Source organism: Anser cygnoides, chromosome Z (assembly GCF_040182565.1).
Source record: "Anser cygnoides isolate HZ-2024a breed goose chromosome Z, Taihu_goose_T2T_genome, whole genome shotgun sequence".
Classification (NCBI taxonomy): Eukaryota; Metazoa; Chordata; class Aves; order Anseriformes; family Anatidae; genus Anser; species Anser cygnoides.
This window is the reverse complement of record NC_089912.1, coordinates 46,215,561-46,331,817: the sequence shown is the minus strand read 5'-3', so window position 1 is coordinate 46,331,817 and position 116,257 is coordinate 46,215,561. Positions and strand designations below refer to the sequence as shown.

Genomic DNA, 116,257 nt, shown 5'->3' with positions numbered 1-116,257 from the left:
AGTGGATGTCTTAAATGGTTTTAAGTAGCATTAAGATTCATGATAGTGATAGCACTACAGTATTTAAGTATGCCATTAAGCACTAATTTTGTAGCACTCTCATGTACATCAAAATACTATTCTACGTAGGGCAAAATGTTTATTTTATCAAGATATGTGAAAAAGTATTTAATTCTCACAGCTTTCATATTAGGAAAAACGGTTGTTTTTAAACACTATTTTGCAATATTTTTCTATAAAAATTTCTCAGATGCACATTTGTGACCATTGTAAATTTTTTTATTTCCAATGTTGATAAATTAGATAAATGGTAAGTTTTGTAGCAGAAAGAATAAGAGAACAGTAAAACACTGGAAAGTAATCCAATAAGTGAACAGTGTTCTACAGGGTAGTGATTATAAAGCATTAAGTTCATTTTTCACTGGTCCTACTTTGTTATAGAATTAATTATTTTCAGGGATTTTTTTTTCATTAGTAGAGATCTGGGAACAAATTATAGATATTTATTCTCCCACAGTAAGCATGTGTATATGTACAGGTGGATGAATGGCAGCAGAGCTGTGTTCATGTAACGTCCTGTAAAAAAAGAAAAAAAAAAAAAAAAAGGCAAAGTCTCCCACCTATGGCTATTTTTGTGTAATGCTGATGATCTGTGAATAGAACTCTTCCATGGAAGACCTGTCTTAAGTCTCTGATTCCAGAAAGATAATTGCCAGTGTCAAGGTTTTCTGAAAGCAGCAAGATCTCTCTTCCCCTCTGTGGCTTCGTCTTCCTTCCTTTTATGATTCTTGGGCAAACGTGTACATCCACAGACCAAATTATTCGTGGTGGTGTTTGTTCCAAGTGCTTATAGCTAATGTTTGAGACAGTGAAAGAACTGGCAAGGTTCTGCAGACTGGGAGGACTGGGAAGTGTTCAGTTGGTGTCCTACTTGCCAGATAGCTTACAAGAGCGCCCCGGGAGGAAAAAGGCACATTTTTGATGAACTGCTTTAGCATCAGAGGAGAATAGAAAGAGGATGTGAGACACAGGCTGGCAACTGAAATTGATATTTGAATTACAGACATCAAATAGTTCTTTTGGTACGTTATTTTCAGTGTTTTCTCATATTGTCTTTATGATAAAAAAAAAAGTCACATCAAAAATTCTTTAAGTTACTCATCATTTTGAATGCCTTCTGGTTTTGAACTACGGGATTTGAAATATCTCTCTTACGGGGCTCTTTTTTTTTTCTTTTTCTTTTTTTTTTTTCAAAATGCTAGCACCTTTACTCTTTTCACCTAGACAATGCCATTCATTCCAAATGTTCTAAAATGAGCACCTGAAATCACAAGGCATTATTGAAAATACTGCTTATCATTTTACATTCAAAATTTAAAGCAGGGGCATTTTCTGCTCATATATGTTTCTTTCAGTTTATCTTATTCGTGGGGTGGGAAGGCAGAAGGGATTTATAGGAAGCCCTGAGCAGATATGTACAATTTTGGTTCACTTAATTTGGGGTTTCATTAGATCAGAAGGTTTAGTATGAGCAAGTAATAAAACCTTTAGAGTCATTTCACAGAAACAATTTGCAGGATATAGTAGTTTGTTGCCAGTTTGCATGCTTGATTTTAGAATAGAACAGAACAGAGTAGTTCAGTTAGAAGGGACCTACAAAGATCGCCAAGTCCAGCTGCCCAACCACTTCAGGGCTAACCAGAAGTTAGGGTATATTAATAAGGGCATTGTCCAAATGCCTCTTGAACACTACGGGAGAATCAGCCACCTCTCCAGGAAGCCTGTTTCAGTGTTTGACCACCCTTGCAGTAAAGAAAATTTTCCTCATGTCCAGTCTGATCCTCCCCTGGCACAGCTTTGTGCTGTTCCTGTGCATCTTGTCATTGGTTACGAGGTAGAAGAGATCATTTTTACTTCTGTTAAAATGAGTGACAAAATTCCCTCTGATTTCACTGGCAAAGAATCAGGCCATACTGCAGAGAGGGCATCAGTCACTGCATGGTAGCTTTGACATACGTACTGTGATGGATTGTAAGTGACTTCAGATCGTCATATTTACAACTTCAAAAATAAAAGCTGTTAGGGTAATGTATATTCATTAGTGCTGTGGTTGAGGAAAAACTGTTCAGGTTCTGGACTATTATTGGTTTAAAAGGGCAGCTAGAGACAAACATGGCTACTACCCAGGTATCAAGAGCTACGAAAACTTTTCTGTTTTTGTAGTTGAAAAAAGTTTCATACTTTGTACCTGTGTGCTAACACAGTAACACATAAAGAGTTCTAGGAGGTATTGCATATAGGTCAGTGACCGTGTGTGCAAAATTCTTAGGGACAAATGGTAAGCTTTTAGGTGACGTAATAATTAGTGCAACACTGAAGGAAGAAAGTCTTAAATAAATCGTGAATGGCTTAAGTTTTACTGTTCTCAAAGTGTGCTGTATACGTTTATGGTGCAACAGTAAACTGCACGTTTGTCACACTGTCATCTCACAGATGCTTATAATTAGGTAACAAATTTACTTTTTAAAATACATCTACTTAATGTTGATTTGAGATGTTCTAGAATTATTTGTTGTTATCTAGTACTAGATCTTTTCCTCTTTTTAATCCTTCTCCAGTGGAACCTAGCCAGATACAGATTTTCATCGTTATAAACCTAGCTTTGCTGTAAAGGGAAGTTGAAATTCCGCCATATAAAATGTTCAGATCTCTGGTGTCTAGTTAGAAACATAGGAGGACATCCTAACATCGCTTTCCAGTTGTGCACACAGGGTTTTACCTTGTTTATCTTGAGTATTTTCTATTGCATGTTAATTATATTTTTACATATTCTAGTAGTACAAAATATATTTTAAAAAAGAAAGAACTTCCCTAGAGCCCTAACCATTCTATGCAGATGTCTTCCAAAATTTACAGGTACAATTTTAGTGGTGGTGGTGATAAATGGATTTTTTTTCACTTATTTATCAGCAGACTTGTTTTTTTATGTATTAGTGATAGAATGTACTAAGCACAGCTGTAAGTTATTGTATTTCTGTAGAAAATGGAAAATAGTGTAAAATTGGTTTTGTTACATGTTGGCAATTTTTAAATAAAGTTTTCATCTCCTAAAAACTCTGTTTTCTGTGTCAGTGTATTTACCGTGGAGTCGAATATCATTGTTAACAGATACCCTTCCTACTTACTGCTTATCTCTTTTTGGTGATAAGCTTCTTTTAACAGGAACTGCACCATCTTCCATGAATTTATGTGATGTCAGCCGATTTAATTTATTGTTTGTTTGAGCATCAACGAGTAAGGCTTTTTCAGTTGCATTCTTACATATTTTGTTTGAGCTTAGTTTATGAAAGGATGAAGATGCACACTAGTAGTACTTGTTAAGAAATTTGATTTTGACAATAGACATCTGGCTATACTGTTTAGAGTTCAATGAACCTGGGCAGCTGAATGAAGTTCGTGTTACTGTAACATCTTCAAGTTTCAGCATGCTGTTTACTGAAGTGCTTCCCTTTTTTAAATGCTTTTATAATTGAATGGAATAAATTTCAGAGAGCTTAAAATCTTGAAACTAGGTATCTGCCTTTTTACGTTCAAAAAGTACGCTTTGCTTCATTCAGAGACAAGATAGCTGTAATATAGAACTGCATTACATTGATCCCAGTTGGTTGCCTTTAGAATATAAAATTTGCTGCACAAATTTTATGGAACTCCCTGATGAAGAAAACGCAGATGACCCCTAATCTGGTCTGGCTGAAAAGGTGCTTGAGGGTATACTCATTATTTTTGTAAACTTTCTAATTCTGTAAATATATGTGCATTAAGACGGTATGAGTTTTTAGATCTGCAGTTATGTTCCTCAGATAGCATGCTACTTTATGTATAGTTTTAAGCTTTCATTTATCAAAAAATGCTCTTTTTTCATATCAAAATTGTCTTCTATGTTAAGATGTCTTTCATAGACTTCAGTTAATGCTGTAAATTTCTTTTCATTCTTTGTGTATCAGGGCAATCAATAGCTCTTTAAATAGCTTTCATTTCAGGCTGTTATCCAAATAAGTGAGATTCTTGCTGTGTAAATACATTATTATTACCAGAATGTTGTGGGTTTTCCTTTTTTTTTTTTCCTTTTTTCCCCCTCTCTCTATTTTATTTTTTTAATATATGACATGGCTATTAGGTTATTTCAATATAACAGCTTATGTGAAAGATTCTTTAAATACGGTTAGACAACTGTATATTTTAAATTTTTTAGAGGGCATGACTGGAATTCAATGTCCAAAAATTGTTATGTTTACTTAGATGTTTCTTGGGTCGTCTCGTAATCCTGATACCATGTTCATCAGATGCATGTGCAAGGAATGAATTACTGATGTGAAAAGAGTTGAAAAATGTAATGTGTTTGCATCATCATCTCTTCTACTTGCACTCTATAATATTTGTTGTTGTTCTCTGGTGTAGGGCTTCAAATCTTCCACTATTTTCCAGTTGTAATAAACGTAAATGCTACCCAGCTACTCATAAGCATACAAAAACCTTTAGAACTCACTTGATTTGTGTCAGAAAACAGTGGTGGCATTGTCTGTTTTCTCAAAGGTATGGAGCACCTGGCTGTTCCCCTGCAGTCTGGATTTCATACTCTTTTAAAAAGCAAGCCATGATTCACAGCTTTGTTTGTAACAAAATATCTGAAGGACTTATTTTCTGCAGTATGTGGTAGAGGAAAAAAAAAATAAGAAAGGAAATGGAAATGATGTGTCAAGATGTGTCTAAGGGAAGAAGACAACCTTTGGAGGGTAAGTGCTTTTCATCATTTAAAGTGGAGCATTCAGAAGGGAAGGACATTTTTTTAACGTGGGGCAGCTTTTCTTTTATTTCTTTTGCATGTATGCTATCTCACCTCTGACATGCTCTGCAGTATCAGTATTTCTTTGACTAAAATAACCTTTCCTGGTGGCTTATGTCACAAAGGACAAGGTAGATAGCAAAGATTTTTAGCTGCAGAATCAATGAGGTTTCAGAAGTCTTGCTTTTGTTCTCCTTCTAAATATAAGTGTTCAAACACAAGTATTAATCTCTCTGCTAGGTCCCTCTGATTGGAAAAAGTGAAGTAATTGAAAGTGCGCTTAGTGATTTCCATGGCAATGAGTGATTAGCAAGAGAAGAGTCAGACAGAAGGCAGGAAGTGAGAGATCAGTCCAGCTGTTTATCATCATTATCCATCATAAAGTTAAAAGCATACATCTTTAATTAAACTTGTGCAGACATGAAACAAAGTAAGACTGAAAGACATCACAGTTCTATAGTGTCAGGTCAGGTGAGTACATCTGTGTGTGTGTTTGGCTGTATTGCAGATGATGTGATTTTAGACAGGGAGATTTATCACAGCTGCAGATATATAATTGGAGCTGAGAAAATTTAGTAGCTGATGATGATCTGTTGACCTAATTTCATTCCTTATGGGGACAGCTTTGCTACTGAAAAGCAGTATGGCTGTTTCTGAGGTAAAAGGAAATAGGAACCTTACTCTCTGTGCATAAATCCTCCAACACCCCTCAGATATCCCAGATCCTTGCATCCTTCAGCATATTCAAAGTTCTGTTTTGCCTGCAGTTCATTGGTAACCCATCGATGGGTGTGACTGACCAGGTATGTTTCTTGGGTTTGGTCAGATTTGCAGCTCTGTATGTTCTTGATAGAACCGTACAATCACAGAATATCCTGAGTTGGAAGGGACCCAAAGGATCAACAAGTCCAACCCCTAGATCTGCCCGGGACCACCCAAAACTCAGTCCATGTATCTCAGGGCATTGTCCAAAGGCTTCTTGAACTCCGGCAGGCTCAGTGCTGTGCCCACTGCCCTGGGGAGCCTGTCCCAGTGCCTGACAGCCCTCTGGGTGCAGAACCTTTCCCTAACCCCCAGCCTGACCCTCCCCTGTCCCAGCTCCATGCCGTTCCCTCGGGTCCTGTCGCTGTCCCCAGAGAGCAGAGCTCAGCGCCTGCCCCTCCGCTCCCCTCGTGAGGGAGCTGCAGGCCGCCATGAGGCCTCCCCTCAGCCTGCTCTGCTCTGGGCTGAGCAAACCAAGGGACCTCAGTCACTTCTCATACGTCTTGTCTTCCAGACCCTTCACCATCTTTGTAGCCATCCTTTGGAGGCGCTCTGATAGTTTTCTGTCCTTCTCATACTGTGGCGCCCAAAACTGCAGACAGATCAATGTGTGGCCACACCAGCGCAGAGCAGAGCAGGACCATCCCTTCCCTCGACCAGCTGGCAGTGCTGCGCCTGATGCACCCCACGGTACAGTTGGCCCTTTCGTTTGCCAGGGCACGCTGCTGGCCCATGTTCAACTTGCCACCAACCAGAACCCCCAGATCCCTTTCCGTGGGGCTGCTCTCCAGCCTCTCTGTACGTCCAACCAGGGCTGCTCTATCCCAGGTGCAGAATCTGCCACTTGCTCTTGGAAAACTTCAAATTGTTGGTGATTGCCCAGCCCTCTAATTAGTCAAGATCTCTTTGCAAGGCCTGTCCACCCTGGAGGGATTCAACACCTCCTCCTAATTCCATATCACCTGCAAACTTTGATGGTATGTATTTGAGTCCTATCTGCCAGTCATTTATGAAAACACTGAAGAGAACTGGCCCCAGAACGGAGCCCTGGGGAACCCTACTAGTGCCCGTCTGCCAGCCTGATGTAGCCCCATGCACTCCAACCCTTTCAGCCCCACCTGTCAGCCAGTTGTCCACTCATGGTATTATATTCTTGTCTAGCTGTATGCTGAACATTTAGTCCCAAAGCCTATTGTGAGAAACAGGACTGAAATCTTTGCTGAAATCCAAAATACTACATTTCCTGACTTCCCTTGGTCAACTAGGTGGGTAAGCTTTTAAAAGTTAATTAAACAGGTCTTTCCCCTTGTGAAATTGTGTTGGATGCAATCAGTAACTGCACTGTCTTTCAAACGTTTTTCAGTAACTCTTATAATAATCTCCATCATTTTACCAGGCACTGAAGTGAGACTGATAGGCCAGTATTTACCAGGGTCGTCTTCCTTGCATTTCTTGAAATTTAGAGCAACATTTGCAAACTTCCCATGGACTGGGGCCTCTCCAGATTCCCAAGACCATTGAACAGTAATTGACAGAGGTCTCACAGTGACATCTGCCATCTCTCTGAGTACCCTGGGATGAATCCCATTGGGTCCAATAAAGTTACATGCATCCATGTGGAGCAGCAAATCCCACACAACTTTCGGGTTGGCAGGGAGTTTATCATTACCACAGCTGTGATCCTCCAACTCAGGGCTCTGGGGGTCCCAGGGCCCATCATTGGTGTGATGTGGTATCAGTCATTGGTGAAGAAGGCATTAAACATCTCTGTTTTCTCTACGTCTGTATTTGTGAGGTTACCATCCTCATCAAGTAATGGACCAGTGTTGTCTCTCTGGTCCTCATTTTGCTGTTACCATATTTAAAAGAGCTCTCTGTATTGTCATCCACAGTACAGGCCAGCTACAACTCTAACTGAGCCTTGGCCACACAATTTTTCTACCTTATGTCCGTTTTCCCCTTTTTTTTCTACCTTTTTCTTCTTGATTATGGCTTCCCCTTCTACTCTTCCCTTTTGTTTCAAAAAGGTGCTTGACAAGTTAAGGGAGCAGAAGTTCTCTCTCTCCACGTACCCTTGCACAAACAAGTTTGCATGTTTTCAGGGAAGATGAAAATCTTACTTCAGCGTAGTTTATTGTATCCCACAGCAGCTTTATTGTTTTTACTCTGAAACCTTTTCAGTTTGACTGGAAATGCAAAAGCTTTCAAAAAGCCTTCAAGATGGTTAGATTTCATAATTTCTCCTGTCCCAGCAGTTTAGCAGTTCTTGACTTGAATGAATGCAGAAATTAAAAATGCTTCCAGCTGATCCATCTGTGATTGCACCATCTTACAGAGATACTGCAACTACTGCTCTAATCGAGAAATCAGTGAAGACAGTGGGTGTCATCAGAAGTAGTTTCTTAGGGGCTAGAACAGGGATGGAAACTAAACAACATGAAATATAAATAGTTTAATTCCCTTTCTGTCTTAAAAGATTGGGTTTTCTCAGTCATCAGTCAACTATAATAGCCCAGATCTTATGTAACGGTTTTGTTGTGGTGGTGGTGGTGGTTTTTTTTGTTTGTTTTTGTTTTGTTTTGTTTTTAAGAGGAAGAAAGAGAACATAATTGCATTAATGAAGTAGATGTTACATGGTTAACAAATAGGAGATCCATATTTAAAATGCTAACTACTACCCAGCATATCAAAGTCATCCCTGCCCTGAGTGGTATTTAGGAAAAACAAAACGAAAGTGGGGAGTGAGATGCAGGACATCGGTTCTTTGCTATCCCTAGTAGCAATACTAATCACTGCAAACTTATCAGTACATGGGGGAAACAGTCAGCTCACCTGTGGGAGGGAGCTGGCAGGAAGTATCACTGGAACTGCTGTGCGTCAGTCCTGTCATAAAGGAGAGAGAAAGGAGACTGCCTATCTCCATCCCTCTCCTTGTTAAAAGTTTCTGTAAGGGGAGCAGAGGTACCAGATTATTTTCCCTTTAAACTGGAGGGCAACGGAGAGCAGGAGGAGATACCGAATGGATTATTTAGGTCTTCTGTGTCACACAAAATGTAAAAGAGTCTCACTACCCCAAAGAAGAGAGCAATCACGAAGTGTGAGAAACCTGCAAAACCGCTCCAGTTAAGCAGTGAGGGGAGCCAAAGAAATTCCTTCTCAGATTTCCAGCTTGGACTGTCCATTCTGTGAACTGTAAGGTATTTTATGCTGAGTGTTTATGGGAATCTGGCAGTGTCAGTAAGAAAACCTGCCTTCAGGTCTTCCATAGGATCAGACTAGCATTAAAAGCCTGATTGACACAGAGGCAGATGGCAGAAATTGAGCCTTCTTTACATCTTCCTATGTGAAAACTAGTCTGCAAGATATTATCCTACCCCCTTTGTTATTTTCTGCACTGGTGAATAGGTTTTTTTTTTTTTTTTTCTTTTCTGTAGTGCCAAAGGCACAATAGAAGTAACAAGGACTACAGGACTATGTCCCCACTCAGGCAAAAAAGAAAACTGTACTTGAATGCAGCATGTGGTAGCTAATTGTGGTAAGCAGTGTTCTCTGGCACAAAACAGGAGTGAGGTTTTTTGTTTGCATTTTGATGAATCTGCAGAGGGAGAACAGGATTTCTCCCGTGCTTTTGTGTTTAGCACCTGACTTTCATTCTGAGAAGTCAGGTAATTCTGAAAGATCTTGTCAGTGATATTAAAGCAGATTACTAGCAACTAAAAGTAATGAAGAAAAAAGGAAATAAAGCTCTTCCATCTTTCAGCTGTTAATAGCCAGAGGTCTGGCACTTAATAGTTAGTGATTCGATAACCAACATCACCATGGTGGCATCTGTTCCTGAGGAAGTTTACAATCTATTTATTTCATACTGGAATGAATGTGATTTTGATAGGTATTGTTTAGTGCTTTATTTCAGCATTTTGTAGGTTTCTCTGTTTTCCTGTAAAATATGGCCTGTTTGTTTTTTTTTCTTTTTACATAGGTTTAAAGGATCTTTCTATATTAAACATAATAGACATATCTGAACTCATTTTAAATAAGCAGGCCTCCTCTGAGCTGATTTTCTTTGGTAAGGATGATATTCTGGTTTCACCATACAGAGGAACACGTTCAACATCTAGAGACTGATTTATCTCTGTACTTTGATATCATCTTAATAGAACATGTTATAGCAGACTTCTGATACATTGTAATGTGCTCTTATAATTTGAATGAATGCAGATATTAGCGTAAACACATGACTAGACAGGCCACTGATTTTCATTTAGCCTGTTCCTTCTGTGTTTTCACAGGAAAACTATTTCATTTCTCCTCACGACTTTATTATCCAGCTGTATGCATTATTAGGATCACATATATCCCTGACTTTTATGGCAGCTTCTCTTGTGTTGGTTCTGCATAACTCTTGCATACCTCAACTGCTTCATATTTCAGTAAAAACTGTTGGCTTTTTCATTCCTGCAGTTCGAATGCAGGCCTCCATCTGGATGATTTCTTTGCTGACTCCAAATAAGTAATACGGGGATGGAGTTTTGTTTTACTTCATGTATTCACTGAGTTTCAGGTGAGACACCGACTCCCTCAGATTTACATTACATTTTTTCAGTCAGTGAGACCCAGGTGTCTCAAGTTATCACAAGTGACACTTGAAAAGGGATCCCATAGAATTAGTGGCCACTTTAAAAAGCAAAAGAGGAAAAAAAAAAAAAAGAGAAGGATTTCACTGGCACTTCTGTTTCAAACAGTGTTTACAGGAACATTTCCAGTCCTGGTAGGCAGTGTGGCTTAAACAGTTGCAAAGCACCAAGTACTCCAACAGCAGGCGTGGTATAGCATGATGCATTTTTAGCATGGGATAGCTAATGCTGTGATAGTTATGTGCCTCAAAGAAGAAGCAGTTAAAGATCACACCTGATAACTGACAAGAGCTTCATCTTGAGAAAATAAGCCTTGCAACACGTCCTGAAAGCCCTCTTGGATCCAATAGATTGCTGGTGGAGGAAGTCAGACATCACAGTGATCCTCTACTGGGAATATCTCCTTTCACTGTCTTTGCTTGGCTCCTGTTGTGCAAGTGCCTCAGCTGAGGATCTTTTCACTTGCTGAAATGCAAGGACAAAACCACTGTAAAGGATACAAGTGCCAAGTCATTAACGTAAAACCTGGAGTTGCAGGCAGGAAGCTACAGATTACAAAAACACTGGAGCCATACCTTTTCTTTTTTTTTTTTTTTAACTGCAGTGGCTGGTTTCTACGGCATCAGCCCTTCAGTGCTGGCAGTATCTGGCTCCAGGAAAAGGCCCAGAATGGAGGGTGCCTTTGGGCTTGTTGTTGAAGAGACAAAAAAATTACAATAACAAAAAAAAAATCCAGTGTTCAGATGAATTATACTTTCTTTTTTTCCTTTTGCAGTCTGCAAAACAAACACTCCTACTCTCTGCACTACCTGCAAGTGTCCTTGGCAAGGCTTTTTGAGTGCTTCACCAACAGATGGAACAGGCACTGACCCTGCCAAATCCTCTGCTTCTTTCAGCCTTGCAAACCAAACAGCGCTGCTGCGTTCTCTGAATGAGGCTTTAAACTCCCTTTGTGCCCTTTCCTGGAGACGCCTCAGAAACAGCTTGCTAATGAAAAAATGAAACAGAGGTGAAGCTATTGGCAACGTCATGCTGCCAGAACACACACAGCCTAGAATGCCTCCTCTAACTGTTTTGTTTGTTTGTTTTTCCTGCTGGATAGGTGAATGTGAACCACAGGCTGGGACTCTGCAGAGTCGCTGTTTGAGAAAGGCAGAGAAAGTCATTTGGGTGACTAGCGATGGCCCAACTCCATCTGCTGATAGGTCTTAGGCAGCGAAGAGCAAGGTAGTGTTGAATTGTTCCATCTGCTATGAAGATCTCATAAGCAGGTAAATCAGTGTGTGAAAGCTGCAGTGGAGCTATTGGGTTCACTTTGGCAGCATGCTGGAGGAGATTGCTCAGGGGAATAAGGTATTTTTGTGGCATCTGAAGATCTGGAAAGAAAGTCCTAGAAAATGGGAAGTCAGAGAATTACAAGCAGCATTGAAATGTCCTTGCTAATAAGATCAAGACAAACAATATTCAGATAGAAAATGCTCATGTCACAGAAGTTCTGCAGACGGAGGTAGCTGAGGAGGAGTATAAGGTTTGGTCTTCTCCAGGCTCCCTAAGCTCCCTTACCCACCATTTGCAAGTGCTGGCTTGTCTAACCTGCTAAAGACCCCTGAGGTTAAGACTACCAGGGCAGCTGCCGTATTTAATTCAATCTTTCTGTTCCTTCTGTGAGGTTCCTGATGTGTAGGTTTCACTAGAGATTCTCTTGTACACCAGTGGGAACAAATATGAAAAACCTCATCTGGGTGTGCCAAGTGCAAGATAACGATCTCTGAATTCATTGGCTTCAGTAAATATCCCATTCTGTTCAAGGCTGCTCTGAGACAAAGCAGCCAAAATACAAAACAAAACAAACAAAAAAGGTATTTAACGTAGATAAATTCTTCAATATGATTATAAATTAATGTCTTTTATACTCACTACACACAGTTTTTCTGACTTACACGAGAAAAAATATATTTTACTTTCCGTCACTGGTGGTCATTAAATGTTCTAGAGTGTTTATGTCATGGTTGGAATGTGTAACATAAGCTATAAGACACAGGATGTTTTCTCACACTGCCTTTAAACTGTTACAGCCTTTTGGAAAAAGATACACTATGGGTTTATTCAACAGTTCTATATAAAGCACCATCATCAACTCGATCGCTTTGTCTATGTTCATGTCTCAAAAAAACCTGTCTAAACTGCAGGAATAGTAATTGATTCACTAGTGAAGGGGAAGAGTTAAAAAAAAAATTCTCTACATTGTGTCAAAAAAAAGAAAAAAGGGATAGTAAGGTGAGGGTGACCTTCAAGTAGATCACAGTCCTTTAACATTTCTCCACACTTACTTACAAAACTGCCTACTTCAATGAGTTGTTGCTGAATTCCCCAAATACTACCATATATAATATTACCCATATGACTGATTAGTGATGATTTTTAATTTTATTCTATCTCAGGTTTTCAGATTTGCGGGGCAGGGGGGCATTTATTTTGTTATGAGGTCTATTGCCTAGTGTTCCAGGGGGCACAGATGTTTTCTCCTGCTATACCCTGAAGAGTTTTCTCCTTGCCATCTGTCTATTTAAAGGCCTCTTCATTAGATGATGCTGCATTCTTTATAATTTAAATTAATGAAATATTTATGTATGTAGTCCCTCAGGCAAAATAAATGCTTCAAAGCATAACTAGTGCTATATTGTTCCCTCAGATTGTTAAAATATTAGAAAAGGGGCAACCTGTTTCTACAGGTAGGCAGGCTGCAATAATTGCAACCCAAGAGAAGTGCACTTTTCTGTTGCTGTATGTGGGATGCTTGCTCCAGTGGAATGATGGGCATCATCAGAAGATAAGATTTGTAGAAATTTTCAGTCAACTTTTTGGGAGCAAAGACTAATATTTGAAATAGGATGGAGAGGATTCAAGAGATATTTAATCCTGATTAATGAAGAGGCTATCTGTCTAGTGTCAGGATGACTTGAAGGTGTTATCATTCCCTGACATGAGAAACTAATTTAAGAAGGAACATACCCACAGGACCTAAGTGTTTTTAGTTCTGCAGATTAGTGGCAGACTTGGTGTAGACAAAACTGGGTGAAATTTTATCCATGTGTTATACAGGAAATCAGAATAAATGATGATACTGGTGACTCCCAGCCTTGAAAACTAGCTGTGACTCTGCATTCCTGACGTAGCTATTTTAGACCAAAGTAAGCAAGAGGATAGGATGTGTAAGAGACTTTATCAATAAAACTATGTTCTCATTAACTGGGCCTGGATATTGCAAAGGGAAAGAAGTTACATTGAAGATTTCTCTTTTCAGAAAATAGAATAGAATAGAATAAAATAGAATAAAATAGAATAAAATAGAATAAAATAGAATAAAATAGAATAAAATAGAATAAAATAGAATAAAATGCACTCATTGGTCCAGCATCAGAATTAGGAAACACTTCCAGTTCTGAAAGGCACCTCCCTTAACATCAGGAAGCACCTCTGAATCAGTCCATGCTTTCTAGCAGCAGATGCTTCACAAACACTAGTCAGAGCTTAATGTTTTTTGACATATAAAAGCTGTAATTCCAAGCTTTCAGACAGTAAAAAGCACTCATTTCTGTCCCTAGTGGATCTTGAGCTATCTGACCTTAAAACCATGTCAAGCTTACACTGGTCTTTTCAGTCTGGGAGAGCTATTTTGCCTTTGGCCCAAGGCTGAACCCAAGATCATTGCAATTTCTAGATCCTGAAAATACATTCAGGCTGACTAGATCGGTACAGCAAGGTAGTAAAAAAATGTCTGAGCTGCTACTGCCATGGTTTTTATGTAGGCTAATGGATATAGGCACAGAGGTGGAATGTAGACATGCTGAATCCAATTAATGTACTTTACAGAAGTTTTTTTTTGTGTGTGTGTGTTGGGGGGGGGGGGGTGTTTTGGAAAAAGAAGCCCTCAACACAATTTCTTCCTGTTTGAAATATCCAGGCCCAGTTAATTAGATGTCTGTGTGAAATCCAGACCAGGCTCTTCCCTGTGAAAGAGATGCTTTACTGGCACTCCCACGCAGTGGCTTATGCCGAATGAACCTCAAAACCCATTGATACATGGAATGATGTAAATGCTTGTCCATAAATTGAAATACTTGGGGGGAGCATATACAATGGAAAATCAGTTCAGTGTTAATAGCACTATTTACATAACTAAAGTGTCTGAATATTTCAGAATCTGGTTGATTTGCATTTTTTACAGATTACCACAATGATTTAGAAAACTGTCACTCTTACAACGTTACAACTTAAGGTCTAGCAGATTGTACAGATCCACCCTTAGACTTACATCATTTAATAAATTTTGCAGGTTTTTCATGGAACTTGTGACACCAGTGTTTTGGCTAGGTTTTACTTACTACATTTAAATGTGACCTGGTCGGTTTTAAAAGGACGTTTTACACTTGCCCAGGAGATTAATTACATCTAAGTGTGGTTTTACAAAACCCTAGAAGTGTTTCTACATTTTCAAAAAGAGCAAGAGCAAAACTGTGTTGCCTAAATTAAAGCTTCATTTCTAAAATAAGCAGACTATAATTTCCAGCATTTAAATTGCAAAAATTTAAAAAGAAAAATATTGACATAAATAATGATCAAATCAATAACACGTTAGAGCTGGACAGTCAGTGCTTAATGCTAGCATACTAATGCTGTTGTGTTAACAGTAGCTTCTCTTCAGGTTCACAAGTAACTTGTACCCTAGAAGACCTGTCATGATGAGTGGTGAAATAAATGGAAAAAAAATGGAGCTCTGGGAGAAAAATGGATTTATAATACTGCATACTTCTTGGACATAATTTAGCAATCATGAAGACTGCTATTATTAGTCTTTTAAAACTGTAAGACTTTAGCAGAATAAGATAGGTTGGGAGGGACCTCTAGAGCTCAGCCAGCCAAATCTCCCTCTTAAAGGAGGGTAGAGCATATTCAGGTCTTAACTGCTTGATTATTTTGTGATGGGGGACAGAAAGAAGTAAGTCAATCATAACTCAAGTGGTTTACCTAATGCAGCTATTCAGGAACGAACAGCTTTGGATGTCTCTCATGCACATTCTGAACCTGCTAAATTGTAACCTGGGGCCTTAAGCAGGGCCATATACCAGGGCCACAGAAAAGAACGTGCAGAGATCTCCTCCGGGTTTTATTTTTACTTCAGAAGTTATCAGGCTGGAAGATGTCTCCAGGATGAGAAAGAACAACAACGATAAATAAAAACTATTAGCAATGGAGAAAAAAGAGGAAGTGTTGCAATGTGATAAAAATAGAGGAAAGGGTAGCAGTTGTCTAAACAGCACAAGTCACACATATTTTGAGATTTTTTTCTTTAACAACATGTATTTTTGTACTCTCCTCTTCAAAGTTCGCACTGGCAGAGTACTGCAGCGTTTTGACCAGGACATAGAGTTGTGCTTACTGAGTGGCTGACGCATATCACAGGCCCCATGTTACTAGCAAGAACCTGAGAGTTTCTTTGGGGCATGTTTTTGGAAGGCAGTAAAGAGGACTACATCCCAAACTAACGCCGCGTTATCATAGTAACCAACTGCAAGCCCACGTCTGTGCTGCAGTTACTGAAGATAGCTTGCATCGGGGGATGCCTCAGCCCTTCACAGATGCTTATCACCTTCTCCGGAGAGACAAATTTGCAGTGCTGTCAAAATGTACCAATTTAGGATGGAAAACACTCTAATTCTGCATTAGTTGTTAGGCACCTTAGTATGTCTCCCCTCCTTCTTTTTCAATGGACAACTTTGATTAGATATCGGTCTGGCCGTGACTAAAGAAGCGTGCTCCTTCGGGTGGTTTATTAATCACTGTCTGGGCACCTTGCTTTGAGCACCACGGGAGCCGAGGCGTTCCCGTGAGGATTTCGGGGCGCAGCACCGAGGGAGATCGGTCACCACAGCTGCCCGCAGCCCACACCACGCAGAAGAAAGCGAGCCCTGCGGAGCCCCTGGCAGCAGGGACGCGAGCCCCGAAGAGGCGCAGGTACTGGCAGCTGTCTCCCCGGGGTGAGGACGCCCACGGGCTCGGCACCTCGGGGCCGCCATCTCCGGGCCCTCGGCCGCCTTCCCCCCGGCCCGGCCCGGCCCGGCCCGGCCCGGCCCAGCGCGGCGCGGCGCGTCCCGTCATGGCGGCCCCGCCGAGGGCGGCGGCGGGCGCTCTGACGCGGAGGGCGGCGCGGAGCCGAGCGGCGGGAGGGGCCGGGCCGGGCCGGGCCGGGCCGGGCGGTGCTGGCGGCGGCCGGAGGAAGATGGTGGCGGCTCCGGAGGCGGTGGCGGCGGCGGGAGGAGAGGTGCGGGGCGGCGGCGGCGGCGGCGGCGGCGGCGGGGGGCAGCGCTCGCGGGTGCCGGGCAGCGCTGCGCGGAGCCCCGCGGAGCAGCCTCGGCCCTCACCCGGTGCCGGTGCCCGGTCGGGCCCGGCCGCAGGAGGGGGAGGCTGTGTCCGGGCAGGGCAGGGCAGGGCAGGGCAGGGCAGGGCAGGGCAGGGCAGGCGGCCGCGCCTCCTCCGTCTTGGGGGGGACCGGCGGTGCTGCACCGGGGGGCGTGCAGAAATCCGCCTCCTCGCGGGGCTGGGGGTGGGGGTGGCCTGGGCTGCAGAAACCGCAGCATCTAATTTATTTGTTTATTTTATATATATATATATATTGTTTTTTTTGGGGGGGGGGTGTTGGGGTGTGCTGTCGCCAACGGAACCGGCGGCACCTGCCTCGGAGCCAGCCGGCAGCGGCGGTGGTGACAAAGAGTGTGTGTGTTCCCCAGGTGTTACATCCCGGTGGGGGGTGAGGGGAGGGGGGGGGGGAAATGACAAAAAATGACAAAAAAAAAAAAAAGAAAAAATCGAGGTGCGTGTTTGCTTTTTGCTTTGGCGGCGGGGAGGGGAGGGAGAGGAGGCTGCCCAGCGGCGCTGGGAGGGGGGGAGAGGAGCTGGTGCCCGTGCCTCTGCGCATATTTGCGCTGGAAGATTTAAGTCTCTGCTGAAACACCGAGGGAGACCGTGCAGGAGCAGAAAATACAGCGTTCGGGCGCGCTGTGGGTGTTGAGGGACCAAAATGTAAAGCACAGCGAAAAGCAGCTTGCTTGGTTGTTGGTAAAATACTGACCCGGGCCGGGATGTGGGAGCTGCGAGGCCGAACCGCTGCTTACAAAGGAATGGCGCTGCCATGGAGGTGGGCTGTGCGGCACGGAGCGGGCGATGCGTCCCTCCAAGTTTCTGCTGGGCATCGCCAGCCGTGGCTCGAAGCAGCACGCCTGTCTTACATCGAAGCGCTGCCCTCGCTTAAAATAGAAATAATGCTTTTCGGGCTGTCGAGCTGTCTCCTAACAGACACAAGGCCGGCCGCCTAGAAGCCTGAAGGTGTTCACAGACTGGCCCTTTGGTTGTAAAATGTAAGGATGCTGGGAAGGTGGGTTTGTGCATACAGGTGCTTAGAAAATGTAGCTCTGGTGTGTCGGAGGAGAGCCACCAAATCTACCTAGTATAACTCCATCCGGTTACTTCAGATGAAGTAATTTTCACAATTACTTGATTTAATAATATATATACCATTATGTTATTACATATATTCTCAAACATCCCTTCATGGTAAGTTTGCAGTTCTTTACATCTTGGGAAGAGTAAAAATACATTCCCTTTTTTTTTTATTTGTTAAAGGCTGTCTTCATGTGTTTAAACAATAGGAAGTAATGCCTTGGAAGGTGCTCCGCGGTGCTGGATGTGGTGGCACGATGGATGCCAGGGTGGAGATCTTGGTATCGTCCGGTGTACCTTTGTTCTTGTGGGGCAGGGAGAGCGGGTGCGGATTTTTGGAGATAAGCCTGAATATTCCGTTTGCTGTATGCAGTTACTGAGAACGCGTAAAGCTTTCGGATCGGGGACTGCTAATTTTGAGGCTGACGTTTGTTTGATTTCTCCGATAAACAACACTGATCAGAAGCAAGCGATCGGAGGCGAATGGATTTTAACTGGGCAAGGAACTGGCTTCTGACTTCTTCGATACCATTTTAAGCCACAGTCATATACGAAGTTTGCATTCTTAAGCTTAAAAAGCCTTTAATATGAGAATTATGTCTGTCATTAAAACACAGGTAACTTTCACTTTTTATAAACAATGCCTATGAATCTGGAGCTGCGTGAAAGACGTGTAGGTGTGAAGAAATGGAAGCTCTTCTTCAGCTTCTTTGTGTTCTTCATAGGTCAATAAGGGTAGTCACTTACAGTGTTTGAGTTGTTTGGCTTGAGGGTGTCTCACTGTGCAGTAGTGTTTATGGCAAACAAAATCAGGAAAATGGAGCAATAAATCTAGAAACGTTATTTGGCAGGTACACACTAGGTTGATTTTGGGGTGTTACTGCACCTACAAAGTGAGTTCAGGGTTAGTATCCAAAGCTAATGATCACTTAAAAAAAAAAAAAAAAAGACCAATAAACTTTTGGGTCATGAAGTAGACAAAATTAAGGAAAATCAAACTAAGAGCTCAAACATTCACCTTGCATTTGTTTGCCTGGACACTTCAGGATTAGATTCATCATTTTTTCCCTTAGCACACAATTTGATGGCTGTTGACAGTAGCTGTTCTGGATTTGCACTAGGTTATGAATTAGAAGAATCAGACCTTTTCCACTAAAAAAGAAAAAGAAATAGAGGCGGTTCAGATAGTTTAATTCACATTGTCCATAGGCTACGCAGCTTGATTAATTGAAGCTTAACTTTGAACAATATCCTATTACTGGCGGTTTAAGTCAGTCATTGATGTTCTGGTAATGCATTTTTAGATATGTTTTTCTCATTTTACAGAAGATGAAGATTCCTACTTAATGAGAGGTCTAGCAGGCGGCCCTCTGCTCATTATTTCTAATAGATTATGTGTAATACATATTGCATAGGGTTAAAGGTTTCTGAAAAACAGATTGATTGGTTTTGCTTCATTGTATTGTCTGGTTTGATAAGCCAGCTGCTCAGAGCACTGTGATAGTATTTTTCTGTTTCCACTGCATGACACTGTGTTTTTCTAAAAAAAAAAAAAAAAAAAAAAAAAAAAAAAGCTGTATGTTTGTTGCTTTACTGAAGGGACCTGCGGAAACATTTTTTTTGCTGCTTTCACATCTGTACATGTATAGTGATACCTGTCCCAATTCTGAACAGCGCTTCCTATACATATAGGAAGTGAAATGAGGAGCAGCTGTAGGTGTCAGAGGACTTAGTTCAGGGCACCATACCGCTGTAGGATGAGACTGGACCCTTTCTGTTGGAGAGGGTCCATCAGGGCAATATCAGGACATCGGAGGAAATAGAAGTCAAATTTCCAAGGAGCCAGCAGGGAGATGGCATTGGGAAGATGGCGTGCAGCTCTCATGTCCGTCTTGTCCATCTTGTTGTCATCACAGGGCTATGTCTACATAGTCATGTCCTACATACAGTGTCCTACAGGCTATTTCCTATGCTTTGTTCAGGCTGATTTCAGACATTACTGGAAGAATTTTCTGTCTAACAAGACTGTATAAACAATTGTTTGTTGATAAGCAGTGGGGTTTTGTACAGAATAAAAGAAACTAGTGAAAGACATGGATTACAAGTATGTAAAGCAATAAAAAGTCTAGGTGAGGTAGGCCACAGTAGGAGCTTCTGTTTTTCCTGTTGTCCAGCAAAAGGAGGAGATGATCTATGAAATCTAGATGATGAGTTCAGAATCATTAAAAAAAAAATTGGGATGTTCTAAATTCTTTTTAGATGAAACAGATAATCCAAGAATATATGACAGTAGGGGAGAAGGGCACATGTCTATGAAATCTTGCTCAAAAGCCAGCATTTTTTTTAAATTTATTTTGTTAATGAGGAGTTCAATAAAAATTAAACTCTGTAAGTAGAAGACCAACTTATCATTCACATAAGGAGTATCTGAGAGTTAGGAGTGAGGGACATCATAAAAAAATCTGTTGGCAAATGTGACAGATTAGAGCACGTCCTTAGAATGTTTGGTTTAATCCCTTTAATGGTAGCCCCTTTAATTTAATCCCTTTCTTTTATCAATTTATTAAACTTTTCTGAACCTCTGTGTCACGCTTTTTAAGCATCAAGAGCATTCATGCTGATTTTGGTATTTAAACTTTCAACTCTAAAAGGTGAGCACAGATCAGGAAAACATCAGGGCAGTAGGGCCATGGACTCAACAAAACTTGGCCATCTGCTACCAAGATCGATTGAGCAATTACCCTAAATTAACTTGCTGTTGCTTTATTTTTTTCCGTGCTAGTGATGTATACAAGGGGAAGAACCGCTTTTCTGTATATATGGTAGGGGTGTTGGACTGATACCTAGGAGATAAAGTTCGAGTACCCTGAATTGATCTGGATAAATCATTTTCTTTTTTTTTTGCAATTATTCTCATTTTTGCACATAAGAGAGAAGGTTTCTGATTGTTCCACTTTTGGTGGTCATTCAGAACTTCTTTTCTGACAACATTTTGCTCACAGAATAGTGGATATTGGGATGAGCAGGAAGTTAGGGACTGGGTAATATAAAGTATTTTTAAACGAGGCAGAAGAAAAAAAATCAGGACATAATGGAAAATTGAAAACATACATGAATGCTTAGGTTTTATTCATGATTTTTTGTTTAATTCATTCTGATATGTGAGTTGCAATTCTTGACGATAGTTTTACTGTTACTGTGCATTTGTATAATGCATATTCTGCTGGGACTTTGATCATGTTTGAAGTCTGGGTGCTTCTGTAGTCTTAAATATAACTCTTCCTTAGACCAAATAAATACGAATTGGTAAAGCATTTTTCCAAGAATAAGCTGACAGTAATATCTTAAAAACATCCAGACAATGGTGGGGGAGGAAACGGAGGGCAGAAGTTCTTGCTCTAGGTCTTCCCTAGGCTAATGTAAAAACAAGGTTTTAGGTAACAGGCTTTAAATCCAGAGTTTTTTAGGTAACAGGCTTTAAATCCAGAGTTTTGGGAGGGCTGGTGGCGCCTTGCAGGGGCAAGTTGGCCCGTTCTGCGGGACGTGCGTGGGGAGCTGTGGGGTTTTTATTTTCTCTTGACAGCTTTCTCACACCAGCTCTTTTATGATCCCAGGAATAATTTAAGTTGGAAAGGATCCCCGAACGCCATCTGATCTAAACCCTGCTCAAACTGGGTGACTGAGACAGGAGTTGCGCATGCGATGCATGTACACGGCTTGGCTCGCTCGCCTCCGAAATTATGAAACCGAGGTACCGCTTCTCCGGGGGCTTCACAAGGCGATGCTGCGCGAATGGTTTTGCTCACAGCGCAGGCAGCGGGAGGCAGGGCTGGCCTCCCTCTGACCCGTCCTGGTCTGCCTGCAGAGGCTTCCTGCTGATGGCAGCTCCCGGTGCTGGGAACAATGGTTACCTCGCGATGGGCTCTGCCTTGCAGGTCCCTCGGACCGTGGTCGTTCCAGCCTGAAACGCAGCTGTGTTTCAGGCTGTGACCTGACAGTTCTCTGCTTTTTAAAAAAAAGATAAATTGGATTTTTAAGACGATAAAAAGAGAGAAAAGCAACCTCCATAAATTCAGAAAACATTTTCGTGTTAAATGACGTTGCAGCAGTTTCACAATTTGATCACCGTTTTTAAAAAACGGAAGATTTACTAAGCAGCTTTCCTACTAATTGCATGTTGTGCAGTTACCTTTTAGCTGATGAAGAAAATCTCCCCTGATAATTTTGTGGTGACCTGACAGAAATGCAAATGTTTTGTGTTAAATAAAAGATTGTATGTGAGCCAGTCCGGAGCTTTGTAATTTCAGTACATTTCAGTGGGCATTTTAAATACCCTTTCCATGTGCTTTATTTGTATTTTTGATATCCTCAGCTGTAGTACCTTTTGTCTAGGAGTGAAGAATAGGGGTGAGCTCAGGGTTCTGCTCTCGCTCAAGAATTATCTTGCCTTGCTGATAAATGATTAATGTAATCCACTTACTGGATTGCCATGACATCATTCAGATTTTGGCATGCTTAATTTTATTTCATAACAACGTAACAATGAGCAAATCCCAAAGTCCTTGAAAGCTTCTTCCTGCAGGAGCGCGCTCCGACGGCGAGGGCAGCGGGAGAGGTAACGGAGCTGCCCGCGCTCCTAGCGGTGACCTGGGCATCGCTGGAGGGGGCTGCTCTGCCCTTAGTACTGGTGCTTCTGCCTGAATCTTAACTCCTGGACTTCCTAGAGTTCAGCCTTCTTGCTACAAGCTGATGACAATTAGTCTGATCGATTCAGCCCCGTTTTAAAGTCTTGCAGGAGCCGTGCGGTTTTCTCCCACTGTGTTTTGAGTGCGGCACCCGTTGGGCCGTGATGGTTTTGGCATCAGCAGTTTCACTTGTAGGTGAAGTTGACACGTGAGTCCGCTCTTCTCTCTTTACTCACTGGGAGGGTACACTCAGTTAATCAGCTTAACACACACTCGGATGTCTTTTTATTTCTTCATTTTAAAAAGCTATGCAGACTGAATGACTGAATTTCAAGTTAGGCCAAGCTGGTTTTGAATGTAAATTTAGATGTAATTAAGGCTACAGAAAACACATCTGTGTTTCAGCAGTTACACACATTTAACAGTTTGGTGTACAATTCATCAAAACATGTTCTGGATACACTTCCAACTACTTTATTAAAAAGAACTATTATTTCTAGTTAGCTGCTGATCTCATTATTTCTGGTCAATGGTTTGCAGCCAAGATATCTCAGTATCTTGAATATAAAATTTATGCCTCATGGAAATCTAAATGAGTAAGCTACAGAGCAGGATAATTTAAAAAATATTGTGATATTTTTAAAATATTGGCTGCATGTATCACTGCTTATATTAGATCAAAAAGTCTCAGAAATGTATGAGGTTACTCTGCGGTTTACTTCAGTAGCGTGGAACGTCACCTCATGTCCTCTGGTGCATTGGTTATGAGAGCACCCAAGGATCTAGTCATTAGTTGTCCTTGACCAGCAAATTCCAAAATGTTTCTTAGAGGAGATCGGTGCAGCCACCGGTAGGATGAATTATCCCCTGGTAGTCCATAGAAGAATTTTGAACTGAATGGCAACGTGGAATTACAGTTGAATGAAAGCTATATACTAAAAGCGCAACCATAGTTTTTATACAGTTAGTACAGTAAATTTTCAGAAAAGTAATAGGTTCTTTACTTTAAAATGCTTGCCTTTTGGTGATTCCTCAGAAATTAAAATTCCAGTGGAGAGCATATTTGTGTGTGGAACACAGGCAGTTTTTGGACCTGGCATTTTTTGTATGCAAATTCATGTTCTGTTGAACATAGTTTTTCTTCATCATCTCTAACTATGAAGATAATGACTTCTGAGGTAAAGGCACAAAGATTACATATGTGTATATATATATTTTTTCCAGTATGTAACTAGGTTGAAACCCAAGCAGGTCACAACTCAATTTTGATCGTCAGTGATCTGCATATCTGTCTCTTAATTGTCATTTTGTAAGCAGCAGTCTCCACAGGCACTATGGTGCAGGTTTATATACATACGCTAGATACCCTCCAGGTTACGGAATAGCACACACACTATTAAAATAAGACTTCCTCTTTTTAGTAAGAAAAAAATGCTTACTTGAAAAAGGAAGACTTTTTCAGCTTTCTGCCCAAGAGCCATGACATTGTAGAAAAAGTTATTTTGGGGCCACGAGACTTCAGAACACTTAAGAATTTGTACTGGTTTTGTGGTGTGGTGGTTTTTTGTTTTGTTTTTTTTTAGAAGGTGTCTTACACGTGAAATCAGAGGGCTAAATTACAAGGAAAGAAGAATTTAGAGTGTTGCACTGGATAATTCAGATTTTTTTTGTGTTACAAGGAAGATGAGGATATTTTTTGTTAAGATACCTTCAAAGTCAGTCTGAAGGTTTAATAGTCACATGAACAGCAAAGAGATAATGGCAGTACACCAAAAAAAAAAAAGCTACTCTTTTTTAAATAATATTCCATGTTGCTGTTATTAAGGGTTAGAGTATTAAAAAAATCAGACAGACACCACTGAAAGATTGGCCTTCTCCAACTAGATGCACGTATGCTGTCGATTTATTTACCCCACTTGTTGAAGTCTTTACCTCTCAGATGCTTAACACGAGTCCTGCTGCATTATGGCATTCTGCAATATCTAGCACTGTTATTATGGCATAGGAACAGACAAGCCACAGCTCTTCTGTGTTGCCTTTTTAGCTGTGATAGGGTGCTGAGCAGTGGGCATATCTGATAATCCAGATAAAACTCTCAGTTCTAATGGTTCTGAGTGAGAATCCAACAAAGCCTGCAAAGCCTTTGTGCGGATTTCATTGGTCTTTACCTGGCATCTGTGAGGGACAATGGCAGAAAGAAAAGACATTTGTAAATATGTCATCAGATCTTCCAAGTTGGTATGGAGTGGTACACTGTAATTGTAATTATCCGTATGTAGTTTGAACAGCATGGAAGACTCGTTTGAAACACTAATGGGTTTTAGGAAGCGGACTCTGCTTGTAGAGGAGAGGATGAATATAAAACAGTGATTTATGGCTGCAGTTTCACTAGCAGCCAGTGGGGAGGCCACTTGCTGGAGTCCCCAAATGTGCCGTAGGGAGACACATGTTGTGTGTTGGAAGCAGGGTCAGGTTTTGTGGTCTGTCTTGTGGCAGTGTTTTAAAGGTGAGGTGGAAAGTAGAGCAGTGTGAGGACAAGGGAAAGAATATGGGAAAGGGGGGAATCTAGTTAATTTTATTTTTTTCTGTAGGAGGAGAAATTGGGATGCTAAAAGTGCAGAGAAGTACCAGTAGCCACCAGTTCAGTCAGTCTGAGGGAAGTGTGTGTTGGGTTGGTGGCAGGGAGAGATTATTTAGAAAAAAATCAAACTTCTCTGAAAGTTGTGTGTGATTCTGTCTTTGCTGGGGTAAAACTAAGCCTTTCCAAAGCCTTGCAAATACTGCAGCAGTACAGCTTTGTAAATAGTTTCGGGACCGACACCAAATTTTACCATTAAATTTGACTAAAGTAATTGGAGTAGTGATTATGCTCAGGTAAGTAAGTAATTATCAGGACAGGATTTTCAGTGTTGGCACCTGTCATTGCTCTTTAAAAATTACATCCTATTTGGAGGAGAGGAACGAGGAAGGGAAGTGACTTTGTGTAAGTGCAACATCCATCTGGTGTGTTTTGATGACACAGCATGTCAGTGAGTTGAGTTATCTCATATTTGCTGTGACGTTTGCGAGTGCTAAATACATAATGAGGACTTGGCATACAGTATAAAAGTACCTGCTATTTTACTTGAATTTTATATATTCAGACTTACATTATTTCTGAAGTCTGTTCATTCTTTTGCTCTTGTTTATTAAGTGAATCCTTTGAAGTCAGCCTAAGATCCCATGACCTCAGCCCTTTAGGGGCCTCAGCCCTTCAAAATTCATGAAGTAAGAAATTTATTTTACCGAGAGGGAAAAATCCCCCTGAAGATGACCATGATTTTGTTGTACAAAGAGTAAGTCTGTTATCTGAAGTCCTGTCTGAAGGGAAAAAGGATGGATTACACGTTAATGGTCAAGGATGGAAATCTGGAACCCATTTTTGCTGAGGAGAGACTAAAACCTGTGAAGTTTTGTCATCTTCTTCTGTTGCAGAAGAGCAACTGAAGGTATTGCTTTCCCCACAGGCAGTGGTTTCTGAATTCTCTTTTACTCCCAGATCTGTTCTTGTAGATGTTCATATCTTACCAGGCACGGACACAGAGAACTGATGAAGTTTTTGACACTGTCACTTGTGTGGAAGCATTTGAATGCCAGGAGCAAAAATGGAGTGAAAAAAAAGCACTGAATTCAGCCTGCTTTTTATGAGATGTCAGTGGTACTGTTGCAAGTTTTTGCATCCGGGGACTCAGGGTGGTAGCAGTGCTTCTATTTGCATTTCTAGAATTATCTTTATGATCATCATTCTTTCACTCTCAGTCCCAGATACGTGAGAGGAAACCTTCTGCTGTGCTAGTTAAAATTGTTTATTTTTCCTGTCCCAAAGTGTAGTATGTGAAAATTGAATTGCTCCTTCTGGTTCATCTCTACGTGTCGCATGCTTGTGACGAAGTCCGGAAGGTAATCTCACATACACATTTAATTCTACATCTGGTGTATCTGTTCTTGTTTTGCTGTAGGTACCATGTATTTTAAATGTGTTTGGATTGTGTGTGGTGAGGATTTTTAATCCTCTTTTTTTTTTTTTTTTTTTTTCTCTTCCCTCCCATCAGTCTCTGGCTTTTAAGTTACATCACCGTTATGTCCACTTGTTCCTTTTTGTCCTGAGGAGGCTAACTCTTCCCCTAAATGGAGCCCCGTTCACAAGTGCCCTGTGTGTGTGATACGTTCCCCAAGAAAAAAGTGAGGGATAGTGGGTTTTACCTCCGAGGGCTCATGATCAGAAGATGTGGCTGTGGAGGACACGCGGGAAGATTTGAGTGGGCTCACGTGTCCGGGTGTGGATGTCATTTCATCTAGAAACATCTCCATAAAAAAAATAACTTTATCTCTTGGGAATTGTGGGAGAATCATGGACTGGGTTAATGGGAAGACCTGAGAACTTAGAAATTGGCAGGCGCTCCCCCGTTGTGCCCGGAGCTGTGCCACAGCCCTCCGTCAGGAGCCAGTGGCCCAGTGTCTGAATGAATCCTTGTCTCCTCACGGCAGCGACCTGGCAGCGCGTGGTTACTGCTCTGCATGGCCTCGGTACTCCGGAACAGGGGAAAGTCTTCCCGTTCTCTGAGCCCAGCTGAATTAACCGTCAAAAAATCAAATTTTCTTACTTTTACATTTGGATCTTTTTTTTTAATAATGTTTAGCGTATTGGGATGATGTCTGTACGTACTTGCGTGTGGCACGAGTACGATGGTGTTTGCTCCTTTCCTGCCACGCTGACAGGGATGCTCAGTGACTTGCAGAGATAGAAGGCCTCTTTGTGACGGACGTGAACACAGTTTCTCTTGTCAGCAGCTGCACGTTACGTACATGGCACTTTTGTAGTGCTTGGTTAGCAAAGGGAGTTCCCTCTGTTGTTGCTGCCGTGGTTGTGTGCTGGTTTATACGAAGGTTTTGTTGTTTCGTAAGGGACAGACGCGATGCAAGAGTGCAGAAACAAGCTTGCTTCGTTTTTCTTTGTAAAGCTTGTACTGTCAAGAAGAGAACAATACTAATTCTGAGCTGAAATTAGGTTATCAGTCTTCCCCGTGAAAATTACGTTTTGTTTCAACCTCGGTAAAAGCAATTTTATTTTCTTCAATTTTTTGAACTGAAACACCTCAGAAGTCCAGGTTTGGTGTTTTTTAGAGTCTCTTGTGAGAAAAAAGTTCTTGCTCTGCCAGTTCTTGACCTATCAAAGAGACAAAGCGAGGAATGCAGGGAGCGATGTTAGATGGCAACGTTGGAGTCTCAGCAGCAGGTCTTGGAGCACAATTTTCCATTAAGGCTTTTGGCTTCAAATGGACCTATGAACTTTTCATCTCGGCCTTAGTTGTGTGCCTCTTACGGTATGGGTTGCTCGTCTTGAAACAAATACCACAAGGATGTTCCAGGGGTAGGGATTATTCTTAGTACTTTGAGCAGACTGAAATCTTATTTCCCTTTTGTTAATTAAGGGGAAGGATCTTGCTGAAAAGCTGCAGCCCCCTGACAGAAGCAGCAGGAAACAAAACTGTGCATGATAATGAGGGCTTAACTGTGAGCGATGGGATGAGAAACAGGAAGAAAAAACTAAGCGTTGGAAAAATCAGCTTAACTCTGAGGTCTACTAGACTGTGAAATAGTCTCTCAGGGAGAGAGGGAAGGTGTACTGTTTTGGAGAAATCAGTCCTCAGTGGTACATGGACCTCAAAAATATGGTAGGGAGTGGTCCTTAATTTGAATAATCTCTTTCTGAGGGATTTTGACCCAACTTTGCATTTCATGATCAGGGATGACTTCATCCTAGAAACTGATCTAAACAGATCCTCCCCTCCCCTCCCCTCCCCTCCCCTCCCCTCCCCTCCCCTCCCCTCCCCTCCCCTCCCCTCCCCTCCCTTTAAATTTGTATTGTTTGTTTCTCATCAAATGTGATGTTCTGATACTGTTTTTTACATGAGCATAGCCATGTGGTGATGGAGTAAATTATTTTCCATTTTAGCTAAGCTGTTGAAACAGCATTCCTTGTCTTTTTCTGTCGCCAGCTGCTTTAGCGTGATATTTAAAGTTTGATTGTAAAAAAGGTTAGGAAAGTACATCAGTATATTTGACCCTTGCAAAAGAAGATCAAAATTAATCAATAAGTTGGTATCACCTGTCTTAACAGGTGGTCATAGCAGAATTGCATATGGTCATGCTTTGTATGATTTTTATTTTTTCTATTTTCTGACCTTTGCAGGTCAGAGGAATGTGTCTAAATAGTGCGCCCTGTACCAATGGATGTATCTTTGATGTAACTCTGAACATGACCACAATTTGAGCAACTTGCCTTTCCCCTTTTAAAACATACAGGAACAGTGAAATCTGTAGAAAAGTCAACCTAAATTGTAAGGAACAGACAGAAGTACAGTGAGTGGCAGAGGGAGTGCAATATGGGCTGGGTAAAAAGAGATTAAGAGAAAAAATGGGAACACTGTACAAGTACCCTCACTGTAATAATGTACAGGGTGGGAAGGGGGTTAGTTAACTTTTTTCAAAGTGGTAAAACAAGGAAGGATGTTCCAGAGTTGAAGGTGTTGGAAAAAAAATCATAGTAAACATTACAAGAAATTGTAATGGTAATGCAGGATTAATGGAAACACTGCTAGGGATTCTGACTGGAAATGATTTATAGGATTCAGAAGTTAATGTAGATCAACAAAAGATGCTTTACAGGCCCTGTGGGTCTGTGATGTAACCATTTCCCTTCAGGGAAAATATCTTTCCTAGCTGAGTTTCTTTTGTTGCCACAGCTGGCTATGACAATAATGTGATGTGCATTTGTATGTAACTTTTTTCTTTTTATTCTGAAAAGACAGAGTAATTTTTATGATTGCAAAGTGTCTTTAGCTATTTCAGCTGCTTTGGTCCTTTCTCTTTGTGTCCCTGTAGGTGGTTCAAAGGATGCCATTCTAGCTCTGAGGATTCTCATTGTCTCGTATCACTGAGTCATATTTTCTATGCTCTTAAAATCCTTCATTGTGCCAAATGCTCTTTATTAATTGAAGAGTGATCATCATTACTTCTGTAGACTATTGCATTCTCTTTAATGATCCTGAATTTCACGGTATTCTGTCTAATATACTCCACTTACACATTTTACCCATCACCATAATACCTTCAGCATGTGAAGTGGGCAGTGGAGCCTCTTGAGCAATCACAACCTGTACTTGCACAGGATCAAAAGATCATAATGAGGCATTAAGCCTGACTCTGCTGAATGATCACGCCTGCAAATGGTGTGACTGCAACTGTAGGACTGGTGTTGTGGCTTCCGTGCTACTCAGAATTGAGAAAATTATTGTACATCATCTCATTGAATTGACTAATTTCCTGGATGTACTAAAAATGGAACAGTTTATTTTTTCCTTGCAAGTATTTAATAATTTGACAGATTTTAAATACTGTTTCTCTTTCCTTTCCTCTCTCAACTTTTTTTTTTCCCATTTTTACCAAAGAAGAGCCTGAGCTTTGAATATAAAGAACTCTGCAATCTCCAGGAAAGCAGTGTCCATCAGTGAGATGCAGCATATACTGTTATATTTTGTCTCTTTTAAGATCTTTCTCCTGCTTGTCAAGGCTGTGTGAAATCCATTAATTTGCCAGACTTCTGCAGACCTCCAGGACTGGAACAGTGGTGAAGTGGGGTGGAGAAGGTAGTGTGGTCCCCCTAGCCACGTGCCCCGTGTCGATCGCTCACTCTGGTGAGGTGACCCATGTGGCTGTGACAGTGATAGCTTGTTTTGTGGAAGCCTGCTCCCTGAAACAAAGAGGAACCTGTCTCTTGTGCATCCTGACTGCTGTATTCCTCCTGACTCGTGTTAGCAGGTTGAGGAGACTGAGGACACACTACATTTTTATGGCCTGAAGTTCAGTGACGACATCCTGGAAGTCTTCAAGTCCAAGTCCATTAAGCTGTATATGCATAACATAGTATAGCAATAGCCATTCTTCTGTATGAATTTTAATTGTGATTGGAAAATCAGCCAGGGAACTGTCAATGTTTGTTTGTTTGGTAATAAATTGCCAGTGTTGTTTGTTGCTGTGTGTATAATGCAGACCAGAAATCACTGAGACAGTGGAGGGAAATGCATCTTCAGTCTTAAGCAAATGGGCACGCAACTCAGGTACAGGGTTTGTGACTCTGAGGAACCTAGTAAGGTTTAGATTAATGTTAACTTTTGTTTCTCAATGAATTCAAAACATGTAATGAAGCGATTACTGCCTGATGCCCGGGGCTTGTTCTTAAAAAAAAAAAAAAATCAGTCTTCTGTGACATTTGGCTAATTTCACTGAAGCTTGTGCAAAGATTTGGCTTCTCTGTGTATTGTGTGCAAAGTGCAATCAATGTCTGGAAAAAGGTAATGAAAAATATTTCCAAATGCTTTTCTACTTTTTTTTTTTTTTTTTTTTAATATGTGGTGGAGCAACCAAAAAGATTAAGGTGACATTGCTGCTTTGATGCTGGGGGTGTAAGGGTAGAAGTAATGAATCGATAATCCTCTCTGCATGTAAGAGATTACCTTTTTTGTTTAAAGCAGCATTTACTTAATTTTGATAGTATTTATCATGTCGCATGCTTCTGTTTACACTTCCACTAATTGCTTGCTCTAGAACAGCTCCCAGAAATGCCCCACAGAGACCAGTGCACAAGCACTTTCAGAGCAATGAATAGGCGAGCAGAGGATGGCATTGTGGAAGCCCTGAATAGCAGTTGAGGCTGTGCATTTGAGCAGCGACATCCGAAATCTCTGAGGTGGAAATCAGTGCAAGTGAAGGGTATTATCAGTGGCGTTCTTTATGAATTTAGCTATAGCTTCCCTAAGTGGGATTTTCTTGCTGGGTATCCCAGGATTACAAATCCTTGGGAATTTGGAACAGTACATGAGTAGGAAGTAGAAAGGGCCTGAAAGATCCTTCAACTTAGCAGGTCTCACGATCTGTTTCTAGGGTAACTAGCTAAGCCCCTAACAGAGATTTTCATTTGCACCAAGAATGTAGAAAAAGCAATAATTTTAATGAGGAAAAAACATCTAGAAACAGCTGATTTACATCTTTGTAGCTCTGCTATAATCCTGTCAGTGATGCAAAGCTATTTTTAATTTTGTGGCGTTACATATATTTAGAACCAACTGGAGGTCTATCCTTAGTATTTAATCCATGTGTTTGTTACTGTTGAAAGGCTTACTTGGGAACTAAACTGAGATGTCATTGTGGCTTTGTGGACATCTCTGAAGGATATGCCCATATGCTGTTTGGAAGCTATTTTGGAAGCAAGTTTCCACATTTCATTTTTGGTACTGTTCTCAAACAAAATCTGTTTAAGTAACTCTTAGTTCTTATTGGAAGCCATTTACCATACTCTTCTCATACTTGCTCTCTTTTAAATTCAGAATGTCTCAGTTGATCAGTGGCATTTTCAACTCAATATTTGCATTGATGTAGCTAAGAACAAGGTGCAACCTGTAGCCATCAATGATTTATGGCTAATTTTGTATTCTAATTTTTTGGTTTTTTGAAGATACAGTGTAAGATGTGGAAAATAAGTTTCAGAAGCAGGTGAGCTCAAAAGCAAAGATAACTTCTTAAGATTTTGTACACTTGCTTGTAACTGGCAAAAAAAAAAAAACATCCACCCAAAGGAATCTGTAAGAGAAAAACATGCTAAATAGGCTGTTTCTTAGGTAATATTCTTATTTAATAGGCTTTTTAATTTAATTATTTAATATTTAATTTTTTATTTTTTATTTAATTCAGGCTTCAGATAGCAAAGCGACTATCACTCTTCTGTCTGTCTTTTCATAATGTAGGTAGCTTTGATTATATTCTTGCTGGAAGAATCTGCTATCAATTTTTCTTTGTGTTTTTTTTTGGTTAAGAAGTGAATTGGGTGATATTTTAAACACAAACACAACATAGAAAAAAAAAATGCAAACCCAAACCCCATAAACTAGTTAGTTTGGACTCTGCAGAGCTGTTTTAATGTGATTTTTATATTAATGAGGTATTTTTGGTTGAAAACAACTAGAAATTGTTCTCATCTAACATAGAAGTTTATGAAACTTGAGGAAATTAAAAAGAAATACTGTTTCCTAATCAGATCATATTTATGAGCATATAGATAGGTTTAAAAATATTCTAAATAACTGGGATGGGAAACTGCATGTTCAAGGAATTGTCACTTTCAGATCTGCGTTTCTGTATTTGAGAAGTGCTTGTGAAGTTACTCCAGCACTTAATATTTTGCTTTCTGTCACAGTTCATCTTTGTGTGGTTATAATGCCAGAAACTGGCAAAGTTCAATACGTGTGTTGCAAAATTTAGAAGAAATCAGTCCTGGAGTAATGCCAAGCAGGACCATAATTTATCAAAGAAACGGTTGCTGAGTAGGTGGATTCTGTACACAGGGAAAGAGCTAAATTTCTGGTTTGTTTGGACCCTTCTGTAGAATCCTTTGTACTAAAACTGTAATCAATAAAATTGCAATAGGCAAATGGAATATCTTTCCTAGAGAATGAGCACAATCCCTTCCCAGGGATCGAATGACCTTTCTGTGTCTTGGACGTGTCCCATGCAGAATCCCTGCGTGGCTCATGAATACAGCTTCTTCATGTCTTTTTACGTAGGATTTGAGCAGTTGTTTTGTAATATGTAGCTGTCATATCTATCTCCAGAGTGCTTCTGAGAAGAAGAAAAAAAAAATTAAGAAATTATACAAGGACTGGGGCACATGGAAACTGATTTTTGAAGGATTTCAGAAGTCTGCCTTTCTTAAACTGCTCTATTTCTTTCTTATCCCACTCCCCATATCTTATCTACGTGTCTCCCAAGAAAAGCAGGGAATTGGTTAAGAAACAGGATAGGATGAGGATAAGGTAAAGGTGAACACATGCAGCATTGTTGACCAGATCATGTCCACAGATTGGTCTGCTAGCAGCTACCAAACTTGTGCTTGACTTTCCCCAAGTGGGAAGATGAGTTGGGATTGTCCATGAAGCTTAGAGAAAACGTACTGTCTTTGAGACTCCTGCCCTTATTAATTTAAAATTGGTCAGTGGTTAAAAGGTTAAGGATGAGAAATAAGAAATGTTTAATCACTTTAACATACTGTTTATGTACCAGCCTAATAAAAAAGTACCTTCCAGGCCATTTCATCATAGCATTTTTTTTTCACTGTAATATTATGCGTAGGTTGTAAATCTTACAAACCTATGTGGTTCTTTGTTTTATTTTTGGTAAATGGTCATTGAAAATGAAGCTTTAATTATGCCTATCCATTTCTGTTCCAAGAGAATCAAGCTGTGTGAAAACATCAGGTATACTTCATGAATGTGATGGCCTCTCCACAAAACTGCTTACGTGCAGATCCATAGCATTCATCTGCATTTTGTTTTATAATGAGCTCATTCTTGACTGTGGTTTTGGTGAACCTTTGTGTTAATTCTGGTGCAGTATGGGTTCTTAAAGAGTTAATGTTGTATGAAGCGTAGAATTTGGATTCATGTATCTAAAAGTAGATTTAAATTGTTATGCTTTAAACAAAAATAACATTTCATTTGCAATTCTGAATGGACTGTATGCCAGACCATGACTGCTTCTTTTCCCTTGTTTACTTTGCTTTTTCTTTCACACAGAAGCTTGACTTATGATTAATTGAATAATTGATTACTCAAGGAGATTATTAGAAGCCTTAAATTTGGCTTCTCTTAGTTTCAGCACTAACCATTTTGCAATTGCAGTGATCATTCATGAAGAGATCATGCTGCTAATAACACTTATGTTTGCCCAAACAGTTTCTTACAGATGGATGAGCTCTTCAGGACAGTATTTTTGATTACCTTAGAAGAGATACAGAACTTCATAGTAATCACTTTTGTGTGTTTAAAGTATTTTCTTTTGACATTTTTCAACAGAAGTTTGAAATAATTTTGAATCCCTGCTATCAGTAGTGGTTGTGCATCAACCAGTTGCTACACAATGAAAAACAGTGGGTTATGGAAAGCAAAACTCATCTGTTTCTCAGTTATAAATAGGTTTGCTAGACAGTTGGCTGATTTCATGTATTACCTTTTCAGTGCCACAAAAGAGAATTAAAAGTGTCAAAAGGAGTGTATCAGCATGACTTATTAGGACAGAGATACCATTTAGATTTTTTTATTTTTAATATTTATTTCTCTATTTTGTCTGAATTTCTTGGATATTATCTGAATTGACAAATGAAAATATGGTGGACATTTTTTATTGTCTTGGGATGATGATAACTGGTGCATCTCTAGCCAGCATTTTTATCTACCTTCTAAGCCAGCACAGTTTCTCCATGGTTATCCTTTCCCTAAAATACAGTGGTATTTTCAGCTGATAATTCAGGTAGACGATGAAAGGAAACTAAGTATTGCCTTTTCAGAGCTTTTCTAAGAGGTACTATTTTTAATTCTGAACATATTTAACTTGGAAATTGACATTGTAACTTTCTTCTGCTTTAGATTTTTAGTTGTTTTCTGATGTGTAAACAATATGAAGTGTCTGTTTACAAATGAGTGTATTATGTCCAGCCTTCAACTCTTGCTTTTATTAATCTCCCTTTCCACCTCTCTTTCCACATGCTTTTGGTATATGTGACCACCTTAAATAGCAAGAAGGCTAGAATTTGTTTATCTTCTTCAATCCAACAATGTCAAATATCAGTGTTACAACAAAATGAAGAGAAAGGTTGCTTCTACAAACATTGACTGCTGTAAATTCTGCCATATCAGAAGGTACGCAGTTGCTGCTAAGGCTTTTTTTTGTTTGTTTTGTTTGGGTGTTAGGAGTTTGGTGCTAACCTTTGGTTTGAAAACAAAGCTTCTCTGGGTTTCAGGGGATTTTATTTTTATTTATTTTTTAAAATTTTCTAGCTTGTGCTTTGGTCTTCTACTGAATTTCTCATTATTCTTTCTCAGTTGTTATTTTTCTTTCAGAAGATAATCACTGTTAATTCCACTGTAACAGGAAGCATAACAGGGCCAAACAATATTCCCACTTTGTAGGAAGAGGTAACAGTCTGCCTTCAGAAGTATACTGCCTTCTGTGACACTTTTCCTAGCATTCCAGCCAAGTATCTAGATGGTGCATAGTGTATATAGGGACATGTAATTTTGTGTACTTCACTTGCTGAACAAAAAGAAAAAATTGAGTGATTTGTGTGTATATATGTATTAGGGAGGCACTTACAAATGAAACTGTGGCTAACAGTATGATTTTCTTAGCTTTTTGTCTCTCTCCTGAGAAAAGTTATCCGTAGCTTAACAGTAAGTGCTACTGAGCCCAGAATCTGGTTATGGAATAGCAACTTTATTCTGAAAAATGACTGTTGGAGAACAGAACCACTTATGTAATTTTTTCCTTTGTATATTTCATGTGGGTCATTTTTGGGGATAAAAGACCTTGTTAGCTAAGTTGATTCTTCTGTTTAACATTACTGCATAGTTACGCTGAATTTCATGTTTGATTTGAAAAATGATTTGCTGCTTTTTTTTCAGCATCCTCAAAGGACGCTGTTCAAGGTCATGTATGGAGGAGGTTGTACTTCATTACAGCTTAGCAGTCCAGAATGCCCCTTGGTGATATCACGTACTAGTACTCTGTGAGTACCTGGGGGTTTTACTGCTGGAGCACAGCACCAAATGAATACGTTATGGTAAGGTTTACTGGCTGGACCTGCATTGTGGTATTTTGTCTCTGTTTTCTCACTTGTTTCATTGGTGCAAACTTGATTAGTGGCAGAAGAAGGTCTTTTTTAGTCTGCTGCTTCTTGTTGTAAATTAGTGTTTGTTCTTTCAAGTGCTGGTGTACTGAAGTAATGGTAGCTCTGTATGTTGTTACAGTGAAAGACTGATTCAGTCTGTAGGAGTTTTAAAACATTGAATGCATCGTATTCTGTCACATTTATCACTGTGTAAAATTACACAGGCCTTACATTGGTATGATGTGGTGGTTTCAGAGGTTATGAACTTTGGAAGAAGGTTAAGTAGCTTAAGGAGATGCGTGTGTTCTTTGTCAATGCTGAAGCAAGAGATTTACTTTGAAAAGCAGGTTAAAGAAGTAGAAAAGAATCTAATTATAATAAGTTCTCCTTTTTTCCTTTTTTAAGAATTGTAAAGATTTGGCAATACGTTTCTATCAATCTATTGTCTTCTACATTTTTCATTCTGCTTCCTGGGGAGGAATTTTTCAAGGACTGTGATTCCTTTAATGATTGATTATTTTGGTCATTTATTTATTTATTTATAATATTTCTCTGGTAAGTGTGAGGTACAAAGGTCTCTGTGAGAAATATCTCAATAATTTTCTCAGACAGGATCTTCTGTGAAGCTGTTTTATTCACGATTGCAATGGCAGGCATCCTGCAAGCAGGAACGCACAGTAAAAGTGTATCGTAACCTCATATTCCCTATTACTCGATGCTTGATTCCTCCTGTTTCTTCATTGGCTGAGCACTACAGGTTCGCAAACTACTAAACACTTACTACTATACCATGTATGTACAATTTTATTTGACCAACCTTTAATTTCTCCTTTTCCTGTTTTTTTTTTTTTTTTTTTTTTTTCTTCTCTCTTAACTAGAGGGCCTGTGATTTTTGTTTTTACTGATTTCGCACTGCTCGTTCTGTTTTTCTTATTTTGGGACAGTGGGACCTTCCTCTTACCTGCTTAACATACTCCCCACTGCTATGCTACTGTCATGCCTGCACAATCACTTTTGAATATGCAAGGTTAGTGGAATTTTCCACTGCAAAAACACCTCCTATTGCAAAAACACAAATTTGTTTCTCACAGTCTCCTTGTTCTAAAAGCAGAGCCATCTTCTATGGAGATGTTTTGTTTTGCTGTTTGTGTTTAATTTAGTATTCTTTTCTCAGCTGTTCTTACATTCTCAGCATTTCTGAGGAAGTCAGTGAAATAAGAGCAACCACATACCATTAACTCAGTGCTGAATTGGAAATCTGTATCAGGATTTTGTAGGATTTTGTCAGTAATACTCAATATTTTCATTAATGGTGTGAAAACTTGAGTGGAGATGCTGCAGCCTGGGAGGAAACACCAGCGTTTTGGAGGACAGAAAACAATCATGACGAGTTTTCAGAGGGTGAAGGGAGAGGCTGGTGCTATTCAGCAGGGTCAAGGGCGAGGTGGATGGGAGCAGCGGGCTAAGCAGTAGGTCTGCAGAATCGGTCTGTGTGGGTTGCAGCTGTTCAGAGTGTAAGAGGAATTGTCAGTATTGTATTGTTACTGAAAGGCAAGTGCTGTACCAAGGGTGCAGGAGTGTAGCCCTCGGAGAGGCATGAAGGGTTCTTGGAGAGGACGTGGATGCTGTGTCCTTTTTGCACTCTGCATTGCAATGAGTTTGGAAGAGAGCACTTACGTGGCTAGGGAAGATTGTAAAGAGTGAGACAGGTGGGGATTCTTTCAGCCAAAGAAGAGAGGGGCTTTGCAGGATACTGAAATATAGCTGCAGTAAAGAGAAGGTGGGCAGTCTGTGCTTGGTTTGGCAGGAATGGTATGACTAACCAGCTTCCACTGAAGCAGTGCAGAGTCAGGCTAGATTTTGGGAAAACCATGCTAATAGTAAGAACATTGAAACACTCAAACCGGACCAGGTGACCACGGATGCTAGGAGGCCTCTGGAATCGATAAATACTTTTATCAGAAATGCCACAGGTGTCATTTATGACAGGGACATTGATAACGATTTTATGTAAAACAACATCTCAAGGTATGAATGACTAGTGATTGTAGAGTTTTTGGTATGCCACCATGTAACTGTGCAGTTTGATTGTTGGTCTTTTTTTGTCACAGGCCTGAAGTTAATCCACTGGGGTGGGGATGGGCTTAAACATGCCCACCCCTTCTTTTCTTTTTGTAGCCCAATATTATAAAGAAAAAGAAATTTATACAAGTTTCAGCCAAATTTGGAAGACAAGTAGAGATCTAAAATAAATAAATCTGTTCATATTTCTTGATATTAATGATCAGATAATGGGAAAAAGTTTTGAGTACCTACACAGAAAAAGAGGAGCTGAACTTCTTTACATATAAATTTGGCAGTAGCCATTTGACTTGGCAGATTTGTGTATTGGACAACCATTGCATGTGTAGCTCTGGACTCATCACAAATTGTTCTATTTGGTAAAATGTAGAAACCCATAGGAATTTGAGCTTTTCTTGAGTTGTCTGAGTAACAAAGTTGCTTCAATTTATGAAGCAACCCCATGTGTTCACACAAAGACTGCTTTCATCACTATATTCATATCTATTATTTCAGTACTGCATTACATAGAAATATAGAATCGTCAGATTATTAAGCTTGGAAAAGACCTCAGAGATTATCTAGTCCAACCATCCCTATACCACCAATGTCACGCACTAAACCATGTCCCTAAGCAGCATGTCCAAACTTTCCTTAAACACCCCCAGGGACTGTGACTCCACCACCTCCCTGGGCAACCCGTTCCAATGCCTGAACTTCCCTTGGTGCAACTTGAGGCCATTCCCACTTGTCCTGTCACCAGTTGTCTGCGAGAAGAGGCCAACCCCCAGCTCCCCACAGCTTTTTTTCAGATAGTTGCAGAGAGCAATAAGGTCTCCCCTGAGCCTCCTCTTCTGCAGACCAAACAACACCAGTTCCCTCAGCTGCTCCTCACAGGACTTGTGTTCCGGGCCCTTCACCAGCTTCGTAGCCCTTCTCTGGGCACGCTCCAGGGCCTCAATGTCCTTCTTGTAGTGAGGGGCCCAAAGCTGAACACAGTACTCGAGGTGCGGCCTCACCAGAGCAGAGCACGGGGGGATATGGTTTAGTAGAGAACTTGTTAGTGTTAGGTCAGAGGTTGGACTCGGTGATCTTGGAGGTCTCTTCCAACCTAGATGATTCTGTGATTCTGTGACAATCACCTCCCTGGCTCTGCTGGCTACACTATTCCTGATACAAGCCAGGATGTCGTTGGCCTTCTTGGCCACCCGGGCACACTGCTGGCTCATGTTTAGGCGAGCATCGACCAACACCCTCAGATTCTTTTCCTCTGCACAGCCTATCAGCCACTCTGCCCCAAGCCTGTAGCGCTGCATGGGGTTGTTGTGACCAACGTGCAGGACCCGGCACTTAGCCATGTTGAACCTCATCCCCATGGCCTCTGCACATAGACCCATCCTGTCCAGGTCCCTCTGCAGGGCCTTCCTAGCCTCTGGCAGATTGACACTTCCCCCCAGCTTGGAGTTGTCTGCAAACTTACTGAGGGTGCAGTCAATTCCCTCATCCAAATCGTCAATAAAGATATTAAAGAGGATGGGCCCCAACAGTGATCCCTGGGGAACACCACTGGTCACCAGCTGGATTTCACTCCGTTCACCACCACTCTCTGGGCCTGGCTGTCCAGCCAGTTTTTAACCTAGCAAAGAGCGTACCTGTCCAAGCCTTGGGCTGCCAGCTTCTCCAGGAGAATATAATATTTGTGTAAATTATAACACTTGACTTCTTCCATTATCTTTTCCTTTGCACTAATTAGATTTAATATGTAATCTGTAGCAGGCAAGATGAGAACCATGTATGCATTTGGGAAAATACCAGAGACCTTGTCATAATTGTAACTGGTGATTTCCAATACATAGTTTAGATGCTAAGCTGAAATCTTACAACATATACCCAAGGGGCTTCTTCTGAACAGGAAGTCTGTTTATTGTTCATGGTTTTAAATGGGGGGTGTAGACCCAGTGTAATGGCTCTTTACTAGTGTTTTAAACATGTTAGTATGTATTCTATATTGAATGCTAGCTGTCCTCTCCCATGTTGATTAGAAATTGTAACACATCTAAGCATCCTTTTTCCGCAAGTAGTCAGTGAATGGAGTAGAAGGAGTTTGGCTTTCTTGCTTTTCAAGTAGATTTGAGATCCCAGAAAGCTACAATTGGATGAGCCTCTCTCTTTCAGAATTTGAAGCCTCTACACTTGTCTGTATGTGTGAAGTATTTTCACCTGGGTTGGAAACCATGCGGCTGATAGTCTGACAAGAAACTTCGGTTTAAGATGGAACACGAACTGGGTTAGGACACATTTTCTCTGTGAGCTGTGATTATGGCATGTTTCCTGCCTGTCTTCTGAATGCAGGTTCTGTGAGGCAATGTAACAGTACAGTGGGTGTTTGCAAATTAATAATGTCAAGGCCACAATTGAAGCTTGGAGTAATCGGTTTTGCAGGCTGATGTTGCTTTTGCTCAGTTTTCCTGGGTGTTGTCTCTAAGACCAGCTCTGCTGTTTCTTTTTGCTTACTGAATGATTTTACATTGGGGAAAATGTCCAAAATAATTCCCAAAGGAAATGAAGGAATTTGGAGGAGGTCTGCTTGGTGCAAAATACTGTCATATCTCTAACTAATTGAGAATAGAAATATAATTTGGTTCATGTCACAAATAGAACAGTACGCCTGAAAGAACACAAATGGAAATTGCTTATGCAGTAAGGAAGAGTGAACTGCATTACGCTGGGTACTATTTTGCGTGTATAATCTGCAAATCCATTCTGCTCAGATTCTTATCCTATGCGTCTCTCTGTAGAATTAGAGTGCTTCAACATAAATGAATGGGCAATGTAATTAGTTTATCTCAGCGTTTATCCGTGTTGAATTTCAATCCAAATTGTACCTTGGGACATCTTGCTGTCCAGTTTGGCCTAAAGCTTCTAGAGCTTGTAGAGGGAATAGTACAGATAAATTTATGAAAGTGTTTCAAATCGGAATTAGTTTTTTTACACAGTAGAAAAACAAGACAATAATAAGATAGATAAAATCAATACAGATAAAGTAAATGACTTCTGAAGGTGAGCAATCATGAATTATTCTGGTTCAAATACAACAGTTTTCCTTTTTTTTGTTTTTGGTTTTGGGTGGTTAGTGACTATACAGAAGTCATTTATATTGTCTGTGTTCTAGAAATAAAGTTTTAATCTGGAAGGATTTTCAGGATTGTTTTCTGTCATCTTTGAAAGGTCATGCATATCGGGGAAGGTCCCCCTCCATTTGAGAAAGGCAAATGTTGCACCCATCTTCAAAAGAGAAGGACTTCCGGCAACTGTAGTCTGTTTAGCCTTACTTTTGTCCCTGGAAAAAATCCTGGAGTGAGTCCTGTTGGAACCCCTTTCTGGGCATGTGTGGTAGAAGGCAGTGACTGGGAGCAGGTAGCATGGATTGACCAAGCGTGTGGATCATGCCTTATCCACCTTATTATTTTCTGGGACAAAATGACCATGGGAGAGCAGTGGGTGTTACTTACCTTTACTCTAACAATGTTCAGCCACTGTATGCTATAATTTTCTTTTATCCAGTTCTGACATTACAGTCTGGGAGGGAGGACAACCAGAAGGGTAAAAAACTGGTTGACAGTAAATGGGTCATGTGCTGCATGGAGGTCAATATCCAGAGGGATATCACAGAGCTGTGTCCTGGCACCTGTTGCATTTAACATCTCTTTCAGTGACTCACCTGGGAGAACAAAAGACTCCTAATTTGTGCAAATAACACTGTAGTAGGGAGACTGGTCAATTTGCTGGAGGGCAGGGCTGTCATTCAGAGGGACCTAATTGGGCAATAGAAACTGAACAGGTTGAAATTTTTTAAAAAAAGACAAAGGCTGATGCCAGCTCCTTGGATGGACGAATCCCTGGTAATGATACAGGACTGGACAGACGGGGCCAGGGAGCAGCTCTACAGAGATCATGAGCTACCCTGTGCCAGTAAGGTGGGTGGACCTTGGTTGGCAGCTGCACTCGCACATGGCTGCTCTTCTATTCCCCCTCCTCAACAGGATGGGGAAGAAATAAGGTGAAAAAGATTATGGGTCCAGATAAAGAAAAGGGAAATCATGTACCAATTATTGTCACAGGCAAAGCAGACTTGACTTGGGAATAATGAATGTTTTGCCATTTATAAAAATAGGGTGGAATGCTGAGAAACAAAGACAAAGCTAAACACCTTCCCCACAGCCCCTTCTCGGGCTCAACTTCACTCCTTCATTCCTGACTTCTGACTTCTCCTCTGGAGCAGCACAGGCAGAACGAGGAATCAGGGTTTGCTGTCAGTTCATAACACTTTGTCCCTGCTGCTCCATCCTCCTCACACGTCTCCCTCACCCTCTTCCGCCTCCTCCCCCTGAGTTGTGCAGGGGAATTGGGGCTGGGGGCTGCGGTCAGTCCCTAATGCTTTGCCTCCACCACTGCTCCTCTCTGCCCCTGCTCCGCGTGGGGTCCCTCCCACGGGATGCCGTCCTTCCCGAACTGAGCCTGCGGGGGCTGCCCACAGGCAGCAGCTCTTCAAGCACTGCTCCCACACGGCTCCGTACCACGGGGTCCATCCCCCAGGAGCAAACTGCTCCAGCACGGGTCCCCCACGGGCGGCAGCTCCCCCCAGACCCCCTGCTCCTGCGTGGGCTCCTCTCCACGGGCTGCAGCGTGGAGATCTGCTCCATGTAGGACCCATGGGCTGCAGGGGGACAGCCTGCTCCACCAGGGGCCTCTCCCTTCACAGGCCGCAGGGGAACTGCTGCTGCGTGCCTGGAGCACCTCCTGCCCTCCTGCTGCATTAACCTGGGGGTCTGCTGGGCTGGTTCTCACTGCTCACACCTCTCTCTCACAGCTGCTGTACAGCTTTTTGTTTACCCTTTCTTAAACGCATTTTCCCAGAGATGCCACCATCTTGGCAGCGTGGCCCAGCTGGGCCCTGTGGTGGGGCTGTTGGAGCTGACTGGAACCAGCTGTGCCCAGCATGGGGGAGCCCCGGCCTTTCCCTGCAGAGATCCCACCAAAACCTTGCAATGTAAACCCCATACAGCCAGTCACAGCCACTTTAGCCAGGCTTAAAACTGAATAAAACAACCCATTGTGCACCAAAATGTCAGCCAGTCATGGAACCACATGGTGTTGCTGCTCAAACTTAGTTAAAGTAGTGGTTGCTGCATCAAGAGATCACAGCTCTTGGAGGATCCACACCAAGGTGGTGACACCCCTGTCAGAATGCAGCCCATGGAGGAACAGAGGCCTGGAACAGAGAAAATGCGTTATAAGGAAGGAGCAGTGGAAGGAGAAATGCAGGCAGCAAGAAGCAGTAGAAAAAGTACACAGTATTAAACCCACCCTCCTACACTACCTGTTGCCTTACCGTAGGAATTGATGACTAGGCATAACATGCAGTGAAAACAAGGAAAGCTGGGAGTAAGAAGAGAGAAGAAGGGGTGTTGGACCAAATCTCAGCTTGAGCAGGGAAGAAGGATATTTCACAAACTGTCTAGTTGTTTATGTTGTTGGTTTTTTTTCCAGTTGGTAATCAGATATTTGTACTAATTGGATGTGGACATATAGAAATGAAGTAAAATTCCCTGTGTCAAGATGTTTTTTCCTGTGGCAGTGCCATACCTGTTGTGTGGTACAGCTGCTGAAAAGACAGCCTGTGATTAGTGGAAAACAAAATTTCATGTTGTGAAAATGTTGATTAGTTAAATGCTGGTCAGTTAAACGTAAGCTGTATGCAAATACACTGTGTTACTGTAGCATTTTTGCTAAATCTAACATAACTGCATTGATTAACAAAAGTTCGCAAGAACAGTACTACAATGTTAGTCAAAGTCCATTATCCAAGTGTCCTGTTTCTGGCCACGAACACTTAGGAAAAAGTGTAAAAACAATGAGTATGTTATGGTGTTTTCTCAACCTTACAGCATTCCAAGAATTTCCTCACTCAGAAATGAGGTACAGTCATCCTTACAAAATGAGAGAAAGGTGAAATGTGTAGAGGAATACCCTTCTACAGAAATTGGTGTGTTTTCACCAGTTCCTGATGTCTCAGATAATCCTGTGCATAAAAATTTGGTGTTTTAAGAACGGCTAGGCTTGAAACTTTTTTATTGCTTTCCCCAGAACCCCAAATTTGAAAGCTGTTGCGAAACCAACTTACTTCCTTACTAGACTTAGGCCTGTTAATCCTTTCACCAACAATGTCGTTCAGTTTAAAAAATGTTGATTTTTTTTTTTTTTTTTTTACTTCCAGGTTTTTTGGTTTTTATTTTGTTAAAATCAAGATCAGCTCTTTTAGACTTTTCTAGGAAACTAGAAAGCTTGTCCTAATTATCCTTGTAAACTGTTCCGGTACCTGTTCCAGTTTCTGTACCTGTTCATTGGTTCTGATTGAGATTCCAGCTGAGGTCTCAGTAAGATCTTGTGGTTTTGCTGCTTGTGAACTTGTTTGGTTTGCTGCCTGAATTCTGATCTTGATTCCTGGGAACTCTGAACAGAAGCAAATCTGGGCTTCACAGACTGAGACCTCTGTATTGAATATATGTAACTATTTTTCTTTGAATAATACATGAAGGAGCTCTCCAAAGATGCAAGTGTCCAATGAAGATGCATTTACAGGAATTAAAATTGATGCCTTGTTCTCAAGCAGTAAATCTTAAGATGCTCTAGACTAAAGGGCATTAGAAGTATCTTGAAATAAGCAAAAAACAAGAAATCTATATGATGAAATCAATGCAATTAGATAATTTGTTGATTTCAATGGTATCTTTACCTTGATTATCCTTGTATAAGCTTGTTTTTACATTTCATTATTTGTTTTTGAAGATTCTATATTTTTTCCTCTTCCCTGCCTAATGACCTTACATGAAGTCTAAATTTTGATCTTTAGGGTTTTCTTTTGTTCAACACTGAACAAGTACATAAAATTGTATAATGGAATGGCAAAACAACTCTTTTATTCAGAAAAGCAGTCTTTAAAATATTCCAGAAGTTAGAGCCAAGAAGGAGAAAGCAAGAAACTTTGACAACATTTTCCACGATGCTATATTTAAACTGTTCCATGTTAACAGTATTTCAGACTGAGGTCTTGGTGTTAAACTATCTATTCAGTCTTCCTAGAAAACCTTTGAAGTGTACACTGTCAAGGTACACTTAAAATTAGCCCAAACTAATCAGAATTTGTTTTTGGCAACGTTTATGTATTCATCTCATGTAGAGCCAGGTGCTTTGCAGGTTCATACCACATTGGTCCCTTAAATCAAAGGGAGGACTGCAAGAATGGATCCTTCTGTACATATACAGGACCTTTAAGATTTGCTTGTCTTGTAGCATGGGCCTTTAAGTCCACTTTCAGAAAAGATATAATCGGAGCTGGAGTTAGTCAGACTGAGGTTACTTCATCACAGAACTTGTTTCCAGCGTAGCATTCCAGAAATATGAATGATTAGCCTTGGCTTTGTAAGTTTTTTCTGTATAACATGGTTGTCTGTACACCACCCCATTCTGTAAGTTTTTCTCCTTCAGCCTGCTAGTGTGCCTGCAACTTTTGATCCTAACCAGTTAAAATATGTTTTCCATATCTCCGTGTGCATTCAGCTCTGGGGCTGTCTGCTGAGAAGCCAAACAGAGATGGCAACCTGTAGTTTGCACCTTGCATAGTTGAGTGCTATCCATGGACACAGTGCACAAAGTTTGCCTTGTGAAATAACAACTCATGTTTCAGGAAGTGAATTTAGTTCATGTTTGTATTGCTGCCTGTTATGGGTCTACTGAAGTCCAGTCCTTGGGATTACATAGCTGAGAAGATACGATTGATGTCTGTGATTACCATTTGGAAGGAAATATCTGATCCTTTTTTCCAGGAACAAACTCTTAAACTTGACTCGTCTACTTGGGATTAAAAAATAGATTGCTTAAAGGAGGTGAAATTAATCCCTTACAAAATTCAACAGATTCAATTTGGGCCATTGTTTGAATGCCAGGTTGTGTCTGTGAGACTACAGGTTTTTCAGTCTTATCTCTTGAAAACTCTGCAGGTATTTCTTAATGGGTTGTAGGATGGCATTGTTAACGCAAAACTTATGTTTGGAAGGTTTTTCAGCCTTCTCTCTGTTTTTGTCACCCCACTGTCAAGTTGAGTAGGATTAATAAAGCACCATTATTGAATCCTATCAGAAGAAGGATTTTATGTTTTCCTGCTGTTTTTTCAAGCAATTTTTAAAGGATAAAGTACTGAAATTTTAAATGTTTTAAAGGAGGTGACAAAGCTTGTGGGCATCCTTAGAGCCCTTGTTGAAGGCACTGACAGTTTTCCTTCCACAGTAGTTTCAAGATTAGATAGACAGCATATGCGGATTAAAAGGATCAGTCTGTGTCCTGGCCTGTGAACAGAATCTGGGTCTGCCCTGAGGTAGTGCTGTGAAACTGCTGAATTGCTCTCTGCCTTTAGAAGTGTTTCCCATAATATTTTAGGACATTTGCAAGGAATCTTCTGACCTCTTTGTGATGCGCATTTGCTGCAGCGAGGCTACAGCAAGTAGGACTTCCCAGGCAGTCCTGAACCCTGTAAACTGAAAAATTATGCAATTATGCTGAAAAATATAGCATCCATTTCAAACAAAAAAAAAAACAACATACCACTTCAGCTTGCTGCCAGCCACTTAGTACCTGGAAGACCTTACAATCTTACAACATGAAGAGCAACTCGGCTCACTCTACTTGTAACGTCTCTTCACTAAAACACTTGATTTTAAGTGCTGTCCAGTTTGATTTAAAGGAAATAAAATGTTCCTGTTCTTAACCTCTTGCATCTCTGTGGCAGTGCACAGAAAATTTGGTGATAAATTTTACAGTTAAATTCACAGCCTTTATTTATAGATATTTAAATCTCAGTCAGCTGCAGTCAGTAAGCCTGATTTAACTCGAAATGAAAAATTTATATGATATATAATTAATGTGCTTGAGATATGTTTGATTTAATTACCGCTGTTGCATTCATTTATGTACCAAGTAGACATTTCTCATAAATTCTCCAGATAATTATCTTCAGGAGATGTGTTGCAGGTTTACACTGTTTTTTTTTTTGATTTATAAATTGAATTCTTAAGTAGACTCGCTTTATTTTGGTCCCTGGTACAAAAATAAAATAGGTGAAGGAAATAGGGTGTGACTGTTACCAATGCTTATAGAAGTTGACTTCTTTTTTTTTTTTTTTTTTTTAATTTCTTCCTCCTCCCCACTGTATTTCATGTGGCTAGTTCTGTGTCTGTGATTTTAGGACTAGCTGACAGAAATTGTCTTTTTCATTTTCAGAATTCACTGCAAATATTCACTGATTAATTTTCACTGCAGTCTAGTAACCTGAGTTTTTTAGTGTCATGCTATTTGCCTGTTGTAGACAGACAGGGATACTGAAGGAGACGTTTTATGTGACTTGCCCACTGCCAAGAAGGGTTTAAATAGAAATCAAGAATTTCTGGATGCTAGCTGTGTTCTTGGAGCATCTCTTTCTGTCTCAGTACAAAATAATCAACATATTATAAGCTTGAAGCAGTGGCACAAGGTTTGCCATCAAAGTTGTTTAATCATTGCAACTGTTTAGTGCTTTGTTAAGTTCAGTGCAGGAAATTGAACCCTAACATTTTTTCAAAAACACTTTTCTAGTGGTGATTAGGAGAAAAAATTAACCATTTTGGTTAACACTATTTTTATGTAATAATTTTTTAACTGAGAAATGTTTTAGTCAACCTGTTTCGGGTTTAGTTTTGTAGGATTGCATCACTTGCATATCAGATGCATAGAGCAGGGAGTGTCTTGTCTGTGTCTGTCTTGGTGCTGTTTCATTGGAGCAAAATGTTTTGCTACACTCATGCCCAGATTTCCTGTTTCTGATGCTATACAGACAATTTAGGCTTTATGTAGTGTTATCAACAGGACTGCCTCAGTGTGAGTGGCATGGCAGCCTCAAATTCACCTATTATTACCATCTTGGAGTGGTTGGATTTGGTTGACATTGCTCAGTTACTAGCCATTCTGATCTCCTTCAGCTTCAGCTCTCTGCCTATTTCCGATTCATCATGATCAGGTTCTCATTGTATGTGCGTGCTGGTGGTTCACATGCCAGGGCAGCAAAGTTGTGTGTTTTCACACCTCTGCTGTGGGCTGTCACGTTTACTTACTGGGACCTTAGCTGTTGTGAAGCCTTGTGCTCCAGTTTGACTTCATACTCACAACTTCCTTTACATACAATCCATTTCTTCTTCTTACTGAAGTCTTTCTGTTTAATTAACTCGGATTTAAATGAGGACCTTGGTGAGAGATCTAGACCTGAATCTCTTGATTTTCTTGCCATAAAGAAGCCAAGATATGTTTGAATAAGCAAGGAAATCTTACTGCTATGAAATTGCATGTAGCCGATGTAGAAGTGTAGGGCTAGAAGCTCATTCCAGATATGAATCTAATTCATTCCTCTAGATATGAGTCAAGTTGGAACAGGCTGCCCAGGGAAGTGGTTGAGTCACCAACCCGGGAGGCCTTCAATGAATGTGTAGAGGTAGAACTTAGTAGCATGGTTTAGAGGCGGACTTGTCAGTACTAGGTTAAAGGTTGGACTAGATGTCTTAGAGGTCTTTTCCAGCCTGAATGACTCTGTGATTCTCTGTGATACTTACATCGTTCCAAATTAGATACTTTTCTGGGCTTTTCTTGGTCTCCGGCTAAGGAAAGAGAGATTCCAGAGCCTCCAAAATTATTCAGAATAAAAGAATCATTATCCTTTAAAGTTACAGGTGTGTGTTTCTTTTTTTGCTTGTTTGTTTGTGTTTGTTTTGTTTACCCTAAAGTATGATCTCAGTATTTCTAGTTGCCTTTTTAAACTGGTTGTGTTTTGTGTTGTGTTTTTTTTTTCTCTTTGTCTTCCAGGGGAATAAATAAAGTCATTTCCTTCAGCCTTTTCTCAAAGGTCTTATATTCCAAGCATCTTGTAATTATTTGTTTGCTGGTGCCTCTCCCAAGTCTAGTATCCTCATCCTGTCACTCACAGAATCCTGCTGTTCACACAAACCTAAACTTCATTGTTTTGTAATTGGGACACAAATATCTACCACATCTTATTTTTCAACAGTAATTCCTCTGTATTTAGCCAGAATAAAGTGTCCTTTCCTCATAGCCTTCTCAACTTTCTGAAGCAGCAAAGACCCTTGTATTCTTCTAGGATTAAAGTACTTAAATTGGGATGGACCTACAAGGATCAGATCCAACTGCGGTAACTGTATCTTGCGTAACTTTCTCACCCATTGCCTGAGTTAATGAATTCTTGTATTTACCATCCCAGGCTGTCTATTGGGTAGTCGAGATAACTAGTTAGGAAAAAAAAAAGTCTTGTCTGTAATTGCCTCAGAATTTGAGAATCTGTTTCACCTGTAGCATTTCCTTTATGGTCTTCTTCTCTGCCTTCCATCTTAAATTCAGTTCAGTCTTTGTTCTTGAATTTCAGAAAAAATGGACTACTTTCAAAATTCAGTGTAGGACTTTGTTTCTCTTAACTCCTTGCCATGGTTGTCCTTCGTGAACAATCTGTCTTCTGTATTACTGTTACGGTTAGTTGTCTCACAGAGCTTTCAGGATGGTGGATAGGTCATAGAACAGAACTTATCAGACGTTTTTCTATTTCGGGGATTTTGTGAGGACATCTTCATTGTTTAAGGAACTGTCTTGTGCTTTGTCTCAGTTTCTTCTATAATCCTTTAGGAACTGTTGCAAGTTCCAACTGCATCCTAGATACAAGTGCTAAGGCAAAGCTACTGTTGTCTTAATCTGTCTTTTCCCATGAGTTTCCTCAAAAAATAGTTTAATAACTTTTTGCTGTTGCTGAGGTAGTATTCTTCATCTGTGCATTTTTGGCCATCCTTCATTTGCCAGACAGGACCTCTCAGTTGAGAAAATTACAACCCTTCTGTTTGTGTAGCCGTGTGCTCGTTTCCAGCTGTGCATCTGCCCCTGCTTGGGTCTTCACACATGAGTGGGAGATTGAAGAGGGAGCCACCTGTGTCCCTGACGACTTTAGCAGTCTCACAGAAACTAGGCATTTCTGACCTGTTACAGCCGTATCTGGAAATGTCATTACAGCATGTGACTAGGTAGCATAGGGAAGGAGGGGCCCCAGAGGGGAGAGTGGAAAGGTAATTAAACTCTCTAAAGCCAATAGTCTTTTAATATTACGGAACAAAATGTTACAGGTTTGTCTGGAAGCCTGTACTCACTTGAAATCATTTATTTAGTATTTAAGCTTCCTGAATTGCTTTTGAAAGTCAGGCAGTAACATTCACATGTGCTTCTGGAAATGTCTGTGGTCTTCATCTGTATTTCAGAGCATGACTGCAAAGGAAATTGTGTTACCTTATGCTCTCAGCCTGTCCTCTGCAGACTGATCGTGCCGTCACTGCAGTTTCTCTACCAGTTTGAATTGCAGAGACCTGAGAACATCAGCCAAGAGACCCCTTGCAGACAGGATCATGTGCAGTCATACGCAGGGATCTGTCAATCTGCTTGGTGCAAGAGTTATTAGTGAGTTGCTCCAAGGTGTCCTATAAACCATATTTTACCAACTGAAGCTTTTTAGAAGAGGTGTTTGTTTCTGGTTTGGTTTCTTTGTTTGTTGGTTTGGTTTGTTAGTTTTTCTCTTGCTGAAATATTTTTCATTTAGTCATAGACTAATAACCTCTTCTTGTTTAGAGAAATGCAGCAGCATAGGACTGTTTAGGAATGCATTTTAAGGAGAAGCTAATTTCTTAATGCAAACTGGGTAATGCTTCTTTCCGAAAGTTAAATATACTGGTTTAACTTCAGCGTACCACATATTAGCATAATGACAAGTAAGTGTATTTTAGATAAGCAAACTGTAAGTTTGTTCTAGCTGCATGATGACATCCATGATTTGGAACACTGTACTGGTGGTTCTTTACACTGTTAAAAAAAAAAAAGTAAAGAACTGAAGTTCTGCTTTTAACTGAAGTTAGAACAGAAGTCATATATTACTTGGTTTAAATGAGACGTTGAGTAGTTCATCAGATTTGGACACCTATTTAGCATTTTGTACAATGTGATGTTCCTTAAAAGAAAAATTGAAGTAAAGTTACCATTTTGGACTTCTGTGGAATTCTATGCCTAGCTCCAAAGGACATCAAGAAAGTTTTACTTGGTAGTCATTATGTTTACTGTTAGCTTGACTGTACTTTTTAGTTTCTGTAGAAATCACAGTTTCATCAGTACCGGGGACAAAAAGGTATTCTCAATTATGCAGCTAGTTTAAAAATGAGAGAGCTCTCACATGAGAGAGCTTGGTGGTGGTGTGCCTGCTCCTGGTGTATTTCTCATGTTTGTGGCTGGGAGTAGCTCACAGTTAATTTAGTTAGGTTTGCAGGGGTGCGCGTTGAGAACAGCATGGCAGGGCATCACGAGATTCCTTTGCTGGTGGATGTTAGCAGTTTTGTGATGGAGGAGTTTGTCCCTCTGTTGCATCTTCACTCCACTAAATCCCTAGTTTGAAAGTTTGCAGTAAGAAAGGTCTGTTCCTCTCCAGAACCGCTTTCCCAGAGTCTGGATATGACATCATTTGATCCATTCCCAATCTCTGACCTATGGTGCCCTGCAGCTTTTCCTGCATGTGTTGGGATTTTTCTCTCATTTGATTAAATTAACCTTCCATGTCAAGCAGGTTGACGAGTGCCTTCCAAAGGTCTGTTACGTGCTTCTTGTCTTTTGTGTTGTCCATTTAGCTTTTAGCCTGATCTGAGGTTTATATATGTCTCTTCAGTTACCGTGGGTTTGACACACTGCTTATCTTCATTTTGGGGATGATAATCTGTTACAGTGTGTGGAGCGGTTGGAACTTAGATAGTTGAACAAAATTTGATGCTGAGCTTCACAATAGCTGAATGTTAGTAAGTCAAAGACTAAAAATTTAGTTTTTTTATGGAACATCTCATTTTCTTTGTAACTGGAGATAATTCTGAAAATACGACTTAGAAGGAAATAGGCCACAGGTTTTCGGAAGAATTTTTTTCAACAAATGTAATTTTATAAACAAGCTACATAAGGATGTTCTGCATTTGCAGTGGTAATTTCTAGATGTTAGCATCTACAAATACAAATTATAGACAAGTCTTAAGTTGGCTATTCCTACTCTGAATACAGTTTCATATGTTGCTCCATTTTTTCCTGCTAAAGGTTTACACATTTAACAGTCCCTCTTGTGATGCAGCTGAAATTATGATTCCAGTGGTTGCAAAACCAATCTGCAAACTTGATAAGAGGATTTTTGCCTGGGATGGGGATGCAGAAGCTACATCTTCAGCTTTTAGCTTATTTTTAGCCCTTTTTTTTATATTGCCACCAAGATCAAGTAACCTGGGGACTTGACCCGTGGACAGTCTTAGCTTGTTCATGTTGCCCAGTGATACTCTATCGTAATTTTGCTTGATAAGAATGAAGATTTACTTGCCCTGAAGAGCTATTTATATGGGTTTCTTAACACCACACATAGAAAAGAAAAAGTATTCACACAGTACTTGTAAAAAGTAAGTGCTGTTCAAAAAGAAGACATGCATCTTTGGCAAATTGTGCATAATATTAAAAGAAGATAGTGGCGTTAGTCCTAATCTGCTTCACAGGCAGGTCTTTCTACTTGTGCTTTTTCTGTTTGTTTCTTCAATATTTGGTCTATTTATATAGCTATTTGGGACAACTTGTGTGAAAACGTATTTTGCTTTCAAGCTTTCATCTAATGTTGAATGTTTCTCTCTGCTAAAGTGCAGTCTGTTTCTGATATCCTGTTCGATTATTTTGGTACAAAGTGGTAGGAATTTCAACTGAAATGAAATTGTAAACCCTTGGAGCCTATCCACATGCAAAAAGTACTTCTGTAAAAATAAGAGATATAGAAGGTGAAACTCACAGGAAAACATTTTTGTGCATAAAATGTTTGTGAAAGTCCTCCCATGTCCATCAGTGAAGAAGGCTGGTAAGTAAAAGAGGAAAGGGTTTTGAGGAGTTGTGAGTGATGTTGTTTAGCCTCATGGCAAGGCATCACAAATTGTTTCACTTTCTACCCGTCTAGTAATGCTCCATTGTTCTGGCTTAAGTTGTGTGTGGATATGAGAGTGATAGAGCAACTGGTGTGGTTGATTCTGGGGTGAATTTTGTTCTGCTGGTTATTACTACATTTCTGTTAGTCCTGTGGTTCCTTGAAGCAGTTTCTGTCCAGTAGTTCAAAGGTAAATTTATTTACAGAACTGCAGCATTGAGAGGTGTTAGATCAGACCCTTCTGGCAAAGTACAATGCCCTACTGAGAACTGTGGGTGTTTTTTTGAGAATTGAAGCAAAGTTGCTATGAAAGCCGTAATTTTGGGTTTGTACAAGTCGAAAAGTCATTAGACTGCGCTGCAGCCTCATCTTGCCAACAAGAATAGTCTTTCTAGGTATTGGTCCCTCAGTAGCAAGAGAATATGCTTGGGAACCAATAAACAAATAAATACATAGACAAACAGAGCTGGTCTAGAAATAAAAGACAAAAAGTTTTGGCCTGCATTAATGTAGGAGGACATGCAAAATGGTTTACTGGTCCGCTTGGTCCAAGAGTAATTCTGTGCATGTGGATACAGACTAGTGCATACCTCACAGGAAAAGCAGGGTAAGATGTCACTCAAAAGGATGTTTTGTTCTTCAATTAAATGGTGAAATTGCCTTCTTAACCGTAACTACACTGCTAGCATGGGTACTCTGTGCTCAGGTACCTTGGTGCATAAAAGAAGAGTCTTTTAAAAGCTTCTTCAATTGTGGTTACATGAAAGTTGCACTCTTAGTTAGAAAACACAGAATGCATACAGAGATACTGGAGGTGTAGAGTTTCACTTAACAATTCTGATCTAAAATAAGTCATTTTTACAAGTCATTTTCACAGGTCTTTTTTAAACTGAATTAGGCTATTGTGATGCTTTGATTTTATTTTTTTTTTGGTGCCACACCAGATAAATCTTAGCCAATATCTAATGATACCAGAAGACGAAATTCACAAAGTATATTTAGGAACAAAAAATGTAATTTCTAAATACACTTTAAAGAAGTTAAAAGCCAATTTTTCCTCTTTCTTCTGTGACTCCTTATTTTTTTTTAATAACTTACATGACTTTATTTTGATTCTTCATGGGTTTTTTTTGGAAACATTTTTTAAAGGGAAAAAGTGTCAGTTTATATGCAAAGAAAATGAAAGCAATGGCTTTAATAATAAGGAAATATCAGTGAATTTCATGTCTTGTTTATCTTTTCAAGAGTAAGGAGACCAAGCACTAATGTGGAGAGTAAAGCAACATTTAAATTAAAGAATCAAAAAGGATGCCACTGGCAAGGTTTTAAAACTGACTGCCAGATCTTCAGCTCTGGTACTTGTAACTGTTTGAATTGCAGAAGGCTTTGTTATGAAGCAGTTCTTGCCTTATTTCTTACTTTCTGTGTCACATGCCCTTCTTTTTTGCTGGCCCTTCACCCTCCCCTTTCAACTCTTAGTTCCTCCAGGCCCAGCTCCTGTGATGTTTCTTCCCAGGCTTATATTCACCTGTATGAAAGGTGTATGTATGTATACAGGTGTATGACATGTATGAAAGGTGTATGTATGTATACAGGTGTATGACATGCACAAACGAGAAATTTGCTGGTAAGGTCACTTCTGAAGTTCAGCTGCAACAAGTTAGTACAGTAAGGGACATCTAGATAGGACATCATGTAAGAATTCCTCCCCATAAGGCCAGTGCAAAACCAGAACAGGTTGCCCAGACAGGTGGAGGAATATCCCATCTGCAGAGGGTTTTGAATTTTGGCCAGAAAAAGTGATGGCAAACAGAGTCTGGTATGGGTGTTAGTTCCGCTTTTGGGCACAGAGGATCCATTACGCGATCTCCAGGTCTGCTCTGCAATGTGAACCGAAGCACGTGGTGGGTTCGGACCATCAGAGGCTGCCCTTCGAAAGTGTTCTTCAGAGTCAGAGTGAAACATGAATGTAGGCCCACCCTGAGAAACTCACAGTGACGAGCGTGGGTGCCAGTCTATGCATTCTTGCAAGCTGCAGATTTATTGATTTATCTGTTGCCCCTTCTCTCAATTCCCCTTTAACTTTACTGGTTACCATGGGCCTTTACAACATCTGCAGGCATAAAAGCTCTATTTGTCTAGTGATGCCCATGTAACCTAACAGCAGACGTCTGCCAGATTGATTGGAAACACAGAATCAAATTCCATAGTGAAGTGGTGATGTTAACATAATCCTGTAGCACCCACCCTACAGAGCTGTGGGAAATACCTAATTCTGTGTTACTTTCCTATTTTTTTTCTAATCCACTTCTATATTTAAAGTTAATTCAGTGGCATCCTACGTTCATTTTAAAAAGTTTTTTTTTTTTCCTTCAGAGGGGTCACGTCTTCAGTACTTGTTCTGACTTTAAGAAGTTAAAAACAAAAGGATGCCGAAGTACAGCAAAGAAAAGTGAAATTAGTGTGTGCATGTTTATAAGGTCACTCAGGCAAAGGTCTGGTATTTGAAGAGAGGTCCAAACTGTTCTGCATGATGCAGAGCAGAGACCAGACCAGCATGGTTTTTAATTTTAGTGAAATACCACTGGAGAACAGTGGCATTTAAGCCTGGATATCAGAAGAGAAAGACATCCTATTGTAGGAGGGATGATCCGTCCTTGAAAAGGAACAAAAAGATAACGCGGAATAACTTTAAATGCCCATTTTTCTAGAATGGAGCATTTAAGAGGCCTCTTATTTTTCTCTTTATAATAAAGAGCATAATAAAGCAAAATAACTAGGACTTCCATTTCCAGGAAAGAAAGGGTCATGAGCGTCCGTGCAATACATGGCCTTTGCTAGAGCTTCTAAGGATAAGTGAAAGGAGCCATTGACTCTCAGACTGTCTGTGAGCAAAATGGAGAAAAAGAGTTAATAGATGAATACCTAAATATTTTAATTACTTTAAGTATTGAAACATTTTAGACTCATATTGTTCCTCCTGTAATCTTACCCGTGTGAAATGTGTTTTACCTTACAGCTACCCTGTTTAGTTGCTGCTTTTCTCTGCTATAATTTCACTACCTGGATGTGTAATTATTTTTAAAAGATAAGGTTAATAATCCATAATAAAAATATTTTCAGTGGAATTTACTCTTCTACTAAAATCTAAGTGTTGCTGCATAAAAAGAGAAGACAAAGTAACCTACTTTTACAAAAATGTGGGTCATCTGAAGTTTGTTTTGAAATAATTTTTATTTGGAATGGGGACAAAAGCACTGGGGGAGGGAGAAAAAATGATTATGAAAGTAAGACAACCGGCACCCCACCTTGTGCTTAGAATATCCTTTATTCGTGTTCTTGTTTGCCATATGACTAACACTATATCCTTTTTTCCCCATAGTCTGCACGTATGGCTTGACTTGACTTGTCTGCATGGAAATAGGGGGGTAAGAAGCGTATGTTTGGGTGATTCCCCTCATTATGCTTTGTTTTATTCTGAACTCTGCGGTATGCGGTTTGGTTCTGGTAAGCTTGTTTTCCTAGCGGGTGGAGACTGGCAAAAGCTTTGTGTTTCTGATGCAACGCATCTGGTTTTGATTTTCTTGATCTGGCAGCGCCGTGTGATCTGGGTAACTCGATTAGCACCGCGTACGTGTATGTTTTTCGCATCCTGATGGGACCCTGCAGCTGCAGGCAGGCTCTGCCCTCCCTCCCGCCCGCCCCCCACCGCCCTTGCCCAGGCCGAGCCTTTGAGCGAGCTGCAGCCGCAGGAGACGTGGAGAAATGCCGGCCTTCATTAGGGGCTAATTGTGTCTGAGGAACAGATTTTGCGTGTCGCTGTTTCGTAGCGCTACCGGGAGCGTGCTGGTGCTGAAAGCAGGTCTCGGTCAAGGTCTCAGGTCAGGGCAAGGAGAGCGGTGTTGGTACCCGCCCCGTGTGCATGAACGGCTGCCCCTTCTCATCAGCTCTGGGCAGGAGCACGGGGCTGCCCTGCTTCCTCGGCCACCGGGGATGCGGAAATGGTTAAAACATCAGGCTACGAGAAGGAGAAATGCTTGGCATGGCTAGCCTCCTGAAAATCCGGTGTGTGGTACCTCGGGGCGCATCCGCGCCGGTGCTTCCTGCCAGGAAGGCCGTGACAGCGGCAGGGCTGCTTGTGGGGTGTCCAGCTTGGCCATCCCTCTCTGGCCACTCGGCGCTACGCTGGGGGAGCAGGTGCGTGACATCCTTCCACCTGGTTTTGGCGAGGGTGACGGGGCTGCCTTTACGGCATAGCTCCGGAACACGGTTGAGACTCTGTGAGAAAAAGAAAGCGGCAGAATAGGCTCCCTCGAGCCTTTGGAGCTGGTCTCTGCAGATACGTGGGTTTTATTTGTGTGTGTGTGTGTTTTTTGGTGGTTTGGTTTGGTTGTGTTTTTTGTTGTTGTTTTGTTTTTTTTTTTTCTTCTTGGTCTTTTTTTTGACTTGGTTTGGTTTGGGTTGTTCTTTGTTTCGTTTTATCGTGGAGTAAATCAGCAGCTTGTCCTTGAAACAGAAGAAATAAAAGGATCTGCAGGTGCTGTTGGAATGTGATGGGTGGAGATTAGAGTGGGCTCGCTCTGAGGGTTAAAATGGTAACAGAAAATACAGTAGAAGAGAAAGTTGTCTGTGTAGGGGGGATAAAAAAAGTTAATTTTAATCTGCTGTAACCTACATTATGCATTCCTGCTTCCTCCTCCTTTGCATCTGTTTTTTTCTCCATAGTATTTGTTTCTTGTGTTGTTTTTTTTTTTCCTGAAAAAAAGTTACATAGATACAAGCTCTAACTGTCCAATGTAGCATTTAATTCCGTGAATATTGCAGCTGAAAATCACTAAGATCTTTTTTTCTCTCTTTCTCTCTCTTTTTTTTTTTTTGAGGAAAGAAAGTAAATTTGGTTTTGTTTTTTGGCTGTGACTATAGCTTTAAATGAAATCTGTTTGTTAGTGGGATTTCACATTTTCTCCACAAGGTTTTGGAAGCGTGCAGCTCCAGCTCCTACATGATCTTTCTTACCTAATTTTTGGTGAGTGGAAGCAGATACAGGCTCTGTCACTTGCTGTCACACTAAAAGAAGAGACAAACCGTCTAATACTTAAAAACTGCATCTTAACAACACAATCCAAACATACATCAAGTCCATGAAAAGGAGCCTAGGGTATGAAAGCTAGAAAGTGTTAACTCAGTTGTTTGGAAGGCTGAGATTGGGAAGGAAAAGAGCTGATATACCCACCATAATCAAATAATTGGGAATTTTATAGGTACCACATCTCCCCGTCTTCCTTACTCTTCCCCAGTCTGAACATCTCTGCATCTCACGTACTGCACTTTTCAAGCCTTTCTAGAAAAAGTCTTAGCCAAAAAAGTGTGGGCTTAAGTGTAGGTCTAATTGAAATAAAAGTCGAAAAAAAGAGTTGATGTTTTTTAGTTTTTTTGTTTTGGGGGGATGAAAGAGAGGGCAGGGGGCTGTAAGATGTGGTGCTTTCAATAGCTCAGTGTTACAGTTTCCAGGCAGTGGTACATTTTTAACTCCCTGTACCCCCAGGAAAGGTAAAGCAAGTTCTGTACCCCACCTGTCCCACTGGCTTTTCCAGCCTGTCTCAGATACAGCTCCTTTGGCACTCGTGAAGTAAAATGAGAAATTAAGGAAGAATCAGGTCTCTTATTTGCTGTCTGAGCCCTGCTTGCTTTCCATGAGGGTGTATCCTTACCTGGAAGCCCTCAGGTAGTTATGAGCACCTGAGAACAAATCCTTTTACGGATCAAATGAGACTGAATGTAGGAAGTTACTGGGGTTTGAGCACAACTGCTGTACCTGTTCAGTGAGTTGATCTTGTACATTTAGATTTGGGAAGACAGAAGATGTTGCTCTGTTGTCTTGGTAACTGCTAGATTTGTCACAGATGCCTTTAAGAAATAGAAAGGGTATTGCTTAGCTGTCCTAGGGGCTTTTTACCCCTCTGTATGTGCACTATTCTATTACTCTAGCCTTTTTATTTTTTAAGGTATTCCTGGAAACAGTATTTGTCAAGACATTTCTGTCTGCTGAAGGACACCAGTTCGACTGAGCTGCTAACCGGTGGACTTCCCTCTCTGTTGTTTCACTTGGTTTTCATGGATGCTGAATATTTGCTCAGGAGCCTTCTCTCACATTCTACCAGGTCCTTCTTTTGCTGAAATAATCTCAACACCGTCCAAATGTTTCTGTGTACCTGACACAACCCGTGGCTTGTTCACATTAAAGAATTCAAAAATGCAACGTGTAACTCACTTTAAAACTTTGCTTTCCATAACAAAATTGATGAAACTGATTTTCCTCTCATAGTATCATTTCAAGGATTAAATCTGAAAGACTAAATGACTCGAAATTTTTCATAGGTGCAGAGAGTTTTGAATGTTGATTCTTCTCTGGTACATTTTCTGTCTCAATTGCATCAAAGAGTAGTTGCTGCATGGCAGCTATTTGTGTCAAGACTGTAACACTAACCAAGAATACAGCTGAGTAAGATTGTCTCGACCAGAAAGGTAGGATTAAGTCTTTATTTGTGGGCAGGGGAGGAATATCCAAGGATTTATTGAACATTCTAGCTTACTCTCTGTGAGCGAAGACTGGGGTATTGTTACTCACCATGAGGATAGTCATGCCCTGCAGTTTACCACATCATATTTATGAGCTCTGTTCACAGTTGTTTGTTGTTACACTATTAATGGTACCTAAAAGGAGATGGAAAGTTTATTGGGCTTGTTGTGTCAACTTTATTATCTGTTTTTATTTCATTTTGTAGCATAGATCTTATCCCCTATTGTTTAGAGAAAAATATGTGTTTTCATTGCTTACAAAAGTGTCGCTAGTGTGAAGATAATGTCATTTGCATTCAGAATGGATCACTGGAGTGTCACTGTTTCCCACTGTACCCTTTCTTTTTTTACACAGAGGAGGAAACATTGTAGATTACAGGTAATTATATGCCCAGATTCAGTAAAGATTCATTTTTAATAACTGTACCTCTAACAGAGACTGAAATTAGTCTCACGTTGTAATACTGATCTTAGATGTTGTGCTTTGACATTGCTTATCTACTGTTTTAATTTCTCTTTCTCACTTGGAAATTGATTTAATTAATAATTTAGATTATCCAGTTGCAAATTAAAGATGCAATCCATAATACATCCAGAAATAAGAACAACAATAACCTGTCAGAAAATCCATGTTTCCTTAGCTTTGCTTTTAGAATAGCACTTTTATTTATGTTGCTTTGTCATTCTGGTTGGTGAGAGCAATCAGATTTATCCCTTAACCAATTTCAAACTGGGATTTATGATTGATAATTCTTTTTTAAGCATCTTTGGTCTAGTGAGTATAATTGTTGTACCTCACTGCACAGGTTGCATGTGGGTCCTTGTCAAGATTTTTCTCTACTGCTTTTGGCTTCTCTCTTCTATTTGGGCCATAGTACCAGGTATCGTTTCTCTGGCAGCATCTGGATGGCTTCAGATACTCCCAGAGTCCTTTGTGTCTGTTTCTTCAGGACTTCAGTGACAAATGTGATGGGAAGGATCTGCTTTTTATTGCGATCAGACTTCTGCAGTGCCCTAAGGCTTTATCGGCCCTGTGCTCAAGAGACCTCTGTCTCTTTGTTCTTGCTTATAGGAAGTTGGTCTGTTGGCACCAAAGGTTCCTGACTATTGTTCCTTGCTCAAGTTTAAAGCTTAGTTTTGAGTAAGATGGGGATTGCAAGAACATGGATGGCATGGTCGCAGTACTCTGTTATGTGTTATCCAGGGAATAATGACATTTCCGGACTCTACAAGGCAGCTGTGTGACTTGCTCAGGTTCTTTAGTTATGATGTCAATTCAAATTAAAAGAGATATTTAGGATCTGTTGTAAACAATTTTTAGATTGAAAGCAGAAATTTAAATTTATTCCCTGTAATCAAGGGCTAGCCTGAGATGACATGGTTTAGAAAGTCTACTTCTGATGCACATTCATCCTTCCCACCACAGAATTTTGTTCCCTGGATAGAGCCAAAGTGGAATTAGAAACAGTGGGAAACTGAAATCTGACATATGATTTGCTTTTGAGTCAATTAATGTGCATACGGCAGCTTAATCCAATTTACTTCCATCCCAGTGTGGCTGGAATACTGATCGTTCCACGTGGATTTCTTATGTTAAGGGCATTTATTGTGTTAAATATGGGGAAACTTATAGTTACTTAAATCTACATAATACTTGTAATTATGCCTTCCCAAGAATTTGGGGGTTTTACTTATTTTTCTGCCACAGAATTAAACCTCTCGACATTCCTATTCAAGCAGCTCAGTGTTCCTTTGGCCATAAATTCATGGTTTTGCCTTTTTTTTCCTCCATTATGCCTGAAGTTCAGCTTCTTTTGTGCTTTCAGCTGTGGGCAAACCTGAAGCCAGGAAGCCGCCGAGTCTTGTACCACAGCGGCTAACTCCAGTTCTCTGTTAGGCACCGCATTTGTGGGCATACCACACCGATGCTGTAAGCACGGGCTGGTGTACAGCTCTCTCCTAATAAGAGTGTTGCCTTACTTTTTGTTAGAAATTTGCATACTCTTTTAGGCTAGTTGTGATCAGAAGAAACTTCTGCAGTTAGGATGTAGCTCCTCTTGAAATTTACATACCTTGTTCTAATTAGTAAACATGTCAAGAAGGAGAAAATGCTGTATTCAGCCTCTCCACACCTAGTAAGAACAAGTTACCTGTTTATTTGTTGGCTTAGACTAAGGCATATTTACATGCACGTGTAGTGTAAGTGCCTCTGCATATGGATAATAAATGCACCTGCAGTTTTTAATTTTGTTTAGTTCAGTGAAATAGTTGATGTTTGGAGGCGGGTGTTTTTTAGTGCCTTTTCTTGAGCTGGAGATATCCTTTCTTAATCCCCTAAACATTTTTGCAGAAAAGGAGCTTGGAAGTCATGAACAACTGATGCAGTCCTAGGAATAGCTGACTTGAGAAACCTGGAATACAAAATAGGTTAAATAACATAACTTTGGATTATTTTGCTTAATTTATGAGTACTTTATGAGTACTGTGGTGAAAACATTTTTGATTTGGGATTGTGACTAACTGAAGACGACTCTCTTCTTATATTTTTTTCTCACCAAAGTTACCCCTGCCGAGAAACATGCACATGCTACCAAATAGTACAGTTCTTAGGGCTCTGAAGGAATCACGCTGTATTTAAAAATGTTATTTGACCTTCTTTTGAACCATTGTATGTTCTTGCAAGTATTTTTTTTTTTTTAACTGACTACTAAATTTTATTTTCTCTTTCCTTCTCCAAATAATCTGCAGTGTTTGTGATTTTGCTTTCCAAGGTATCTTTTCTTTTCTTTTTTTTTTTGTTGCTGTAGCTCTCACCTTGTATATCATTTTGAATACCAAACTCTGCAGAAACCTTTAAAAAACTGCTTACATGGAATTAGGGTTGATGACTAGAAGACAAAAGGCTTTTCTGTTGAACACCAAGTACTGCAAGTTTTAAACTGGGCTCTTTCTGAGTTCATAAGCAGGCCTTAGAAATGGAAGCATCCAAGATTATGATGAATGAAATTGGAACTGAAAAGCTTCCCAGCAAATATTCAAGTCATATTATAGTGATAAAACTAATGTGATTAACTTGTTTAGAACATTGCAGTGTTATTGCAAGGATTCCATGAGGGCTTGTAGAAAATGTTGTGCGCTGGGTAGGTTTTCATGTGTGGTGTTCCTGCTTTACAGTTGCAATACGGTGAGTGTTGTGGGGTACTACAGTTGTCCATCCTTGTCAGTATGAGACTGTGCGTGTATTCGTGTGCCTGCCGTGTGGTGTTAATGGCACTTTCCAGGTGCTGCCTTCACTGACTGGCATTAAACATACATTTCACAGCTTCTTCTGTTTGGAGCTGTTCTGGGTGTGCTTGCTCAGCACGCGGCAGGGAAAGCAGTCAGGTTTCCCAGACAGGTTTCAGTTCAGAAAAGAGAGAGTCGTCTGTTACAGGAGAGGTGGGGAGTTCTCTCTAAGGAGGCATTGCTTGTGCTATTCAATCCTCAGCCATTTCATACCAAAGAGTCCCTTAAAAATTGAAAAGGTGGCATATGTTTCCTAAAAGAACGTACAGGATTTTTTAGAAGTAGCTTTTATCCACGTCTTTTCTAGGTACCCGTACCATACAAGTGGAACATTGGCGCATTGCTGAGTCTGGCAAAACATGGGCTCTTTGTGCAGTTCCTCGGGGAGCGTGCCAAGACAACTTGTACTCAGAGCCTGTGGCCCTTGCAGATTCAGCCTGAGGTTTCTCTGCTTCAGGTGTGACTTGGAGGTGTGGGTAAATACACCCAAAGAGTAGCAGATTTTTGCTTGCAAGCTCAGCTGGCACACTAACTTTTCTCTTTTGGAAGCGGTGTGAAATGAGAGGAAATGGTCAGGGCTCTCACACTTGAAAAGATCAATTAAAAGGCGTGGGCACAAAGGTCCCTCGCAGTGACAGTGGCCGGGAGCTGAGCCTGGGCTGCATGCCCGGGTGGTGGCAGGGCAGGGCCTGGCCCCACTACACAGCAGACACCCACGCACCGGAGGGGGCCGCATGCAGGAGAAAGCAAGTGATTATACATCTGGATGTGGGAAACGAGTAATAAGCCAAGTTGGAAGCTCTCACATTTTCACCTTTTCTTACCGCATGCTTTCCTGAGCGTTAATGTCGTGGTCTTGCTCCCTGTCGATAGTATGCCCTTGGGTAGTATCTTAAGTACTTCATTTTCAGCATAAAGTAGCAGAGAGAAATCCTCAGACTTAAGCTGTTTCTTACTGTTGCTTGAAACATATGTGGAGAGGGTGTTTTTGTTTTGTTTTTCTTCTTTTTTACAGGCAGAAGCTAGCTTAACCTTCAGCAAACAGCTGGTTGTTCTAGTAATCAGCCTCTGATTTCTCTGTTTTAAAGACAGGCTCATCCATCAAGTCCTGAGTGCAGAGCTAGGAGTGCTTAGAGAGCACTTTCCCATGTATGTGTGATTACTGAAGCACAGCTGCTGTTCTGGGTAATTAATGTGAGAGTATGATGTATTTCAGATGGGTGCTGCGTCTCTATTTCCAAGGTCAGATGACCTTTTTTTGCTTATATTCTCTTCTGTCTATGGCATTTTATTTAGGATATTGATTTTGGTTGCTTGCTGGAGATACAGTGCTCTTGGAAGGCTGGTGAGAAAAACTGTGTCTGCATGAGGAAAATGCTACTAAGAGTAAAAACAACAAAAAAAAACATTTTTAATAGTCTTCAGTTGCCACATGTGAAAAGGGATATAGTTATTCACCGCCTTAATACATGGTTCTTCAAATTACTGTTTTAAAGACTGATTATTAAATAGTCAAATGGAGGTACTTGACTTAGATGCTTACTTTTCTTCGAAGGCTGTTGGGTCTTAGGTGAGCTGGGGCATTTATTCAGATGCCCAGTTCTATATGTAAACTCTATTGAAATAAAAATACATTTGTAAATGATAATTTGTTATTTGGAAAGTTAAAAAGTGAAATTTAAATGAAATTATTTGACTGGAGTTGTAGGCAGTTTTCATGCAGTTGAGTCTTACCATCTTTTCTAACTTAACATCGTTTGGTCAAAGATGTGCCAGGATACGTGTGGTAAAAATTTTAGAAAGCTGGTCGTCATCCTGTGTTTGTGTGTGGCTTCATTTCGTTCAGCTAGTGCTGCCCTTTCGCTGTGAATGACACTTAGGTGCAGGCCGGGGGCTGCTTTGAGTGTGACAGATTTAATGCAGAAATTTTCAGCAATCCTCCATTTCAGCCTAATTCTGTTTCCATGCAAGTTGTTGAAGAGTTTCTAACTGACTTCAGGGAACATTGTTTGGGATGGGCTTTTCAAAGGGCTGTTACGCATTAACATCTTTACTCTTCCCTTTGTGGGCTTAAAATTGAAAGCTCTGCAGTGCTGTTTTTCTTGTTGCCTAAAATAGTATATTTTTTGTCATATGCTGGGGGGAGGAGAGTGTTTGGTTGGTTAGTTTTGGCATACACCTGTCCATTCTTTCCAGATTTCTTGCAAGTCTTAGCTGGAAAAGACCTTACCTTGTCATGGAAATCTTCTTACTTGCATACCTTCTTTAGGTGGAAAAGACAAACTATCTTTGTTGGATCTAGCTGTCGTATGTTTCCCTAGGGAGATGAAACAGCTTACTTCTGATGCACCCTGGGAACCCCTATTTATCTCTGCTGATTTTAAAAGTGCATAGGGTGACTGCCTCAGCTGAAGAGACTGTGTTGAGGGAGTGTAGTATTCATAGGACCGTGTATCTTAGCAATTGCAGACTGCAGTGTTGGAACTGTCTGTCATTTTACATTACGACATCCTTCCTTTGTGCTGGGTTAGTGAGGTGTGGGGAGAGTGGTGGAATATTTCTGTTATACCTCTCCAATGTTTGAGCCTATGGCAAAGTTAATTTTTCTAATGCATACCCGCAAGCGTCACCGAAATGCTGCAGCTGTCCATAGGAGTACATCCAAGGAGCTGCTCGGAAATGATTTTTCCACAAAGAATTCATCGATAAAAGTGAGAAATGCTGTCCCCAGGGGATTCATGGTTGGTGCTGTTGAAGGTCATTTGCACAGGTCATACTGCTGTCCTCTGACTTCAGAGCTGATGAAGTCAAAAGTTTGCTGGGGAAGGAAGGGTGCATTTTGTTGCTTCTGTTTATTGACTCCGCTTTTTCTAAGAGTAACTTCAGAGTTTTTTTTATTATTTATTTATTTCCAGGTGTGATTGACAAAATGTCAACAGAGTAAGTGACCTACCCACCAGAACTTGCCATGAACCATTTGGTTGGACCGCCTGATGGGGAGGTAAGCGAAGAGCCAGCAAATGGGGCAGTGAACGAGTCGGTGGAGGCTGACCTGGAGCATGCGGAGGTGGAAGAGGAACAGCGGTATGCAAGTCACTACCCAAGGCGTACAAACAGCAGCCAAGGGGGCCTGTCTGGGCAGGAGGAGGAAGGGATGTTAGCTCGGTCAGCCAGCACTGAGAGTGGTTTCCACAATCACACAGATACCGCAGAAGGGGATGTCATAGCCACGGTGGAGGACAGCTACGACACGGAGAGAGTTCAGGAAAATGAGGATGAGAACGCCTATGCAGTGCAGTACAGGCCTGAGTCTGAGGAGTACACGGAGAATGCCGAGGCTGAGCATGGCGAGGCCGTTCATAACCGAACACTGCCCAACCACCTACATTTCCATTCCATCGAACACGAGGAAGCCATGAACGCAGCCTACTCAGGTTACGTCTACACACATCGTCTCTTCCACCGAGGTGAGGATGAGCAGTATGCCGAGCCTTACGCTGACTATGGACTGCAGGAGCACGTGTATGAGGAGATTGGAGATACACCAGACCTGGATGCTAGGGAGGGGATCCAGCTGTATGAGCGGGAGAGGGAGGAAGCTGACAATTACCGCAAGGAGGCACTCGGTGCCCGCCTTCACCATTATGATGAGCGGTCTGATGGGGAGTCTGACAGCCCAGAAAAGGAGGCAGAGTTTGCGCCCTACCCAAGAATGGATAGTTACGAACAAGAGGAGGACATTGATCAGATTGTGGCGGAGGTGAAGCAAAGCATGAGCTCCCAGAGCCTGGACAAGGCAGCTGAAGACATGCCAGAAGCTGAGCAGAGTTTGGAGCAGGCTCATACTCTTGCCGGTGGGGGGCATGAAAGCAATGGCCAGCTTCCACCTGGTTCTCGCGTTACGTCCGGCTCAGGAGAAACTGTGCAGAGGTACAGCAAGGAAAAGAGAGATGCAATTTCACTGGCCATCAAGGATATTAAAGAGGCTATTGAGGAAGTGAAGACAAGGACCATCCGTTCTCCTTATACCCCTGATGAACCTAAGGAGCCGATCTGGGTGATGCGGCAGGACATCAGCCCAACCAGGGACTCTGACGACCAGAGGCCACTAGATGGAGATGTGAGTATACAAAGCTTCCAGCTCTCTGTTATGTATGTCCTGTTCCTTTAATTGTGACATACATTGGGTGGATTTTGTTTTTGTTCTGTGACTCATTCTTCTTAAATTATGTAGTGCTTTGCCTATTTTAAATTTGTACTCTAGAGGGCACAGAAGAGATAAACATGTACATCATCAGTGGACCAAAATCTTCCTTTGAAGCACTGACTGTTAACCTGTACAAGAGTTTGACACGCAAAACTCTTCACTTTTTTTTTTTTTCTGAAACAAATCCCATGGGATACTTAGAGTAGCTACTGAACAGAACACTTTGTCTTACATAACATAGCCGTACGTGTTTCTGTTAATTCTAGGTTTTTATATCTCAGTTTTTGTGACATAGCAATGCTTATGATTCCATCAGAAATCTGTTAATATTATTTATAGTGGTATCACATATCCAGATTCAGATTCCAGAAAACCTGCGTGGGCTTTGTCCACCTCCACGGTCTAGAAATGTGCTATGAAATTCAATATATTATCATTGTAAAACTTATTTGATCTCCAGCAGTATAAGTACTGAAAACTCTTGTTCGGGTTTACAGCATTAGCATTTCTCAAATTCTGTACTTTTGGCATGAGACTTAACTTGGATCAGAATCAGTTCACAGTTTGTGGTTCCAGATGTCTATATGATAATCTTTCCTTGAAGTTTTACGGGTTTTCTATATTTCTAATAAAACAAACTCATAAACAACTAACTAAGTTAAATTTATGCCTGATGTGAAAATGGCTGATATACTAGACGTATTGAACCAAAAATTATCTCTAATATGGAACCATGCCATTAGTTCATGGGTAACTGCACTACAAACATCTGCTCTATCCTTTTTATTGCTGTGGAATGTTTTTTGTGACCTTTGTTTTTTTTGTTTGTTTGTTTTTTGAAAAACACCAAATGATAGAACTGTGGGGTTTTGTGTGTTTTGGCCTTTTAAACTGAATTACTGAAAACTTATAGGAATGCATCAGAACTATCCTAAACACCTCAACCTTTTCAAGGGGAATTCAGACACTGAAAAAAGATCACATGCAATGCAGATCTGTGACATGCTTCTGCATTTTTCATCTGTCTTCAAAGCTATGAAGGCTAATATTCTGCAAGTGGAAAGAGATTTTTGGAGTACGGGGTTTGAGTTGTTGACAAACATGCAAGTTAGCTGTGAGAACTAGCTTTCAGGTTTTATTTTTGCTTGAAAACAGAAACACATAGCGATGAGCGTGTTTAGGTTTGGTTTTTGTTTCTTTATTGCTAAAGAATTTCTGAACTAATTCAGAAATTTTCCAGAAGCTTTGATTAAGTCTCTCCTATTGTTCGAATGTGGGTGGCATTACTCTCTTGCTGTACGTTTTGGTCACCATATTGTCTGTGCATCTAAGTGCTGTCTTTTTCTGGGAGGACCAAAGAACTTGCTGTTGCTTCCTGATTTTTCTGGTCATAACACCCAGTACCAGCAATGGTCTTGCCAGCGTTAGGCTGGGGATCCTTGGAGCACTGAGTCCTTTCTGCAGGTGCTCCAGCTGCTTTCCAAAATATTGCTGCACCTTGCAGGATTCGACTTTCTAAGTATGCTGGTAGGTCTCGGCCTGGTATGTTCATATAGTAATCAAAACAGGTGTTTCCATCAGTCTGCATCAATAACAATACCCATAGTGAAGTACGCTGGGGCTCTGGTTTTGTACCAAAAGGTAATTTCTCATTCAGCATTTCTCATTGCCTGTCAGACAAGAGCCTGACTGAGATTTTCAGTTCTGGCAGCAATCAAAGCAGTGATGTATCATGACAGTAAGTATAGCTCAGTGGAAATTGAAATGGTGATTGTAGATGTATAGACGGTCTATGTTCTTGGAAAGAGAAAGTTAGTTGAGTGATAGTTTAGCAGACCAGGAGCAGATTGAAGGGAATACGTATTGCAGAAGAATAATATAATACAAGATTTGGGATTGTGTAGGGTTTTTGTTTTTCACTGAAGACTACATCTATGCCTTACCGTACTCTTTAAATCAGATTTCACGGCATAGTGTTCTGAACAGTCTGCTTTCTTAAACAGAGTATTACTACAATTGCTTAGCAGTAAATTGGGCAAAATTGGATTTTGCTGTCTAAGTGGCCATGAGTGATCAGTTACACTGAAAATACAGTTAGAGCCTGTTTATCTGAATGTAGATTTTCCTTCTTTCTCCCTTCAGAAAGAAAAAGGATCTCAGACACAAGCTTTTCAGTGCAACCAGTCTATGCCAGAGAAGTAATTCAATCTAATTAGTGGTATTGGTCTTGAAATAAGAAGGAACTACATGGGCAGTGTTTTACCTTTAAGAAAACACCCTTTTCTTCCCCTAGAAGTATTGTTGCCTGATGTAAATTGGGTCTTTTATTACCTTCAGTATTTTTGCAGGTCTGCTTTGGAAATTGTACCCACATTGTTTTTTATCAAAACCATTTTGATTTTAAAAGTAATACTTGTTTGGAAATATTTGTAAACGTTCTGTGTATTATAAGATACTGAAACTGGTAAGGCCTCTTCAGATCTAAGGACTGGTCATGTTTTATTTAGCTAGGAGCTCTGCAAGAGGGAGTAGTGAAGCCAGGGAGTCAGAAGAATGATTTGCGGTTGAGAGTCATTAAATATGACAACCTCTTCTGGCTTTTTCAGTAGAAAGTGACTGTCACTCCTCAGCACTGAGCATTTAGATGATACGTTCACAGTAGAACGTTTGGAAGAGGGTGAGTTTGAAGTATCCAGAGACTATTTTGAGAAGCTAGCAATCAAGACGTGTTTGGCTAGCCTACAGCTGGGTGTAGTTTGGGACTTAGGAAAGACTTATGCAACGAGCATGACAGAAAGATACAGATCACTTCAGCAGAATTCTGCTCCTTTTTAAGAAGGTCTGTTCCCAGGTTTATTCGAGGTTTAATTTACAGGAATTTCTATTCATTGGTCACTCCTACGTATTTCTCCCCAGACGAGATGTTTTGTAGGTACACAACGAAAGAAAATTTACTCACAGACATGGACAGTTCTATTGTAATAAACGAAAGTAGTACCACGATGTAAGTAGCAGACTTCTGTGAATAAATAAATAGTATACTCGAGTATCTGCTTAATAGTTAACAATGGAGAGTATTTGCTGCCACTGGCCTTGTGCACCTTTGTTAGTGATGCTTTCACTGGGATAAGAAATGTTCTGGACCATATGTGGGAAGGTGTAACACTTGTGTATTTGATAAATGCTGAAAAATTATCTCAGTGTCCGTGTAGTAAATGCAGTAAGATTTTTTGTAGTTTGACGCTTACAAGAGATATGAGCAATTGATATATATTTCTAAAATCTATTTATCTGAATATTTTTTGTTTAAACCAAAGCAGAAAATCACTTGGATTTAGCTTCACGTGTTTATCTTTTTCAAATACAGTAGCAGTTAGAGCTGCACAACTGTGTGAAATGTGACGTCAGGAAACTGACCCATGGTGGAAAAGGACTGCGGAGCTGCAGTTAGGTTTTGTTTTCTGAGTGTGAAACTGGAGATGGTCTATTCACCTCCTACTGAATCATGTTCATAGCTTGAGACCAACATGAAGCTTGTGGTATGCACATGTCTGGGAGTGGTGGACAGAAATACCCTTTAGACAATACTGTTCCTCTAAATGCCTGTGGTTATCTCCCTGGAAGGGAAGGCCCATGCTCTTTTTACATAGTTCATGCCTATTTCTCTTTTCAGTCAGATTGTCCATCAGAAGTTGGTTGTGAGTGTGCCTAGCCAAGCACAGGAACAGCGGTGTTTGCAGGTCTAAATAGAAGATATCTGTAGTGCATGGATACAGAGAGGATGAGGGAATAGTTCCATGTAGTAGGTATCTCAGAATATGGTGGAATATCCTGGTATATAAATCATACAAAAAGTCTAAAAAGCATCTTTAAAATGTCACAGAGCTTTGAGAAGAGTGGCTACTCCAGTTGTGGAAATACAGGGAACCTGTTGAGAAAAGCAGAAAAAGGCACAAACACTCAATTAGGTCTTTTTTTTTGGCAAGGATTTAAGGAGCAATTCTGTCCTCTCATGACCAGGGAAGACAAGCAGGCTGCCTACTTCACTTCTGCCATAATCAGGAGAAAACAGTGGTTTCGAGGGAGAAATTCCCTGCTCCCAGAACTAAATACCATGACTTTGTTTTGAGGTCCATTCAGTTATTTATGGAATTATAGATCTCAAAGCTAGATCTCGCATTTTGTTGACCTGCAAGGCATGTTTTGTTGCTGTGTTCCAAGACTTCGGTTTTGTAAATTTTTCTCATCGGTGGCCACAGTCTCTGTTCCTCTGCAGACACTTGAGGTAGTGGAACATAAAATAAAACCTAATAAAAATTTAAACTACATACATGGGTGGTTTGGATTTGTGAAGTGGAAATTCACAGCTGAAGACAAGCCTTTCAGGTCGAACAGAACTGAGCTGTGTTGTTTTGCTTCTGTTCTTTTTGGTTATCTATATTTAATTTCAAGCCTTGACTTCTCAGTTGTAGGATTTTCTCCATCGTGATGACTCTAAAAATGGAGTGTCTTCATGGAGATGAATTTGCTTCACTTTTTCCGGAGCAGGACTAATGTATTATTAACAAAGGAATAAAGAAGTCTGTTTTAAATAATTAAGCAGGTTTCAGTAATAGATGAACTGGGGGAGAGGAAAATAGGAGGGGGAGAAAAGAAATGAAATAAAGATGAGTTTGTATTAATAAGATATCGTGTTTTTTCTCTGAATGGACCCTTTAAAACTGTTTGCTGAGCACAAAGAATAGAGGTAATCTTTCTGTCAAGATCACAGTCTTAAAATTAAAGAGTAAGCCCAGTTAAAAAAAAACAAAAAGCATTTTAATCCCCAGGGCAGAAAGCTTTATGGTGATTCATCAATCACACAGAAGAAAGCGTATGTTTATCAATTAGTGTGCTCGATAACAGGCACTCACCCGATGACTTACTGGCTTTAAAATTACAGTGAGCATTGCATTCGTAATTCCTTGCTTTGTTTCTTTTTGGTGGTGGTGGTGGTTTTTATTTTGTTCTTGTTATGTTTTCTAAGCTATGGAAAGCTGAAGGCAATGCCAAGTGATTTTTTTCCTGTGCTCTTGAAAGCTGGAACAGCGCTTGTTAAAGTATTTCAGTCTTTTGAAAACACAGGAGGGGTCTGCACTAATGTTTTCGGACTGACCCGTGAAGCTGCACGCAAGCTGCAAGTTCAAGTGAAAGTACGGCTGGGGAGGTCCGTAGCCGAGAGAGAAGCATCCGGCGCCGAACCATCCTCCAGGAGTCCCGCTGTGCTGGCGGCCTTCCGCCCAGCGCGCGTGCGGCAGGACAGACCCCAGCCCTCTTAGCATCAGTGTGATCTGGCGGACAGAGTCCGTACAGCCTGAGGTTTTATTCAGAGAGAAGTTACAGCTCTCAGAGTGTGGCCGTGGTGCTAAATGCTCACTGCTGCTGATTCCTGTGGCTGGGAGGTTCTCTGAAATGGACAAAGTAAAGGCCCATCTTCCCTTAACAGGCTCAGTTACTTTTATTACTAGCTCACCCTGAGTTTTCTGTGTCAAATCTAAACCCCTTCTTATTTGTACGTATATTTTTGTTTTGTATCTGGGATTCAGTAATATAAGCAGCAGTGGATAGGGGTCTTAAAAGGCTTTGGCATAGGTACGCAGTTATGGCTTAGGTCAAAATCTCCATTTTTGTAACTTCCGTGAATTTTACTGCAGAATTACATACAACTCAGTGTTGCTGTACAGACGCTCGTGGACAGTGTTTCAGAAAGCTAGTTTATTCAGAGCTTCATAGGACCACTGTGGACATTCGGATCTCTCAAGTGGGCCTGCCAGTCACTATCCAGGCAGTGGGAAGTGGTGGGAGGCCCCGATGTTGCAGGGCACCCTCAGCTGAGCTGTGGGGACTCCTCAGACCAATGCACCCCAAACTGCTGATGTTCTCAGCAGGTGACGCGTGCACAGCAGGAGTCACCGGGGGGAATGCCTACAATTCCTGTATGGAGAGGTGCTACAGCAGCTAACCAAACGCTTTGTTCTGAGCTGAGCAGCTCAGTCAGTTACCTTGTCTCAAGTCAACCTGTCGTTATCATCTGTGCATAAATTAGCCACGTTGAGGGGGGGGTCCTGGACCACACAAGGAAACCGATGGGTGAGTGGGCAGCACAGGGCTGCAGTTGTGCCATAGGTTTAACTACAGGACAAACTGCAGTTTCATCCTCATGCCACAGCAATGAAATAAATTCCACAGATTGTGTCACAGTATGCATGTATGTGTATAATAGTTCAGGGTGTTTGTGTTTGTTTTTTTTTTTCAAAGCCTTTATTTAACACTACAGTTACTGCAAATTTATACAAAGTAGGACAGTAGCGATGATTAGTTACATCGTAAGGAAAGTTAGTTTCCAGCTCTATTCTTTACAGGTGCTTGACATCATCTAAAAGCTATGAACATTTGTTGATCGTCTCAGTTTATCACAGCAGATATTCTGCAATGATGCCTTCCATGTGATAGACTTGTGATCAGGTCCTGAAATAGGACAGCTGTGGTGGATTGCTTATTAAAGATCTTGGCTGTGGGGTTCAGGTGCATTTTCTTTCCTCCTCTCCTGAAGGAAAGAAAAACAGCTTTAACAGTAGCTCATAGCAATACATAATGTGTAATGCATAATAAGATTATATACAGTGTACAAGGAACATAGTCACAGTCAGAAAGTAGCTTCTATACCAATAGCAAAAACTATTTTGATAAATCACAGTAGATAGACAAGTTCACTGGCTAGGCTACAGCTGCTTGTGAAATTATGGGTCTAACTATAGTTACATGCTGGACCTGAAAACGTTATAGACCTTTGACCTTTGCCTAATATATGGGGGTACCTCTGAGAAGACTTTTTATCACTGAAGTCAGTTAAATTAAAAACCCTTGCTTTATCTAGTTGTCTCTTCTGGGCTAATGTAGAGGAAGAGTATCTTTGCCATTCCTCTGCCAAGAAGCCTGTACGTGGACGTTACTGTCATGTAAGTAATGGTCTTTTGTTTGAGTCCATCTTGCTTTGCTGAAGTATTTGTTGATTTCATCCTTTCTGTCCCAGCTTTGTATGTCACCCAAAGTTATACTGTTTTCAGATATGCTGCTGCCAGAAACAGGTAAAACAACATTGCTTTTATGAAGCAAAAGCAGGTGGTTGCATCTGAAGATGTTTCAGGGTCAGTTATGTTTGTCTTCACAAGTTATTCAGCAGCCAGGTGGGTTGACCTGGATAGGTTAGATGCAACACGATACTCCTTCCTCTCAAGTTGCTAGTTCTGTTATTGAATTCCGATGCACAAGAGCAGGGAAGGCTTCTCAGGTGGAGGGAGCTGTGTGTCAGACAGAAGCAAACAACACCAAAATTGAGATGGAAAACTTTTGGATGTACCAGGCTGAATATCGTAAGAAAAATGTAAGTAGATGTTCATGACAGCAACTGGTACTTTTTTCTTACTGCACATCAGAGAACAAACACTTTGTAGTTCTGCTGCTGGACCTCTCCATGTAACAACAGCGTCCCTCACATGCATTTACATTTTCTGTTCTGAGAGCATTTTCTTTAGGCTTTTAGAATTAGTTTTGTTAGGAGACAATGAAGCTGTTACTAAGCATTTATTTTAGACTTCGGTTTGTCGTGCTTTGAGGAGCTGTGGAAGTAGTCTGTCAAAGTATTTCTTGATACTGGTGTGAAAGCTACTCACAGACTGTGACTGCATTCTTTCCTTGTGCGTTGTAAGTGAACATGCATTTTCATGTGGAAGAAAACCGAGTGTTATTCTTCAAAGGCTGAACTTTCTCTTACAAAATTTCTCAGGGAGAGCTCTTGTTTCTTATTATGTAGCAAACTTGGTAGCCAGTTTGATATTTGATGTTAGTGTTTTGGTCAGGGCAGAGGATTTTCTTTTTTTCAGGAAAAAATGAGTGAATTTTGAAACAGCACATGGGAGGGAGGCTGTGTAGTTACTTTGGTGTTTCCTTAATACTGATGTTTTGTAGATGAAGATAGGCCAGTGAAGTTATATGTAGTGCAACTGGAGTAACTGTTAATACATTTTAGACGGTGCAAAGTTCCTAAATGTCAACAACTAACTGTTTTAAATGAGATAATTTATTTTAGTTGCTAGTTTTGTGTGTCAGTAAGAAAGCTTTCTGGCATTTTAAATAATGTTTTGTGTGGAAACAGTCGATGCTAAAAGGTTATATGCTTTATTTTGTTTCTTTGTTTACTGTTTAAAGTTCAGTCCTGCAATATACTGATGCCGTTATTAGGTTGATAGCGGTGCTCCCCCTTTATATTTAATCCTCGTGCAGAAATACTAGCTAGCTAGTGGAAATGGGAACACTGTGGGGGTACATCCTTAAGGAAACAGAAGTTGCCACTTGCACAGTTGAGTCACTGTGGTATTGTAACTCTTGGTAGTTACACAGCAAGTCAGGAGAGCCCCTGCGTAAATGCCGGTGGTGTGAGGAGAAACCATTCAGTCTGACAGTGCAAGTACATGCAGTAGCCTAGGCACCCTTTCACAACCACATCTGGTCTGTTCAGTAACCATCAGTCTCATTTTTGCCCTCCAGTTATGAATCAAAATGTAGGGAGATGCAAGGACTGCTGTTTTACCCTGGAGATATCCCTAAAAGCCATGGCTTCCTAACTGGGGGAGCCTTCACTAGGTGGCTGTACTTCTAACATTTGCTAAGCATCCAATATATTTCTTTGAGAGGAATCGGGGTAAGAAGAAAGAAGAGGAGGAGGGAATTCTATTTTCTTGTTTTATCTATGAAAATGAACTTGCAAAACTTTGAGTTTTTGCACACTATTTCATAGAGCTTAGCACTTTAGCTAGAGCAGAGGCATAGCAAGAGGGAACTCCTGGACTGGAGCTGCTGCCAGCTCAGAGCCCTTTTCTGGTATGACTGATATGTCACATAATTGTTTATGAAAACAGAAGAACAGCGTTTGGCTGTTTTGCTGTCAGTGATGTACTGCTGAGCTGGCAAAGGTGGGGCCAAACTCCTGGTGTCAAAGGAGATTGTAGAGCTCCAGTGCTGCTGGGTTACAAACCCAGCTTGCGTAACTAAACGCTCAAGCTTCCTTAGAGGGTTCACCTTTTGGCACGGACATATTTTACAAGTACCTTCTTAAAATCTGCCTTCAAAATGTGTGCCGGGTTGAAGCTTTATTCTCTCTTACAAGTTGGTCACCTGCATTGATTCCAGCTCAGTGTTCTTGTGTCATATTTGCATTCCAGTCTGCCCTGCTCGGGACCTTAGGTACCTTGCTGTGGCTTTTTAGCAACAGTGTGCTGTGTGCTAGCAGCATCCATCAAGAGCTGCCTGTGATTAGAACAGCCTTTCCAAGAGCAGCTTACCAAAATACTTGCGGGCAGATCACACAGAGCTAGAAATTCCATGCTGCTCTTCTTGTATGCCGTTCCCGTTGGTTTTCTACTATGATGTTTGTTATGATACTGCCTGAATTGCTAGGAAGTGATACCAGAGACAGCTTCTCTGCTAAATTGTGTATGGGTGAAAGAAGAAAAGTGAGGAAATTTCATCTAGAGAGCATGTATGATATTAAGATGAACTGCGTGAACTGTGAAATTTTTTCAAAGTTTGTACTGTATCTAGGTTGAGGAATTGTAGTTCTTGGTTACACTGGTACTGAATAGCCCTTGAATACCTCGAGAAGTCCTTGAATATGTTAATATTGCTCTGTACAGTTTATTAAAGGTGTTTTTATAGATGACGGATAACATATATGGACAACCACTGAAGCCCATCTCTGCTTAGATGAGATTAGTTTGCCACTTTAGGTTAATCATACCTGAAAGCCTATATGCTTGTAGAGGAAACCACAGGCATTTCTTCCCCCTTCCCAGTTTGACAGTTAAGTAATCTTTACAGAATCCCTCTTCTGTTCATGGTCAATTCGCCTGTCTGCCATCACAGCTTACTTCTTCTTAATGACATTACCCTTTCTTTCCTAGAATGCCAGAATTCTAGGACGTGGGTCTGTGCTGCTTACAGCTTTCAGCAGACTCGGAATCATTTGCCTGCATGCCACAGGCATGTATTCATGCAGCTGTAAGTCCTGTAACTGCAGCTTAGTTGAATGCTGACAATAAATGGAAGCAGGTGGCCCAGTACCACAGACAATCTTCCATTTATCCCATAAAAGTGTGGTGTTATGACATACTTTTTGGCTCAGTCTTGTTTGCCACTGAGTACATTTTTTTTAAGTTTTCCACTTCTTTCATTTCATAAATACGCATTTTTTTAAAGATGTAGATGTTCAGGTTGAGTCCAGCGAGATACTGAGTTAGTTACATCTGATCATTGTGATAAAATCAAGGGTTACAACATTTCAAAAAGTGTTTGTCCTGTTTTGTTTTTTTTCTTTTTCACTTTCATCTCTTATTTCCTCTACCAAGTTAGAGGAAAATATGAAAGAAGAACTTCTACATTGGTCACTCAGATTATTATTTAATTTTATTTCCTTGCCATGTCTAGTCTCCATCTCCAGATTCCTCTTCACCTCGGGGTGCTGAGTCGTCAAGTAGGCAACATCACCAGGATGTCTGCAGTACAGCAGAGCCCTCCACTAATAAAGAGGTAGAGTGAAATCTTTTTAAAAGCCACAGTCTTGTTCATAATGCTCATGCCTTTTTATTTTCCTTGCCCCATTATACCTGTGCAATCCCTTCTCTTTTACTGAAATTGGAACAAACTTGAACAGCTGATTCGCTGCTCCTTTCCTTTATGCTTGCCTGGCTGTCTGACTGAATTTCTAACATTCTTAAGTCTGTTTGTCATGGCATTTCTGACTCTGTGTTTGGCTGCCACAAAATTTACTTAGCAGGCTGGGAGAAGAACAGCCAACATCACTTCTGTAGTAGAGGCAAATTAAGCCCTTTTCCTTTTTCTGTGCAGAATGTCCTCCAACAAAGAAAGTAATGCTTGTCAGTGAGATGAATAATCCTCCTTAAATAAAATTAGTTAGGTAGTAATTTATGCTGCTTACTATATTAGCATTGTACAACCTGAACTGTTGGAAGAACTGGATGATTTAGTGATAACCTGTCAGTGATTTACAGTGAGAATATAGGAGTTCCTTACCCCATGCTCCTCAAAATAGAGCTGCTTATTTATTTATCCATTATTTCGCCCCGCAGCTTTTTACAGTATTCTAGCTCTACCAACACAAAATGAGAGTTGTGAGTAGAATTTCTCACAGCGCAAGAAGAAAATAATTCAATATAAAAAGTATTTAGATTAGTGTAGACTGTCTGGCTTTGTAAACAGAAACGTGCAAATATTTGGTTTATTTGCTTTAAAAAAAAAAAAGAATGTCAAAAAAATATGGAAAGTGTAGGCACAGTAGCTAACAAAGGACCACAAAAGACCACATTGCTACTGATAACAATGCATGAGTTATCTTCCATACTGAAAGAAATTGACCTACTGTGACTGGAAGTACTGATTAAAATTGAAACACTAATTAGTAATTCTTTTTTTTTTCTTTTTCTGTTTTTATTATCAAGAGTGTAATAAAGCTTGTATCATGTATATATTTCTGCTAACTGGTATTTGCATTTAGAAGAAAATGGAAGGATTCAAAAGGCTTAAGAAATTCATAATTTCTCATGGGCTAAAGCCTTCAGTAGCGGGTTGCACTTTTGCCTGCAATATTTTTAGCTTATTCAAGCCTCTGGCTTTCTTCAGCTTACAGATTTTATCACTTGATGTACATTCTGACTGTTAACAGTTTTTAGGCATTACTGTATGTGCTCACACATAGCTTCAGAGTTAATCCTGGTAAACCAGGATTCACAGTAGGATGTATCAGGCTGTTTCGTTTCCCTCAAATGAGCAGTAACACCTGTTTTAGGACCTCCATGCAAGAACGACAGTCATAAAGAAGCCTCATAATTTGGGGAAATTACTTTAAGGTCTTAATAAAACCTTTTTTTTAATACAAATTTTGTAATAGTAGGCTGAAAGGCAACAAGATCATTAACAAGAGTAATCAAATATTAATACCTCAATATTTCATTATTCATGGGTATCTAAAATTAAAAGGTGTAGATTTCCTCTTATCAGCAACTTTATCTGTTTCTTTAGTATTCTTGTGGTCTTAGTTGAATGTCCTTTGACCTGGGTTAAGGACAAAAAAAAATGAATAGTGTGCAAGACTTTGTAGCAAGAGCATATATGATGACAGTTTGTTGTTTTATCCAAAGAAGTGGCGTCAGTTCGTCAGATTGCTGAAAAATTGCCAAATCTGTATTTATAAACTTTGGGCACTCAGTTTAACATGAAAGTGCTTTGGAAAATGCATTTATATGCATAAGCTGTCGCAGGCATGCATTGGATTTGTCCTCTGTCTCCTGTCAGAGTCCAGCAGTTGAATATCCCTCTTAGGTCCACACCAGCAGCAACTGCAAACCATTGTTGAGTCTGTATAGGTAGGTGGTCTGGTAAAAAAACAATCTGACGAGATGAAAGAGCCACAGGTCTGAAAAGGAATATCTGTACCCTCACAGGAACTGATATGCTTTTGCAGCAGGAGAAGATCGTTTATTTATGCTAGTACTATCTCTGATGGAGAGCCTTCTTGGTTTTGCAGTAGAGCTTAGTCATTTTCCTAAAGAACAAGAAGTACTTAAAGGCTGCACAGGCTCTGCTGTCTGTCATGCAACTGTTGTTTTACTTTCATGGTTGTTTTATTTTATAGCAAGACTATCATCATTCCTTGAAAAATATTATTACGTTACATATATTTTCCATTCGTTGCAATGGAAAAAACTCCCTGGGGTTAGTCACTCAGCCTGTCACTTAACCTTCCTAGTTTGCCTGTTTGTTTTTTTTTTGTACTAACATACAGAACCTGTGTTGCTTGCCACAAAGGAAAATAATTTGGCATATATGTATAAGTGTATGTTTGTATAAAAGCAGGTACTATTAAGATACTAAAAAGATACTATACATTATTCTGATCACACACAGAGCTTTTAATACAATTGTATTGAGCAGTCATTGGAGGAGTTACTGCTGATACAATCAGTTGTAGATTCATGAAAGTTTTGTAGTCCTTGGACTATCCAAAATTCTTACCTATGACATGTATGATAGCAGCATCTGTTTCAATGTCGTCTATTACCACCTGTTACCATCTATATGTTGACACACCAAATTTTATTTGGTGTATTTTCCTGTGTGGGGATGTTACTGAATATATACAAAATGGTGAGTCTTGCTGCATTTGTAGCTTTCAGGTGTTTGAAGTGTTAGCCACAGTGTCTTTTGTGGAAGGATGCAGTTGAAAGGTCTTACTTTACACTGAGTATTTACATATACAAGACAGGACTTTTTTGATTCATTTATATTTTATGAATTTGAAACAGATGTTTTTGTGGTTGATACCATATAAACATAGCTGGTGGTGAAGTGTTAGAGAATTCAGTTATGCTGTAGAACATAGGTTGCTACCTGACTTGTTAAAATTCGGGAAGTTTCTTATAGGCTGTATTAACATGAGGATACATCTAAGAACAGTCCTAATGAATAACAAAATTTAGGTAATGAATAATTAACAGCTGATAGTTTCAGTCATGAGTAATAACAGTAAGGGGTAATTTTGTATATTGCTACATATACTTATTTGTGTATGGAAAATTCAGTGTCTTTGAGATACCACATGTTTTCCTGCATACCTGTTGATCAGTAAAAGGAGAGCACTGACTGACAGACAGTTAATATACTACCAAACACCAGCAAGCAACTGAAAATTGAGCTTAGCATGTTGCCTGATAGATAAACACTCAAATGGAACACACCGAACTTACCTTAGGTGGTTAGAGTTTGAAACTACTGGATAGAATAATAAATATTAATAAGCAATTATCTGCCTTTGGTAATAACTGATTTATTTATTTGATTTATTTTTTTTTTTCTACTTGGCATGGGGAAATTTTTAATGCATATATGCACATGCTTTGTTTTGTTTGAAATCCTTTTTGTCTTAATTACAGTCCAGAAAAAGCTTGGCTTCATTTCCAACCTATGTTGAAGGTAAGATGGTTCTACGATTTCTAAATATTTTTATATATGCAAAGAACTCCAGTATTTATAAAGTATAATTTTGTATTTTAATTTGCTGAATAGAAAAACTGCTAGAGTTGCATATACTGATTTAGATAAAATTGTGTTCAGTCTGGAGCCTGAATTAAATTGTACTAGGCTCTTTCTGAAGTTCAGAAACATGCATATTTTATTTTTTTTAGTGTTCTATTCATGGTTTCTGTCTCAGGTCCTTTTTTTATGGTGGATGAGGAAAGGAGGTTAGGGAAGATGACTAGTGCTCTCTCTAGCACTGATTTCAAATGGCATCTTCAATCCAGTCTCATTTGTGTTAATTGGCAGGAGTGAATTAATAAGATTACTTGGCAGGTCTGCCAGAGGAAATCTGCACTGTTTTACAGCTACTTGTCCTCTAATTAACTAGCACTTCCTGTGTTAGAGTTAAGGTTGCACTTGTATTTGTGCTGAGTTTATTTAGAACAATGTCAACAAACGAGTTACCTGCTACCTGAACTGCTTTTGTAGAGTCTGCATTATGTGCATACAGAAAGAATGCATGCTGTAAAATTCACTTATTTTGTTATGAGAGCATGACAGAAGCAGAAAATTCTAATTTGCATTTGTTGTTTTGCCCCAGCAGTGGTTGTGCTATGTGCTTTATGAAATGCCAGAAATACAGTTGATTTGGTGCTTCATTTGGACTGTCTTGGAACTCCTTGGATTGCTTTATAGTGTGCTGTGTTTAAACAATTACAGGGTCATTCTCTTTTGACTACAAATCGATCACTCATTTAGTCTTCAGTATATGTGCTGCATATTTTGGAATCTATAGCCAGATCATCAAGTAGTGTAAATCTCATATGTTGTTTCTAAACTAGTTGAACTTTGGAATTTTGTGGCAATGAATGACCTGTCTTAAACTGAAATGAGTTTGCTGGTTGTAGCCCTCTGTCAAGGGCTATCTAAAAGAATCCTACTCTCCAAAAAAAAAAAAAATATAGTAAACTAAAATTTTCTTAAATCTTTGTCCAGTGGAAAATTACTTTTTTTTAAAAAAAGGACTTTTTTTTTTTAAAAAAAAAGTCCTTTGTGAACTAGTAGTCCAAAAAAGCTTGCTAGCACTTATGCTACACTTCCATTCAACAGATAATAATTTGATATTATCTGTTGTCAGAGATAATAAATGGAAGGGGTCTTTAAAAAAGCAGCGTTGTATGTAAGTTCACCTCTAATGAAAATAGAGCACATGCCTTTTTTTTTTTATGTTTTCTGGGAATCTTATCTACACCTTTACAGAATGTCAGACTAAATTTGTGGGGATTTTTTGTGTTTTAATCAGGAATAGTACTATAAATTGTTTGGTAATAGAAGTTGTGATAAGGCCTTTACCATATAGAGTAACAAAAAGCAGCACTTTAAAATGCTGTGTGGTTTCATGACTGGAAGAGTTTGTAAACATGTAGCACTTCCAGATGCATAAATTTCCCTAAGGGAGAAATTCCATTTTTTTGGTTTTGTGTCCTTGAAAATGACTTGTTCATTTTGAGGGTCTTCCAGACACTTAGTATCTGAACAGCTTCTGCCAGCACGCAAGATGAGCATCTTAAAATGACTAGTCCTAAATTTTCATATTTAAAGAAACCACAAAAGAGACTAGCTTCCTTATAAGGTTTATACATCTACTTAAGTCTGTGTGTATAATTTGAGTGTGATATTTATCTTCAGCTCTTGCATTTGTTATCTTATTCTTAAGAATGACTTGCATTTCTTCAGAGCTGAAGTTTCTCATGCTTGTTCTAAGTGGTTGTTAACCTCTTCCTTTAAAATTAAACTAGGGTTGGCATTCTGAGTAATGTCAAACTTTGAGCCCCATCGTTTCATTTCTCAAGATAAGCTCTGAACTAATGAAAACTACATTCTGTTTCTGTAAGATTTTTTTGCTTTGTTCCCAGAATAATGAAAAAAAAACAACTGGGGTATTTTTTTGTAGTTCGGTCAGTTGGTTTGTTTTGTGTTTGTTTTTGGTGATAAAATGTGGGCACTTTTACCAATAGAGTTCTTTAGGATGATTTGCATTCTCAAAAAGTCTTCAACATCAGTTGTTTTTTGTCACTTGTACAAAAACAGAAAGCTTAGCTAAACCAATCACTCTGGATCATGACAATTTTAACATCTAGCGAAGTGTTAAAATACAACTTTTTAGCTATACAATTTTTAGATACAGTTGCCTAACACTGAAAATGTTATCAATCATAAATGCTGCTTTATAACAATTAAGATTGTTAGGCATTGGACATTTCATCACCCTCTAACTTTCCACAGAAGCTAATGGGAGTCAGATCATTAAGAGTCTTTGGGGACTAAAAGTTGCTTTTTCCAGTGGGACATCCTGTGCTCTGAATGTTTAACCACACTTTTACTGAATTCTGAAAGTACTGAATACTCCCCCTCAATATCCTTGTTGAGACTAATAATGATTTTTAAAGGACTGTGGGGTAACAGCAATTTGTTTAATTGGGCTCTCAGTCTCAGTAAGGGGAGCAGTGTAGTACCTGTAAAGCATTGCCAGGGAGTTTCCTCTACCTGTGTACTAACTATGGCTGACACCAAGTGAGAAAGTGGCTGATGGCCGTTCCTAAATTTCACCCTTCCTCTTACTGTTTATGACTGTTTGCCTTAGAATTGCAAGGCTGCTTTTGGTGGGTGAGGGAAGAGCTGAGTCCCCATGTCTCTTCATAACAGCAAAACCTCAGAGAGATTGTTTTGCCCTGGGGTGATCCTTGCTCACAAAAGGATGAGCTATTGCAAGAGACAGGCCAGATTAACAATTACAGCTTCTGCTGGAGAGATGTTGAGAGCATTTTCTTGATGTTTTGTACCTTTGAAATTACTGGTTACCATGTCATCATGGTAAACTGTAGTATTTCAAAGGAGCATCTACAGCCATCAGGTGCAGGCTCAAATTGTTAGTGCTGCTGTTTTGCCATTGTTCAGTATGATTTTCTGCAGTGATTTCTTTCCTGTGTTACAGTTCCTGGACCTTGCGATCCTGAAGACTTAATCGATGGAATCATTTTTGCAGCCAATTACCTTGGCTCAACTCAACTCCTTTCTGATAAAACTCCCTCCAAGAATGTGAGAATGATGCAGGCTCAGGAAGCTGTCAGCAGGATCAAGGTGAGAAGTGATTCCTCTTGCTACTTCTCATACTGGTACCTTAAAATTGCAGATACGAACTTCTTACGTATGTAGTAGTACTCTCGTGTTATCTGTGGTTTCAGGAACATTAAGTGCCTCATCTTTCTTTCTGCAAGATAAATCACTTGTATAATGCTGCTTTTGGAACAAGGGTGGTAGGTAAAAGCTACCAGATCATTGTAATTCCCTGTAGAAATCCTTGTGCTGTGTTCTCTAAGCCAGAACCCGAAGTGAGTGGTGGTGTCAGTTTTATTTTACTGAGTGTTGACAGAAAACAGGTTTAGAGGATAACTAGCAGGTATTACAGCTGCTTCTGGCTTGGTGCTTGAAGGGAACCTGTACTGTGGTTATGTCTGCAGTTATTTTTGACCATGCTGTGGATTCTATTTTCTCTACCTAGTAATAGCTGTGAGCTGACTTAAAAAGAGAAAGAAAAGTGCGAGACAGTGCAGGGATGTATAGAAAAACATAGTTTGTCCTGGAATATGGTATGTTCATGTCATTTGTTTGTTTTGTCACAGCATGACGGGCGTGCTGCTGTATTGTGAGTTACAATGATGACATTGTCAACTGAAATGAAGGTGTATGGATGAAGTGTTGTAGTCATAGAAGATGCTATAGCATTTCCCCTACCCATACATCACCGTGTTAGGAACACAGCTTCATCTTCTGCTAAGTCAGCTAACCAAGGCAATCTCATCTCAACATTTTCTTTAGTTTAACATTTATGCATTTTTCCTTTGTATGGTTTATTTTGTATTCCAACTCAGACTCTGTACAATCGTTTAAAACAGAGAGGAAGAGATACAGCATATTATCAGGAAGGCCAATAGCATTGTCTGTTAAAATCAGCTTATGCTTCCTAATATTACTACTCCTTTCAATACTTCCATGCCAAGTGCTCAGTTCAGTTTGTGCATGAAATTCTCAGATGAATGCTCCAAATAGAACTATTGAGACACTTCCAAAAATTTTAATGTTGCTGGTGTTCAAATACAGAAATTTTTGTAATCTTGTCTCTAAAAATCTCTAGCATGGTAGCATTGTAGAGAAGGCTCTATTTGGCAGGGAAGTAGCATTCCTGTCATCTTTTGCATCTCTATGGAAAGTCTCCACAAACTTAAGAAACTTTTGAAAAGCAGTGGTTTATCTGTATTCAGTGGAGACTCTAGATTCAGTGGAATTTTTGTAAAAGATATTCACTCAGCTTTCTCAACCCTTACAGGTAATAGTCTTGTGGCTTCTTCCCAAAGCTATAGTGGAGACTTATCCTTCCTCTGTCTTTTCCTTTCCTGCTTTGGGTGTGAGTAAAGCTGTGCCTTGTCTGCATGGTAGAAAAGTTGTCTGATTTGAATGCACAGGAAACAAAAGGTAAGCTACAGGAAGGAAGGGAATAAGGACTTCAGTGAGGCTGGATCTAGGAGGGACACATGAGGCCTGCCTTAGTAGAGGCAAAGACTGAACAGATGTGTTACAGAAAACTGAAATAGAAACATTGATTCAAAGTGGGTTTATGTAGTAGAAAAGAGTAGAATCTTTCTCTGTTACTAAATATATTTCTAGGAAATTATTAGGAAAATAAAGTTCTTCCTGAGGTTTCTGTTCTGCCTCAGCACTGCTGTGCCTCAGCACAGAAGGAATCTGTTTAGCTCATTTCACTCATCAAGCCTGTAATTTACACATCCGTGTAAATGAGCAGGCGTGCATATTCTTGGTTATAGAAAATTTGTTTCAGCGTGGAGGTCCAGGCAGTTGCATGGTTGACCTGGTAAAACCATAGCTTGCACACAAAATTTTCTGAAACTGTAAGTGAATTTCAGAAAATGGTTTGCCTACTGCATGGCACACAATACCATGGTACACTTCCTTGACAGTACTCTCCTGCTTCTAGGTGAAGTTCGGGAAATGTAGGTATGCTTCCCTGCACTGTAGGGTCACTGTTGTTGATTTTGGCTCTTTTTTTTTTTGGTGATTCCCATAAAAAGCAAACTTTTTTATTGAGAACTTCATTATGACAGAGTTCTGGCTGCTAGATTCATCACTGCTCAAGGCAGCCTGTAGGCCAAATGTGTAAAATATTGCCCACGCGATGCTAGTGATACCTGTGCCCTACTCGTCCTTGTTTATGGAGTAAATTAGGTGCTGCATATGAAACATTTCTCTAGAGTTAAAGAAAACAAAGGTTATGAATTAAGACTGAGCTTTTGAAAATCTACAAATCTGAAGTTAAAAGTATTAGAAGTGGGAAGGACTTTAAGGCCTGCTGCATACTCATACCTCCCATGTGAACGTGTTTCTTTTGAATTTAATGATCTGTTTAATGCTTACTTGTAGCAGAGCCTTTAGACCATGCACTCGTTCGTTCAGAATATGAACTGATTTTGAAAACAATTCTCTGTGCTTTTTCTGTAAACACGTATCTCTACAGTTAGAAGTGGAAGAATTGAGGGTTTTCTTGCTTCGGCAGTTATCTCTGTGAAATCAAGCTAAGTTACAACAGAAACAATTCTTTGAAGACATTCATCAAACTTAGTTGATTTCATATTCCCATGAAGAGGTACTTTTAGTGTTATGAAAGGTATTTCACTATTTTCTGACTGTGGTCTCATTTTTCCAAATAGTGTGGGGAAAAAAAATCTTTCCATAGTTTACTTGAAATTAATCCATTTAATATTTATAGCAGTATAGAAAAATTAATGTTCATGATTACAATTCATAGCTGATCTGTGGAGAATTGCTGCTACATTTCACCTATAGAATAACAGCTTTCATTTTTTATTTTTCACCAGCAGATTTGAGCTGTGTGGCAGGTTTGAACATTTTTAGGTAACAACTGGTTTAATTGCTGATTGTAATTTAAGAAGCCATATGTGAAAATAGTTTAATTCATCATATTTCGTCTACCAAGTGTCATCTGGGTGTTCACTGAGTTGCAGTACATTTTTTGTAGAAGTCAAATGGGTTGACTATATTTAAGCCATCCATGGAGCAGAAGTGAGTGTGCTGATTTTGAAAAATCTGAGATTTTGGAAATCGCAACTAGCCACATAATTAAATCTCAGGTTAAATGAAAATTCCAGACTCTGCATATTTTAAAAAATACTATTTTGTGTATAGTAGGTAGTTGCTGTTCTTTGTGAGAATTCTGAAATGATCTTCTGATCTACATCAGAAAAATAACTCAGTGATGAAGAGGATTTGAATAATAAAGTCACGTGTATAGAATTATCCTAAATTGGGGAGGCGTTGGTGCTTTTTTTCTTTCTTTCTTTCCTTTTTTTTTTCTGGACCATATTTTCTTTCATGCCATTTCAGTGTAGTGCCAAATCACTTCTTAAAATTGTTTGTTCCATGTCATCACCTTAGTTCTATGAAATATTTTGGAGAACAGTTTAAATGCTTTATCTCATGCATGTCTCCCCTATGCCCATTGTATGCCAGGCAGCTGTTATTCAAGATAACTATAATATTTCTGAGTATCAGTGAAAATTAATATCAATATAATGCACAGCCTGCAGCATGAAGCAGTTCTAATTGCTTTTGCAATACTTTGTTATCACCAGGCTATCAAATATTAATCAGTTTGAAAAAAGTGCCTAAAAGTTGGTGTGAGAATGTGTTCATATTTGTAAATAAGCAGCATGGTCTAAAGCTTCAGTTGCTGCTTTCAGATTTGTTTACATTAAAACTGGCAGATTTTAAGTTGTGAGCATCAGTATAAAATATTTTTCTTCTTGTGATTCTACAAAGCTTGAAATAGTAAGCCTCCTTCCCTCCACAAAAACACTTGTCAATTTAATTAGCTAACACTAATTGTTGGAGGTAAAAAGATATCTGCCAGCCTGGTGAGTATTGAATTTCTTTAGCAAGCAGGTCCATAAGTTCAGTTCACTTTGGCTTGAATAATGATTGCAAGACTGTAAGAATGATGTTGCTTATTTATGTTGTTATTGTTATCACAGTAATAGCACATAAAATATCAATTTGTTGCAATGGGGTGATATCTCTCTGGATGTAAGTCAATTAAACTAGTGGCAATTAAATCAGTGACAAGAGACTGTTTTCAGAGGGGTTGTGGACATGAAGTATGTGCTCCACTGCCTTTCTTGAAAAAATATGGTGGTATGCAGGTGTCGCAGGGAAACCTGTTCAGAAATGCAATGTGAACGTTGGCGTGGGCATATTTGCATAGAAGGAGGAGAAAATGGAGGTGACAATTAGCTTCTGTCACTTTGTATTTCGAAGAAAAACTAGTGCAGTTTTAGTGTTTTTTTTTTTTAAAGATGGTTCATGTGTGACAGCATTAGGCAACTTGAATTTAAATTCCTTAATTCCTAAAAAAGTTGGAATAAAAATAGTTAAAATTCTTCTCTTGCTTTTTACGCTGGTGTTGCTTCAAAGAAAGTAACCTCATGGGTCATGCATGGTTAACCTGCTGCAAATGAGGGGAAGCTCTTTTTTTTTTTTCTTCCTTAAAAACAAAGAAATAAAGCCTGTTGTTTGAGAGTAGAATTTTAAATGGAAAAAAAAATCCTTTTGTATTTTTCCAGTCTCTTCTGGTGTGGTTTCTTTTCATTTTTTTACACTGGTTATGCTGAACATGAAACTTAAAAAAAGAAAAAAGAAATAAGAAAGAAAAGGAAAGAAATTAATCTAAGCAGGGACTCATTTAGAACGTCTAGTAGTCTGTGAGCCCTGTCATTAGCATGCAGATTCCTTCTTGACGTGGAGTCTCTGTAAAGTCTTCTCTAACTATTCTCCTGTCTCTGTTTATTCCATGCTAAGCAGATGGCCCAGAAATTAGCCAAAAGCAGGAAGAAGGTGCAGTACAAACTCCATCAGCTTGATGTTATGCCTGTTCTTTTGTTTTCTGGGAGTTTTTTTTTTTGTTTGTTTTTCGATTTTTTTTGCCTTTATTTTGAGTTATTTTCTGCATCCAGCAAGTTTTCTTTAGATTTGTTTCTGAGCCACCATACAAGTTGACATTTCTCAGAAATCAGTTGCCTGGTTGGCCATTTTTTGTTGCTTATCATTAGCCATTTCATGTTACAAATAGAGTAAAGATTGGAATTATCAAATGGTTACAGGCAGTACCCAAAATCCATGCTAAAGAAACAGGACTGACATGGCAAAGGTTCTAACTTTGTAAAATGACAGATTAAAAATAAGTCTAGTTTTTATTTTATCTTTTATCAGTAAGAACGGTCTGTTTGATTCACAAATGTGTCAAGTTGCTGGATGCAAAAAAGAAAAAAAAGTTTATGTATATATACACAGTAATATGCTGAGTGACTTATTTAAGTGATAAGTTTTGTTCATGGAGGTTGTCAGTACCCTTTAACACCTCTAACTTTTTTTAAAAATTACAAGCATTGGTTTTCTATTGACAAAGATATGAGTTCTAAAGTGGGTTAGTGCTTGAATGGTATGTCTGACTGTGAAGGCCTTTTTACCAGAGCTGTATTATGAATTGCTTAAACCGTACCTACCTGTGGTACAGGTTTTTCCGTGGGTCTGAGCAGTCACTGTAAGCCCATATAGAAACTACTCAAGCAAGAGATACTGTTAGGCCATTTTATGGCATGTGTGAAAAACTTCTTTAAAGTGGGATTCCTAATGTGGTGAAAATGAGAGAATCGTTTTGATTTTCATAAAATCTTTAAACAGTTCATGTCACAGTCATGTGTAACTTTACTGGATCAGTAAATATATCAGGGAAGCTTTTATGGGGTTAGAAATTGTTCAAATACTATCCAGTTCACTTTCATATATCTGTATATTGTTTCCATATCTTTGTGTTTAGCTTCTGCAGTCTAATACTCTATCTTGCATTGCTGTTCTGGTGACTGTGTTGTAGTATACCCCTGTTTGTGAGCTAACATCATTAGTAAGGATGTTACCTTATGTTTGTGTTTGACTCTAATCCATTTATTTGCAGGCTCCCGAAGGTGAATCTCAACCAATGACTGAAGTGGACCTCTTCATTTCTACACAGAGAATTAAAGTACTGAATGCAGACACACAGGTATAGACAAGGATGCCTTTGTCAGTATTGTGATAGTAGGCCACTGGAATAGTTTCATCTACCTGCCAAATTTTATCCTTCAGAAAGTGCTGGGTCTTGTGCTTCTCCCCAGGATTTCCTAGGTCAAAATCCATTCAAGGGCCGTGTCAATTACTCTGCCATATCTGTAGAAATTGATTAGAATTTATCAGTAAACTAACTGCATTCAGCTGGCTTCTTACAAGCTGTGATGTGACAAGTATCGATTGTGCCTAGAGCAGCCCAGAATGTTTGGTTGTGATAATCTGAAGTTTATACTCCTTTGCGTGTTGGTCCCATGCATGCTCAGCATATTCAGGATCTTATATTGAGGTGTTTGTACTTTTCAACAGAAAACAAAACTATAATTTGTAAAACTTGTTCTTTGCTTTACTTCTGGAAAGTGTAACTCTTGTTTTCTATTGGCAACTCCCTTCCTGCATGACTCTTTATGTGGACTTAACTAAGGTCTTATGTTACCATTTGTGTGTTTTCATAAGACCAGGAGTACAATAAGAAGAAGCACCTGCTTGTATTGTTTTTTTTTATTCCACAGGAAACCATGATGGATCATCCCCTGCGGACCATTTCTTACATTGCGGATATAGGGAATATAGTTGTTCTGATGGCTCGTAGGAGAATGCCACGGTCTAACTCCCAGGATAATGTGGAAGCATCTCACCCTTCCCAGGATGGAAAGAGACAGTACAAAATGATTTGCCATGTCTTTGAGTCTGAAGATGTAAGGAATTACTCTGTCTCATAATTTTCTAGGGGTGGAAATGTAAGCACATTTTGGTAATCTTGAAGTCCACGGCAAGTGGTCCTGTTTATTCGTTAACTGCAACAAGGTATTTCATCTTGCTTTTTGTTGGCATGTTCAGACCTGACATTTTACTCAGAAAACTGTTGTAGAGAAAATTCCCGTTTTTAAGCTCATACAGTACCTTTCAGTAGCAATGAGAAGAAGGTCCAGCTGCCACAGTTTACATATACCAGCTCCTAATCTGCCTGTGAGAGTGAATGTCTATCAAAGAAGCTTGCTTTCCTAGGGAAATTGTAATCCTAAATACTACATCAAGGATCATTGATACATATCAGAAATGTGATTGTTGTTGTTGTTGAGGAGATCTGAGTTGGGGAGTAATTGGTGACGTTGTATTAAAAGCCAGCAAGGAAAATTGATAATTCCAGTAATCCTGAAGTACCCTGAATAGAGACAGCTGAGGGAATGTCTGTGGTGTAGGTCAACTAAGTTACCTGTTATCAAACTTGATAGCCTGTCTTCACGATCAGTGTACAAAACATGCTGTTTTTATACACTTTTTAAAGGTCTATAAATGAAAGGTAAAATCAAACACACACACAGACATCAGATTGAAGTGGCCAGATATATAGTTGTCAGTCTCCTAATCAGGTTAGCCCTAGGTGAAGTGATATCACGCAATGTTTCTAATAATTTGGGAAGGCAAAAATTCCCAGTTCTAAACCCTCCACATACCTGTGTCTGTGGCAACTGACATATTAATACTAGTCAAGTCAAATGGTTCCTGTAGCAGGAGGTGGAAGAAGGGGAATCACTCCCATGTGTAAATTATGTACACATTACAGAGGTGATGCCAGTTAGGGAAGGCATCCGGCACAAATTAGGGAGGATGACATAAGGACTTGCTTCCTGTTCTTGTGGCTTGCACATCACTTAGTCTGAAGAAAGTCTTTGCAGTGCAACATCAGATATGCTGAACTAGTTAACAGAAGTAAAGTGAAAATACCAGGTTCTTTTAATATCCTCATATGCCTTCTACTCCATGGTGTGTCAGCAAGGTCTTCAAGATGGGAAGGTTTACTTGAGTAAGCAGCTGATTTTATGTAATGGTGAACGTAGTCTGAACCCATGATCAGATAAATTATGTGGCTGCAGATGCATGTGCATACTATCACCCCCTGCTGAGGTTAAAAAGTAAAGGCAAAAGCGCTGATATAAGTAATCCTCTACAAAAAATTTAGTAAAGAACATTTAAAATGGCAGATTTTTTTTTCCAGAATAGCATGTCAGCCAGTTTTGCAGAGCCTTTCAAGAATCTGGTGCAAAAAAATGAAAAGAATAGCCATTGTTTTTCATTTAATATCATTTGATATGTTGCCTGTTTTAAGACTGCTGTTCCTGTATTTCTGGTTCCAAGTTTGTACAGTAGTAGCTCTCTTACTGACCAGTTGGAAAAGCAAAACTCAAATTGCCAGATGCTAGAGGCTGTGGCTTGCTTTCCTTCAGCACGTGGTAGTTTGACTCTGATCTAGATCTCCTGGATCTGATTCCCAGGCTGTTCTTAATACCTTGACTGGCTGGAATCTGTGCTTCTTCCTTCTGATCACTGGCATTACTTTCTGTGGTTTGTTTGGGTCAGGGCATATTTGTGTTGCATGTGATCATCTATCCCTGTGCCGCCTGCTACTGGCTTAGAAAGGACCTGTCTGTAGCTCCAGCAAAAGCGTTGTTCAGTGGCACGAAAACAAGCTGAGAAATTGCAAGAGATCATTTCAGCTTTCCTTAGTCAAGGTGTAGTTCACAAATAGTGTATAAAATTTATCTCAAATATCCAAGTGACTAAGAAAGAGAATGGAAACACCATAGTTAGTACCTGTTAGCAGGAAGGAGATGGTATCTTGAAAGATCTTGTACACCTAATGGAATAGTACAGCCTGCCTATGTTTTAAATCTCATACGTGTCTCATTGTTATCTTTTCTTCTGGGACAGCTGGGTATTTAGAAGAATTTACACAGAAACTGTCACAGAAACTCTTAAGTCCTCAAGTGGATTTTAGCCCAAATGCGTACCTGCTTGGAAATGTCCTTATCTAAGGAGCCTAGCACCAGATTTTCAATTCTGTCTAGGGCTAGATCTTCAAAAGAGCTAATGCTTAATGATGTGTCCAAATGCTGGGTGTCCGAATGGGAGTTGATCTCTTCTTGGAGACGAGATATATCTGTGTGAACATAAAGTCCAGTTGTCTACTCTCTTAGTTTGTGGAACTGAGGAGATGTAGTTTTCCTGTTATCTTGTTGTCTTGTTCTTGCCATTAAGCTGGATTGATCTGAGCATTGGCAAAGTAATAGCTTGTCTGGATTGTGACCTTTTCAGCACCAGCATTCATGCTGTTCTCATCAGCAGGTTTAGTGCTATCTTGAGTTGCTTTAAAACGCAATCAACAATTTATTTCAGGGTTGGGAACCTTTCCCTTATTAAGGACCAAACTGGACCTTAAAATACAGCTGGTAGGCTGTATAAAAATACACCTTAGCAGTGTTCATTCATCACCAGCCCCCCGAAGGCCTAGGCTATTAGCTGTGGAGCTCTGACCTTCTCTTCCCTTCCATCCCCCTACCCAGTACTGCACTCCAAGGGACTGTTTCAGTACACATCAAAGCCAGCTCCTGTGTGCTGCACAGTGCTTCCTGCACATACCACCCCAGTTATGCACAGCAGTGCTCTGCACCGTGCTGTGCTGCTTTCCTCTCCTGTCCTGCACCTATGTCATTCTAACCTCACCTTGATCACCGCCACAAAGGGAGACATCCCGGTTGTCTGCTGTTTCCAGCTCCACCCACACCTTGCGTGACACAGTGGTTTACCTGTGTTTGCCTTTGTGCCTTATTTCTCTCCCACAGCTGCAGTTGTTGAACAGCTCGTGGTGGGTCAGTGCAGTTTGGTGACTGGTGCATTTGGTGGCTTGAGGTGCAGAGGCTACGGGAAGTTGCATGTGCAGGAGAGTGCATACATAGGACAGGCTGAGAAGGGAAGGGGTAGGAAAGTGGAGGGAGATGGAGGGAAACAAGAAATGTAGGGGGGAGAGGTTGAAGGAGGTATCAGGGTGGAGAAGGAGCTGCACATGACCATTTCTCATAACTTCACGTGCTGGTTACTTCAGTGAGTCAGCAGGTGCTGCCCTTTTCCTCCTTCATCTGGGATGAGGTAGGAGCTGCCAATACAGACGTGATGATTTTAAAAGAGGGGGAGAAAATGGGGAGGAAATATCCTTTTCAGTATGGTTGTGTTTTCTAGAGAAAATTTTCATTTTCTCTGCTGGCTTGTCAGAGAATGGCATTGCCTCTACTAGAAGGGAGAGCCACCTTGGAGCTGCATGTATGAGAAGAGTTGTAGGTGAGAGGTAGAGTTGTCTTTTGCCATCTCTGCTTCAGTCACTGCAGCAAGTATACCCTTACATTTATGCTACCAATTCTTACCTGTGAAAGGATAGCTTTATTTATGCTTCTCATATAAACGTGTTGACATTTTTGAGCCTTTTAAATTAATTTCTAATGCAGAAATATTTTTAAACTGTAACTTGACTTGTAGGGATAAACCATTTTACAGTGTGATTGTAACAGAGAAAGTGGCAGTGCACAAGACCATCAGTATGTTTGACTTTTTTTCTTTTCTCTTCTCTGGAACTGCTGCAGGCACAGCTGATTGCGCAGTCCATAGGTCAAGCATTCAGTGTGGCCTACCAGGAGTTTCTGAGGGCAAATGGGATCAATCCGGAAGACCTTAGCCAGAAGGAATATAGCGACTTGCTCAATACCCAGGACATGTACAATGATGACCTCATTCACTTCTCCAAATCTGAAAACTGCAAAGATGTAGGTCTCACATTTTTCTCCATGACAGCATTAAGATTCTCTGTACCAGCTGCAGGCCCATGCTGGCAGAAATCAGAAAACCATTAATGCTTTCTATAAATGACCTGAGTGAGTCTAGAATATCTTCCCCAGTAAGTCAACCTGTCATCAGTTCTGTATCAAAGGCAAACAGTGAACCCGAAGTCTATCAGCAGTGAAATGATCTTCCATCTGTGTTTGTTTTATTAAACAATTTTCAAATGTTTCAGATTGTATTTTAATGAAATGAATGTAAAACGGATTAACAATTAATACGATTTACAGATTACAGTAAATAACATTTATGGAAGAACTAGTGTCAGTGAAAGTGGCTGATTCCAGATTTTAAAGGATTGTAGTTGCTGAAAGGATTTGCTGCTTGGTTCTTTTAATAACAATGAACCTGTGCACCACTGCAATGTACAGCTGGTAGCCTTCCAATGTGCTGTCATAAGCTCTTACAAACTCCTCCTATTTAGCTTTGTCCACTGAACCCCCGTCATACAATGATTTCTTCCCTTCCAGTTCCCTCTGCTCATAAGCAGAAACAAGTTGTGTGAGGGCATGTTCAGCCCTAAGCAAAACCTGTATATTTTGTGTTGATTACCTCATGTTTGAATGCAACTGAAATGTAGTACCCTGTTTGTTTTGCACTAGGAAGTCAGGTTGCAAATAATGAGGGGGTATGTGTTTGTTGATTCATGAAATATGTGTTTTTGTGGTTGGGGGGAGGCAGGATTGCAGGGGGAAGGGGGTCAGTTCCGTAGTTGAGAAAAAGCTTTTGTTTGAAACACTTTTTCTTATGATACAGGTTTACATCGAAAAGCAAAAAGGAGAAATCCTAGGTGTAGTGATTGTGGAGTCTGGTTGGGGATCCATTTTGCCTACAGTTATCATAGCCAATATGATGCATGGAGGACCAGCAGAGAAGTCTGGGAAGCTGAATATAGGGGATCAGATCATGTCGATCAACGGGACCAGTCTAGTTGGCTTACCACTCTCAACATGTCAGAGCATTATAAAGGTAAGGAGAATGTTTCTGGATGTTTTCAAAGGGTTACGTGATAGGAGAGGATTATAAGTACAGAACTATTAAGTAATAATTCTCATCGAATGTTTGTATAGCACTATCCATTTAGTGATGTTCAGATTATGTTGCAAATTATGCTCCACCAAGTTTTCTGACTCCCAGAAAGTGAGCTATGTATTTACTTGTATAGCCAAGGATTCTGTGCTGAACCTCACACCATGAGAATATTTTGTTGAAAATGAAGATACTACCAGATGCACATCTGAAGGCCCTTAACATTTTACACGACAAATGGAGACACAGGTGCCAAATACTGCCCTAAACCATATTAACTGTTTAAATGACTCCTAGTGTCTGGCAGAAACGGAGCTGAGGCTTTCTTGTTTTGTTTTATTTTTACATATTTTTAACTTTGAACTAGAGACAAAGGAACATGCTTATCCTTTGTAGAAACTCTGCCCGAGTTATTTGGAAGTGTGATGCTTCTCTTGACTTGGTTAAATGGGGTCTTTTAATTAAAAGAACTTCCTTCTAGTTGTCAGAGAAGTATGTAACTGCAGAAAGCATGCAGGTCAACTGGAACTGTCGGGGTTAGCTGTAGGGAACAGGTATTTTAAACATCAGAGTTTCAAGAGCTGGAAAGGTACATCACGGGGGAATGCTGGAGATGAAGTGAAATGGACTTGGTTGTTTATCAACATACCTCACAGAGCTCTGAGCAGACATGTAAATCTGGTGTCGTACTGTGAGAGAAATCCTTCTCTGATTCCTATGTATATGGCTGTTAAAGTTGCTTTACTACACAACTTCCTGGTGACTGGTTGTTTCATGCAATATGTTTCTTTGCATTTTGTGCTTTTGTATTTCACAAAGTACATTTTTATGTTTTTGTCCTCGAATCAGTTTTATAATACTTGAACTCAGATTTTTGCTCTAAAGACTTCCTTCCTATTCTGTTTTCCAAAAACATGAATTCTGTGCTCTAATGAGTAATAGGTGCACAGATATCTGAGCCAGCCATTTTAGATTCAGGGAGTGGAAATTACAGCCCGAAGTGTAGTATACTAAAAATGTGGCAAAAGCAGTCTTACATTTGTGATGTATGAAAAAAAAAATAATCATATTAAAAATCTCTGTGCCAACTTCAGTGGAACTAAACCCACCATGAATTCAGACTTTTCATGTTAGCCTTACTTGTTTCCTATCTCACATCAGTTTTATCTCTAAAACAGTGATGAGTTGTGCTTCTCTGATTCAGAGCCTTTTTAGGTAGAGTTTCATTATGATGGGCCTTATCTGTACTTCCTCAAAACAGAAACAGTCAGCTTTGCTCTCTCCAGCTTCTGTAGACATTCCTCTTCCTCACTGGTACTTATGGCTGTTGCCATAGGAACTGGTAGCCATTTATTTTGTCTTTCTAGACAAAAGCAAAGTCTGCATATTTTCATGTCTTCATAACCATACATGTAGACCTGTTTGTATGGCAATTCTCATATCAAGTAGAGGAACCACTGGATGATCTAAGCACAAGTTTAAATGTGGCAGAAATATCTCAGATTTCAGGTTTATTTAGCATGTCCTAAGGGCTCCTATGAAAAGATGAGTGTTATATAGCTTAGAAGATATCTTGCAAGCACTTAAATAAGGTAATTTTAGTATTACAGATGTAAGCTCTGCTACTAATTGACTGAAAACCACAGAGCTAGAAAGAAACTTCCCACATGTGGTGGCTATTCCCTGATTGTATTGCACTACTTGTCTCTTTTTTGGAAGCCTCTGATGATGGCTATTATCTGAAACAAACTCAAGGACTACATAAGCAACTAAATTGTTCAAATGATACAGTTGCTATTTTTCTAATAAGCATATACTACCATTCTGCATAGTGCTAGGAGCTAGGTGTTATTGCAGTCATTGTACTTTCTGTAAAATTACTAAATTTTTTGTTGGGGGCCACATTAGTGCTTTTTGAAGGAATAGATTTAAATAAGTAGTGCATGCTTCAGGGGGAGTAAGAGAGCATTGATTTCAACTCTGTTGAAGACATGCAGCCTGAATTAACTCAGATGACCCTAGTTAGACACCTAAATTCCTCATAGATACAGTCATCTCTGCAAGACTCCTGCCCTCCTGGATTTAGAAAATTAAGGCAAAATCCCCTCAGACTTTTGTCTAAACATTACAGCCACAGCTTAGTATGGTTTAGTTCCTCCTATCTTTTACTCTGTGTGTTGATTTGAAGACCTGCAGGAAGATGTTGAATGGCCCTTGAGCACTGCAGCTAACTCCATTGAGGTAAATACAGTCACAGAAGAGGTGGAGTTTGGACCTTCTTTCTGCTGAGAGTGGAGCTGAGGCACTTCCCACAGTCATGTGCTTTGCCACTTCGTGTTCACATGCACTTTCTCTTGGAGCAACCTTGAATAACGAGCCAAGCTGAGCCCAGGATTGTGTGGAAGTGCGGCCAGCTGTTGCCCATGTGATGGCTGCATCCAGACAGTTCAAGGCATTGACAAGAAAAAAGATTCTGAGGCAGTTAACACTGGCTGGATGCCATTTCAGTTATTCGAGTCACTGCAGAGTCCAGAGTCAGCAGAATCGTTAGCAGTAAACGGGATGTAAAAACTTCATTGTGTTACCTTAGTTGTGGTGGAAATTAACCTTTCAAAGTCAGGGTTGGACATCCATTAGTTTCAATGGGACACAGATTTCAATTGTACATATAAAAAGAATTCAGAAATAGGTTTTGGAATTGATATGTATTGTATAAAATAAGGTGGAAGATGCTGTATTCTTTATAAAGCATTTATTTCTTGATGTGGATTTATTTATTTATTGAAGGCTAATCCTTTGTGTGAATTAAGCATTTAAGAGTAGAAAAATCTGTGTCCTCTTCTGTGTTGGACAGAAAAAGGATCTTAACAGTCTACAAGTAAGAGATCTGAACACTTGAAATCGTACAAGGGGTCAGATTGCAGTTATCTGCATTTTAACATTTGATTTTTCATGGAGCCATACAACGACAGAGACTCCGAGACTAGCAAGCACCTTGGTTCAAAGCAGTGTCAGCTAGAGAAGGTTGCTTAGGGCTGTGCCCACTGGGGTTTAAATAACTCCAAGGATGGACACTACACACCTCTCTGGGCAACCAGTTTTAGTGTTTCACTACCCTCACAATAACATATGTATATTATTTATGTGTATATATATATATATATTTCTTCAGTTTTCTTCTGGTAACAAGACACTCATGATGATATGTCTAGGTGATATATGTAGAGAGAAGAAGGAATGGGAATTCTATGATTTTGGTATGAGTAGAACCCTCCATTTGTGTGGCAGAAAGCAATATATCCCATTAGAGATGCCACTTATTTGTTACTATCTTATCTACCTATTTAAAATTTCATTTACCAACCACAGTCAGCTTTTTTGGTGGGCTGGATAAAGCGGTTTCATATTCTTTTTGTATGTTACTTGTGTTATGAAATGAAGAAATTGCCAACAGGAAGCTATATTTCTTAAAACAACAGTGCCAGCTTCTTGGCAAGAACATTTGATGCTGCATTGCTGATTTGACTGAATATTCACATACATATGTCTGGTGTTCAGTGATTTGGTTCTGTTTTAGAGCATACAAAGAACTGTTTATTCAGGACTGTTCCCATGCCAATGTTTTAACACTTACTTTTTTACCCAGTGTTTGTGTTAAATGTTTCACCCTATCTCTGTCAGCATATTTCATGGTGATTTCTTTTTGCAGGGTTTGAAAAACCAGGCCCGGGTTAAACTGAACATAGTTAGGTGTCCTCCAGTAACAACAGTCTTGATCAGGAGACCGGACCTCAGATACCAGTTGGGCTTCAGTGTGCAAAATGGGATTGTAAGTAGCTTCCAGACTCCCTGGTGAAGCTTTAATATACATGAAACTTCACATCTATTTGTGACAGTGTGGGAAGAGGGAAGCTGCCATTTTCTTCTTCACAGCAAGCAACACTTTGCACACGTGCGAAGTCTTAGATGTAAACGTTATTTTTGTCTTTGACTCTACTTAGTCCACAACTTCAGAGTTAGTCAGGGGAACAGACAAGCTCTTTCAGGTTAGAGAAACAAAACTGTGTACCGAAACTGTTCTCATCTGCTTCATTCCTGTCTAAGCAAGCTATTGTATGTTCTCAAAAGAAAAAGACTGTTCTTAATCCTCCTCTGTTGTAAAGCGTTTACATCCTGAACATTATTAAACTGTGGTCCTTCATACACTTTTAAACTGCCAAACCGTAGCGTATCTGACATAAAACACAAAGAGCCTTTTCTGACAGTTTTGTTCTTGGAAGAGAATACACTGCAATTATTTGCCAGTAATAAATTTTACTTTAAATCTGTGATGGATTGTATTTTAGAATTTGTTGCAAGTCTGTATTGTTACAACTTAGAGGCAAAAATGGGTAATCTAAACCCTCTCTTCCGTATCTAGACCCTGCTAAATTTGTCCTTTCTCTTCCAGATCTGTAGCCTTATGAGAGGTGGTATAGCAGAGCGAGGAGGTGTGCGTGTTGGCCATCGGATCATTGAAATCAATGGGCAGAGTGTTGTGGCAACACCCCATGAGAAAATTGTGCACATTCTGTCAAATGCTGTTGGTGAGGTAAGAGCAGCGCCCCTAGGCAGCATAACATATTTCATCATTGTTACTTCTTTTGGCCTGTTGCTACTCAAATCTAAACAATGGAAGCCAGGGTAAAGACAATCCACCGTTTCTTTTTTTATTATTTACTGATAGTTCTCAAATGTTTTAGATGAACCCTAGCCAGAAAATATTTGTGTCCACAACTTTAGATGTTGGTTGATGCTAATCACACGGTTCCATAAAATCACCGCCTGCAATACTTTAATAAGAGTATGAAAACTCTCAAGCTTTGCTTTTTGTTTCTGTCCTGTATCCTTTTAGCTAGTTCCTTCCCAAAGTATGGTACATGTTAGGAATATTGATTAATTTCTTTTATTTTCCCTAGATTCATATGAAGACTATGCCAGCTGCCATGTACAGACTGTTGACTGCACAAGAGCAACCAGTTTACATCTAAAGCCGACACCTCACTGTCACAATGTGCATGGAGGATGTTTTTCCTCATTAGTGCTTGTCTCTCTAGTGCTGCATTTCTGTGTCCGCAGAGACATTTCTTTCTTTGTCTCACAAAAAAAGAGACTTTATATCTCTTTTCCCTCCCTTTCTCCCCTTCTCCGTAACATTTTCCTGTATTTTGGGAAGGGGCAAAATAGACGGGACAATTTTGGTTGCATCTCTTTACAAGTGAAACTAAATGCAGTTCCACATGCAAAACAGGAAAATAGCAGCAGCATTGTTCACAGCAGGATTCACAAAAAGGATCGACTCTGATTCATTCTAATAACCAGTTTTATTTTTGTGACTATTATTTGGTAAACTGAATAAATTAAATGTTGCTAAATGAAAGATGTCTTTTACCAAACAAGCAGAAGTGTAGGGTGCAAAGTGTTCTCTTGGACATCCTGCACGTGGCTTTTCTTTTCTTCCCCTATTTTCCCACAGGCACTGAGCTCTGTTTTAAAGGTTTATGTCTGTAGGAAAGGTAGAATACCAAAAAGATATTTTTGCCCTCAGGAAGAATACCTGCTCATGAAGAATGAGTAAATGCTGCTGTGGTAAAATGGACTGTCCAAATACCTTTTAATTACCTTCTGTTACCAGTTTTTGGACCCTAAAAGTTACTCTGCGAGTTGCTGAAACACATTACAATTGCATTAATTACACCAAGTAATCAGGGAGGCATATTTTACAACTGCCTCTCCTTCTCTACCCCCAGTTTCTGAACCCTTTTGTTCTACTTCATTTTTAAATGCAACATGTCTTCTGTAGTCCCTTGCCTATTTTAGAAGTTAAAGGAAAGGGGAGAGAGGGAGGGGAGAACAAGAGAAACAATATGGGGATTTGCTGAATAGCTACACGTTTTCTAGGCTCTTAATTCTGCATTTGATGCACACAGCAATGTGTGCCAGTGTATATAGATGTTTTTAAAATTGTGCTTGCTATTTATGAAGTTTGAATATAAGAGATCTGCATACTATTCTAAGTAATATTGTTCTCTGAGCCAGTTCTAACATATATTTTTGTCCAAAGACCTGTCTAATTTTATCCTCTTTAGTTCATGACATAGATAACAATGGGAGGGATACAGTGGGAATAAACGTATTTATTTTGTTATATAAGTTAAGTTGTTATATTTTTTTTCCATTTGTATGGCACTTAACAGATATATGTGTGTACTATATGCACTTGTATGAAAAAGACGTAGGAAGTATAGGATTTGATTGGCCTGTAACTTGCATGCTAGGGACAAAAGGGGAAGGGGAAAAATGGGTTGGTGGTTGTTTTTTTGTTTGGTTTTCTTTTTTTTTTCCTGTTTGTTTTTAATTTAAAAAAAAAGCTTTTCTTTGTAGTGAGAGGGAAATTCTCCATTCTTTGTAGTTACTTTTGGCAGGACTGTATACTGGTGTTTACATTGAAATTGAACCATGCATTTAGTCCAGGCTGATAACGCTGATTTTCTTTTAAGGAAACAGTTTCTGCTCTGTCTTAGTGCGATAGGAAGACCCAGTGAGATGAAGACAAGAACAGGTCACACACACACACGGACGTGTCCCTTCTGTTTTGAGAATGTGTTGATGGTCACAGTCACTTGTTTTGCTATTGCTGCGTGGCGGACTGTGCAAAATAGGCAATGTTTGCAGTCCAGTAACGGCACCTAGAAGTGACCCCAGGGATTCATGGAAGTGGATGTGTCTGTGTGTGCTCACGTGTGTGCATGGGCACAGCTGGTGCACACGCTGCTGAGAGCCATCGAGTACTCTTACCAGAGGTCTGCTTTTGGCTTTCAGGAATAATGGGCGTCTGTGGTCTGATCAGAGGGAACGGGTAAACTTTGTGTTTCAGTGGGTAGTAAATATTTAAGGGAGGTAATGAAGTGGTGCATAAACTATTGTAGTAAGTGAATATGTTTTAGTGTTGAGGTTAATGTACGATGACTTGATTTTACTGCAGTTCTTGTTGTTATATCATTTAATCCCAGTCTCTGGAATAGCAGACTGCACGAGAGCGTGGTGTTGGTATTCCAGTTAGTGACTTACCTCTGCTACCAGACTGATGCAAGTAGATAGTGAATGACTTGTGAGTATATTGTTTAACTGTAGACATCTAGTTTATGATGATCATTTGAACTTTTTTTTTCCAGAACTTTCCATATATATAGTAATATATGTAAATAAGATATATAACCATGTACAATTTAGATTATATACAGTGCAGCCTTTCCATAAGTTGCCTGAGGAAACTCAGTGAACTCTTGTAGACACAGTTACTGTGCTTCTGGTTCCTGCTATGTTTACACTCTCAGCTTCACTTGTTTCTGTGGCTCTGTAAAACTTACATGGTAGGGTCTTTAACTGGCTTCACTGGGAAATGAGGAGGACCTGAACATGCAAGGGTATTGAGGGATGAAACAACTGCAGCTTTTTTTTTTAAATCTTCCAGCCAAGATTCTGCCAAGTTTTTGGCACTCGAATGCTTCCGTGGTAAATAGCCACTTAACATTAAGCGAGTGAATGTTAGCAGGATCAGGGTCTAGTAAAGAATCTGTTGTTCCAGTTAGGATGTGTGTGTAAGGCTTTTGAGCTGGGAGGCCCATGGTGTGGCACAGGCTGCTGGTAACTGTCTTCTAAGCAATCCCTTTTTAATTCGTAGAGTGAAGGACTTCCAAAAAATGTGCTGAGAAAGGAGAGCTGACAGTTCTCTAGACTGTTGCAGCAGTTTGTTAGATGATGTGTGAAATTTTAACAAATATGGTGGAACAAACAGCTGGTTTACATTCCCTCTTCAGTGACGGATCTGATTTTTTTTCTCTTTCTCACTGCTTTGTGCAGTCTGATTCTTCAGTGTTTACATTAAGGATGAAACATCCATTCTGTTTTTCTTTTTTTTTTTTTTTTTACTGGAAAGTTTCACACATTTATTTTGAGTTGTTCAAATCTGAGGTTCAGTTGGGGTTTCCAGGTTTGCTTGCTTTCCTTGTTTCTTTTTTTAAATAAAATAAATTTCTGAAGACAGCAATGTGGTTGAGATCTCTTGTACATATTTAGCGCAGTACCTAGACTATGAAGTTATATTATTGTTCTGTAAAGAGGGTGAATAGAAATTATTGTAAAGCGTTGGGAGAAGTATAGTATTGTATTTGTAACAATATTGTTCTTTGTAAACATTTAATGATCTCTATATAAAAATATAAATATATATATATAAATACATGTGAGCCTGGAATGTTGATACTGCACATCTACTGAATGTAATTCCTCTGATGTTTTTTGCCACAGGTCTCTGACCTCTGTAATGAAGCTGCTGTGGTCTGATATGGGGGGTGGGGGGTGCGGAGGAGGAATGGGCTTTTAATTTGGGGGGTGGGGGGATGGGGGAAGGAGTTCTGGCCAGCTGTTTTGTTGTGATGTATTTACTGTGCTACATTCCTTTATTTAACAGAGCGCTAATGTCTGTAAGATTTGCAACAATAAAATACAAAACAAAAATACCTCAGACAAGCCTGAGAGTTTGCTCATACTGATTTAGGAGTTGGCTTGCCAGTACTGAATGCATGAATGCTTGGAAGGTAACTGGATTTCCTTGTTGTCGCATAGTTGGGAGTATGAGTACCTGTATTTCTGCAGATGTGAACCAGTGCTATTAGCTTTGTTGTTAAAACAGCATTATGTTCAGGTTACACATGACACTAGTGCTCCTAAATGAAACTGATTTCTTATCTAGTGTTGCATCCCAGTTTTTACCATATGAACTGTCACCATGTTTGAACCTTCCAAAAATGCATTATTTCAAGATGCTTTCTACATGACAGAAATACTATTTCATTGTCTGAGTATCTTTAAATGTTGTGGGGTGTTTTCCATAAGTGAGATTTTCAAAAAAACCAACCAACTAAACAAACAAACAAAAAAAAAGCCCTCACTTATTACCATTTCTGAAACCACTGTTTTTCTTCAAAGGTCATCAGCATGGTTAATTCCTAAAGACCTCACATGATTTGAATAAACAAACTAAAATTAAAAGATGTCAGTCCTTAGAATAAATCCTGGAACTACCTGTGACAGAGTTTAAATAAAAAAGAAAGAAAAGGAAATACTCGTATAACCAGAGATTGATTATGAATGGTATCTGAAAGTCTACCAGCAAAAGCCAACTTAGGAGTATTTCTTCAAGTAAGGCTTCATAGGATTTTCTGTGCTCTATAGGTTGTCATAAATACTTCGAGAGTACAGAAATGAAAATACACGCCACAGCTGATTCGTAAGAAAAACTAAATGGGGGCCTTCAGCCACCGAGTGGCTCTCCATAGCATGAAATACAAATATTGCCAGCAGGAGAGAGTGAAGCAGTTAACCTTTCATGTTATTTGCCTAAATGATAGATTGGAGAAATTCTGAACCATTTGGTAAATGGTGCAGCAGACAGGCTGAACCTGTTTTCCTTGTGTCCCTGTACACCGCCCTCCATCCTTCCCCTGCTTGTTATCCTTTTTGTTAGAACTTCTTGCAATGTAGAAACTGGAGTGTACTTTTCTACATTTTACAGGATAAGCCTAAGTATGACTTTTCCTTCAGCAGTACAGACACGAACCTCACAAAATCTCCCAAGGATTCGGTGATCCAGGTTATCAGTCAGCCTGAGGAGGCCCCGTCCTGTGCATGCACAGCCACAACACGTTTCCCTCGGCCACAGGATGAACTTGGCTGGGTGATTGCAAGCGAGGAGCCTTCAGGCAGCTCCTGCTTGGTACCGGTGGTGACACAGCTTGTGTGTCCTTGCCTCTATCAGAAACAGCATCCAGAATTATGCGAACATCCTTTGTCTTTGATGGCAGAAGGGACAAACGGTGTTGCTTTCTTTGAGAAAAATCTCGTAATAAGTCAAATAACCAAATGGGGTAATCCTTGCGGGGATGGGATCTGCAGAACATGCTTACACCCTGCTCATAGCCTGCCAGATACTGCACAGCTTGTGGGTCCCACATCTCAGGGGACGTGAGGTTGTCAGTACGGTCTTCACTCTTTATAGCATTGCTTCTAATAAGTAGCATTTTAAAGGGTGCTTTACAAGACCATAAGTGGTTGTTGTTTTTTTTACTGAGATAATAGTAAATCAGCACCTCATGGTGCATAACACACACGCTTTGGAGTTTTGACACTGTTTCTGTCAGCAAGGCAAGAATAATGTCCCACCATTACATGAGAAGGCTTCTAGGCCAAAAGAGCAGAATGCAGAGCACTTCTTTCAGTCTGCATTTTAATTACAGATTGCAATTAACAAAGAACCTTCTTTTATAAGGGATACTTTTAGAACTCTCCAATACTGTTTTTTACTGAAAGGCAATTTGTATCTGAACAGCTGCACTTTGCTACTGAAGCTTTTGGCTTAAACCACAATACTGAAAATTGCAGTTTTCTTAGTTCCTGCTTTTGACAATCGCTTCTGGAACAATCATACATGTTTTCTGCACAGGTTACCAAACATAAGAGCCAAGAAAACATTTCTCTTTTGTAACTTCAAATAGGGTGGTACATAAAATGTCCAGATTGTAACAATGCATCCTAGTAGATTTTCTTCCTTGCTTTTCATCAGTGTGACAACGATTGAACAGTGATTTCGTTGGAAAAAGAAGCCCATACTATATGTTATATGTAATAGTCGTAGTGCATTAGAGAAACTGTTCACATGGAGGCTAGGCTATTTATGAGACTAGCCTACAAGAATAAGGTGTATTTATAATTTTAGCAAAAAGAAATATGGATAAAGAGATTATCTATGACTCTGCGTGCTGACATTTTTTTGAGGGTGGGCAGCACCAATTCTTAAGGGAACAAAATAGTCTGAACAGGTAGCATGCTAGTTAGATGTTTCTGAGACCCAATGCACAAATAAATAACTGCTGTACATAGAGGAAGGGAGATTCGGTTAATGCTCAAAGAGGTGGATTTGTGCTGTAAATGTCAATCCTAACTACAGTTGTGTCCAGATAGTTTTAATCTTCTCCCGTACAATATTTTTGAATACCCCCATTTTCTCTGCCACAGACCTTGCATGACTGCTCTCCTAAGTATCGCCTTCTCAGCAATCCAGACTTCTTGTTGGCATATGAAAATTTATTGTCTATTTTAAATGTTTGTATTCCATCTCAGCCAAGCAACATATCTGTGTTTTATGCTAACTCTCATGCTTTCACAGTAGAAATTTGTGGTGGTTTTACCCAGCTGGGCAGCCAAGCTCCACCACAACCACTCTGTCACTGCCACTCCTCAAAGGAACAGGGGGAGAAAATACAATGAAAAGGGCTCAAGCATTCAGATAAGAACAGGGAGATCACTCAACAGTTATCATGGGCCAAACAGACTCAGCATAGGGAGATTAATATAATTTATTGCCTATCACTAGCAGACTAGTACAGTGAGAAACTAAAAGCAAATTAAAAACACCTTCCCCCCAACCACCCTCTTCCACCTCCTCCCCCTGAGTTGTGCAGGGGAACTCGGGCTGGGGGCTGCGGTCAGTCCCTAACGCTTTGCCTCCACCACTGCTCCTCTCTGCCCCTGCTCCCCGTGGGGTCCCTCCCACGGGATGCCGTCCTTCCCGAACTGAGCCTGCGGGGGCTGCCCACAGGCAGCAGCTCCCCCCAGACCCCTGCTCCTGCGTGGGCTCCTCTCCACGGGCTGCAGCTCCGGCCCGGGGCCTGCTCCTGCGGGGGCTCTCCATGGGCCGCAGCCTCCTCCAGGCCACCTCCACCTGCTCCAGCGGGGGCTCCTCCACGGGGGGGCTGCAGCGTGGAGATCTGCTCCGTGTGGGACCCGTGGGCTGCAGGGGGACAGCCTGCTCCACCAGGCCGCAGGGGAACTTCTGACCTTGGTGTCTGCTTGGCTGTTTTTCTCGCATTTTCTCACTCCTCTCTCCCAGTTGTTCTTGGGCAGCACTTTCTCCCTTTCTCACAATGACGCATCCAGCGCCGTTCACTGGCTTGGCTCTGGCCAGCAGCGGGTCCTTTTTGGAGCTGGCTGGAACTGGCTCCGATCTGATGTGGCAGCTGCTGGGCTCTGCTCATGGCGGACGCCCCTGCAGCCCCCTACAAACCTTGCCACATAAACCCAACGTAAGAGCTCACAAACTTTGCCAGACATACAATGAATTCTTCATATTTGACTGGTTAAAAAAAAAAAAAAAAAAAAGTAATGTAAGGCGCATGTCAAATATCATCATGCAGAATCGTAGTATTTCTTTCCCACTAAAAATGTGCAGCAAAATAAATTATTTTCTTCAAATATAGTCATAATGTTTCAGCAAGTTTAAATTTGTTAGTATTCCAGGTTGGCTGACAACTCCAGAATGCTCCCAACTCTAGAAGAGATCAGTTTTGACATCCTATGAAAATGTGGCCCATAAAGGTGGTGTCAGAGTATACTCAGAGCTATCTTGCTGGGTCTGTGTGGTGGGTGAATGCTTCGTTTCATTCTGTGACGCAGTTTAGATTCTCTAAATTTTCACCTATCCAAACTGCAAGTTGAATTGTTGTCTTTTCCGACTAATAGAATCTGTTACGTACTTTCGAACCTACTAATGTGTTCCTATGCAGAACAGTGGTTGATTAAGCTTTTGTTGAAAAAAAAAGCAACTCAAAAGTAGTAACCAAAATTATGGTTTGATTTTATTTTGCTGAAAGGAGTTAGACAACAATCTCTCTTGAATTGGAGAGAATTTTATTTTTTTTAAATAAGATTGTATTTCAGAATTCTTCATCCTTCCTTTCTTCACATAAACTTACTGACATCAATTTCAAAAATATTGTTCTCGTAACTATTTTACGATTTCCCATTGTGTGGGTTATCTTTTTGTTGTTGTTGTTGTTTGTTTTAAGGAGCTTTGAATTTACACAGCTGATGCAGTTCTCACATTCCTTTCAGGCTTATTGTCATCATACCTCTCTCTGTTCAATATTACCAACGCCGGCCCACTTATCACAATCCCATTTGAATCAAAGGCAACTTGCTTCTTGTTGGTGAAAGCTTTGAAGCTTCCCCCTTGGGAACATGGGTCTTCCTCGCTGGGCAGCCCCAGAGACCCCTGTGATGTCGCCAAGCAGCGACTGTGACTGCCCGTGACCTCAGTGCTTTTCAGCAGCTGTAGGCTCTGTCCCCGTGCCTTTTGTCCAGGAGCTCCTGCGGGTGCACACGCGAGGCGTGACAGCTCCTGCAGGACCGTGGCTCTTGCTTCGAGCTGTGGCTTTTGGAGAGCAGCGGCTCTGCGCGCACAGCAAAGGCAGCCTCTTGCAGCGCTCCTCTCCACGCTGACAGCTGCAGGGTGCTGCGTGTGGGTCCCACACGGCGGCTGTCCCAGGAGGGGGCCAAGGTCTTTGGCAGCGCTGAAGATTCCTGGAGAGTTTCTCCACCGTCCCTGAGCGCCTCTGTCAGGTACCTCAGTTCACCCCAGTCATACAGGGCCTCAGGGAGAGAGCACGTGGAGATCAGGGGTCGTGGACACCCCGGCTCTTCCCCAGAGCCCCAGAGCTGACGGGGGAAGGCAGGGCTGGAGGGTAGCCCCTGAGGCTGGCTGTCCCACAGGACTGCTGCTGCTTCTCAAGCCACAGGGAGCCCCTTTGGGAGGCCCTTTCCTACCCTCTCCCTCAGCTGAGGCTCCCTTTCTTTTTCCCCTCCTAGCACCAGACAAGGTCAGGCACGTGGCAAAGATGTCGGGGCAGGACATGGCAGCGGGTGCCCAGAAAGCTATGGAGGAGTGCGCCTTAGGCGTGACTGCCGGCGCCAGCCAGCAGCAGCAGGCCAGGCCGTTGGAGGCAGCAGAAGACCTCCTGTGTCCCATCTGCATGAATGACATCGAGAACGCAGCCTACGTGGCCTTCTGCTTGCACCGCTTCTGCTTGGAGTGCATCCAGCAGTGGGCCGAGAGGAAAGCCACGTGCCCCATCTGCAGGCGGCCCTTCCACCGGCTCCTGCACTCGGTGCGAGCGGACGATGACTTCCAGGAATACGTCGTCGTCTCTCCCACCCGTCGCCGCAGGGACGTGGCCAGAGAGAGGGACCGGAGCAGGTCCCCGCACCGGCAGTCCAGCCCACACAACTCGGCCGCTGACCACAGCCCTTCAGCACCCGGAAGGAGGCCTGTGGGACGTGACCCAGCATCCGGGGAAGATGCCATTCGGGGGCCCTCCAACACCACCTCCCAGCAGGCTCCCACATCCGGCACTTCTGGGGAGCCAACCCGGCTGAGTACAGGGCAGCACCCGGCCGGCCCTACGGCCGCACCTCGCGCCAGCTTCAGAACAGTGCTGCGGCGAGCTCTGCGGCTTGACTTCTGTCGCCTCCAATAAACATCTGGGTGACATTCAGGGGAGTGTTTTTTAAACTAACAGAACAACCCACACTAGGGAATGGTTTCCGCCACTGACTCAGCAGGGGAGGAAATTTCCGGGTCTGAGTGCTGACTTGGTGTAGCATAAATGCCACAACAGAGCACGTCTCCATGCTGCTCTCCCAGACTCCTCCTTCCCAGCACCGGCCCAGTGGTGCACAAGCCCTCTGACCCCACAGGTTGGTGGCAGGTCCTCAAGACCTGCACACAGCTCAGCTGCCATAAACACGGCCATGCTGACAGCCCCATCCCTGGGGATGGCTCTTCTCTTTAGGGGAATCACTGTCTGTTTTGGAAAAGCCATTGCAGGGGAGTGAGGCCCTTTGTTGACCTACACGCCTCTGCTCGGTCTCTGTGGGCAGAGGAAAGCTCTGGACCCCCAGCCTTCTGGGAGTCCTGCAGCAATCCAGCAGCAGACTGCCCTTCAAGCAAAACACAGTTTTTCCACAAGTGGAAGCAGCAGGTGAATCTGTGGGTTGCTCCTGCACAGCCTGCTCCAGGTGACCCTGCTTGAGTAGTAAGGAGGTGGCTCTTCTGCCCACCCTCAGTGGAAAGGTGCCAGCGTAAGGGCCCAGAGCGGCCCCTGTGGCTGAGCTATGACCTCCACGTTGACAAGGCGGAACCAGGCTCTTCACAGCAGTGCACTGCGGTCTGAGAAGTGTGTGCCCACCTACACTGAAAGAAGCCAAGTTCACACTGGAGAGAAAGGGAAACCTTTCTGTTCGTGGGGAATCCCCAGAAGGGAGCAGGTTGCCCTGAGAGGTTGCGCCACCTGCATCCTTTCAGCTTCTCAAGACCTGGCTGCAGGAATCGCCAGGGCCGTGTGGTCTGACGTCCTTGCTGGGGCTGCTTTCAGCAGCAGGCTTTCCTGGGGACCTCCAGGGCTCCTTTCCAACCTCAGCTTTCCAAAATGTTCATTCCCATATGTTATAGCCTCTATTACTCTGGAGGATTTTGTGTCTTCAAAGACTTTGTGGGTTCTCCTCACAGTGTCTGAAGGCCTCAACTCTCAAGGAGTTCTTCTCTCAGTCTGTGCTCATGTCCGGGATTGCCCCAGCCCAGGGGCAGCACCCTGCACTTGGGCTTGTTGAACCTCATTAGGTTCATGAGGGCCCACTTCTCCAGCCTGTCTGGGTCCCTTTGAAAGACACCTCTTCCTTTGGTATCAACTGCACCACTCAGCTCGGTGTCATCTGCACACCTGCTGAGGGTGCTCTCAATCCCATCGTCTACATCATTGATGAAGATATCGAAAAGCACCGGTCCCAAGACAGACCCCTGAGGTACACCGCTCGTCACCGTTCTCCACCTGGGCATAGGGCCATTGACCACCATAAAAGGCCGCCATATTGGTCAGGCATGATTTGCCCCTGTTGAGGCCATGCTGGGTGTTCTGGATCACCTCCTTGATCGGACAAGGTTAGATAGATTAGCGGGCAGTGAGCTGGTAAGGGTTGTGCAAAATAACAATTTTCCCCAGGGGACAGTACTGCTCAACATGTCATTAATGACCTGGACCATGTGCAGCCTCAGCACATTGGCAGATGATACAAAAATGGGAGGAGTGGCTGGCAGACCAGAAGGCCATGCTCTCGTCCAGAGAAACCTTGACAGGCTGGAGCAATAGGCTAACAAGAGATTTATGGTGGTCAATGGCCCTATGCCCAGGTGGAGACCAGTGACGAGCGGTGTACCTCAGGGGTCTGTCTTGGGACTGGTGCTTTTCAATATCTTCATCAACAATATAGATGGTGGGATTGAGTGCACCCTCAGCAGGTGTGCTGAGTGGTGCAGTTGATACCAAAGAAGAAAGAGATGCCTTTCAAAGGGACCTGGACAGGCTGGAGAATTGGGCCCACATGAACCTAATGAAGTTCAACAAGTCCAAGTGCAGGGTGCTGCACCTGGGCTGGGGCAATCCCGGACATGAGCACAGACTGAGAGAAGAACTCATTGAGAGCAGCCCTGCAGAGAAGGACTTGGGGATTCTGGTGGACAAAAGGCTTGACATAAGCCAGCAGTGGGAGCTCGCAGCCCAGCAGGCCAACTGCGTCCTGGGCTGCATCAACAGAGGGGTGGGCAGCAGGGGAGGGAGGTGATTGTCCCCCTCTGCTCTGCCCTTGTGAGGCCCCACCTGGAGTACTGCGTCTAGGTTTGGTGCTCCCAGCACCACCAGAAGGAAGTGGACCTATAAGCATGAGTCCAGAGGAGGGCCACAAAGATGCTCAGAGGGCTGGAGCACATCTCCTGTGAAGAAAGACTGAGAGAGCTGGGGCTGTTCAGCCTGGAGAAGAGAAGGCTCCAGGGAGACCTCATTGTGACCTTTCGATACTTAAAGAGGTTTTCCAAAAAGGATGGAGTAGGTCTCTTTACTCAGGTAGATAATGATAGGACAAGGGGAATGGTCTTAAACTAAAAGGGGGTAGATTTAGACTAGACATCAGGAGGAAATTTTTTCTGTAAGGGCAGTGAGGCACTGGAACAGGTTGCCAAGAGAAGTTGTGGATGCCCCATCCCTGGAGGTGTTCAAGGCCAGGCTGGATGCAGCCTTGGCCAGCCTGGTCTAGTGGGTGCCATCCCTGGCTCTGGCAGAGGGATTGAAGTTAGCTGGTCTCTGAGGTCCCTTCCAACCCAAGCCATTCTATGATTAGTCAGTTTGTTTCTGAGGATGTTAAGAGACACGGTGTCAAATACCTTACTAAAGTCAGGCTAAGCAGAATGAACTGCTCTTACACCATCCACCAAGCTGATCACCCCACAGAATCATAGAGTCACAGAATATCCTGAGTTGGAAGGGACCCACAAGGATTATCGAGTCCAACTCCTGGCTCCATGCAGAATGACCCCAAAATCAAACCCTATCTATGTCTGAGCGCGTTGTCCAAACGCTTCTTGAATTCTGTCAAGTTTGGTGCTGTGACCACTTCCCTCGAGAGCCTGTTCCAGTGCCTGCCCACCCTCTTAGTAAAGAGCCTTTTCCAGATATCCCTCTTTCTTGCTGATGAACCGTTACCTAGCAAAAGGGGTTACTGAAATTACTTTCACCCAGAGTCCCACTGCTAGGAAGGAACTCCGCCTTGGACAGAAGATCTGAGGCAGGAAACGACCTCCTGAGATCACCTGGTCCAGGCTTCTGCTCAAACAAGGTCAGCTAGTGCAAGTTGCCCTGGACCATGTCTCCTTCTATGGCCTTCTCCTTCTATGACCAAGTGACGCGCTTGGTGGATGAGGGAAAGGCTGTGGATGTGGTTTACCTTGACCTCAGTAAGGCTTTTGACACCGTTCCCCACAACATTCTCCTCAAGAAACTGGCTGCTCGGGGCTTGGACTGGCGTACGCTTCGCTGGGTTAGAAACTGGCTGGATAGCCGGGCCCAGAGAGTTGTGGTGAATGGAGTCAAATCCGGTTGGAGGCCGGTCACTAGTGGTGTCCCCCAGGGCTCGGTACTGGGGCCGGCCCTCTTTAATATCTTTATCGATGATCTGGATGAGGGCGTCCAGTGCACCCTCAGTAAGTTTGCAGATGACACCAAGCTAAGTGCGTGTGTCGATCTGCTCGAGGGCAGGAAGGCTCTGCAGGAGGATCCGGATAGGCTGGAGCGATGGGCTGAGGCCAACTGTATGAAGTTCAACAAGGCCAAGTGCCGGGTCCTGCACCTGGGGCGCAACAACCCCAAGCAGAGCTACAGGCTGGGAGATGAGTGGCTGGAAAGCTGCCTGGCCGAGAGGGACCTGGGAGTATTGGTTGATAGTCGGCTGAATATGAGCCAGCAGTGTGCCCAGGTGGCCAAGAAGGCCAACAGCATCCTGGCCTGCATAAGAAGCAGTGTGGCCAGCAGGTCTAGGGAAGTGATTGTGCCCCTGTACTCGGCTCTGGTGAGGCTGCACCTCGAGTGCTGTGTTCAGTTTTGGGCCCCTCGCTACAGGAAGGACATGGACGTGCTCGAGCGAGTCCAGAGAAGGGCGACCAAGCTGGTGAGGGGTCTGGAGAACAAGTCTTACGAGGAGCGGCTGAGGGAGCTGGGCTTGTTCAGCCTGGAGAAGAGGAGGCTCAGGGGCGACCTTATCGCTCTCTACAGGTACCTTAAAGGAGGCTGTAGAGAGGTGGGGGTTGGTCTGTTCTCCCACGTGCCTGGTGACAGGACGAGGGGGAATGGGCGAAAGTTGCGACAGGGGAGTTTTAGGTTGGATGTTAGGAAGTACTTCTTTACCGAAAGGGTTATTAAGCATTGGAACGGGCTGCCCAGGGAGGTGGTGGAGTCACCATCCCTGGAGGTCTTTAAAAGACGTTTAGATGTAGAGCTTAGCGATATGGTTTAGTGGAGTACTTAGTGTTAGGTCGGAGGTTGGACTCGATGATCTTGAGGTCTCTTCCAACCTAGAAATCTGTGATACTGTGATACTGTGATGTCCACTCAGGGTTTGGTTGTCTCTAACCAAAGACAGAGGCTCCTCATCCTCTCTGAGCAACCTTTGCTGATTTTTGGCCACCCCACAGGAGAAAAGTGTTTCCTTGTGTTCAGATGGAATTTCATGGTTTTTAATTTTTGCCACTTCCTCTTTACCTGTCAGTGGGCACCACTAAGAGTCTGGCTCCCTCTTTCTCATTCTTTCCCATCAGGTATTTACACACGCCCTGAGCCTTCTCTTCTCCAGGCTGAACAGTCCCAGTTCTTTCAGCCTTTCATCACAGGAGAGATGCTTCATTCCCTTCATCATTTTTGTGGCCTTCTGCTGGACTCATTCCAGTATATCCTAATCTCTCCTGTACTGGGGAGCCCAGTACTAGACACAGAACTGCAGATGTGTTGTGGTGGTTTTACACAGCTGGGCATCTGAGCTCCACCACAACTGCTTGCTCCCTCCCGCTCCTCAAAGGGAAAGGGGGAGAAAATACAATGAAAAGGGCTCAGTGGTTGACATAAGGACAGGGAGATCACTCAACAATTATCGTCACGGGCAAAACAGACTCAGCATAGGGAGATTACTACAATTGATTGCCTATTACTAACAAGCTAGAGAAGTGAGAAACAAAGGAAAGAAGCCAAAAAAACCTTCCCCCCATCCGTCCTCTTCCACCTTCTCCTCCTAAACAGTGCAGGGGAATGGGGAACGGGGGCTGCGGTCAGTCCCTAACACTTCATCTCCGCCGCTCCTTCACGGTCCCTCTCTGCCCCTGCTCCCCGTGGGGTCCCTCCCACGGGATGCCGTCCTTCCCAAACTGAGCCTGCGGGGGCTGCCCACAGGCAGCAGCTCTTCAAGCACTGCTCCCACATGGCTCCGTACCATGGGCCATCCCCCAGGAGCAAACTGCTCCA

General features: G+C 40.9%; 1 protein-coding gene across 5 annotated transcripts; it reads left to right on the top strand.

The window, feature by feature from the left end:
• Nucleotides 1-16,001: 16,001 nt before the first annotated feature.
• Nucleotides 16,002-105,049, top strand: APBA1 (amyloid beta precursor protein binding family A member 1). 5 transcript variants are annotated; one of them, XM_048049679.2, is made up of 13 exons: nt 16,002-16,254; nt 66,124-67,328; nt 77,937-78,038; nt 81,458-81,497; nt 84,538-84,683; nt 89,493-89,525; nt 90,643-90,729; nt 91,304-91,489; nt 95,207-95,386; nt 96,216-96,428; nt 100,198-100,317; nt 100,939-101,079; nt 101,447-105,049. In XM_048049679.2, the coding sequence occupies exons 2-13, from the start codon at nt 66,177-66,179 to the stop codon at nt 101,516-101,518; spliced, it is 2,472 nt and encodes an 823-aa protein (XP_047905636.1). In that variant the 5' UTR covers nt 16,002-16,254; nt 66,124-66,176; the 3' UTR covers nt 101,519-105,049. The 5 variants fall into 5 exon arrangements, with proteins under 5 accessions (XP_047905636.1, XP_066845231.1, XP_066845233.1 ...); XM_066989130.1 differs by lacking the exon at nt 16,002-16,254 and adding an exon at nt 16,447-16,561; XM_048049678.2 differs by lacking the exon at nt 16,002-16,254 and adding an exon at nt 57,081-57,541.
• The last annotated feature ends 11,208 nt before the right edge of the window (nt 105,050-116,257 follow it).

Coding starts and splice junctions, on each gene's coding strand:
- APBA1 (XM_048049679.2), top strand. CDS start 66,177: ATGAACCATTTGGTTGGACCGCCTGATGGGGAGGTAAGCGAAGAGCCA. Junction 96,429..100,197: donor CATGTCAGAGCATTATAAAG/GTAAGGAGAATG, acceptor TTCTTTTTGCAG/GGTTTGAAAAACCAGGCCCG. Junction 101,080..101,446: donor TGTCAAATGCTGTTGGTGAG/GTAAGAGCAGCG, acceptor TATTTTCCCTAG/ATTCATATGAAGACTATGCC.